Source organism: Astatotilapia calliptera, chromosome 6 (assembly GCF_964374335.1).
Source record: "Astatotilapia calliptera chromosome 6, fAstCal68.1, whole genome shotgun sequence".
Classification (NCBI taxonomy): domain Eukaryota; kingdom Metazoa; phylum Chordata; class Actinopteri; order Cichliformes; family Cichlidae; genus Astatotilapia; species Astatotilapia calliptera.
This window is the reverse complement of record NC_137427.1, coordinates 12,910,799-13,053,968: the sequence shown is the minus strand read 5'-3', so window position 1 is coordinate 13,053,968 and position 143,170 is coordinate 12,910,799. Positions and strand designations below refer to the sequence as shown.

General features: G+C 38.9%; 6 protein-coding genes and 2 long non-coding RNA genes across 18 annotated transcripts; 5 read left to right on the top strand and 3 right to left on the bottom strand.

Annotated features, from left to right (window-relative positions):
• Nucleotides 1-33,906: 33,906 nt before the first annotated feature.
• On the bottom strand, nt 33,907-37,676 carry LOC145429397 (uncharacterized). The gene is made up of 2 exons (XR_013909631.1): nt 36,509-37,676; nt 33,907-36,021 (listed from the first exon to the last, which is right to left on the bottom strand). It is a non-coding gene; the product is annotated as an uncharacterized LOC145429397 (long non-coding RNA).
• On the top strand, nt 36,001-71,957 carry LOC113023919 (phospholipid-transporting ATPase ABCA1-like). 3 transcript variants are annotated; one of them, XM_026170394.2, is made up of 49 exons: nt 36,001-36,170; nt 39,946-40,054; nt 41,225-41,318; nt 42,102-42,243; nt 42,360-42,478; nt 46,202-46,323; nt 47,980-48,171; nt 50,370-50,459; nt 55,795-56,038; nt 56,158-56,297; nt 56,382-56,498; nt 57,262-57,456; nt 58,483-58,691; nt 58,773-58,949; nt 59,032-59,254; nt 59,485-59,706; nt 59,882-60,086; nt 60,190-60,303; nt 60,427-60,601; nt 60,740-60,871; nt 60,965-61,104; nt 61,215-61,352; nt 61,467-61,696; nt 61,874-61,946; nt 62,092-62,294; nt 62,422-62,473; nt 62,691-62,795; nt 63,040-63,188; nt 63,399-63,523; nt 63,771-63,869; nt 64,009-64,198; nt 64,485-64,579; nt 64,691-64,723; nt 64,836-64,941; nt 65,176-65,250; nt 65,829-65,998; nt 66,096-66,273; nt 66,399-66,514; nt 66,610-66,754; nt 66,893-67,016; nt 67,125-67,254; nt 67,363-67,546; nt 67,670-67,776; nt 67,925-68,066; nt 68,264-68,398; nt 68,527-68,630; nt 68,744-68,836; nt 69,057-69,300; nt 69,392-71,957. In XM_026170394.2, the coding sequence occupies exons 2-49, from the start codon at nt 39,989-39,991 to the stop codon at nt 69,533-69,535; spliced, it is 6,807 nt and encodes a 2,268-aa protein (XP_026026179.2). In that variant the 5' UTR covers nt 36,001-36,170; nt 39,946-39,988; the 3' UTR covers nt 69,536-71,957. The 3 variants fall into 3 exon arrangements, with proteins under 3 accessions (XP_026026179.2, XP_026026176.2, XP_026026177.2); XM_026170391.2 differs by having other exon boundaries at nt 62,691-62,804; XM_026170392.2 differs by lacking the exon at nt 36,001-36,170 and adding an exon at nt 39,174-39,589 and having other exon boundaries at nt 62,691-62,804.
• LOC145429396 (uncharacterized) lies at nt 48,467-50,388 on the bottom strand. The gene is made up of 2 exons (XR_013909630.1): nt 48,729-50,388; nt 48,467-48,643 (listed from the first exon to the last, which is right to left on the bottom strand). It is a non-coding gene; the product is annotated as an uncharacterized LOC145429396 (long non-coding RNA).
• A 146-nt stretch (nt 71,958-72,103) lies between the features above and the next one.
• spink4 (serine peptidase inhibitor, Kazal type 4) lies at nt 72,104-74,092 on the top strand. The gene is made up of 4 exons (XM_026170396.2): nt 72,104-72,325; nt 72,893-72,924; nt 73,075-73,187; nt 73,941-74,092. Exons 1-4 carry the CDS (start codon nt 72,274-72,276, stop codon nt 73,984-73,986), a joined length of 243 nt encoding a protein of 80 aa, XP_026026181.1. The 5' UTR covers nt 72,104-72,273; the 3' UTR covers nt 73,987-74,092.
• A 183-nt stretch (nt 74,093-74,275) lies between these two features.
• Nucleotides 74,276-82,571, top strand: stra6l (STRA6-like). Its single transcript, XM_026170395.2, has 18 exons — nt 74,276-74,657; nt 75,079-75,151; nt 75,905-76,005; nt 76,571-76,701; nt 76,786-76,906; nt 77,130-77,175; nt 77,336-77,461; nt 78,125-78,198; nt 78,842-78,950; nt 79,079-79,232; nt 79,516-79,591; nt 79,727-79,808; nt 79,919-79,967; nt 80,224-80,341; nt 80,442-80,561; nt 80,965-81,128; nt 81,536-81,679; nt 81,796-82,571. The coding sequence occupies exons 1-18, from the start codon at nt 74,632-74,634 to the stop codon at nt 82,014-82,016; spliced, it is 1,935 nt and encodes a 644-aa protein (XP_026026180.1). The 5' UTR covers nt 74,276-74,631; the 3' UTR covers nt 82,017-82,571.
• Nucleotides 82,572-83,006: 435 nt separating this feature from the next.
• Nucleotides 83,007-100,727, top strand: tdrd7a (tudor domain containing 7 a). Of its 4 annotated transcripts, none has more exons than XM_026170388.2 (22): nt 83,007-83,125; nt 83,759-83,986; nt 84,105-84,249; nt 84,413-84,527; nt 84,644-84,739; nt 84,922-84,950; nt 85,471-85,511; nt 85,780-85,950; nt 88,217-88,648; nt 88,811-89,007; nt 89,979-90,171; nt 93,301-93,412; nt 93,564-93,775; nt 94,447-94,581; nt 95,190-95,273; nt 95,411-95,545; nt 95,649-95,759; nt 96,329-96,500; nt 96,650-96,810; nt 97,394-97,587; nt 97,871-98,031; nt 99,753-100,727. In XM_026170388.2, the coding sequence occupies exons 2-22, from the start codon at nt 83,783-83,785 to the stop codon at nt 99,974-99,976; spliced, it is 3,324 nt and encodes a 1,107-aa protein (XP_026026173.1). In that variant the 5' UTR covers nt 83,007-83,125; nt 83,759-83,782; the 3' UTR covers nt 99,977-100,727. The 4 variants fall into 4 exon arrangements, with proteins under 4 accessions (XP_026026173.1, XP_026026175.1, XP_026026172.1 ...); XM_026170390.2 differs by having other exon boundaries at nt 83,021-83,131; nt 85,474-85,511; XM_026170387.2 differs by having other exon boundaries at nt 83,021-83,131.
• A 997-nt stretch (nt 100,728-101,724) lies between these two features.
• Nucleotides 101,725-122,706, top strand: tmod1 (tropomodulin 1). Of its 6 annotated transcripts, none has more exons than XM_026170384.2 (13): nt 101,728-102,072; nt 105,340-105,417; nt 105,539-105,598; nt 105,823-105,959; nt 111,265-111,421; nt 113,446-113,562; nt 115,213-115,302; nt 116,639-116,769; nt 117,046-117,153; nt 118,224-118,367; nt 118,737-118,881; nt 119,551-119,650; nt 120,501-122,706. In XM_026170384.2, the coding sequence occupies exons 4-13, from the start codon at nt 105,837-105,839 to the stop codon at nt 120,517-120,519; spliced, it is 1,134 nt and encodes a 377-aa protein (XP_026026169.1). In that variant the 5' UTR covers nt 101,728-102,072; nt 105,340-105,417; nt 105,539-105,598; nt 105,823-105,836; the 3' UTR covers nt 120,520-122,706. The 6 variants fall into 6 exon arrangements, with proteins under 6 accessions (XP_080158909.1, XP_080158911.1, XP_026026169.1 ...); XM_080302782.1 differs by having other exon boundaries at nt 118,599-118,881; XM_080302783.1 differs by lacking the exon at nt 105,539-105,598 and having other exon boundaries at nt 101,725-102,072; nt 118,599-118,881.
• A 690-nt stretch (nt 122,707-123,396) lies between these two features.
• cplx2a (complexin 2a) lies at nt 123,397-141,183 on the bottom strand. Its single transcript, XM_026170383.2, has 4 exons — nt 140,969-141,183; nt 139,539-139,622; nt 126,293-126,471; nt 123,397-125,051 (listed from the first exon to the last, which is right to left on the bottom strand). Exons 2-4 carry the CDS (start codon nt 139,567-139,569, stop codon nt 124,860-124,862), a joined length of 402 nt encoding a protein of 133 aa, XP_026026168.1. The 5' UTR covers nt 139,570-139,622; nt 140,969-141,183; the 3' UTR covers nt 123,397-124,859.
• Nucleotides 141,184-143,170: the final 1,987 nt, after the last annotated feature.

Genomic DNA, 143,170 nt, shown 5'->3' with positions numbered 1-143,170 from the left:
AGCAACTCCAGGATATTTCCCAACCATCTAAATGTCAGCCCAGTGGAGCAATAATGCTACATAACCATCTGACTCACCAAGACACATTTTTTTGCCAAGTGGACATGAATATATGTAGGAATTCTGGTACACATAGACAATAACACACATAAGTGAGCACACTGCCATGCTAATACTCAAAGTACCCAAATGCAAATAATGAAGTGATATCCTGACAGACTGTCACTCAGTGGCACTTGGCTTTTCCTTGTGAAGAGACTCGCTTGTGCTTATATATAAAGTGCATAACATCCTGGTTTATCAGCCTGTGGCAGAATGGGGCCTGGGGTGTTTGGCCTGCAATAATGTAGCAAGCAAGCATTACTTGGCTTAGCTTTTCTTAATCCATGCATCAAGCTATGATGTGTGTATGTATATAATTCTCTTTTTAAAAAGATTATTGAGCCTATAATGCATTTTGGGGTTAGCTTGAAAAAAAGGTACCATCATAGGTCAAATGTGACATATTTCCACGAATATTTAGTATCCACAGATATCAGTGTAATTCCATAAATGTTCTCAATACAAAACAGGCAGTACAATTTTAAGCATAAAGATAAAATACATTTGAAAGTTGACCTTATTTGACATTGAAGTGGTCAGAGGTCCAAAGGAACGTGATACTTACAATTCCTATACCGGTATATCATTCTCTGTACGCTTATATGATGTCACTACAAACAATGGCAGTTAGAAATACTGTTTTAAATAGCATTATTATCACTTTGACCTTCAGATCAATTTATTTACCTTAAAATAGAGATCAAAGGACAAACATGACATAATTTTTTAAAAATCTTTAAATGCTACTTACTGTAAGAATGATAGTTTTTGGGTTTCCAAGGCTTTTTTTCAGTTTTCAACCAATGAATCATTAAATTAACGTTGGTGGATGTAAGCTGAATTTTAATATATTGTTAACATGTTACATTATTCCACCCAAGCTGTCAGGTTTACATATCATTACATAACATTATTTATCTAAAAAATATATTTTTTACATTACTTGTTAAAAATGTAACCTTACACATTGTATTTAATAGCTTAAACATTTTACATCAAATTTGTTTAGCCTTTTATTACCATTTAAGAACGAGTCATCTCATGGGGTTTCGTACTGTAAGATAAAGGCTTTACATAATGATACATACAAGGGAACCCAACAAAACCCTTTAAGCAAGCACTTGGGGACAGTGGGGATAAAACAATTCTCTTTAACAGGAAAAAAAAAAAGCGATAGCAGGGCAGCCTTCTGCCTAGCCTGGATGAGGTGACAAAACAAAGAGAAAAGAAGAGCAGAGAAACATTTTGTTTATTTGTGGTGGAACAAGGGCAGGGATAGTGGGAAGAAAAATATATGTGCAATATATATTCAAGATTTCAAGAAAAGCGTATTTCAGGTTTGTGAATATTTTATGAGGAACGAAATACATTGCAATACAAATGCATTTTGGTGAATAACACTGAAAGTTTCCAAATATTCTTTTTTAAAAGAAAACTCCAAAGGCCACCTCTAAGTGCATGACTTAAACATTTATCTGTCCAATACAAATAGTAAATTTTTTTACATGAGAAAAGAAAAGAAAAGAAAAGAAAAGAAAAGAAAAGAAGATGGTGAGATGTACAGAAGGAAAAGTAACTTACAACAGACTCTGGCAATTAAGAGCACCTCGTTAAGAAAGCTCTCAGTGACTAATGGACAAAACACACAGGCACAGACACACACCACAGGGAATGAGTGATGGCCAAATGTAGACATTTAGCAACGTCAGTAGTTAGATCTTTGCATCCTCCCTCTCCTTCATTTTTCCTTCCCTCCCCCACCTCGCCCTGTCACATTCACAGATTGCAAATAATGAAATCTGAAAAAATAAAAATAATTATATTACTGAACCACTGAGGTTTCAGAGTTCCCTCCAAATGGTACTGAATAATAATTGGATCTATGTTTTAGAGTTCATCACCACCAAGATATCCAAAAAAAAAATGGTGCTGAATGCTGAATGCTTCACAGTGTGCCACTAATAACAGTGCACTGCCTTTGTTTCTGCTTATGAAACAGTTTAATTTCATCACTTCTCTTCCAAAGAAAATCCTCACTTAATGCCCATGCTCAATATCAAAATTTAATTTGGGTAAATAGGTTGCCGCTGTAGTATCTCAATTAACGGGAATGGGATGCCTTGCTTCTGCGTGCAGACTCACTTTGTGATTTGAGATGATTATAGTGAGATTTTTTTCCTCCCCCAACAGTCTACTCTAGCATCACAGCAGTGCCATTGTTGCTCACTGAATTTCAATTCCTTCTCTCTGTTTGTAATGCCGCAACTCTAATCTGAGAGTGGCTTGTGTCCAGCTGAAAAAATAAAAGATTCTTTGTTTTCTCAATAAAATTACAGTCGGGTTCAAGACATGTTTGAGACATGCTGCTATCCCGTTCTGTATTCTTTCCCTTGTGAGGCCTGAATCCACCACGAGCAGCCTCATGTTGTTACAATCAATTCACTCGCACACACCGTGGCTTGAGGCATCTATATTTATACACAAGTCGTGTGGGTCACAGAGAGGGCCAGGCTGGGTTGTTTGTAGTCTGGAGATTGAAAAATCCAGCTTCTGATTGGAAGGTCACAACTCTGAGTCACAGTAAGGGATGAGAACATGGTGCAGACCTTAAAGGTTCTGTCAGTGAAATATGTCTCTTCAGGAGCATCTAGTGGCTGACATTATAAACTACATGAACATCTGCGCCGACAGTCATCCATGTTTTACTTTTTACCATATTGGCTTTCATGTTCACGATAAACTCCAGAAAAGCATAAGAACACAAAACAAAGTGACTTGAGTAACGTAATGTCAAATTTCTCTTTTACTTGATGCTTTTCATTTCTTCTTTATTCAAAATTTTACAGGGACCTTTTAAGCCTCCTTTTCCTGTGATATTTTTATCATGACTGATGAAAACTGAAAATGTTTTCTAGGTAGATAACGTGGGGAAAATAACATCTCTTGGCATTTCCTGCAGCTGTGAATACGTATTTTGTCCTCAAAGACTTTTCTGTCTGGCTGAAAATAAAATATAAAAATGGCTGCAGTAGTTTTAAATTAATTTCCTAATCCAAAAATAAAGATGGCAGTTCAACATGACAATGTTCTGTGCTCGATTGTGTCACAAATAATCAAAATGTTCACAGTGATACTATCACATCCTTTATTTTGTAGAGGTGTGATTGTTGATCAAATGCCTATGTTGTTTTTGCATCCAAAATGTTCTTTAATTTTTATTTAGTTTGGGAAGCACAGTGGAACAGTGGATTAACACTGTCATCTCACAGCAAGACCAGGATTTGAATCCACCAGCCAGCTGGGGCTTTTCTGCGTGGAGTTGGCAGGTTCTCTTTGTGCCTGCTTGGGCTTTCTCTGGGTACTCTGACTTCATCCCACAGTCCAAAGAAATACATGTTAGGTTAACTGGTGATTCTAAGTTGTCAGTAAGTGTGAATTGTTGTCTGTCTGACGAGCTGTCCAGGGTGTATCTGACTTGTTGCCCTAGTATAGCCCTACGCCCATTGTGGCCTTGAATTGGATAAAAGAAAAAAAAGGATTCATTACATTTTCATTTTTAGCTAATCACAGTTTCGGTTGGTTCTGGCTCAAACTGGTAGACCAAAGGGTTATATAGCATAAGGGTAATAGAAAGAGAGAAAGGGACAACTGAGCCATAAGTTAATTATAATGATCTCGTCCAACAGTGACGAAATCTTATGCAGTTGTGACAATAAATAAATAAATACTTGTTGAATTTTTTTTAAATATCTATGAAATTGTGCACAATAGCCAAACGAACCATTGTAGCGAAGACATTTTTTGCTTTAGAAAAAAAAAATTTCCAGTTGGGCAGGATGTGCCTGTTGAAAAATCTTTAAATTGCAGCAGTCGCAAACTGAGGAGTTACTGCCATTGATCAGCAGCATTTACAAAGTGGCTGTAGCTCAGGCGGTAGAGCAGGTCATCTACTGATCGGAAGGTTGGTGGTTCGATTCCTGGCTTCCCCTAGTCTGCATGCCAAATATCCTTGGACAAGATACTAACCCCAAATTGCTCTCCGATGCATCCATCGGAGTGTGTGTGTGTGAATGTTACTTAGAAAGCACCAAGAAAAATGTGAATGGGTGAATGCACAAGTTGTGTAAAGGGCTTTGAGTGCTCAGAAGAGTAGAAAAGCTCTATATATGAACCAGTCCATTTACAAAGTCTCTTTTTGAAATTACAGGCACTGTGTGCAAGGATATATTACAGATTGCACCTTTAGTTGGAACACCTTCTCCCTGAACAATTTCTGTAGTGTTGATTGCGGCGAGCTTCCACCAGCAGTAATTGCAGTTCCATGGTGTGAGCTGAAACGAAGTCTGTAACTTTTAACAAGTTCAAGAAACAATTGATGTGCTTTAGAAACTCTCATTGCAAAGGTATAAGCACTTTCAGTTCAACCAATTTTGCTCTCGTACGCCATATGATTTGACTTCTTTTTTTTTTTCTTTTTTTTTAAATTGCTTACATGTGCCTGATGATTTCCAACCATAAAAATAATGGCACTTGTGACTGCCCAGAGAAAATGATAGGAAATTAGATTGGAGAGTGAGTTGGGGGCACTTGGATTGGCATGAAAATAATGTCTGGCTATGGGTATAAAACACCCAGCACTCTAGTTAAGAAAAAGCAATAATTTCTTTCCTATCATTTTAGTTTTGATTTTGAAGTTTTGATTGAATCACTTTCTCATCGGGTGACACAATTACATTTTTAATGGGAAACTAAATTGAGTTGAAATTGCTCCTTGCATTAAAAAGGAAGTGCCTGCCACTTTGATTGAAGAATAAAATCACATTTCCCTCCTGCTTTTTTATGTTCACGCTACCTGTCTTTAGGGATTCATTTTAACTTGACACTGTTGTTTATATTCACATGGTCTTTTGTCAACTATGGCAGCTTTTGAAGTGGCAGTCTGAAATAAATGCAAGCACTTACCAACCCAAGCAGATTAATCACTTTATTCCTGTGTTGGTGCTGTTGGTAAAGTTTTACTTCCTTTATAAACATCCGAGTTCTCGTCATCAATAACGGTTGATATTGTTTTATCACTCCACTTTACAATATCTTTTTGAAACATGCACATACGCCGCACTCACTTTTCACATCCCACAAAACCTACAGTGACAGATGATGATGGTATATTCTGATAAGATAAATGATGATACGCCTGAACAGCTTAAAACAGGAGACGCAGACTGAGAGAGGAAAAAAACAAAGGTAATATTAGATAAAGGGGAAAAAATGGCTCTGGAAAAGCAATAAGGGGCAGTCATGAAGAGACAAACGGGAACATTAACAAAAAGTGGGCGCAGATCCTAAGATGGAAAAGATCTGGGATAAATCATCAGGCTCTAAAATTATGAATTCTTTTCAGTTCACCTTTTTTCCCCCACTCACAATTCTGATTAAAAGAAAACAGCTTTGAGGGCAATGAGAGCAGCATCTGCCTCAATAAAGACTAATCTTTCCACTCATAGTTCACATTCTCTTGTGTTTGTATTTTTTCATTCAGAATATTTTTCATTCTTATTCACTTAGTTTTATATATTTTTTTAAAAAGGCCTAATTTCTCAAATTAATCCCTTAAAGTCTGATGAGGCAAAATAGGACACCAAGAAAAAGTTAAGGGATTAATTAGGGAGAGAGTGTGGTAGACCTAATGTAAGCATGTGTTTAAGGAAGAGAGTTACACAGGAAATAAAGAGAGCAATACCCTTGTGAGACCTCAGTATTTACTGCACTGTTAAGCAGCACTCATTTATCTTATGAAAAAGCTCACACATACACACACACACACACACATATCTATACATATGGGTGTGTGTTTGTGTGTGTGTGCTGATTAGCGGTATATATAAATGGCCCAGTGAGGGCCTTATCCCCAGACAGCTCCTCTAATTGGCTTCATCTAAATGAATGGGTTGAGCCAAGTTCTTTATTTCCTGGCACTACTAATGCTCGATATTTAATAGTGTAGTGCCACACACAGGTACGTCCACGGCAGAGTGTGCATATATCTATAAAGCACAAATTTCTTCATCGGCACTGCATTCAGGCTACTACATTTGGATTTGTGGGACAGAAAAGAAAAATTTGCACGATAAGTAAAACTGAGCTTCAGCTGCTGCTGAGAAACACTCAGGATTCATTTTGCATTCACGAGCACGAAGCGTAACAATTTAAGCAATGGCTGTGGACAGCTTTGCAAATCAAGAATAACAAAGACATAAATACTGTAATCACCCTGGACCACAAGGCAGGCGGGTATAAGAGAACACAGCATTGTGGGGAGAACAGAATGGAACAAGTAAAACTGAAATAACAGAGGTAAAAATCTAAGGAGAGGAATGAGTGGCGCATAGTGAGATAAAGAGAAAAATAGATGGTTTAGGTGTCATATACCATGATTAAAAAGCTGGACTAAAACAAGCAGAGTAATATCAAAACAGAAAGTGGGTCCGACAAAGGGGATAGAAATGAAAGAAGGAAAGAAAGGAGAAAATAGCTCCTGAGGTCCTGAGAGAAGCTGTGAGCTGAAGTTATCAAAGGCACACGGAACAGAGAAAAGTGCAGCAAGGCCCTTTTTCTCCACAGGGGTTTGAGATGACCAAGATCATGTTTGTCAGTAACTTCACACTAACAACTGGGAAAACATTTTAAATGGAAGTGTAGTCTCAATAAATGAAAATGTGCTTCTTATTTGGCAATTTGCATGGCAACTCAAGAAAGAAAGATAAAAGAAAATCTAAATGAATTTGTAGTTATGGGAACGTGGAAGCATTGTATCCAAGTTTACTTGCAAATTCATATAGACATTCATAATAACAACCTTTTCTCATCATTTTTCACTCACTCAGCTGGTAAATGTTTCCCCCTGCTGCCAGTCCTCAATGTAAAAGTACATCCAGTACGTTTTATAGTCAGCTTAAGTGTCTTCACAGCTGCCCTGACCCCATACAGTGACAAGAAAATGCTGACAAGACACAAATGTTATTCTTTAGCGGTAAACTGTACTGTACCCTGTATGTGTGTGTGTGTGTGTGTGTGTGTGTGTGTGTACACACGCACGTGTATTGCACATTAAGGGGACATATTCCCTTCTGAGGCCAGAGAGTCCCTACCATATTAATCATGCTAATGTCAAGATGAAACAAGGGATTTAGTTAGGCATTTAGCAGTTATGGTTTGTGCCCACAAAATGAATGTGAGCCACTGTAATTTCCTGAAACTGCAGTGACAGGAACCTAAACCTAACTCATTGTGAGGGGCACATGAAAGTCCTAGATTGAACTCCAGTCTCCAGGCATTTATCTAAAAACGACACTACTGTGCTATCTCTGCTGGGCAACAACTTTAGCAAAATCTTATATTTTAACGGCCGTGTAAATATCAGATCATAGAAATACAAAGTTGGAAAGAACACCAGTTATAAATATGTGTTTGCTCATGAAGTTTGTGAAAAAGATCTGAAATTCGGAGTGAAGTTTATCAGTTTATCGAGGTAACTCGAAGACCTAAGTTAATTCATAATGCATGCATAAACAAAGTCAGTGTTAATGAGCACACAAAAGCAATCCTTCCCTTCATAATGAGCATAAATTCTTATTATTTCCTTCCATCATTCATCATCTAGCAGTCTCCTCGGTCACATCAATAAGTCATGCACATCCTTTTTGGCCATAACACCACCTAATACATCAGCAGGGGAAGCAAGCTGGTGAGAAAATCTGTGTACCCCTTAAAATATTTATCAGCTCTGTGTTCAGCAGCTGTTAACCTGCATGTACTTTGTGGAGGCATGCTGTGTGCACACGTGTGTGTGTGTGTGTGTGTGTGTGTGTGTGTGTGTGTGTGTGTGTGTGTGTGTGTGTGTGTGTGTGTGTGTGTGTGTGTAGGCTATAAACTGCTTATGGCTCTGATTACCTGTTCGAATGCTATAAATATTTGAAATGCTTCAAATTCAGTTCTGAAGGTCAGTGATGATGGAAATGATTATGATGATGGCGGTGATAATGATGATGATGATATTTACGTGATTTAATCTTGTAATTACTAATGGCATTTGATCTCATTTCATTTGAGTTTTTGCAAAGGTTTTTCACTTAAATGTCCAGTATGTAAATGAATTTACTCTGAAAGGACTTGATGTTTTGCAGTAGCACAGCAGCCAATACCAAGTGGCGTTACGTTACTTTGCTTATGTTTTATTCTTTATTCTATTTATCTTTATTATTTTTCCAGTGTTACTTCAGTAGATAGCTCTGCTTGTGGTATTGGTCTTAACTATCAATTTACACCATTTCAATGCTGTATACACATCATTTAAGTAATAATGCAGTCAAGTAAATGCAATAATAAAAAGCTTCAAAAGTGATGTTCATGCTAGCGTATCTGATACTAAATCAAATCAATCAATCAAATATCTATTTTTCAAATTGATATAGTCGTGCTGCAATTACTGGTGGCATAGTTTTTTGGGTTGTTTTTCTGAGTTCCAAAACTCAATAGATTGTGTTAATTGTAAAGATAAAATGAAAAAAAAAAGATCTTTTGTTTTCCTTAAATGTGTTTTGTTTTGGATATATGGAGGCGTAAACTATGTAATGAAAAATGAAAATATGAGGGTAAGTATTCTAATCATAAAGATAATAAAATTAACTCAAAATGACCAGTGTATTTCTATAACATACACTGTTATTAGTTCATTACTAATTATTTACTTTTTTCTATTGTTTTCTATTGTTTAGCTAAAGGACATTTTTATTGTTATTTAACTGCAGATTGACAAAGATAATTTATGTAACATCATAGAGCAGTTTAGCCTAAAAATGACTTTGCCCACTTTTTAATTAATTTATTTATTATTTATTTGTTTTGTGCTTTTAATCAAATACATTTTTTTTAAAAGAAATATAAGACCAGAAATAGCCTTAAAAACATAACAAAAGCTTGAATGATACTGATAAAGAGCATCCTCTGCAAGGCCAAATGCCCTTGCTTTTTTATAGAAGCCTTTTAGATCTGTGCAATAGGTTAGGCCTTACACTTTGCTCTATGTCTTCATTATCCATCCATCCATTCGCTTCCGCTTCTCCTTTTCAGGGTCGCGCTGGAGCCTATCCCAGCTGTCACAGGGCAAGAGGCGGGGTACACTCTGGACAGGTCGCCAGTCTGTCGCAGGGCCAACACACAGGGACAGACAACAACCATTCGCGCTCTCATTCACTCGCACATTCACACCTAATGGCAATTTGGATTTTTCCAATTAACCTATCCCCACAAGCTGCATGTCTTTGGACGGTGGGAGGAAGCCGGAGTACCCGGAGGGAACCCACACAAACACGGGGAGAACATGCAAACTCCACACAGAAAGACCCCGGCCTGATGTTGGAATTGAACTCAGGACCTTCTTGCTGTGCAGCAACAGTGCTAACCACCGTGCCACCGTGCTGCCTGTCTTCGTTATGTTTTTATGAAATGAACCATAACAGATTTGCATAACAGATATTGTCTAGCTGTCTTTCAGCAGCACTGAAATATATATTTCCCCTTAGCTCTTGCCTTGGTGGATGAAGGCTGATAACCTTCAGGAATAAGAGGTTTGCAGTCAGATCTTAGTGTCTATTCAGGGCATCCAAGATAAAGCTGCAATGACTGAATAGTAAACATCATCAAAGAGGCAAGAGACAAGTTTATTTCCATCTTGAAAATGAAAAATACCATGTTTCTATTCTAAGTCACTTGAGTGCTCAATTTTCCCTAGCTGAAACTGCATGAAAACTTATTTGTTGCAAAGTGAAGTATTGCTTTGAAAGCAGGACAGGCAGGGTGAGAGTGGAGAAAAACTAGTAGAAAGAAACAGGAAGAACAAGGGAGAGAAACTAATTAAGGAGTAAGTGGCAGAAGGAGAGACGAGAAGGAGAAGGACTTCAGTCAGAAGGCTTTACTTCGCTGTATGGACGTGTGTGTGTGTGTTTGGACATGCTTGTCTAACTTCTAAATCCTCTGTAAAGTCAGAGGAGTCTTTCATTCCCAAGATGAGTAAACATTGGCCCACGTTCTGTCATCACAACTTCAACAAAAAGCTGCCTGTTTGTTTTTCTCTCTCCCTCTGAGGCAAAAGCCCATTTTATGGAGAACAGATATGAAGAGTAAAGGATTGAGCTGCACCAAAAAAATAATACTGTTTTAAAAAATTGTGATTATTGTTCCTCTCTACACTTAATGAGAAAATAGAAGAGGAGGCGAGAAGGTAACATCTGTAGTCCATAATGTTCCGGCTCCCTCACACAGTCTGGGATGCACACCTCATAAATAATTCATGTTCCAGATGTAGTTATTATTAAAGGCATGGTTATGATTTCTCATATTCTTACTATTCATATGCAAAGTTGGTGATTGGTTAGCTAGTAGGAGGCTTTTTCATTTTCTGTTGCCTAGTGGAGTGAGATATTCAGCATTCATCCAATTACAGGTTTATCACATCTCCTTGTATTGCTATCTTGTCATTCACTCCCCACAGCACCCAGTGAAACCTGCTGGAATGCTGTTATCATATCAGGAAATACATGCACCTTATATGTCTCTGCTAGCATTAATATACATAATTAATCCTAGCAGATGCTAGCAGATTAATTAATATACAGATTAATTAATTTATATATACATATATATATATATATATATATATATATATATATATATATATATATGAAAAATTCCCCACTCGCCCCTGTGGGCGGTCAATCCTTCAAGCTCAGGTCCTCTACCAGAGGCCTGGGAGCTTGTGGGTCCTGCATAGTATCTTAGCTGTTCCTAGGACTGCACTCTTCTAGACAGAGGTCTCAGATGTTGTTCCCGGGATCTGCTGGAGCCACTCGCCTAGCTTGGGAGTCACTGCACCTAGTGCTCCAATTACCACTGGCTTTACTCTCTGGTTTTACTTTCTTCAGAGTTTAAATGGTAAATGGCCTGTATTTGTATAGCGCTTTACTAGTCCCTAAGGACCCTAAGGCACGTTACACATTCAGTCATCCACCCATTCACACACTGGTGATGGCAAGCTATATTGTAGCCACAGCCACCCTGGGGCGCACTGACAGAGGCGAGGCTGCCGAACACTGGCACCACCAGTAGGCAATGGGTGAAGTGTCTTGCCCAAGGACACAACGACCGAGACTCGAACCGGGGCTCGAACCGGCAACCTTCCGATTACAAGGCAAACTCCCAACTCTTGAGCCACGGTCGCCCCATTTTAACACATAAAATGAGTAAAATTGAATTACTTGGACGGTAAATCCTATTTCTGTGTTCGTTTCCAAGATGAAGAATAATTACAGAGGTAAAACAACTTTGGTCTGTAACAGTTTTTGTTTAGTTTTTTTAGGAGGATTTTTTATTATTATTATTAGCAGCATGAGAAGAGTTCACAGATCCTTAAGCCCAAAACAGTACAATCTTTTACAAACGACTAAACAGCAACAGTGCTGGTATTGCAAGACACTACAATAATTCTGAAAGTCTAACACAATCTTCAGTTGTGTTAGACTGAAGATTGTGTTTAGACCACTTAAATGTTCAACATTTAAATTAATGTAAATGTTGTGATGACTGAAGCCTTGATAATAGTGATCTACTCTGTGTAGAAAAAATATGAAAAACCTCAAATTTGAGCTATTCAGAATTGCCTTCTTTCAAAAAATTTCAAATATGGAAAACTGGGGCATTTTACATCACAGGATTGTGGTTTAAAAGTTATACGAATACAAAGTGCAGTTCAGCAAACTTTCTAAACACTTTGCCTCTCTTATTCTCCCCAGCCCATTTTGAAAGCATTAGTATCTTTACTTTTACAATTTTTTTTCACTCTAATGTGTTTTCTGCCCTCTGGAGTACCAAAAACCAACTGAGAATAGTTTTTGTGGGTAATCAGACTTACTGAACTGAATCTAAAAACAAACAAGTGGTAGTAGATTCTACTGACCTTGATCATCCTTCCCTGGTTTAATGAAGTTTTCTGTTGAACCAGGAGATGAAGGCGTCTCCTAAGTGGTCAGGACACTGCATTAAAGCCAAATAGCTGAGAAGTCTGCAAAATGCCTTTTTTACTGGCTTTTCCTGAAGCATATCTGGGATAGAAAACCTGATACCTGGGCAAGTTTTGGTTTCTGAGTCCATGAATTAATAAACAAGCCATATAAATTTGATTTGAAATAGTAGCTGACAGGAAGAAATTCAGCATTAGATCTGAGAGTCCTGGATGTTATATAAATGATAAGTCAGATTTAAATTTGCAAATCTTATGTTCTCCTGTCACTTGTAGATTCAAATTTTTAAAGCACATTTTAAAAAACATGATTTATATATATTTTGTATTTTAGGTTCTAAAATAAAGTCATAAAAATATAGGTTTGTACAATGTTGGAATGACATGACATGTACAGCATGTCTTCAATGTATGACCAGTTTAAATGTATGCCATTTATAGGTTGTCCTGTGCTTCTTCTTCTTCTTCTTTTTTAAGAGGGACTAGCAGATTCCATGCTAGATCAGTTATATTTGTCCATAACCTGCTGGAAACCTTTTTACAACGTACTGATATTCTTAAGAGATCCTAAGAGTTCATATTGACATGATAGCATCACAGCTGCAGATTCATCATCTGCCATGTTATCATGGTATCATTGGCTGCACTGGAAGGTCTGTGACTGCAAAGGCCATTTGAGTGCAGTGGGCTTACTGTCATGGTCAAGAAGCCAGTTTAAGATAATTTGATATTTCTGATTTGGTGTGTTATCCCACTGGAAGTAGCCATCGGAAGATGGGTGCACTGTAGAGATAGATGTGGTCAGCAACAATACTCATCCAGTCTGAGGCATTCAAGCAATGCTCTATTGGTAGTAAGAGGTCCAAAGTGTGCCAACAAAATATCCCAGCAGATGATCAGTTTCTGAAATACTCAGACCACCGGTGCCAGTCTGACACCAAAAACCATGCCGTGTTCAAAATCATTTGAACCATCTTTCTTTTTCCTATTCTGGGAATGTCAGCAGGTTGTCCTAACCATGTCTACCTGCCTAAGTTTACTGACTTACTGAAATGTTATCAGCCAATTTGAAGGACACGTTAATAAGGCACCAGTAAATTATAGATTACTATTAAAACTTTCCACTCTATAGATACAGAGTACCTGCAAGGATTTTTTTATTAAGAAATCACACATGGTGCCTTAGTACCTTGTTAATTTTCTCATATTGGATTCAACCTTCTGACCTTTTATCTCTGACTTTTAAAGTTTATCTTTTAACTTCAGCACCTTACCCCCTAATTATACCTATTTATGTGTGGGTGCCCTTATCCATAAAATATGAAATGCATGCATGGTACGAACAGACTTCTGGCTCCTGAAAATGAGATGTGTCCGTGCCACAGTTATTACAGATTTAATTGACAGTGTAAGGCTTCTTACCATAGATTAAGTTCTGTGAAAATAAGTGCTGACCTTACTGATATTCATTATTTTGGAGTTCAAGTCAATTTATTCTTTCATGTTTTCTTGGAAGGAACTTTTTATGTAAAAATGTGAAAATTCAGTTTTCTCAGTTTTATATGCAGTTGCCTAACCTCATCCAAAAGCTAGGAACAACAGTTTAAATGTAGGACTATCGCACAATGTTTCATTTTAGAACTTTGTTTGCAAATCTAACGTACAGTGTGGTGCAGAAAAAAGATGTCCCCAAAAGATTGTGAAATTATTATAAGGATTTGTACCCATTGGCTCTAACACTGAACATACCTTACAAGCGTGCTTTGTGTGCTTGTACAAAAACGTTCACTCTAAATCCAATTACAATTGTTTATTAATTTTTTAACACATGTGCTGTGGTGTTGCATGGAGAGAGAAAAAATAGCTCAACTTTATGTATCAAACTTTACTGAGTTATGATTAAAGACAAGATCACACAATTCCTGTGTGATACTGATACTTCTCCCTATTCAAACTGCTCTGCTTTGGCATTAAGCAGGACAACACCCTGGATCCTCACGACCCACATGAAGATGACACAATCTGGCTTATTGCTGACATTTTTTTTTTGTTTGGTCACTTTTGATTTATTTTTTCCTTCCTATTAGCTTGAAGCAGTTCAGCCATTCCCCTCTGACCATTGGCATAAGCAAGGCATTTTCACCCCAGAACTGTCACTAACTGGATATTTTCTCTTTACTCTAATTCTCTTATACAGCACTTTGAGGAGCCACTAATTCTACTCACGAATACCCTCTGCTGGAAGATGTGTGAATTGCTCAAGTTCCAAAAGTAGTCCTTTGTAATCAGAATCGGCCAATAAACACGATTCTGATTCTGATTGTATCAAATCTGACTGTTTAGCTGAAGGCAAAGGCCCTGAAGTAGAATGCCATTCTTAATATTATAACTTGGAATTTACAAACCAATCTACAAAGTGCATGGCCATTGATGTGGCACAGCTCACTTATAGAAATGCCTGTACAGTGACTGTATTCATGCATTGAAGGAGGTCATTCCATCAAGGCTGAATCCAATATGATCAAGCCAATCAATGGTCAATCAATGGTAACTTTATTGTCCCTAACGGGAAATTGATTTGCAGTATGTCCGTACAAACAAACAGACAGCCAACACATCACATACACTCACCAAGATAATATAATAAAAGCCTGATAAAACAACCTAGATTTTTCATCAAAAAAGTGCAATGTGCAATGGCAACAACACTTACGGTTTAGTGTTGTTAACTATGATAATAGCACTAGGTACAAAAGACAGTCTGTGTCTCTTTGTCTTCACTGCAGTCACTTTATAATGTGTTGTCGTTCAAGCATAAAATTGGCACCTAATTCAAAGGATGAAGTAATGTTGTGTCTACACATAACAGAAAACATAGCAAAGAAATCGCTCATTTTAAAGTGTAGCTTTAGGCACTTTGTTACTAGTGTCTGATGCAAAAACATATAATTTGTTTCTTTAGTTGAAATCATGAAAAATGTCAAAGATAACAAATTTTGACTTTGGCTTAAGAGGGCATTTTTGTATCAGCAAGGTGATTCCCAAAGAGCTGTCAGTTTGGCGTGTTGTCTGTTCCGAAAACATTTAAAAAGAAGTGGCAAGCCTGAAAAAATTATCCACAGCAGATGATACTGTATCAGAAAGTCACGTCTTTAAGAAACAGGGGAGAAAAATCCAACAAAGACCTGACACAGGACCTGAACGCTCCATCCCTTCAGTCGAGCCACCTACTCTGTGATCAAGCATAGGAGAAAACAGCCAGCTGAACATTATCAGTCATTGATTGGCTTTGCTGGAATCTGACCTTAGTATTACTGAAACAGTGTGGGATCAACTGGACAGATCACACCAGCCAACATACAAAAAAAGAGCTTTGGATTTGCTTCAAGAAGCTGGTATAGCTATTCTTGAAGACTACTTAAAGAAAGAGAGATCAGGCTGTGTTGAAGAATAAAGGTGATCATACCAAATATTGACCTTCAAGCTTGTTAAACTACGTTTAATTCTTATATAATGTATACCCATTGTGTTTGCTACACGTGAGGGGTGATAGAAGACTTTTGTAAAGCACTGTATACTGGACAGAAAAGAAGCCACAAATAGGGCCCCATTAAGACAATAAATTAAGAGTAACATTACATGTGATTCCTTCTAGTCTTAGGGTCATTGAAATTGTAGGAGCCTAGATGCAGTTTGTGGAGTTTATATGATTAACATAATTTGGATTGCGTGTCTCTCATGTTTCCTGTTTTACTTAGCATCATCCTCTGCTTGTTCCAGGGTTCCTTGTCTCAGGTTTTCCTGTTCTGTGTTTCATGTCTCCAATCAGGTTTTTAGTTCCTTTGTATTGCTTTTGTAGTTGCTTACTTTAGTTTAGTCTTTGACATTTTCCTGTTTTTGTCTGTCCTCACTGTAAATAAAGGCTCACTCACAGTTATGTCTGCACTTGGGTCCTGTCTCCCTCTGCTCCACACATCTGCCACTGCAGATGTGACATTAAAGAAGAGAAAACAGAATGTTGCTGTTTTTGTGGAAGTCTCATTAAAGGTTGTAGAGCAAAGTTGCATCAAACCTGTTGGTTCCACATTTTTCTATCTAAATTCTAAACATATTTAATAAACTCAGGACTTAACTCTTAAAACACATTTTAGCAGGCTGACCAAATCGAAGCTGTATGACAAAGTTGTAAAATACACTACATTTGTTGACAATCTTCAGCTGAACTGAATCAAATGTAAAAATCTGTTGTTATAGTAAAAGCAATGCTCTAACTCTGCTGTGAGAGTATGTAATACACTAAATCAATGGAGCATTTTTCTAGGATGACAGTATTTCTCTGTAAATGTGACTAATTTCACACTATTGATGTCAACTCTGCATTCGCACTGATGCAAGAGATAATCTCACTAGATCATCAGGAGTTAAAGATCAGAGTTAAAGACACTCTGTGTGCGTTAAAGAGTTAAAGACAGCATTAAATAAGCCTCATTACTTCATACGTCATATCTTTGTACCTTTTAGAATGGTACAAAGTGGGAAAGGTCGAAACAAGTTTTTAAAAAAGGCAAATACAATAACCAAGTGAACTGAAAATGTATACAGATGTTTTGTTTCACAAAAGTGCTTTTCCAAATGTGGTGCAGCAGATGGCGCTAGAGACCAGCATTGCCATTGCTGCTGGTCTTGCTGTTGCAGCTGGAGTCCAAAGAGAATAAGATGATTCATTCCACGGATCCAGACCTTCATGGTCATTTTGAAATTATATTATGTAACAAGTATGGACAACAACATATACATAGACTCTACAAGAACACACAGAAAAACAAATGCACACTAAACTGAAAGACTGTCCTTCATGAGAGGACATAATGCACCTGGGACCAACCAGAGCAGACTACACAAAGATACTGTGGCCTTCATACAAAAACAGCACTGACGGGAAAATGCTGCCAGTGAAGCATTACCAGGAATAAGATGCTGTTACCATAGTAGAGAGAAGAGGTGAGGAAAGAAAAATGTATCCTTTTCTGTATGAGATTTTTCAGATTAGCAATATGTATGTTTGGAAATGGTAAATGGCCTGCTTTACTTAGTCCCTATGGACTGGGGTGCAGGGCGTAATGAAGTTTTACTACTGTTAAAAATATTGTTGAAAAAGAAATGTCATGAAATGTGTTTAAACATGTCGATCAGTTAATATAGGTATATATTTACTGATCGACATGTTTGTCAACCAATAGATTTTGTCTATTTATATAGCTAAATGTTATGATGTGATAGAAGTGACCAGAGAACTCAAAAAAACTGTGAAGAGAACCACAGTTCATCAGATTCTGGGGTGGCAAAACTCTAGTCTTCTTTAAGGGAGACACAAGGACTACTTGAACAGATGAGAGAAAATGCTATTAGTGAGGCTGCAGACATCATTCTTCAAGTTTAATAGTGTTTTTGTCCTTTTGTGCAAAGAAGAAAAATTGGAGACCATTCTTCTAGTTTCAGTTCTATTTTAGGAATATAAAAGCAAACTACTTTGAGAACACATCGTCCTCACATCAGGCTAAAGGAAATGAAATACAAGACTGACAGCAGAGACGTTCACACCCTATTGGTAAATGTAGCTGAAAGAAATGAGAGTTATCTGTTCCTACTTTTCACCTAGAGAATTTCATGGAGTTTCAGTATGAGATATCAGGCATTTCCTTGAGGCAACGGCCCACTCCCACAAACTAACTGCTCGCATGACTGCTTAGGTAAGGCTTCATTATGATACTGCTGCTTGCTGCAAGTTTTTCCTGTAAAAGAAATAACTAGCCTCAGCCTCAGTCACGTTGTCAAACGTTTTTGGACTCGCTTGTTAAATATGTTTTATGTATACACACATCAGTGTGTTTTGTTCAGTGTGCTGTGCATGGATTTGACACCAGGATAAGGGATTCTTCCAGGTTTCATGGAGACTAAGAGGCTGACTAAATCATGATGGAATCCTGTAGCTGGTTCCCGGGTTCCACTGGCCAAAGCCATCACATGACAGATTTATTTATATCCCCAAATCACTGGCTTCGCCAAAAATCGCCAAACCAGCTTTCAGCAAACCAGCTCGGGTTCACAGCAAAAAAACCCTAGCACAAGCACGTGCGTTTAGATGTCTTTTGGGGTCATCATCTTGCTATCAAATATACCCATTCTTAACATTTTTTCTTTTCCTTTTTAGACTTCTCTTTCCATTTATCCTATTATCAATTCAACATTTAATTTACAACTTTTTTCTTATATTTAGCTTTAACTTGTGCTTTTTGTATCTTATTGCACAATAATAATATTTTCTAAATACCTCACTGTTATACCAAGACATTTTAAACCTAAGTCTTTAATCAAATAACTTCTTAAGGAGGGTTTTTGGCTGAGAGATGGCGCAGGTTGCCATGCAGTGGTTTTTAGCCCTTTTCTCCTCATTTCTCTGCTTCTCCCCTCCTTCTCCTTGTCTCTCACGTGGATGCGGCGAGAGCAGCATGAGGAGGAACGTTAAAAAAAGAAAAAAAGGCTCATCTTTTTTCACTGGGGCAGCTGTGCTGGTTTGCTGTCCCCTATTTGTGTCCTCTCTTCTCACAATCTATACACCTCTGCTCTTTTTCTTCATTTTTCCATGCTTCCTTCATTTTTTTCTCGTTTGAGTTGTTCAGCTTTGTCTTTTTGATCTCAACTAGGTTTTCCTTTAATTTGCTTTCACTAACATTGTAGCAGATCTGAAACATGTGCAGGCAAGTGCAGGTTCCAATAAAAGTGAATTGTGTGTTTTTGACAGTCGCTGGACTGGAAAAATGAAAAACTACTCATGAAATTGAAGTGAATAAAAGACATTTCTGAGGCTTGAAGAACTAATCTTTAAAAATGTAATTGAAATGTTTTTCTTAGATTATGTTTTGATCTAAGAATCAGCTATCACCATCACAATGATGATCAGTCACATGTTTACACACATCTGGCATTCTAGCTGTCTGTTATTATGCATCATATGGTCAAGCGGGTCCCACAACAATTTATTGGTGTTGGTGTGCTACCTGATTCACTAGAGACAGAATGTCAGATGACTGCTTCACTTTCTAAATAGTTGTTACAAGTTTTGGAGCAGTGCTTTGGGTCACTGCACTGTTATGGGAGGAAAACAGCTCTCATTGATGTTTGTCCACAGGGTGTGGTGCTGTGTTAGAAGGGAGTATGATACAGTAGCCTTTATCAAGCACAAACGTCCCACTTTACCTTCATTAAAATACCCCAAACTCACAATTTTCACAATGCCTTTTTTAGTCACCTTAAGCTGTCTCTTTGTAAAACATTACAATCCCCTCCCCCCCCCCCCCCCCCCCCCCCCCCCCCCGATATTCCATCCAGTATTATTTTTATTTAATTTTTTTCCCCACTCGCTCCTGCGGGCGGTTTATCCTTCAAGCTCGGGTTGTCTACCAGAGGCCTGGGAGCTTGAGGGTCCTGCGCAGTATCTTAGCTGTTCCCAGGACTGCGCTCTTCTGGACAGAGATCTCGGCTGTTGTTCCCGAGATCTGCTGGAGCCACTCGCCTAGCTTGGGAGTCACCGCACCTAGTGCTCCGATTACCACGGGGACCACCGTCACCTTCACCCTCCACATCTTCTCGAGCTCTTCTCTGAGCCCTTGGTATTTCTCCAGCTTCTCGTGTTCCTTCTTCCTGATATTGCTGTCATTCGGAACCGCTAGATGGATCACTACAGCCGTCTTCTCATGTTTGTCTACCACCACTATGTCCGGTTGGTTACCCACCACCATTTTGTCCGTCTGTATCTGGTCCCACAGGATCTTAGCTCAGTCATTCTCCATCACCCTTGGGGGCATCTCCCATTTTGACCCCAGGACTTCCAGGCCATTTCAGCACAGAAGTTTCTGTATACTATGCCGGCCACTTGGTTATGGCGTTCCATGTATGCCTTGCCTGCTAGCATCTTGCACCCTGCTGTTATGTGCTGGATTGTCTCTGGAGCATTTTTACACAGCCTGCACCTGGGGTCTTGCCTGGTGTGATAGACCCCAGCCTCAATGGATCTTGTGCTTAGTGCTTGTTCCTGTGCTACTATGATTAGGGCTTCCGTGCTGTCTTTCAGTCCAGCTTTGTTCAGCCACTGGTAGGATTTCTGGATATCAGCCACCTCCTCTATCTGCCGGTGGTACATACCGTGCAGCGGCCTGTCCTTCCATGATGGTTCCTCGCCTTCCTCCACTTTCTTGGGTTTCTGCTGCCTGAGGTATTCACTGAGCACTAGGTCAGTTGGGGCCATCTTCGTGATGTATTCGTGGATGTTCCTTGTCTCATCCTGGACTGTGGTGCCGACACCCACCAGTCCCCGGCCCCCTTCCTTCTGCTTAGCGTACAGCCTCAGGGTGCTGGACTTGGGGTGAAACCCTCCATGCATGGTAAGGAGCTTTCTTGTCTTTATGTCAGTGGCTTCTATCTCCTCCTTTGGCCAGCCTATTACCCCAGCAGGGTACCTGATCACGGGCAGGGCGTACGTGTTGATAGCCCGGATCTTGTTCTTACCATTCAGCTGACTCCTCAGGACTTGCCTGACCCTCTGCAGGTACTTGGTGGTTGCAGCTTTCCTAGCAGCCTAGGTACTTGTAACTGTCCTCTATGTCTGCAATGTTGCCTTCTGGTAGTTCAATCCCCTCAGTTCTGACTACCTTCCCTCTCTTTGTTACCATCCGACTACACTTCTCCAGCCCGAACGACATTCTGATGTCATTGCTGTATATCCTGGTGGTATGGATCAGTGAATCGATGTCTCGTTCACTCTTGGCATACAGCTTGATGTCATCCATGTACAGGAGGTGGCTGTAGTATCCGTAGCCAGTCTTGTCAATTATCTCACTGAGGGGGTTCAGGCCTATGGAGAACAGCAGTGGGGACAGAGCATCTCCTGGGTAGAGCCCACACTTGATGGTGACTTGTGCTATGGGCTTGAGCTTGAGGTTGGCCTCCAGTGTTGTCCGGCACATCCCCATTGAGTTCCTGATGAAGGCTCTCAGGGTCCTGTTGATCTTATATAGTTCTAGGCATTCCACGATCCAGGTGTGGGGCATTGAGTCATAGGCCTTCTTGTAATCAATCCAGGCAGTGCACAGGTTGGTCAGTTTGGTCCTGCAGTCTAGGCTGACTGCTTGGTCTGCCAGTAGCTGGTGTTTTGCGCCTCTGGTATTCTTGCATATATACATATGTATATTTAGAATATACATATATATATATATACACATGTATGTATGTGTATATATATATATATATATATATATATATATATATATATATATATATATATATATATATATACAGTGGGGCAAAAAAGTATTTAGTCAGCCACCGATTGTGCAAGTTCCCCCACTTAAAATGATGACAGAGGTCAGTAATTTGCACCAGAGGTACACTTCAACTGTGAGAGACAGAATGTGAAAAAAAAAATCCATGAATCCACATGGTAGGATTTGTAAAGAATTTATTCGTAAATCAGGGTGGAAAATAAGTATTTGGTCAATAACAAAAATACAACTCAATACTTTGTAACATAACCTTTGTTGGCAATAACAGAGGTCAAACGTTTACTATAGGTCTTTACCAGGTTTGCACACACAGTAGCTGGTATTTTGGCCCATTCCTCCATGCAGATCTTCTCGAGAGCAGTGATGTTTTGGGGCTGTCGCCGAGCAACACGAACTTTCAACTCCCGCCACAGATTTTCTATGGGGTTGAGGTCTGGAGACTGGCTAGGCCACTCCAGGACTTTCAAATGCTTCTTACGGAGCCACTCCTTTGTTGCCCGGGCGGTGTGTTTTGGATCATTGTCATGTTGGAAGACCCAGCCTCGTTTCATCTTCAAAGTTCTCACTGATGGAAGGAGGTTTTGGCTCAAAATCTCACGATACATGGCCCCATTCATTCTGTCCTTAACACGGATCAGTCGTCCTGTCCCCTTGGCAGAAAAACAGCCCCATAGCATGATGTTTCCACCCCCATGCTTCACAGTAAGTATGGTGTTCTTGGGATGCAACTCAGTATTCTTCTTCCTCCAAACACGACGAGTTGAGTTTATACCAAAAAGTTCTACTTTGGTTTCATCTGACCACATGACATTCTCCCAATCCTCTGCTGTATCATCCATGTGCTCTCTGGCAAACTTCAGACGGGCCTGGACATGCACTGGCTTCAGCAGCGGAACACGTCTGGCACTGCGGGATTTGATTCCCTGCCGTTGTAGTGGGTTACTGATGGTGACCTTTGTTACTTTGGTCCCAGCTCTCTGCAGGTCATTCACCAGGTCCCCCCGTGTGGTTCTGGGATCTTTGCTCACCGTTCTCATGATCATTTTGACCCCACGGGATGAGATCTTGCGTGGAGCCCCAGATCGAGGGAGATTATCAGTGGTCTTGTATGTCTTCCATTTTCTGATGATTGCTCCCACAGTTGATTTTTTCACACCAAGCTGCTTGCCTATTGTAGATTCACTCTTCCCAGTCTGGTGCAGGTCTACAATACTTTTCCTGGTGTCCTTCGAAAGCTCTTTGGTCTTGGCCATGGCGGAGTTTGGAGTCTGACTGTTTGAGGCTGTGGACAGGTGTCTTTTATACAGATGATGAGTTCAAACAGGTGCCATTCATACAGGTAACGAGTGGGGGACAGAAAAGCTTCTTACAGAAGACGTTACAGGTCTGTGAGAGCCAGAGATTTTCCTTGTTTGAGGTGACCAAATACTTATTTTCCACCCTGATTTACGAATAAATTCTTTACAAATCCTACCATGTGAATTCATGGATTTTTTTTTCACATTCTGTCTCTCACAGTTGAAGTGTACCTCTGGTGCAAATTACTGACCTCTGTCATCATTTTAAGTGGGGGAACTTGCACAATCGGTGGCTGACTAAATACTTTTTTGCCCCACTGTATATATATATATATATATATATATATATATATATATATATATATATATATATATATATATATATATATATATATATATATTAATCAATACCTTAAAGGCGCCATACATCTATGAAGTTGTATTTTTCAGTTCTTTAATCAGCAGAGCAACTTGTAGCCTTTTAAAAATGTTGAACTTTATGTACCACAGTGTGCCACTGCAATTTAAGATTGGTTGCTGTCATTGGGCCTCTCATTAGTATTATCTCTGTTTTTTTAGTGATATTGCATTTAATAGCAAATGTGTTTTTCTTTTGAAAGCAGGCTGTTTCTCACACAGCCAGAATTTTCAGCTCTAGTATAAGGTGTTGTACTTTTCAGCTGTTGTACATTACATAAAATGAGCTGTGCATGTTAATAATTAACCTCTGAAGGTACCACAGACAGATACTTTTATCACTGGCATTTACAGATAGACTTGTTGGTTTTCAAGTTTCCAGTTATCTACTGAAAATTACTTGAGAAAAATGAGGAGACTGTTTGTTTGTTTGTTTTTTTTGTTATATTTATAACTTTAAACTTCTGTTTTGTCATTTGTGTTAATGCAAATTATCTTACCAGCAATAATTCTGTCTCTCTCACTCTAGAGAGGATCACGGGGGTTATTCAATCCTTTTTCTATAAACCTCTCTCACTCAGTATTAAGTCCTCCACACTGCCAAAAATAGCCACGGGTTCTCCTTTGGGAACGACAGCAGAGCTTTGCTGTAATAATCTGTTTGTATATGTCTGTGTACATGCATGCGTGCTTGCATCTGTGTGTGCCTAGTTTCAAAAGCGTTTACAGAGACATCTTCCCCAACACAGCATCATTTAAGATTGAGAAAGAATAGCTGTCAGCTGTGTTTTATTACATGCAGGGGAACTTTCACAGCTGAAACCAAAACCTATTAGGAAATAAATTCCTTTAGCTTTTCTAAATAAGTTATCTCTGAGCATGGCAGACTCCCTGTGTGTTGCTGGTTGTGCGTGTGGTTGTGCATGTGCGTGTCTGTGAGCATGAATAACTTGCACAGGACATAAATGTTGCTTGATCAGCACAAGCAGACAGAGGCCCTGACAGGAGAAAACAACCGCGACAGCAGAATCACAGAAAGAAAAATATAGGACAAGAATTCCAAATGGCGGGGTGAAAGAGGCAGAACAGAAAGAGGGGGTCAAAATAACATAGCATTACTTCCCTGCAAACAGTGTGCAGAGATTCCTAAAATGGCTGAAAGTTGTCAGCGGGGGTGAAATGTTTAAAGAGACAGGAGCAAAATAAAGGAAACGAAAAGAAGATCTGAACACATAAAAACAGGTTATCTCTGCAGAAACATTCTTAAATTATGTTCCTGTTCACCTTTTTAGACTGTGAGACCACCAGCGGTTAACATAGAATACATTAAGATTACTTAAATAACAACATATTTTATGCTTTTATAGCTAACTTTAGCTTTGCTTGCATGCATAGATATAATGTAATAATGACACCACCTACAGGTTACTCATCTGTTTTGAGTTAAAAATTATCAGGAAAACTGGTGAACCTAGCTACATTATAAAAGCTGGCATCAGCCAGCAGGTCTCCTGGGTTCAGTCAAACAAATTACACCCATTGTTTTTCTACTTCATCTTCCTTCAAGCTCTACTTGCACTGGGCTTTTTGAAAAGAATTTTGAAACAGGTTTTTTTTTTTTTAACATTCAAGGCTCATATTTTGACCACTACTTAGATGCATTTTACACAATTTCAAATCTTCTCGAGCAAAAAAGACTAAACACCCTTAATTTTGGTCTCGCCCACAGTTAAATCAGTGTGTTTGACATTGGTAGGTTTGTTACATTTAATCTTGAACCCAGTAACCTTGTCGCCTTGTTACTTTCCACTCCCCTGTGTTACAGGCTTACTCTTAGTCTTTTAAACATTTAGCACAACACTGAGGCAGGACAACAACACAACAGCAACTTATTGTTTTCAGTGAGATCGCTCTGTAGTGAAACAAAGTTACAAATGTGATCTCGAGCGTTACCTTTGAAAAAGTAAAGAGCATTTAAACAGATGTTAAATGGTGCGGCTGGGATACCACATGCAGTGTAGGGACCTAAATACTTACTAAATGTTAGACTGAGAAAAGAAAAGCAGACAGACAGAGAGAGAGAATAGGCGGAGGTCAGTGTGGTCGCCAGCTGTTTGAGAAGAATAGACCGTTATATAGAACAGAGGGCGGCAGATGGCTAGTCAGCACTGACACACACACACACACACACACACTATTTACACATTCAAATGACAAAATATGAAAACTTGCCCACTGTCTGACTTATCACATATAATAACTTCTATATCATTTTAGATGTTTGAGGTCCCTTTCCTGTATTCCTCACACATTCAGCACAATGGAGGTCAGTTAGAATTATTATATTCTGTGAGAAAGTCCATTTTACTGACTCAACCATTACTATAATTGTGACTGCTTTGTTTGTTTGCATAAAATATCTACATTAAAATTCTAATATAACACAAAAATAGGGTAAACTAGACTCCAGTTTCTCTTATTCTGCTATATCTAAAAAGCAGTGGCACAGATCCACAACAGCTGGTTTTTATTATTCCCAGTATGATTTATGTTTTGTGTCTGGGGCAATCGTGGCTCAAGAGTTGGCAGGTCGTCTTGTAATCGGAAGGTTGCCGGTTTGAGCCCCGGCTCAGGCAGTCTCGATCATTGTGTCCTTGGGCAAGACACTTCACCCGTTACCTACTGGTGGTGGTCGGTAGCGCCAGTGTCCGGCAGCCTCGCCTCTGTCAGTGCGCCCCAGGACGGCTGTGGCTACAATGTAGCTGCCATCACCAGTGTGTGTGTGGATGACTGAACGTGTAAAGCACTATACAAATTCAGGCCTTTAGATTTTCAGCTTTAATCTGCAGATGTTTCTTTGATGGTTTTATTGGGACTTATCTGTTCTTCCAGAGGCTTTTTGTTTGCCAAAAGCTTTTATTTAAGTCACTATTGTTTATTTCACCTTCCAGTTTACTTTGTGTGTCTAAGTCCTGTTTAAGTCCTTTTTGTGATCACGACATAAAACATGCAAGCAGCTTACAGTAAAAGTGCAACTCTAATGCATAAATTTGTCTCTGTGACCTGCTTTCTGTGACCTGCAGAAGAGTCTTCTTCAGAGTTATCCAAACATGCAAGACTTGTTGCATTCCAAAAGGATATCTGATCATGTGGCATAAATTATCCACATTTATAAGGAAAGGAATTCCTGTACAAGGTCGGGAATAAACTGACAAAAAGTAACATCGTGGTGTGGTTTACAGCCCATTGGCAGTGAGTGAGAAAATATTTTAGGTCATCAAAGCAATGAAAACTTGAATGAAAAACAAAGTGCAACAGTTTAGTTGACACTTTGCTGACACCTGCTTGCTGATTTTGTGAGGAGTTTTCAGTGAGTGCAGCTGCGGTTAAGATATCCACTGAGATAAAATCAAATCACATATAAATATGTTCACATAAACATCCTTAAATTCTCACACATACGCTCTGGTCAGGTCAAAGAAAAGTTTACAATAGCAGCCTACTAAAAGCACACTGTAAACACATTATGCAACATACTGTATTCAACAAACAAGTTTCACCTAAGCTAAATCATGTGATTTCTTTTGATGAATGTTTTCGTACTATCATCAATCGAACTTGAAAGGAAATGTGTTTCTTTTCTTTTCATATTGCAAGAAAAGGTGTCAAGGACAGGAGAGGTGTTATGAATGTTTCATTTATGAGTTTATATATCTGTAATATTAACTGTAGCCCATTTATTTTAAAAAAAAAGGTACTGATCTTTAAAGTTTCCTGTGAGAATGACCTAAAAACAATAAAAAGAAAAGGTTTTCAAATCCTTGCCTGAAGATAACCGTATCATCTTGGTGACACAAATTAATCAAACATGGCAAGATGTAAAGTCTTTTCATGCCAGTAGGTCTAATTATATCCAGTTTAACTCCATATTATTACCATATAGTGTTAATAAAAGATCGCTGTCTTTTTGATGAAAGATTGAAGTGTCATTAGCACCAGATACCTCGTAATTAGTGCTAAGTAAAAGACTAATAAGATAAAGAAATGTCAGGATGGCTCACACCTTGCAACAGGCCAAGATAACATCAGATAATCTCATTAAAAGGCTCCAAAAGAACAAAGACCACAAACACAGTTGAGATGTCCAGGTCAACGACTCACATTAGCGGAGGCGAGGCCTAACAGAGAGATACTGTCTACAGCTGCCTGTGTTTACACACACCAACCACACCATAAACCTAACTTAACCCTTAGCAAAATGTAAAAGTTTAAAAAAAATTGTAAATCAACCATCATAATGTTTTTTTAAACCTTTTCTTGTTGCTTTTTTGGTGTCAGACTATAAACATGTCCTTCTCGTGACTAAAGTTGGGTGTTTTAACATAGAAGAAACCCTCAGTAGCCATACCAGAAACTACAGTTGTCCACTTTTCACTTGTCACTTTGTCACTATATGAAGTTAATGCTATATTTTTCCCATGCTTTTATTTCAAAGGTCAAGACTTAACTTTTCACACCCTTCAAAAGGGCCTTTGATATCATTTTAGAGATGATTAAACAAAGTATAAACAAGCTGTGAAGCCAATAAGCTTATTATAAGCTTCATCATAGCTGGATTTGTTGCAGAGATGTTATAATGGGAACCAAAAAATAGAACATTTTATAATTGTGTATGGATCTATTTGTACAGTTGGTCCCAAAAGCTGAAACACTTGTTTACCACTTGCTTAGAAATGCTTGCTTAGAAATAAAGCAGGACATAGGGCACATAACAGAATACAAATTAGTTTGGGTCATGACTTGTGAGAATACATTCTTTCAGATGGTTCCCAGAAAAAAAAAATCAAAAATCTGAAACCCAGTGGAACAACAACAACAACAACAGGCTCATTCAACAACTGCGAATATGTAGGTCGTCCCCAGTGGAGTGAAAGAGCTTCATTGCAGCTACATGGAAAATCATTATTCAGTGTGTGAGTTACTGGTCATGAGTTTATGCAATAAATCAACAAAGAGACAAAATAAAGGAAAACAATGCAGTTTGCATTTTTGTCGCTAAGATTTTGAGATATTTAATAGCAACTGATAATAGCCCACATGATCAAAAAACAACAACATACACATATACACCTTACATACACACAAGAAAGCAGCTCAGTGACCACACTGTACTCAACACAAAATTTGTACGGTCACCCAAAGCTTACTTATGTGCCATCCTGGTGATTTTTTTTCTTTAGATCTTTAAATTACAATACAGAAAAGTTTATTTATTCCTTTGACTCTGTCATAGGTCATGGATTCAAAGCTGTGATCCTTTCTCGACCCTTTCTTGTGATTTAAAACCCCAGGTCCTCTTAGAACTTCTTGCCACATTAGAGCCAATTAAATCTGATGTATTACTTATCCAGTGAAGCACGGATTGACCTCGCAGCATATATAGTTCATTCTGAGCTGAGCTTGTGTCAGTTTCTGCTGTTGATGTGACCTGGTTGGATCCACAACACACAACTTGTTTAAAAAGGAAACAAACAGCAACGATTCTGAGATTTAATCTTAAATTATCTGCAGCTATGGATCTTTAAATAAGTGTTGAAGTGTGGCAATGAAAATAAAAACAAACATGTTAAGTGAACTATTAACAAGTCATTAGTTGACAGATGAAAAGCCTCTTTGTTTATGATTATGAAACAGGAAAAAGGAAAGGGAAACAAAACTGTTCTAAAACTATGCGGTATAACTGACTCCACGTTAAATGATACTGTAAGTTTAAGAAATGTAAACTTAGTATCTCTGTCCTGTTCAGATTTAAAACATGCTTTAAGTGATAAATTATTCAAGCGTCTTCGCTGCTGTATTTATGCCCAGTAACCATTTCCAGTAGTCTCGGCGTCTTTATTGTTCTCATCCGTCGGCTAAGCAGTGACATCATTCCCCTTTCACCCAGTTCTCCGTCGGCTGCAGTGCGAGGTAACTTGCGGTCAAACCGCGATGCGTTCAAATGCCGTTCTTAACCTCCGAAAACCGTAAGATTAAAGATGGAAAAAGAAATAGAAAAAGAAATATGTCTGTCCCTTGTTGGGCCTTTAAAAAATATTTAAATGAATAACATACACAATAAATATGATAAATATACATATTGTAACACAAAAGTCAAACACAAAAAATATCACAGGGCACAGACTGCAGTAGAATAAAGTACCATTTTTTAATTTATTTTTTTTTTTAATAACTCCAGCCAGCCTCCTGCTTTAGGCAATGATTAAAGGCAATGACTTCCACACTGATGTTATATTCCATTAATGATGTCCACAGATAAATCGCTAGTACCTTCATCTAGATGTAGATACTAGCACACATCTTTAACGTGGGCTCATTTTTCCAGATAGGCTAAATATGTATGTCCGCTGACATCTGACAAATATGAATTTAAAGACTACGCTGATTGTGTTATGCATGTGTCTTTAGGACATTCTGCATTTTTCACTTCCTGAGAAGAGAGGAAGGTAAACTGCATTCTGTGGAGCACTTAAGGAACAGTGACACTTGCTGCCATAATCATAAATGATACTGCCCTACACGAATGCCAGACAATAGAACACAATAGTCCGGAATTTAGAACAAGTGGGGGAAAGAACCTCATTATTATGTTATGTTACTAATGTTTTAGTCAATCAAATTTCCCACAGCTCCTTAATGTTACATAAGATGTCTACGTTGCATGCAGGGAGTCGGTATAACAGAACTCCTGAATACGGGAGTCATTTGTGTAGCCTGCTGCACAGTTAGGAGAAAGGTGTCCTATTGTATTTAGACCAATTCAATGTTATCTGTGACAGTCATTAGATAAATATATGCAAATATAAGAAAAAATAATAATAAACTCCCGTGTCGTGTTTATCTCGCCGCATTGCTTAGTGCAAAAGACCACGGGTGTAATGTGGCACTGACACGGTTTTAAAAACCATGCAGTTTTAGGGCAGTAATTTCTTTAAAGCACAGCAAACAGATGTGACACATTTTTGCGATGCGGAGTTAAATTTAGGTGATATGTACACCACCCCCTCCTACTCTGCTTTTCTCCATCATTCTCTGTGCCGAGGTTACTATCGGACAAACCTCCCTTCCTCCACTGCCCGGGTTACTATCGGACAAAATCATCCTCCTTCTCCTCCTGTTCTTCTTCATTTTCATCCTGACCTGTTTTATTCCTGTTTTTCTGGACCCGCATATTTTTCAAGCATAGGTACTCCTTAAAAATTACGATATGTTTCTCCAAGGACGACAATTTACGAGCTGCACGGCTGAAAGTGAAACATGTTGCATGTTAATTAAATCCTGCAAAAAGAGAGAGACCCGGGTTACTATCGGTCAACCCGAAAACGAGGAAGCTGAGACACATTTGGTCCCTTATTCAAAAACGAAACAAAGAAACGATTCATTAACTGAGACAAAGACACATTAAAATATTTACTCACAAAAATAGGAGATGAAAAAATCAGTAGATATGCTTTCAGTTGCATAAGCGAGAGAATCAACAAGCTGTATTTTAATGGAAACCCACATTCAGAAACCCAGAATAAAAACTGCCTGCAAGAAATTCTTGAGAAGTCCTTATCACTCAGGTCAACCTTGACATGGGAGCCTTGTTCCCCTGTTAAGTCCATGTCCTTCTCTTTTGTGTTTTTCACATTTTAGACACAAGTAAGTGTCTCAGATAACAAGCTTTATATGATGATTGTGTTGTGTTTTTTGAAACAGCAAACTACACCAGTGACACTGATATGTTTTGTTTTCAAAGAAGGCTTTAGTCCCGTGTAATAATAACTATGGTCTTTCTCAATGGTTTCAAGGTTTTAACCAGTTAATTAAATTAATCATTTTCAATGCCTTTTCTAAAGAGACTGACTAGATGTGCACCATAACTGTGGACCCTTATTATTATCTCAGAGTTTCCATCACAGTATCTGTGCAAATTGCGCTTTAGCACAAACAAGGCTGCTAACATTGGCTTGATTTCTTAGTCACAATGAGTCACAATAAGAAAAAAGTATTTTCTGGCATATTTCCCTTCCATCACTTTTTCACATTTTCAGTGGGAAGTACAAAAATGCTATGACAATGACATTTAGGAAAAATAAGAAGTCACAGTGTCTGGTTTCAGAGTATTTTAAGACAGCAAGAATAAGAGGGATAAAACTGACTTAAAAATCACACAGCAAAATCTAAACGGTGCACACGAGTACAGCATTTTCAGCTCTGCCCAGTCCAGAGGGATAGTTGGAGATGCCTGTTTTCATTAGAGTGAGGTAGGAGGATTGAGAAACTGTGTGATGTAAAGTTAGTTTCATGAAAACTGATCAGAATATCTGTCGTTCCTGTGAAGTGTTCTTCACTTCATTTATTGCAATTATATGTAAAGGGTTGGTGTCTTTATTACCACTGACTGGAGAACAATAGTTTGCCATGGCTGGCACAGTGTGAGTTCGCTTACTTGATCACAATACTACAAGCTCTTGGGAAATTAATGTGCTTTTGGAATCTCTTCTAATTCAGACTTGTGACCACATGAAGATATGACCGTTGGCTTGGATCATTCAAATGTTCTTTATTGGTAAAAAAAATAGTTAGTTAGTTACCTTTGTACTGGTGATATATATACATTATTGGGTTGCCAGCTCACCAATGTATGCTATTGTACTTTCAAGACACATTCCTCTACAAATGCTGTATCATTAACTCTTACTTTTCTTGACAGTGCATTTATTAAACTGTTTTTTGAACATTAGAAATTCATTAGTCTTTATGTGTGAGAATTCTGCTTTATTGATATGGAAAACAAACTTTGCAAGAAAATGGGGGGTGGGGGTTATCATTTTGGCCCCTCGGTGGGCTACAGAGTTCAACAAGGACCAATTTTGTCCCCAATAGTTTTTAATCTGCATGTTTATGAATTATCAAAGGCATTCAGAGCCTATAACACTAAGTGCATAGTTGGTAATATTATGTATGCAAATGATCTTATGGTATTTAGTCCTAGTAGTCTCTAATTCTTCACACGTTCTGCTTATGGTGTGGAAAACAGTATAGAAATACAGAGAAACAGACACAATGCCAGAACACTGCACGATGATTTGTAGAAACAAGGAGGACGAATATCAAAGATTTTCAAGTTTAAATAATCAGATAATAATCTTACTGTCTGTAATAAGGTTAAATATCTTAGACATCTTTCTGCAGATCAAATGACCAACAATGATGATATTTAAAAGCAATGTCGGATGATGTATACACGAACAAACATCCTCTTACATAAATTTAATGCATGTACAGGCTGAGTGAAGATCTGTCTAGAGAATATTGCTCTATATGGCTCATCTGTGAATGAATCATAGGAGAATGAGTTTACAGAAACTTCATGTAGCTTATGAAGTATGAAGAACTTTGAATGCTCAGGTAAATTGGAAAAGCACTATATAAGAACCAGTCCACTTACCATTTAGTTCATAATGAGGCTCATATTACTGAGGAAACCAGTCTCAGTGCATGTGAGACATTTGTAACTGCTGGAGTCAGTACATTTGAAGCATTATTAAGAATGAGATCAGTGTGGAGGTTAATGGATCTAAGGTTTGGCACCATATCAGTCTTCATTGTGGAAACACTGGTATAATTGTCTCTTTGTAGGAAGGTGATTTGGGTGTCTCAAACATTGTGGTGTATGATTTGTTTTGTTTCAATGGAATAAATAAAGATAGAAGATTATTGTTGGTTTCACTCAAGATTACTTTGGATAGCCAAAGAAAATGGACAATTATTGGAAATATCAGTTTTGAGAAAAACACTTGCTGTGGTTGGACTCTCGTTTTTAATGCAGACACATGTTTTTAAAAACTATGGAAACTTGAGCAAGGTTTTGCTATATTTTTTACATTCTTTTACACAGCAGAACTGTGTCACAATGTGTCTCTTTATGGATAAAATAAGCTGTTTTCAATAAAGAGATTACACATCTTACATTTTATTTCAGTTTCCTTTGTTTCAAAGAGAAAAGAAACTACGATTTATCCAGAGAACTTAAAGTGTGCAGCTCAGTCAAAAGCTAACTGAAAGACTAATTACCTTAGTGTTTGTGTACGCTGCCTTCAGTCCAGCACTGACTGAGTTAACAAAACGTAAACACAGACTCTAATGAAACAATGAACTGTCCAGAGATGTTATAGTAAACTGAGAAGGAGACATGCATCTTAGGATCCACTTGGCTTTGTCAGACAAGCGTTTGTTTTGTCTTTAAGTACTCTGAGAGCTTTCATTTAGATCTCTGTAATGCCTGCTGGGTGAGTTCTGTAGCCCAGAAGCAGTTTAAATTGTCCCTAGTTAGTCCAAAGTCTTCAGATAAAATAAACAGCTAAACAGGTTATTGTATAACTCAGTCAATTAATTATTGTTTCTGTATGACCTAGATAACTGTGATCCATCTTCACCGATTCACAAAATTCTGGAGATTCTGTAACTAATTACTGTGACAGACAGGAGATGGTGCTTTAATTTCACCCCATGCTTAGAGAACAGTTATAGTTATATAGTTAGTTAAATAGAGGTGTATAATGTTTCTTTTATTTTTTAAAGCTGAGTAATATGAAGTTTGCAAGATCACAAAGGACGATAAGACTCTGGACAGATTCTGCAGTTCATTTAGTCAGAATTCATTGCAGTATATCAAAGGACATGTCATTGCCAGATGATTGTCATGTTCTTTGTACGTCAGAGAATCTGTGTAATACATCATGCACCCATCTTGCAGCTTTTCTCAAACATCAACAAAGGCTTACCAGTAAACAAATAGAATCAGTGTTGGAGGGGATTGCTGGTCTTTATCCCTTTGATACAGACCAGAGAGAGAGAGAGAGAGAGAGAGAGAGGTCCAAACTTTTATCTTGCAAAAACTTGACAGTAGTAGTGCTTAATTTGTCAAAATATGTTTTTTTTCTTACAGCAGAAGTTGTTGCCAATTGTCACTGACGTTGTGGACATGCAAAGGTTTTAGAGTTGTTCCTGAATGGAAGTTTGTTGGACAGCAGAGCTATCCAGTTATCCATATTTAACCACACTTAGCAAGTTGACAAAGGTTTTGGGGCTAGTGAGCAGGCAAAGTAATAGAGATAGTGTTCTCTCATTAGAATAGATTGTAACAATTTTTCTTGATTCTTGAATGGTAAATGGTAAATGGCCTGTATTTATATAGCGCTTTACTAGTCCCTAAGGACCCCAAAGCGCTTTACATATCCAGTCATCCACCCATTCACACACACATTCACACACTGAAGGCATTGGTTATTAGCATTTCATTAAAGAGCCCGAGTTTACAGATTCTTACAGATTCTGTTAAGATTAAACAGAATCTACAAGAATTTCTGTTTTTGCTTCTCTTTACATTCAAAGAAAAAGAACATTTAAAAAGTGATGATGTGAAAGTTGTTGTTTTTTGTAAACTTGGGCACAGTCACTGATCAAAGTGAAAGTGATGGCCAGATAGACGCATATGAATGACCAGCAGCAACTTGTGGCAGCTATAATTAAACTTTTGAGCTTAGTCAAGTTACACAAGTTATTAAATATTAACATTGTTCAGTCAGTCAGTAAGTTATGAACAGGCCACATTAAACATATCTGACCACAGTGCAATACAAAGCAAAGAATTACAAATAAAAGCTTCCTAGTTTCAGAGTTTGGTGAAAGACATCAAAACTCAAACTCATCTCGAAGGGGATTCTGCTGGATTGCATCCCTTTGAAGTGGATCTATTTACTTAGCCCAGCAATGTTATCCCAGCTGACTGTGATAGCACTGCTGCAGCTCTGAAAGAGGATAATCTCATTTCTTATCCAAATCACTACAGCACATAGTTGCTGTACAGCATCTACTGTTTATTGTGCATTACCAAATCACTCCACGTGACCTGGAGTGGTCTTAGCCTGCCGTGATCTGAGTTTAGGTTTGAAGGATGAAAGCAGCAATTAGAAATGAAGCAATGACAAGCTAACATCCATGCGCTTTCTAAGCCGCTTATCCTTTTCAGGGTCACAGAGGGCCGGAGCCTATCTGTGCACACATTGGCCAGGAGGCAGAATACACATATACAGATAGAGCCACATTAAGACTCACCTATAGTATTGCGTTTCAGGAAGAATACAAGTGTACAGTTTGTTGACTGAACATCCAGTATTGTTGCAACTCCCTTGTTTATCTACAGGACCTTTTGAAATAGAAACTGTTCTGTGTTTGTATAGGCCTTTTAAACATTCATTCTCTAAATTATCAATATATCCATGCCCTTTACCCACACAACATATGGATATGGAAATGTTATATTTACAGAATTTACAGAATCTAATACATATTGTGTTCTACATTTTTACGATTATGTTGTATACCTAATATCATTTTAAATTTCTTGAACTCAATCCACTGTGCATAATTTTACTTAAATTATCAAGAGAAAGAGATAATAACGCATTATTATTATTATTATTATTATTGAATGGATATAGAACAATGGTCAGTAATCTGATTAAGTCTAAAAGAAGTGTTGTTGCTAATTGAATTTTTCCATGAATCATCCACTTATTGAAAAGCGGCACAGTGCACAGAGGCGCGCGAGTGTCGCTGGCCCTTTAAGACATGTTTTGCCTCCGCACGTGCTTTCCTTATATGGAAGCAGCAACAAACGGTGACCGTTAGTTACCTCTGCTGCTGCTCTTCTCTGCTCCGCATCGAGCTGCGCTATAAAACCCTGGCGGACAAGAAAAAAACATTTTGTCAGCCAGTGAGAGAGAGAGCAACGGTACACCGTAACAACTGAGGAGAACATTTTATTCAACCTTTGAACGAAGGATTTCAATTTATGAGAAGGAGTGGATATAAACACCGTGCAGGATACAGGTCGGTGATTTGGAAGCGCAGTTTTGACTTTTGTGAGAAACTGTGCGTTTCTTTGTTTAACAAAGAGTGTGAGAATATCTCTTTTAAAGAAAAAAATTCATATTACTATTTATGAAGACGTTGTCATCTTAATATTCTCAGTCCGCGTGAGTGAAAATTTAGTTTTCTTCTTTGATGAAAATTTATATTGTTTAATTATTGGCTAATTATTAGTCGACGTTTTTGCATTAACGTCGCGGAGTTAACCAGTGACGTTAATGTGCCTGAATAGACACTTTAAGTTTAAGTCAGTACTGTTGGGGTTTTTTTTAAGTACAAGTGAATGCATTTTTTCTTACCTTATTTTTTGCTCTTTTGTGGCGCAAGTGTCTTATGTGGTGTTAAAAAAAGCGATGCCAAGGTAGCTATAGTCAAGTACAGGACTTCCGGTGAGGTATACCAAAAATAAAAGGCAGTTTGTTGCAATGTCCTCTTTTGCAAACCCTTAAAGAAAAACTAAAGACGTAAAAACAAACAAACAAAAAATATCTACATTCTTCCTCAATTAACGCAAATCCACGACAGAGCGCTTTGCATGGTAACAGTTGTATGTATAGGTGGTCTTTGTTACATCGATATTTTCTCGTCCCATTTGTTGCCTCTTAATGCTGAAGGTTTGCTCACCCTACTTGTGCCTTCACTTTGGCTTACTTGATGCTGCTGCTGTGGGTCAGCGTCGCAAAGCTGATGACCGCCAGTAACCTCAGCTCAGTAACACAGTGAAACAGAAGCACAAAACTCTGTCAGACGATGATTTGAAGTCTGCTATATCGTTGACATTTGGTTGTAGTGCAAAAGGTGGCCAATTTCAACTATGACTATTAACTATATGCTGCTTATAATTTCTTCCTTTATTTTAGTTTTTTGTTGTCAGTGAAAAAAAAGTCTTTTTCTTTTAAATCTATGTGTATGTGCGCAGTGGTGACGAGAATGTAGGTTTTTTTTTATGTGTAGCTATGTACGCAGTGATGACGAGATGCATTACTGTAGGTTGTTTTTTTCATTCGTGATTTAGGGAAGCATAAACGCGTCTTTCCAGTAAAGCATCGACGATTTTATATTTCTTTTTTTCTTAATATCGAAAACGCTCTCTATAAAAACTCTTGAGTGATTTGTCAGGTGTTTTACACAAAGCAAGACAATGAAGTCAAGGGGGGGAAATCATGTGTGAGAGTGATATAACACGTGAGCGAGGATTGATGGTAAACAAGTATTAAAAAGAAAAAAATTTGTGTGTCTACCACTAGAGGCGCATTGGCTCTGCACTGTACGGGCTTCTCATCACTAAGCAGAACCGCTCGTGTCTCTCTGTATGCGACGCATTTCCACCACGTCGTGTCTCAGAATCATACAAATCCCGGAGGGTGGACTGATCGATAATGATTTATCGGGATGTCATGTTGAGCTGGTTGTATTATTGGAGAAAATATAGATAGAATTAAAGGTAAATGAATGCAAAGGTTTGTAATTGGCAATAAGGACGCAAACGCGGGGTTCAGTTGAGGGGAAGGGGGGTGGGCAGTTACAGAACAATAAATTTTGCCAGTAAAAAGACAAAACATATGTTTTTCTTTTTAAATCCCATGTATTTAGTAGAAAAGAATAGTGACATCTATTCACTGTGTGTGTTAAATGACGAAATGCATAGAAAGAATGCATTGTATGCATAGTTCACCATCTGCTACAGCACCATTGCTGTCTCTGATATGGTAATAAGCATGGTGTTCTCCGCATTCACCATCAGCTGTGATAAAACACAAGATCGTGCTGATGATGTTTTTTTGTCTTCGGGGTTTTCAGAATTCTCCCCCACATCCTCAGTGAATGGTCATCACAAATGGTCAACAGCGTTAAAATAATAACGAAAAATCAGACAGCTGATGTTTTGCTTTTAGTTTAGTTTTTTCAGTGAAGAGGCTCTCAACATGTCAGTTCCAGGTATCTTACATTGTGTCTCTGAAACTGTTATATATGCCCCCGAGTTCTGTTATTAAAATAAGTGACTCATGGAGAAAACAGATGTAGGAGTACAGCTGAATAAGGACAGGGGTTAGAGTATTGTTTGCTGTTCCCAAAGTTCATGTTAGTTTTTAATTGCGACATTTAATGCATTTAAGTGGATTTACTGATTACTTATAAATTCGCTGCAAAACACCTGAGAATGTGGTTAGATTGACTAAAATGTTATTTGCTTGAAATAGCAAAAATGCGGTGTAAAACCATAGAGAAGTGTATGAATGGCTTAATAAGGACAAGGTTTTTCAGCCCACAGGCAGATCAGTTAAGATCGTGTTTCAACATCACCCTGTCCTTGACATTGTTATTTTGTCATCCTGCTCTTTGTGAAATCCAGCCAGCTTTTCTCTGTATAAAGGACTTCTGTGTAATAAACAGCACAGCATTAATTCTCCCACCAAAAATAATCCAACTTCATCACCAATAAAACCATCAAATCTGAAAATACATAAAGTGCATTACTGTTAATAGTTTTTGAGCTCAGTGAAATGTTGAGATGTCAGGAATGAGCCCTTATACTATTTTTGATATGTCATGCTACAACGTCTTCCTCTCTAACTGCAGTTAACATCAAGTAAAATAGATTTCAGTGACCTTAATTAATAATTGTATCAGCCTTGAGCAGCAGTGACTCTTAAGTTCTTTATTAAAGAGTTTTTATGTTAACTTTTGATCACCAGGAGACCAAATTTACTGACTAATTCTTGATAATGCCGTGTTTCAGATTTCCAAGGCTTTCTTGTTTTAATTATTCACATTGATTAATTTTCTATCATCAGTTGTTCCTGGTATTAAAAAAAAGAAACTGAAATAAAACTATAAGTGACTGTATAGGTAGTCTCATTAGATCGCGTTGCATAAAACACATCTGAGCAAATATCCAAGGACTTTTTGAGCTGCAGATAGAGCAAACAAATAGGCAGGGAAAGGTTTCCACCCACGCAGATTTTCACAAGCATTTGAAAGAAACTCTGATTAATCAGTGGATTATTTTGTTTTAAACAATAGGAATAAATGGGTTTACGGTGATAACTTTAACTTTTAAACGAGACACAGTATTGTGTGCGATACTGAGTGTTAACAGGATGAATTTTATTTTGTGATTAAAGAAAAGAAGGGATTGGAGGGGTAGGGGGGTGGTAGCTAACAACTCGTACCAGATGACGAATTTGCCCCCCACCCACCCAGTCATTCTCCCAGAAGAAGCGTCACTTAACTTTGGTACAGACGGGGCTACATGAAGTGGACCTGAGTTTGCAGGGTTTAGCACCCTTCCTCAGTCAGTAGAGTTGGCTTCATTTGTCGACTGTAGCGATACTTTCGGCTTGGCTCTGAGTTTCAGATTGAAACAGTTTGTTAAATAGGTGAATGTTTTTGCCATCATTATTATTTTTTGATTTCTTGTTTCTATGTTCATGGCCTACTGTCACATGACGAGGCCGAGTTTACAGCCATATTCGGTAGAAATGCGTGATCTTGGTAATCATGGTTTTGCTAATGTAACATGTAACAACTTCCTGTTCTTTTTTTTTTTTTTTTTTTTTGTGCGTCAGTGGGGTATATTTTTTGTCATCCGTGTCTTTATCCACAGGGAATAGAGGTTTAGTTAGTCAGTTAGCTGACTTTGTTTAATTAGTGGACTTTTCACGCGGAGCAGATTGTTATTGATGAGTCCTTTATACAGTGTTTGATCCTCTTTCTTGTCTGTGTGGATTCACAGTGAGGAGCAGGAGCGTGCTCAGTGAGGTTGGGAAGACGGCAACATGGCAGTCTCCACTCAGCTGGGTTTACTGCTTTGGAAGAACTTCACCTACCGACGGAGACAGACTGTAAGTAGCAGTGTAGCTCAATTGACTGATTAATCCTGTATTTGGGTATTTGTTTTATCTGTTTGTCGTGACTCTTAAAATGTTTTCCTATTTATCAGTGTTTCACTAAACCAATTTTTTGGGGGTTAAATACCTTTTATTCAGTACCCACAAGGAAATTGTGTACCTTTTATTTTTCTTCTTTCAGTTTGGTTTTATCGTTGCTATAATTTCCTACTATTGCCCATGGTATTGTTCGTCACAAAAAAGACAGATCCATCGTTTATGATTTCCCAGCAATGCTTTGTCTCACTTTTTAGTTGGTTTACTTTAAATGTAATCTTTGAATGTGATCTTCCAATGCCACATGCCTAGTCATAAAAGCATTGCAGAAGCTTGTTTATACGGGTTATTGCATTGCATAGCCCAATGCAATGGCAACAGTGTAATTGTCCTTTGTGCCACTTGGAAAGAAAAGTGCTGCTGTTTACTGTGAATCAGTTGAAGACAGCTTGATGACACAATTATGTGTCAGATCCATTATCCAGTTACTCTTGTGTTGGTTGATGCCTACACACTCAAAGTTATGTAAATGAAATTCAGTTCCCAAGTGTTGAATAGTATTCCATTATAAATGGAGAGGCTTCTCTGTGTACAATTAAGCCATTTGTCCATCAAGTCGAAAATGCTGCTCAAAGTGACGGCTTAGCTGCGTGACTTTCGGTCCAATTATTTGCAACAATGGGATACAGTACATTTTCTGAGACGTTGGCTTTGTTCTTTATCCCTACATTGTATGTCTAGCATGCTGTTAAAGCCTGTGTCAAAAGCAGATGAAGCGAGGAAGCCATATGGAGCAGATGGACAAATCCACAGTCCTTAAATCCAGCAGATCTCTCTGTCTCACTCCATCTCCTCTTATTAACCCATATACTTTACTTTAGAGTCATGCTGGGATTAATGTTTGAAGAGCAACAGCTGATAGCCCCTTTCCTCACGCACTTGATATTTTTCTGTCTTAAAGCAGTAGAAATACCCTTAGATGAACTGTAAATACACAAACACACAAAAGCAAGGTAAAAAATAGATTACCCATTGTTTTGGGATGATTAACTTATTTTTTCACATGAAGATTTTAAAGCCTGCTTTCTTTTCATTGATTAAGCTTTGTCATCATCCATTGTGTCTTAGATCCAGTTGCTGATTGAGATCGTCTGGCCCCTGTTCATCTTTTTCATCCTGATATCAGTCCGAATATATTATCCGCCCTATGAACAACATGAATGTAAGTGTTGTTAAAAGCATCATCTTAAAAATTTCTGCAAGTTTTTCCTACTTTTAAGTGAACTTGGTATCATCGGTCTGAACTTTCTAACAGTTGTTCTGCATTTTATAAAAAAAATTCAGGAAAACTATGCCAAATGGGTTAGATCACTACTTTACTCATCCAGGGAATTTTTGTTTTATTCATAGAAGAATCTGTTGGACTTGCCAACATTTACTTGCACTGACTGAACATGTGATAAGACTCGGGGAATTACATTACTGGCTGTCAATACAGCTGGTTTCACAACTTTGGCCCCATTTAAGTCAATAAGATTGCAACTCATTGATTGAAAGCACAAAATAATCCTGGTAGTATTCATAAAGATTTTTTTTTCCACTTTTGAAAAGGAAAGTTGTCACCTCCAACAGAATTTCCTCAAATTTTCAATTCAGCTGCATCGCAATTAACCCAATAAACTCATGACAGAAAGTTAATCATGGCTGTGTCAACTTTCTGACAATGGTTGGCTTTCTCTTCTTATCTTTTGTATTATAATAACTGGTTCTACTCTGTCAGTTGTGGTTATATCGGTAATGTTAGCTCATGAGAGTTCAAATTATGTTAAAGATAAAATCAGCACTCTTTAATACTGATGTTGCAATGATGTATATGTTCCCAGTTGGTAGTTTAATGCTATCAGGTTTTCTTCTGCAGTGTCTGTCATCTGTTTTATGACTTCATTTAACAAAAGCTGATATTATTACATCAAATTATATCTGAATTTGTATGTATATTTTTCAGGTCACTTCCCAAACAAGGCCATGCCTTCAGCAGGTACTCTGCCCTGGGTACAAGGTATCATCTGTAATGCCAACAACCCCTGCTTCCGTAATCCCACACCTGGAGAGAGTCCTGGGGTGGTGGGAAATTTTAATGATTCTATGTGAGTACTTTGGCTGTCAAATGTATTAATATTTAACAATTTATGCACTGATTCACAGAATTCAAACAACACATTTTTTTTGTTTCATCCAATTCTCATCCTTCTCTAAACACCAGAATCTCCCGTCTGTTCACTGATGCCAAGAAGATCCTGTTGTACACTCAGAATGATAAGAGCTATGAAGGCTACAAGGGACTGCTAAGAGCCCTCAGGAATCTTCAGAAAAACACTGCTCGTAAGTTTGTGCCTTTGATTATTTGGTATTTTTTGTGTTAGTAAGTGTTTGAGGATCAGGTGACTGATCATTGATCACCCTTTAACCCACTCCTCCTCCCTTTTTACTCTGAAAAAGACCCAAGAATATATTTCCAGGTACAAGTAAGAGCTGTAATGTCTTGTGATCTGCAGTGAGATAGACTTCAGTCGTTGCAGATCAATACACTGACAAAAATATGCTAAACGTAGATAAAGTGACTTAAGATCACGTTTGCAGTGTACCAGCTCGTGCAACTAATGGTACCCTGAGTACTCAGAGGCCCCTTATCTCAGTCCACCAGATGTCATGGGCCCGTTTTCTGAGCAGCTAGTGGGTGTTGCACTTCTCCACTTTTATGTGTCGCTGGTGGTAGCAAAGTCTAAACTGCCCTGACAATCACAGCATAATCATAATAAGGATTTTCTACTTTGTCTGGATTGGAGTATTGTTTCTTCCTGTCTGTTACCGATAAAGTTTGCACATTTAGGGGGGAAACATATAATGATGTTATGGAAAAAACATTATTAAAGGATAAAAAGGAGGACCAGAAGGATGGCATTTCAGGACAGTGTATAACAACATTAAACAGCAGTGATGTAACTACTAACCTCCCTTAATTGGTGATGTGAAACGAGGAAGTCTAATTAATCTGGCTGCTCTTTTGTTTGACTCATTAGTGTTTCCTTGCTTTTATACTCACACAATAATAAGTACATTTATTTTCTGATATACTGAGAAGCTAAAGCAATTATAAATTATGCAATAAAACACGGCAATCAGTTTCTTGTTATTTTGGGTACCTTAGCTGACTTTTTGTTAGCCTGGAGATACAATTCATTATGCAATGATTCCTACAAAGCAAAGCATGGTTTGCAAACAAATCAGCTCACACAAAGAAAATATGGACTGGCAGTTTTCAATTGTAAAGATTTCTCAGTTTCCATGCCTTGTGTGGCGTGTGATATTGTATTCCTTTTTTCTGTCAGAATTTCTTTGGAATGCCTTAAAAACCAGTGATATATCTTATCTATCTGTGCGTTATTACATTTTATTTTAAATGGAGTGAACAGGGAGCCATGGGGTTTCTTTTTAACACAGTTTCTCTGTATCTGTGCACTTCATCATAATTGCTTTGTGAAAGCGCAGCGGTCTGATAGTCGTCAATCCCATATTCCACTCAGTATCTCTTTTAATCCACAAAAGGAAATGAGCTGATATAGAGCAGAGACAGCGCTGTGTGATGCCAAAGAGGGCAAACAGAGCTGGTGCTGCTTCAGAGTGATGCTATAAGAATAACAGCCTAGATCAAAGAGCTGAGAGTGGAGCCTCTCACATGTTGGTTAATAATTCAGCACTTGTAGGGAGGTCATTTCAATAAGACCTTAACTGATAAAGGTGGATTGTGAAGTGTTGTGGACAGGGATAAGCTTTTTGACTTTAGATAACAAGACAAGTGGATGACACTGTATGTTATTTTCATTGATCAGATCTAACAGATATCTGTGGTGTGAGATGACATGGACAATTACATCAAAGTAAACAATTCATCAGTAATTTGCAATATCCAATATGCTGCATATTGCCATTGCTATATATGCAATATGTTTTTGAAATGTGTTTAATATCATAAGAGTAGATGAGAGGTAAATATATTTTGATTTTGATTCCTAACCATATTGCTAATCTTCAGAGAAGTAAAGCTTAATTGCAATTGCATAGTGAATCTTCCACCGTCTTCAATCTGCCTGACTGCTTTAAAAGACTTTATTTGAGTGTTGTTTTGTTTTTTGAGCCCGAGCTTTTGAAGTAGAGACTTTAACAACAGTTTGCAAAGACACTGAAAAACTTTCAGAACAGTGATTATAGTTCTTATTATGTAACATCAATAATCAGTGAATGGAGAGTGATCTACAACACAAATAGGCTCACATGCCAACATACTCGTAGACAGTCCAGCAGGTTTTTTCCCCCCTTGAGGTTAATTTCACCTTAAGTCTGTTAGATGAGTTTTTGTGACAGATTTGGTATCACAGAAATGACAGCTTGATTTTGAACTAGTTTGACCAGTGATGCCACGGTCGCTAAGGTGTGTGATGTCAGTACTGTTTAATTACAAACAAGATTGATAGGTAATGCCAGGAACACGTACAGACTTGCAAATGTTAATATGGGACTTGCCCTCATATCAGGCTGGCACCAACGCAGGAAAAACACACATAAACAAATACTTCAAAAACTGTTCCTGTTCCTGATAAGTGATAAGTTGCTGACTGCTGACTGCACAAAGTACTGCTAGATTTTCCATTTCAACAAGGTTGCACCATCCACACTGGTGTGTCCCGAAGGGTCTTTGGATGCGGTGCACCATGGGAGCTTTGACTTCCTACTGGGGCGCTGATTAGACCTTATTAATACTCCCTAGCTGTTACCAGCTGGGACTTGAGGTCACACATAGACAAAGACACACAAAGGCACACAATTAGTTGTACATGCACAGGTCCATAAGGACTGGTAAGGGTATTTAGGACTTTAAAAGGATGTAGATGTTAAAACTTTCACCCTTACAAACAATTCACACACTACGGCGCGTAGATATTGCAGGCAGTAAAAAAAGTGACAACACACATGTGCCCTCAAACACACAGAAACACACTGTTCCCTTTCATTTCCTCTCGGGGGATGTTCAGTTCAGTCGAGACAAGTGTTTCCTGTCTGCATGAGTTTGTGTGCGTTTGCATCTGTGCTTGTTATAAAAACCAGAGAGCAGAAAAAGATTTACTTAAGATAATGGGAAAGGAATGGAAGATGAGAGGGGTTGTAGGAAGATGTTTTTTAAACAAGCATTCCTGATTTATAGTTGAGAACAGACTAGATGAGAGCAGATAAAAACAGAATAGACGGCCAGTAATCAGGCAGGGTGGTAAAAGAATGCGTAAACCTTTTTTTAAAGGGAAAAAGTTGATATAAAAGTATGTCGTTCCACCAACAATCTATTCTTGCGAACTGAAGGAGTTCCTGTTCTTGCTACATGATTATTCTAGTTAGTAGTTTCATTCACGGCTAGTAAATAGATGGCTTTCAAATGGTCTAAAATGTTAGTTAGAGGGCAGAACGCTGTGTGAAAGGAGAGATGGGAAAATCTGGGGAGATAAATCCTTATAGAGGAGAAGAAGACAGAATATTTAGTCCAAAGTTGAATGCCCTGTAGTAACCCTGAGTTCCAAACCTGGAGCTGAGGAATAGAGAGAAGTCAGTGTGTGTGCGTGCATGTGTTTAACCACACAGCTTACTCAAGCCAGTTTCTGAAATGGTTTGACTTCACTGGAATGCAGCAAAGTACAACGAGTGCAGATGAGACATTGTGTTTCTGGGTAAAGCCATCATTGTTCATTTCCTTTATCTTTTTTTGGAATTAGCCAAAAAAACAAGGATTATCTGTGTGTGGAGGTCATTTATCATCGAATCACTGAATCTTTAATTAAGGCCTTTAAATTTTACAATTGTGAGATTGAATTTTGACAATATAAAAACAGTCTCTTTGCAGATATGTGCTTAGGTAGAGCTTATAACTTTTTGAAAGCAGTTTGTTTAAACCTCTTCTCCTGGGATATCTGCTATTTGTCTTTATGTCAGAATCAACCACTAGAAAGTGGTATTATTATTATTATTTTTAATCAGTGTATCTGGATTTCTTTCCTTTAGGTTTCAAGCTGAAAGACTTTTTGCGTGATGATGAAACCCTTTCTCACTTCCTGCATCACAATGCGTCACTTCCTCGTCACGCCCTGAAGCATATAGTGGAGGCTGATGTCAATCTTGAGAAGGTAAATGAAGACAGTTGTCTAGAATCATTATTATTTATTTTAAAATCTTTCTTCAGTAACATTCACCAATGGGTTAAATGTTTTCGTGCAGCTTCTCTTACCACCTGAGAACCACTACCAATACTTGTATCACTGTTTTTTTTTTTCTTTTTTATGAGATAATCATAACCACCCCTGGCCACAGTGTTTGTGAATAAATCCAGTGACCTTGGCTTCATAGCGTCTATTGGGCCACTGTATTCTGCTGTGGCACAGCTAAGCCCTTAATACCCGAGAGAAAAATCAGAGTGGGTGAGGGGCAGATGGGTGAAGAGGTTGTCCCCTTATCATTAGTCTTTTTGTTCAGTTTGTTTTTTCTCTAAACCCAGTGTAATGGAAACAATTTAAATGAGGTCATGTATGCTTATATATATTGTTTTTTTCTTTTTTAAGTCAGTAATTGAATTATTTTCCATTATTTTTACATTCAAAACTCCCTTTTCTGTTGCTCCCTCCCTCACTTTTAAACGATTCCTCTCGTCTTGTGTTTAATTTTCCATAATTCAGAACATGCTCATGCGCAGGTCAACACACAGAACACTTCTTCTATGCAAACAAACTCCATAGAACATACATTGACTGATCTGCCTACCCTCAACAACAGCTCCCACCTCAGCACATCACATCATCCTTGCTTAGCAGTTGGAGGGCTGAAGTCACATGGCCGCTCCTCCTTCCCCACATTTCTCCTCACGTGCAGAGACCAAAGCTCAGAGACAAATTCCCACTCTGGGATCATGTTTTACCATCTGTTCATCTCATTCCTCTCTCCCGGACAGCTATTGATCAGATAGGGCGATGTCCTTTTGGTCAGAAATTTCATAAAGAGCATTATTGAAGGAGAGGAGAGAAAATTCAAGGAAGTATGTGTTGCCATATATTGCTGTGTCCTTTGTTGTATAAAGTGAGAGTGATTCCCAGTCCCTCGACCTGTCTGCTGTAAGCACTGATGTTTTCCCAGTGAAAACACTGGAAGTCGTGTATGTCTGTGCAGATTGTGAAGTCTAATCGACATGATGGCATAACAAAAAATGTTAAAGGACATTTACAAAACAAGACACTGACACAAATACACACATTTCTACAGTCTTGAGGAAAAGGGGCCTTAATTGTGGCTGCAGCTGCTTAATAAAATTTCTTTCTATCTTTGTGAGTTTTTAAAAGAGAAAAAGAGGGATAATTTTTTAAGGCAAAATGAATTTCTTGGAATTGAGTTTTGCTTGGAGTACTGGAGTACTTTTAACGTTTGTCCAGTTTGTTCTTGGCTTACCCAGCATCGCCATTCAGAACGTTTCTTACCTCATAATTGCTCAATAATATTTTTTCTGGGAACATCATTGTTTTGCTTACATGGTCAGCTTTCAGGAATTTATCAGTTTGTGCGTGTTTTTTGGATATTAGTCATATAAGAGCCAGTAACAGTCACCTAGCAAACTTTGTTATTCACCAAATTTTGATGCAGTTTTACTTGTAAATCCATTGTAGCTTAACTCAATATATAAAACAAACACAGACATTAAAATTCTCCTGTTACATTATCTCACCTATGCATTCTTTTTCATTATTCTCTATATTATCTCAATCCTGTTTTGTCTTTTTTCCCTCCTCTCTTTTTAGGTCCTCACAAAAGGTTTCGGCTTCCATCTCAGAGATCTCTGCAACACCACACCACTGGAGGAGTTTGTCCACATTGCTGACCGCAACGTGTCCCGCATGACTCAAGAGATCATCTGTAAGAGTTCCAGTGATTGGCTGAACAAGGCCCAGAGCCACTTCCTGTCTAACTTGGACTTCCTAAAACCTGTTCGGGTAAGTTGAAATCCATGAAATGATAAGTTTAGAATGGATCTTAATTTTGACATCAAATGTAATATTGCTAATAATACCTATATAACGTCTTATTTTAGTATTTCTGGCATAAAATGAAACATAAGAAAACAGATGAAAAAAAGCAACAAACTTGTAACTCAATAGTGTGTCAGAGTACAGCACTCTAAATCTGCCATCTGTGTTTACATATTTGACCGGGATGTGGTATTTTGTGTCACGGTCTGGCTGGCAGACCGTGGGGATGTGGGGAAAGGAGGACCCAAAACGCAGACTCTGCGATGCAAACAGTGCTCTTTATTCACAGTGAAAAACTGTAAACACAATAACTCCCCGTTGCTCCCTTGAACCCCGTGTGCGTGCTTCCCTCCGACGTCTGTGCTCGTGCTCGTGCTCCCCGCTGTTGTGTTTCCGCACACCCCGTGCGTGCTGCCTTTCTGGACCACTCTTCCTCCTGCAGGGAAACCATAGAGGCAGCCGTCAACACTAACCCTCGGCGGGCATATACGAACAACACAGACATATGCTGACACACTAACTTGGTACGATAACTCAATGATCCCGCGCCGGTGGGAGCTCCAACACTCTCCTAAGTAGCTCCCCCGACGAGCCCTGATCACCAACAGGTGTGGCAGGAACTTCAGGTGTGGCCAGTCCTTCGCAGGGCCACACCTATCAGGCCTGCAGGTGGCTGTGCTCCATCCTCCAGCCACACCCGCAGACATACACACGTATACACCCACACCCTGCCTATACATACGAGTGGGACACAGACTAACACAGCATTGTGGAGAAAACACACATCACCAAATAACAATAATACTAACAACAATAACAACAGTCAAAACTGGTCACGGACCCCCGAGTCCTCCAGAGCCGGGTCCGTGACATTTTGTGTACCTGCCCGGAACTAGGAAGACATGCCCTTCCTGTTTAAAATGGAAAATATGCATTATTGTCACGGAACTGTGACGCTTCGTGGTTATAGTAAAACTATTACTAGTGCTCATGTATTTATTCAGATATCCCCAAAGTGTTTTTCAGTCAAACAAAGTACTTTTTTTTAGAAGTCCCTAGCTTTCTTTTGCAAGGAGAATCACAAATGTTCTTTATAAAAACACCTTTTGACCAGTCAGTGGTCAAAAGGAATTATAGTTATAACCACAATCTCTTATATTTTGTGCTCCCATGTCTATTTTTTGTTTGCTTTGGGGTTTTTTTTTTTCTTTTCAGCTTAACCTCCCTTCTCCCTGCATGTTTCCAAAACGCCTGCCCTATCCCTCCAAACCCATGATAGAAATGTGAGTCATGATTGGAAGGATGGGAAGAGGTCAGCCAACATTATGCAGCACAGAATGTTCAAACAAGAAACAAACACAGGAGGAGAGAAATGGAGAATATCTCTGAATGTCATCATTGTCAGTAAAGTTAATAACCATTGCTGGTGTTGTCTTGCTCACTCGCGTGTAAATAAGGAACATTTCTGGCTCAGAGAAGCGTGATTTTATCAAGCCAAAAAATCATGTGTATGTCTTTTTAATTGAGTCTTTAAAACAATGATGCAAGACTGGGAAATTTTTCCAACAGGAAAAAATTTGAATTGCATAATATGAAGACCGGAACTTGCATAAGTCCGTTTCTCCCCATTTGTGCATGTGTATGTGCATGTGTGTGTGTGTAAAACAGAGGGACAGTGGAGAAATTGTTATGGCAAGAGAAAGTCAGGCAGACGAGCGAGCAACTTAGAGAGAAAGAACTTACTAGAAAGTTAAATTGTCTTTCTCTCTTCTTAGAAAGCCACTCTGTCTTCAGAAGCACCTGTGGTTTATCGAATTTCAGACATTCCAGCAGCTGACAACTAAATGTGATATATGAGAACACTCTCACGCACTTGTATACTCACAGCAGTCTGACAAATGGAAACCTAGGTCAAACTAACATTGACCTGTTGTTCTTTCTTGGGTCCCTCTTCATTCACCTTTGACCCAAATGTTATTCTTCCTCTTTACCCCACAACTTTCTCACCTTTCTCTGCCTGTGTGATAAATCTTTTCCTGTGGTCATTAGTAGTATATTATGCAAGAACAAAAGCAATTAGAAAATAGCCAATCAATTTTTATTTGTGCAGGCTACCTTAAAAATCTCTACAGCACAGTAACTGTCCTCTTTGTATCTCACAGAGGGATGTGAGGTCTGATCCAAAAGACATTCAGGAAGTCTCAGCTGCAACCGACAATCTTCTGGAAAGCCTGGGAGCACTGGCCGTTGAGGTAAACACACCGCCGATGTATACAGATAACGCAACCCCCCCATGTTAACATAACACGAACAAACAAGGTTACTGAGGTATTTGTGTCCAAAGTTCAGTCCCCTATAAAATCAATGCTTACCAAGAACCAAATCTCACTAAAGATATTTAAAGTTAGGGTCGAGGTAGTAATAAGTAATAGAAAGCACACTGTGCACTTTGATTCGAAAAGGTTGTTCTTATATGAGTCTTTTATAACACCTCATATAAAATCAGATCTCCTCTACTGACACAGTGTGCTCTGATTTACTAGGGTCCCTCTGTTTTTAAGCGATTTTGCACCACAGATCACGTTATTGTACAAACAGTAGAAAATAAATTATAGTCTAAAGCATAAAAAACTGCAGTAATGCATCTTGTTGAAGCTTAGATAAAAGTAAGCAGGCTGTGAAATATTCCTGTAAAAGCTTTGCTCAGCAGGCAACCAGGTGCACTGTCTTCGCTTGTCTCACATCATTGCAGACAAGCAGTATAGAATCACGTGCATGCACGCTCACTTCCACGTCTGAGCTAATGTATCTTAGCGTTGCTGGAGTGTAGTTAGAAACGAGAGAAGCTACAACAGAACCTTCTTTCTCTCAGGCCCCTGCTTGGTGAGTTGGCAAAACATAAAGATCCAGTCGTGAATGCAAGTGTGTGTATGTGTTGGTGTATGTTCCTCCTAAGCAGCTGCAAGAACACCAATGTACTTCTGTCTTCTCCTCTTCTCGGCAGCTGATGTTGCATTATTCCACTCTCTGTTCTGTGTAAATGATTTATAAGCATAATCTCATGAAATCTTTTTTAAAAAAGAATTTCAACTGAAATCATTCTTGCACAACTTCCTCTGTGCTTTACCATGATTATATTCATTTTGGCCACAGCTGCTTGGAAACTTTTACACGTCACTGGAGACTTGGTTATGTTTTAGGTTGCTGAAATTGGGAATGAATTGCTATCATGCAGTGGCGTAATGACCAAAAAAAGACTATAATTCTTTTCAGTCTGTTACTTTGTTAGAAGCAGATTATATGACGTTGCTTAGCTGGCTGATAGATGAGATATGCAGCTGCCAGAATGGAGACGTGCAATCATGTACCCTCTTGTTCCCAACCAAAAATCATTCACAGCCTGTGTTTCAAGCCAAGGCTTATCACTATTGAATGGCATAAAGAGCTTAATGCATTTTCAGAATTTTTCTTCAGGAGCAAAGAAAAAGCCCTTTTCCACATTACCAGCCCTGTGACAAACCTCATGAAAAAAAGTACAGATGTTAATGTTTTTAATGTGTCAGGTTTATATTGTTGATTGTCATTTATGCTTAGAAATATTTACTCATATATGCTTAGAAGTATATAATCATTTGTAGATTGAAAGAATGTCTCATCCTAGGAGGTCTGTAACAACTCTGTGTAGCATGAAGAGGGGGGTGCGTTCACTCCTCTCCAGAGTGTTCTGGCATAGATCACTCTTGGGATCATGAGCAAGGTTGTATCTTTTCTTGCTGATACATGGTATAGCAAACACATCTATATCTGTTTTACTCTAAGTGCCTTTTGTTTAGATGAACTGCTGGACTTCCAGACCAGCAGGTTTAGGGAAGTCGTTTATGGGGTCACACTCTGACCCAACGCACAGGCAAGGTACTCTTTGTGTGTATGTAGACGTCATATGTTAATGAACCTATGTATATTCATGTAACCTCAAAAAGAGCAGTGTTACGGGGGAGCGGACGAGAGCAACTGGGGTCAAGTGAAGGAACGACGTTTGTCCAGTTCTCTCCCGTGCACGAGAAACATGAAGAACTTTGCCTACTCGTGTCTTGCTTTGCTGTGTAGTTAAAATGTCTTGAACGTTCCAGCGAATAGGTTTAAGCTACAAACCTATCAAATGTTTGTTTGGGGTTTTTTTTTTCAAAAATGTCTACTTTTTAAGCTACCTCGTGGCTTTTCATTAAACACTGGATAAGTAGTATGAGCGAGCCTGGCATTATGGAGCAATGAGATGTAACTATTCTTATCAACCAGCATCTCATAACTACATGGAAAATTATGCAAAAAGAAATGGTCCATGTCAGACTTACATAATGGTCGTTGTCTGAATCAGACATCGCTGCCTTTTATTTCTCTGCTAGCCATGATGAGTTTAAATTTTTAATGTATTGTTAAACTAATTACTTAAGTACTTTATCTGAAGCCTTTTCTCAGTTTGTAAGTAGATTATTTTGGTTTTGCTGAGGAGGCAGGCATTTGTGCACTAATAATCTGGAATCCCCCCTTAGAATTTATACTAAAACCTTCATTATGATTGGTGGCAATTATTGAAAAGGGGGTCATGAATTGTCTTCTCTGGCAAGACTGGCAAATGCAGACTATTTGTGAAAAATTGATTTAAAACTCTTTTTAGAGTTTTTAAAGTCAGCTGAATCTCTTAACATGACCAGATGAACAAGAGAGAACAAGCTTATAACTTAACTTTTTTGACTCGTATAGTGTTCATTAGAATTTTTCACAAAGAAGCCCAGTTTACAGTGCATACAGCAACATTCTTAGCTTATTTACTCTTTCCTGCTTTAAAATGATCAGTGTATTGTTATGTGTTTTTCTAATAGGTTTACGTTATTAGAAAGAACAACTGTGTGCACCTGCAACTCCCATTCTATTGTTTTGTCTGAGAATTTGGATCTCTTTGGAAGTTATCTAAATGTATTTTATACTTGTGACTTGATGTTCACAATTATTTTAGGATTGCCCTCCAAGGGTCTGTTCTCATCTAAATAGCTGTGTGCTTGAGCGGAAACTTGAACTTTAGTAACCTGTGTAGACTCAGCTGTGGGGTTACTCTAGGATGATCTTTCTCTGCTGCCTCCATGTCTGTGTCGATGTGCGTGTGTGTATTTTTGTGCAAGTTCCTGCATGGATGTGTGTATTAGTCACCTAGTCACCCAAGATAACATGGGCAGTAACCCACTAGGGAAATGACACATTAATTTAGTCACACAAAAGCGTTTTCAGCACAAGGCAAGTACGCACTCATGCAGACCTATATATAAATTTTGCCTGGTGGCTACATGCAGTGTTAAATACAGACACACACATACACATATGCACAGCCTGATATTTTTTTTATGTACTTTGACAGCCACAAAACAAAACTTCCTAAAAGACTCTGATATGCACCCAGTCAGCACTACAGACAGACACATACTGGCAGAAATAATCACCCACAGTTCTTTGTACATGACAGAGCAGGAAAGCATGTGACCATTTGATGTGGCTGCAGGATCAGCTGCAAAGCGACCGCATACAAAACGAGCTCAGCGAGTGCAAATGTAGGACGCAACAGGTCTTTAAATTACGGCTCAGTTTCTCTTTGTTTGAAACTTACGTTGAATATTTGTTTGCCTGGCAAATAGCGAATAAATAAATGAATAAAAATGACATGGAGCAGCTGATATTAAGTGACAAAGATGACAAAGAAAATTGCAGATTTCAGTCTAAAACAGGAATGCGTGGCATTTCAGAAAGCCGTGTGCGTTTCTACTTGTCTGGCTTGAATGTGTTTATATGCGTTTGTGTGTGTGCATGTGTGTTTCTGTGTCAATGAGCATGTACTCAGTAACAGTTGTCAGAATAATAGGGCTGTACTTGTGGAGCCTGCGGATGTTTGCCAGTTACGAGAACGCCCGATAGTAACCTTTCTTTGTTCTTGTACCTTCCTCTGCTTTCTGTGCTCATTTCTACCTCCTGCTGCAGCCTCTCACACACTGTCTTGTTTGTTTGTTTGTCTTCAGTTTCTTTCTTTCACATTTTTATCTCATTTTTTCAAGAAAGGGTCTGATTTCTTCATCCTCCATGCTTAAAGCACAAAGCTCAAAATTACCGTATGCCCTAGTACCCCCCTTCCTTTCACAAAAGTCCCCCTTTGAGTGGACTTGAAATGCTTGATTTTTTTTGTGTGCGTGTGTGACGCTGGAATTGCTGAAGTTATCGTCTGTTTTCTTTCTTTTTTACTTTAACAAAAGACATCCTTCTCTGTCACGAGTCGGTGACATAATTGCGTGTGTAGGTAGCTGATGACCAGTTTGGAAACTTAACAGTGAACTAGTGTGGACTTGTCTGATGACCTATAGTAACCTCAGTGTGAACCAGAATGAACTCCCTGCTTCCTTCACTTTGATGAAACAATGCAAATGTATGTTGACATCACAATAATTCCAGTTTTTCTGGAGATTAAAACTGGAAAGATATGCAAAAGAAGATAATCTTGGTCATTTTATATTTGTTACATTTTGTGCCAATGCCAAACAAATGTTTAACAGAATGATGAGTGAATGTCACAAAGTTTATCTAACTTAAAAGTCAATTTCCCTTTATCTGTGTGCACATTAAAAACACATGCATAAGCAGCAGAAAACTAGCAGAGATAACTGCTGTTGAAATGCAATGCAAGTTCTGTGTTATTTGTTACAAAACGTACACATGTGAGATGTACACTATGATAAATATCATCATCACAGCTGCTTTTTATGTAAGTTGCTCAGCAGTAGCATGCAAGTCACGTGCAGAAATACGTGTTACATTTTATCTGACCTCTCCTCATGCACACACATACTCAGGCATAACGATAGACCAGGAACACCAGTTAAATTTATCTGAGGCAGGCAGACAGCTAAGTGTCTCCACCCCTCAGTGCAGCACTTGACTTCCACGTCCAGAATACCAACCATAGAGGAGATGATAACCTTCAATATCTTCACACCTCCTGCGTCACACACAGGCACTCAAACATTTTATATTACTGTTGTCACAAATGATCCCTTTTCAAATAAGGATGTGGGCATATTATTTTCATTTTGCTCGTTATCTGTTTAATCATTCAGGACATTTGAGAATACCTGAAGAAGAAATGTGTGCAGAGCAACTTTGAACACATATGGGATGACACTTGAAGTGATCAGCGGTGCATTAAACACACTCATGTTGTCATTCAGGATGAATTTCAACCATGTGGATCTGCATAATTAAAAAAAAAAAGTGACAGTCTTAAATATATGCAGTTACTTTACTGTAAAAAGGCAATATGGTAAAAAAAAAAAAAAGCCTCCTGCCTGAAACATAAAAATTGTTCTAATATATTAAGATGATATTTTGTGTCTAAAATAGGTCTTTTCAGGAGCATTATCTCTATTTGTGTAGACAAACCAAAGATTGTCAACCGATTTTTTGAGGACATGAGAAGTAGATCTCTAATTTGACCTACTGCCACCTAGCAATCATCAATATGTTGACATTTCTATCTGCCTCTCTCTACTACAGCTTTCCAGCATGAAGAGTTGGAAGGATATGCGAAAGGAGATCCTGTATCTTACCGCAAATGCTACAGGGTCTCCAAATCAGATGTACCAGGCCGTGTCACGTATCGTCTGTGGACATCCTGAGGGAGGGGGCCTCAAAATCAAGTCTCTCAACTGGTATGAAGACAACAACTACAAGGCCCTTTTTGGAAACCACGGCAACGATAATGACAGTGAACCCATTTCCACTTACGATAACTCCTCCAGTAAGTGTCCAGAGCTCACCTATCAATTTAGTTTCACAATAGTACAGTTTGTTAGTCAAATATTTTGTTGTTACTAATACAAGGTTCACCATTTAAATGTCTCTATTTTTATTTTTCAGCTCCTTATTGTAACAATTTGATGAAGAACCTGGAGTCCAGTCCCATTTCCAGAATGATCTGGCGAGCTCTGAAGCCCCTTCTCATGGGGAAGATCCTTTATACACCAGACACTCCAGCAACACAGAGGATCATCCACGAGGTATAGCTATCGCTTAACATATAAAATCCCCATTAGAGGTGTGTATGAACCATTAAATGAAATTATCTTTGGTGGGTCTTTCAGGTTAATAAGACCTTCCAGGAGCTGGGTGTGCTGAGGGACCTTGGAGGGATGTGGGAGGAGATGAAGCCCAAGATTTGGAACTTCATGGAGAATAGCGAGGAAATGGACATGGTCAGGGTGAGTGCGTGCAGGGGCATTTTCCTTTGGCACACATCAGCACTGTCTGCTTTGTGTGCTTCCTGTTTACATGAAAGGATCGCCTTTACTGAAATGTAATTATGTATAATTATATATCTGATGTGACCTCAATAGCAAAGAGTGTTTATGTTCTGGGATTTTTTTGATGAATTTATTTGAAGCTATCGAAATGAGAATTTGGCAGCTGAGGAAAAAAACCTCGTAAACCAAAACTAAGAACTGATCTCATTTAGGCCACACTTGTTCTCGTTCAAATAAGAAAAGAGCCGGACCAACCACACATGTGCTTGGTTGACTACTTGTTCTGCCACGATTAGTGAGCATCGTTCTGGATTCATCCTATTGGAGTCAGTTTACTTGTTATTATGTTCTCAAAAATACATCAGTGCATGGCTGTGCCTGAGAAATCTGTTCAGCATTTTCATGTGGGAATTACATAAAGCACCACCTGGTGGTGAAGGGTTGTAAAAATACTTTGATGTTACTGACTGATAATGAGCTGCATTTTGAGTTTAATGATAAGTTGCTGTCAGGGATAAACTGCCTGAACAAGCAAGAATGCATGCAGGAGTTTTTCACAGTTTGGCATTTTGCATCACAAAAAGAAGAAGGTTAAAAGACAATTTAAATGAAAGAAAAAAGAACTTTCAGCTTTTCCAGCATCTTAAAAATTTTTTCTATCAAAATCAGCATTGTTATTTTGATTTTATTTGTTATTAAATGTTATTTTTTCTTTTTGCAGACCCTGCTCCAGAATAATGCCAGCGCTATGTTCCTTAACACCCAGCTTAGTGGGACTGAGTTGCGCGTGTCAGACATAGCAGCATTCCTCTCTAAGACCTCAGTTAACAAAAAACACGCAGGATCGGTCTACACCTGGAGAGACGTCTTCAATGAAACCAACCATGCCATACAGACCATTTCTCGTTTCATGGAGGTTAGTGTTAATAAAAGGATGTATTAGCAAAAAGTGCACAACAAACTGTCATGTGCTGCCATGTTTTTTGAGATTTTGGGATTAAAGCTATAATAACGTGAGTCTGAAGTTATGTCTGTAGAATAGGTGTTCATGCATGCAGAAAAATAACAGCTAATTTCACATTTTTTGGCATCACAGTACAAATCTGCCATCATCTTCGACTGTTCAGTGCATTTGAACTGCTTTCAGATCCTCACAGCTATTTACTTCCCATATATAGATAATTTTATTACTGTAATTGATCATTTTAGTGTGAATCTCAATGTGAATCTGACCTGGTTTTGTCTGACCTGTTGTCTCTAGCCACTGCGGATAATGTTATTAAATGCACAAATGCAATACAAATCACTTAAAAAGCCTCACTTAGGGTCAATTACATGTTCAGCAAAATCACAAACAACTCACTGACCTACTGACTGATTCACCCTTTAAGATCATATGATGTGTGAAGCTTCTTGCACTGTGAACTGTGTCGAGGACAACCGTACACAGTCAAAAATGACATACATATGTAGCATATGGTGTATTTTAATTGTTATCGTCCACCCACATTTCATTATGCTTTCTAGCTTTCTGTTGGCACAGTAGAGACTTGCTGTGGGAGGATCTGGTACAAGTCTGCTTCTGTCAACTAAAAAAGTCTGAAGCTAATCTGTAGGAGCTCTCAACAAATCAGCTAAACAATCCTGGTGTGGTTACAAAAGCACCTGAGTTTGTGCAATCAGGTGTAAAGTTCATTGCTGTTTTCCAGTTTAAATAAATGTAATTCTGAGAAACTGTGTGACTACTTGAGCTGAAACTTTTTTAGCATTCGTAAGAGCTGAGTAGTTTGTTTTGGAGCTGTTAAGGACTTAACACTTGAACTGGATGTCTGCAGGCTGATGGCGTCTTCAGTATGAACACTTTTCAGATAAAAGTTATTGCAAAAGTGCCTTTTTTCTAGCTAAACTGTAATTAAAACCATTCTTTATCAAAATCCTTCAGTGTGTGAACCTGGACAAGCTGGAGCCAGTGGCTAATGAGGAGCGATTGGTCAACAAGTCCATGGGTCTTCTTGATAACCAGAGGTTTTGGGCTGGAATCGTGTTTCCTGACATTGCCCACAACAACAGCACTGACCTGCCACCCAATGTCAATTACAAAATTCGTATGGACATCGATAATGTGGAGAGAACAAACAAGATTAAAGACGGGTAAGTGGCCGTGTTGACCAGACGTTTTTTATTTATTTTCCCTTTTCCTTTGACCCTCTTGATTTTCATCTTGTTTTGCAGATATTGGGACCCTGGTCCCAGGGCAGACCCCTTTGAGGACCTGCGGTATGTCTGGGGTGGGTTTTCCTACCTGCAGGATGTAATCGAACAAGGAATTATCAGAGCTGTCACCGGCACCAAGCAGAAGACAGGAATCTACATTCAGCAGATGCCCTACCCCTGCTACGTTGATGATATGTAAGTGAATGCTGTGGTTAAAAAAAGAATGTGTTTCAGTTCTACAGAGGATATGTGTGTAACATTCAATGCGCTTTTTCAGATTCCTGCGTGTGATGAGTCGGTCAATGCCTCTTTTCATGACCTTGGCATGGATGTACTCAGTAGCTATCATCATCAAGGGAGTGGTATACGAGAAAGAGGCACGTCTCAAAGAGACTATGAGAATCATGGGACTGAACAACGGCACCCTTTGGCTCAGCTGGTTCATCAGCAGTTTAATCCCCCTGCTGATCAGCGCTGGGTTGTTGGTGATGTTATTGAAGGTTGGTGCAGCCACAGGCACACACACGTATGCCCAATATGTCACCATGAAGGAATGTCAGCAAATTATAGAAAACAAGTGAACATGCTCGCACTGATCATTGCAGATGTTCATACTCAGCACAATTAAGTCACTCTTTTTCCATGATGTCTCCAAATTTAATTAAAAGGTGGAAAACAACTGACATCATTCTTTTCTCTCCCTGTCTCTTTTGTCTGACGTCCTTCTCAGATGGGTAACCTGCTGCCTTACAGTGACTCCGGCGTTGTGTTTCTCTTCCTGGGATCGTTTGGCGTAGTTACCATCATGCAGTGCTTTCTCATCAGCACACTGTTTTCTCGTGCCAACTTGGCAGCCGCCTGCGGTGGCATTATATACTTCACTCTCTACCTGCCCTACGTGCTTTGTGTTGCCTGGCAGGACTACGTGGGCTTTGGAGCAAAAATTGTTGTGGTGTGTTGAATAGATTTAATTACACACTTATGAATACAAACATGATTCTTTTGCATTTTGTACTCTTTGTCTTAAAATATTACTTCTATGTTTGAATATAGTGATTAAAAACAAGCTTGCTGTATGCAGGCATAATTTTCTGTCCTAAAATTTGAATGCTCTTTCATTTTCACAGAGTCTCCTTTCTCCTGTGGCTTTCGGTTTTGGATGTGAGTACTTTGCCCTCTTTGAGGAGCAAGGAGTGGGAATACAGTGGTCAAACCTACTTGCCAGCCCTCTAGAGGAAGACAGCTACAACCTGACCACCTCCATCTGCCTCATGCTGTTTGACGCTGTGTTGTACGGAATAATGACCTGGTACATTGAAGCTGTGTTCCCTGGTGAGTTGTGCAAAAACTTTGCAGTTTGGGTATTTTTCCCTTTAGCGGACAAATTGCACATGAGCAATATGAATTATTTGACAAGCAATACATTCTGTTACAGGTCAGTATGGGATCCCTAGGCCCTGGTATTTTCCCTTCACTAGGACATATTGGTGTGGAGAAAAAGAGAACAAGAACATCTCCACCCCTCTGTCAAAGAAGGGTAACGCTGATGGTACATATCATAATCATTATTATCATAATTTTTAGATATACAACACATCTTCACTTTAAACTACTTAAAGTTTGGATGGCATACCAGGATAAATTATGCTGTTTTTTTGTGTCTGATTTGCAGCTGTCTGCATTGAGGAAGAGCCAAGCCACATAGAGCCAGGTGTTTACATTGAGAATCTCGTGAAGATCTACAGCCATGGAAACAAACTGGCCGTGGACGGGCTGTCCCTGAGATTCTATGAGGGACAGATCACCTCCTTCCTCGGACACAATGGAGCTGGCAAAACCACAACTATGTAAGATAGTGCACATGTTGTCTACAGTACTCCCAAGTTTTGCTGAGCTGAGAGTTTGACACTTGATAAAGGATTTAAAAGTTTGCTCAGCTGAAGTGCTGACTGTATTTTTGTGTTTCCTTCTTGTTTCTGATCAAGGTCAATCCTGACAGGGCTGTTTCCACCCACCTCTGGCACAGCCTACATTCTCGGCAAAGACATTCGTTCTGAACTCAGCACAATCCGGCAGAATCTGGGTGTATGCCCTCAACACAACGTACTTTTCAGCATGTACGTATGCGTTACTGGGGGACAGACTTTTGTGGAAACTTTCAGTCTTTTGTGCTTTGGCTGTTAAGTGAACTGTTGCTTGCTGTAATGCAGGTTGACAGTCGAGGAACACATCTGGTTCTACGCCCGCCTGAAGGGTCTTTCAGAGGAGAAGGTGAAGGCGGAAATGGAACAAATTGTGAATGATGTTGGACTGCCTCACAAACGAAAGTCTCGCACAAGCACCCTGTCCGGTCAGTTTAAATTCGATTTATTTCAGTGGGCAGGTTGTGCAAAGGGATTTTCTGTTTAACGCTTCTACAGAAAGTCTGTCTCTGACTTTTATTTCTTGATGTCTTTTTAGGTGGGATGCAGAGGAAGCTGTCAGTGGCCTTGGCTTTTGTTGGTGGTTCAAAGGTTGTGATTCTGGATGAACCCACAGCTGGTGTTGATCCCTACGCACGCAGGGGCATCTGGGATCTCTTGCTCAAATACAGACAAGGTAACTAGCTCTGATATTGTCTTAGCTTGTTATTTTTGTAGTTTTACATAGAATTTGAGTCAAGAAATCCACCCCCAAGAATGAAATGACAAATTCAGTTTTTTCTATTCTTAGGCCGCACTATCATCCTGTCCACTCATCACATGGACGAGGCTGACATCCTGGGTGACCGCATTGCCATCATTTCGCACGGGAAGCTGTGTTGCGTAGGCTCCTCTCTTTTCCTGAAGACCCACTTGGGGACAGGCTACTACCTGACCCTGGTCAAGAGAGACTATGACTTGACACTACAGTCATGCAGGAATTCTGCCAGCACAGTCTCCTATAGCAAGAAAACAGAAAAGGTACAAGAAATGTAAAAAGCAATATTAAGCTTTTTCAAATGAAGAAAAAAAAACTTTCTGTATCATTAATACAGAAATATACTCTACTATAGTAAAATAGAAAATATACATGCTGATTGCTAATGAAGGACAACTGATTTAGTCTTCCCTCTTAACATTGTCTTGTCTTTTAAACAGGAGGACAATGTATCAGAAAGCAGTTCAGATGCTGGTCTTGGCAGTGAACCAGAAAGTGAAACCACTACTATTGGTAAGAATCAATAACAAAGTGGCTGTCTTTCTTATAAAATTAAGCCCACATTATCAGTTTGAGCTCCAAAAAGGAAAGCTGTAATGTAAAATGACCTCTGTCCGTTTACTAACTTCTCACTCTCTCTGCTTTTTCTTCCCCACAGATGTCTCCCTCATTTCCAATGTGATTTTCAAGCATGTCCCTGAGGCTCGCCTGGTGGAGGATCTCGGCCATGAACTCGCCTATGTCTTGCCCTACCAGGCTGCAAAAGATGGCGCCTTTGTGGAGCTCTTTCATGAGCTTGATGACCGACTGACTGACTTGGGAATCTCAAGTTATGGAATATCTGATACCACCCTAGAAGAAGTAAGATACTACATTTTCATTTGGTTGGAGTTAACTTTTTTACATATTTATATGTCATTTGCATTATTTTTTGCAGTCTGTTTTCACCTTAGCCAGTATTTTAATTTATTTCCCTCTAACTCTTCAGATTTTCTTGAAAGTGGCTGAGGACAGTGGAGTGGATTCAGTTGAGCTCTCAGGTAAATCTGGGATATTTATTCCAACATTTCCACACCTAACGTCTCCTATGCAATCTACATTATAACACCATTTGTTGGTAAACATTAGATGAAATAATTAGAAATTAAATGCTGTGTACACTGAGTCTTAAATAAGAAGCATCAGGGAACATAGAAAAGACAAAACAATGGAATTTAAATAGTTTAGCTCAGCTCACTGATTCTCATGTGGCTGCAGATGGAGTCGTGCCCACCAGAACCCGTCGTCGTCATGCGTTCGGAGATCACCAGAGCTGCCTGAAACCCTTCACTGAGGATGACTTTGATTTCAATGACTCTGAAGGTGACCCAGGTAGAAATGGATTACCCAGCATGAAGTGCAGTGATAGCAAAGATCTTTTTCGCTATCATTCATCAAATCTTTCAGCCTATGCTTGTACCTAAAGTTTCATTTTACCAGATATATAAATATAAACAAAATTACAAATTTGCAGACATTAAGTTATTACAATCCATGTGTCACAAGTTATGTTTCCATGTTGTCACACTGCAGTTTTGCTGATGGGTATCATGTTGTCTGTGTTCAGAATCCCGTGAGACCGACTGGCTTAGTGGAACAGATGGCAAAGGGTCATACCAAGTGAAAGGCTGGAGTCTGAAGAGACAGCAGTTTGTAGCACTACTGTGGAAACGATTCCTCTATGCTCGACGCTCTAGGAAGGGCTTTTTTGCCCAGGTATACTGGCATTAAACCCACATATATGGGCTCTACACACAGTGCTAGCCATTATATGAATGTTTATGCCTCGCTCAATCATGAGGCTCTTCCTAACTACTAACTTAATTGCCCCTTGGGGATAAATAAAAGTCTTTCTGATGCTGATTCTGATTCTATAAAATAATAGCTGTATTTTTCTCTTTTAACATCAGTGCTGTTATCTTTCAGATTGTGCTTCCGGCAGTGTTTGTGTGTATTGCCTTGGTCTTCAGCCTGATCGTTCCTCCATTTGGAAAGTACCCCAGCCTGGCTCTGGATCCTGGCATGTATGGAGAACAGTTTACCTTCATCAGGTAAGATAAAATCTGTCTGCAAAGAACTTTAATCCATTGTTTTGCAAAATAGCCCATTTTTCTCAGCCCATTAAAGATGTAAAACGTTACATAACGCTGCCTATCCTTTAGTGTTCTTACCAAAGCTGTAAATGCTAAGTAGAATTTTGTGACGATGTTCTTTTAACATGTATTTCTCCTACTTTTAGAGATAGTTTAAAATGGCATGTGTTATTAAAAGGAATGTGTTTTGTTTGTGCCTTTGCAGTAATGACATGCCTGAAGACCCTCATACCAACAATCTGCTTGGAGCTCTGACAGCAGAACCTGGCTTTGGAACACGCTGCATGGAAGGACAGCCAATACCGTGAGTTAACTTACATTTAGGAAAAATATTTAGATCTATATTATAGATCGTGTAAGAATCAGTCAGAATTTCAGGAAGAATGCTTAATGCATATGGACAAATTGGAGATTTTAATATGAGCGCCCTCTTTATGCTCCAGGGACATTCCCTGCACTGCAGTTCAAGATGAGTGGTCGGTCCCTCAAGTCTCTCAAAGTGTGAAGGACATGTTTGACAAAGGAAATTGGACCATGCAGAATCCGTCTCCATTGTGTGAGTGCAGCTGCGAAGGGCGCAAGAGGATGCTGCCCGAGTGTCCATCTGGAGCTGGGGGGCTTCCACCACCACAGGTTAGAGTTCTTTCCTTCTCATTGTTACCAAAGCACTTGCTCATAGGGGGTCATATGATTATATTTTCTCTGTTTTCTTTGTATTATTCTAGGGTCTTTACTTTACAACATAAATTACCTTGAGGCGACTGTTGTTGTGATTTGGCTCTGTATAAATAAATAATTGAAATTGAGATGGCAAATAAAATCTAAAACCAGTTAAAACAAAAGTCATATAATAAGTGTGAGCAACCAACTAGATGAATAATGAACACGAAATAACTGATTTGTCTGTTTTTGTATCCAGATGAAGCTCAGTGAGACAGACACTCTGCAGAATTTGACAGGCAGAAACGTTTCAGACTATCTGGTTAAGACCTACGCTCAGATCATTGGCAAGAGGTAACACTCCTCTGACATGTTATTATTATTTACCTTGATTTTTTTTTAATGCAAATTGTTCTCATTCAAGCAACTATCAAGCACTGAGTAATTTCTTTTCCTTTCTTACAGCCTGAAGAACAAGATCTGGGTCAACGAGTTCAGGTACAGTAACAGACATGATGCATCTTTAGTTCCTTCACAAATCAATAATACTGAGTGAGTGCTTCTCCGCTGTGTCCTTTCAAAGTATTAAAATGGCTGTAATCTATTGCAGATATGGCGGATTCTCATTAGGTGCAAGGAGTTCACAATTTCTGGCCCACGCAGATGAAACTGATCGGGCAATTGCTCAGCTGAGGAGACGTTTCCATCTTGAAAGAGTAAGAGATTTTATTACATTATGTACTACATAATCCATAAACCGTTCCATAATGGCCTGCTTTGATTTTGTCGGGATAAGACTCTTACAGGGGGTCTGTCTGTGCTGTTATAATTACAGCTGTACTGATGATAAACATGGTATCTTATTACAAGTCTGAGCAGTGTCAGTTTACACATGTGCTAAAAAAAGACTTGGCTCACTTCTTCTGTCTGCTGCCTCGCCCATTCTCCAGGGAGCTGCAGCAGATCGTTTCTTTCACAGTCTTTCCAGTTTCATCCAAGGATTGGACACCAAGAATAACGTCAAGGTTAGCACACACACGCACACATGCACACACGAGACAGCAGTTATACAACAGCACGTGGCTCTGGACATTACAGTTAAGCCTCCTTGATCAATTCCTTCAACAGTGCCATTGTTAAACCTGCAGCTTGCACACAAAATGTGTAGTACTCAACCTACATGCTATTTATGTTGAGTATGTCATAGATAATGAACATTACATAGATTCCCCTCCACATTGGTGAGATTTATTGCCCTATGTTTTCTTTCTTACAGAGTATCAAGTAATGTGTATTTTTCTTGTACTTGTACTTTCACATTTTAAATGCAAATGGTGTCTGGCACTATTTGGTGTCCAAAATAACAGCAAATGCACTATAACATTAGAACCTAAGTGGGTTTTTTTAAGTGCTACTTTGACTGTGGAAAGATAATAAGTGCTCAAGAGGGGGTAAAATAAATGAATGCTGTAGACTTTCTTTACTCTTACAGACTTGTAACACTTAGCTGATCTCCAAGCTGCTGTTTTATGTCTAAGCTCCTTTTATTTAGTCTCTAATGTTACATCAAGTGAAACTCTCACAATTGCCTCTCTTAATGCAGATTTGGTTTAACAACAAAGGCTGGCACAGCATTGGTTCCTTCCTCAATGTGATGAACAACGCCATTCTACGGGTCAGTCTGCCAGGTGGAAAAGACCCCACAAAGTTTGGCATCACTGCCTACAATCATCCACTCAACCTCACCAAGGAGCAGCTCTCACAAGTCGCGTTGTGAGTATTACAGTGACTACAGTGCTGAATTCAAAGGTTTAACTATCTCTTTGGCCTCTCCTTACTCCCATTGTGTCTTTTGTTATTTCTTTTCCAGGATGACAACATCGGTGGACGTGCTCGTGTCCATTTGCGTCATCTTCGCCATGTCCTTTGTGCCCGCCAGTTTTGTGGTCTTTCTCATCCAAGAGAGAGTGAACAAGGCTAAACACATGCACTTCATTAGTGGAGTACAACCCTTCCTCTACTGGCTGGCCAACTTTGTCTGGGATATGGTAAGTCATTTTAGTTTTTCGAAACTTAAGGTTCATTTGGCTCAAGACTTGAAAAAGACTTGAAAACCACAGTCGTGATACAACATCTAGCTTATTGAAAGTACATTTTTTTATCCCATTTGCAGTGTAACTACATCGTTCCCGCCACACTGGTGATCATCATCTTTGTGTGTTTCCAACAAGACGCCTACGTCTCCTCCACCAATCTGCCTGTGCTGGCTCTGCTGCTGCTACTATATGGGTAAATTAGGCACAAACACAATTTCTTTGTCTCTTTCCGTTTTTGTTTATCTTTAACCTGTTTTCATATAAAATTCTGTTTGTGTCTTTTTTCAGATGGTCAATCACCCCTCTGATGTACCCAGCTTCATTTTTCTTTAAAATACCCAGCACAGCCTACGTGGTTCTTACTAGCGTCAACATACTGATAGGAATCAACGGCAGCGTGTCCACATTTGTTCTCGAGCTGTTTGGAAGCAATGTAAGCAGTTATTAGTAGCAGGAGACTTGTAAATTTGTAAGGAATTACTCAAAAATATCTAGAGTTGCAGGTTTTTGAATGACTGACATTGAATTTTCAACCTTTCTTGGCTAAATGCTGCCTTCATTCCTCCTTCAGGAAATCGGTGGCATTAATGATATCCTGAAGAATGTGTTCCTCATCTTCCCTCACTTCTGCTTGGGAAGAGGACTTATTGACATGGTGAAGAATCAAGCAATGGCTGATGCTCTGGAGAGATTCGGTAAACACAGCAGGCAGTTGTTAACTACAGCAATAAATGTGTTCTTATTAGTTTTTGACAAGGTACGAAAAATAAGTGTTTGTTCCTAAAATGTATGTCCTGTTGTAGGTGAAAACCGGTTCCGCTCTCCTCTGGCCTGGGACATGGTTGGAAAGAACTTGTTTGCAATGGCCATTGAGGGTGTTGTCTTCTTCTGTATAACCGTCCTCATTCAGTATCACTTCTGCTTCAAGGCCAGGTGGGGGAAACTTATTACATACATGTGATTATTCTGTTTTAAATGCATTAAACTTTGTTCTCCATATCACAACACTCAGACTTAACTCCTTTCCTCCGTAACTTTCAGGTCATCCACTAGTCATCTGAAGCCCATCGGAGAGGAAGACGAGGATGTGGCAAGAGAGCGACAGCGGATCCTCAGCGGTGGAGGACAGTCAGACATCCTGGAGCTCAGACAGCTCACCAAGATTTACAAGCGTAAACAGAAGCCAGCAGTGGACCGGCTGTGTGTTGGCATCCCTCCTGGAGAGGTATTGCTGTCTTTTAGCTTTTATACATATGAGGATGAGTAATTTCTTTTTCAGTTAAGGATTAGCAAATGGCATTTTGAATGTGAAATATTAAGTAGAATATATTCTTCCTCTTTCCTGCAGTGTTTTGGTTTGCTGGGGGTGAATGGAGCAGGAAAAACCAGCACCTTCAAAATGCTGACAGGAGATTCTGTGGTAACAAGTGGCGAGGCCTACCTGGCTGGCAAGAGGTGAGAGACAAGAAAAGACGTCATATCATACGACACTATGTAGATTACAACACTACTTAATTCATGAAAAGGTGTTACATTTCAGGTTTCTTTTTCTTTCTTCATATCACTTAAAAAAACCACTTTAATCTATTTTCTCTTACTGCAGTGTAACCACAGAGATAGATGAAGTCCATCAGAACATGGGCTACTGTCCTCAGTTTGATGCTATCAATGACCTACTGACTGGCAGAGAGCATCTCGAGTTTTATGCTATCCTGAGAGGAGTGCCCGAGAAGGAAGTCTGTGAGGTCAGCAACAAGCATACACACGTGATACATATTTGCCTTTTACACGTAAACTACACCTATAATTCTACTTGTGCAGTGTTGTTGTTTGTTTGGGTTTTTTTCCTATTTTATATTTCAACTAGACACTTTACCTGATAATGATAACACTTTCAGCCAGAAGTCAGTTTAACACACGCAAAACTCTAACCCTCCACTAGGTGGCAGACTGGGGCATCCGTAAACTGGGTTTGATGAAGTATGTGGACAAGGCAGCTGGCAGCTACAGTGGAGGAAATATGAGGAAACTGTCTACTGCTATTGCTCTAATAGGAGGACCACCTGTTGTGTTTCTGGTCAGTGAAACTAATAATAACAATAATAATAAAGCATTGCTGAATGTTAAAGCTCCTAAAGTCAGTGAACTGTCTCGTAAATATGATTGTGTAGCAGCAGCTGAGTACCTGCTCTTACATGTTCGCAGGATGAACCAACTACAGGCATGGACCCCAAGGCACGTCGTGCTCTCTGGAACGCCATCCTGAGCATCATCAAAGAGGGGCGATCTGTAGTCCTGACCTCTCACAGGTTCGACAGGCCCTTCCGGTCCATGTGTTTGTTTACCTGGACATTCTTTCTTTTTTTTTCTTTTTTTTCTAATTCCCCCCTTATGAATATCTTTCTTATGTGTCTTGTAATAGTATGGAGGAGTGTGAAGCTCTTTGCACCAGGATGGCCATCATGGTCAACGGCAGGTTCCGCTGTCTGGGCAGCGTGCAGCATCTCAAAAACAGGTCAGACCACAAAAAATCACCTCTCACAACATTGTAGCTCACAAAAAGTCGTTTTACACTTTTAGCAAGATTAATGGTATTATTTTATGTTTATGACTATATATGGCAGCAATCCTGATTCTGTATTTCTGTCAGCTGATTCATATGAAGGAAAGACTGGTCTTCAGCCCCATAGCAGGGGAAAAAAACTGAATGTATATATATTTAATATACTTGTTAGATTTGGAGATGGCTACACAATCATCCTACGGGTGGCGGGACCAGACCCAGACCTTAGGCCAGTAATGGACTTCATAGAAAGGGAGCTACCAGGGAGCACGTTGAAGGAGAAGCACCGCAACATGCTCCAGTACCAGCTTCCCTCATCCCTCACCTCTCTCGCCCGAATCTTCTCCCTGCTCTCAAAGAACAAAGAGGCTCTCAGCATAGAGGACTACTCTGTTTCTCAGACCACTTTAGACCAAGTAAGCAAACTTACAAACAATCATTATGAACATCCAACTTCAATTTAAGCATGCTCATTTGTTTTTCCTCTTCTTCGCCCTCCTTTTCCAGGTGTTCGTAAATTTTGCCAAGGACCAAAGTGACGAGGACCACTTGAAAGATGTCCATCTGAGCAAGCGGGACGCTGTTGTAGTGGACATTTCCCAGCTGAACTCTTTTCTCACAGACAACAAGACCAGGGAGAGCTGTGTCTGATTCCACAACATACCATCTGTGGGAGTTGCAATGCTTCGCCCACCCTCCCCACGACCGAGAAAAGATGGACCACTAAACTCTGGGGAGACAGACTGCGTTCATTTTTTTTTTCTACTTTTTAGTCTTTTTCAATTGTCATCATTTCTCAGTGGACCTGCATTTCAATGCACAGCCTCTTGAAAAGGCAGAGACTGCAGGTATTGTGACAGACACTGAAACAATGAAAGCTCAATGCAAATCAATGCAAGAAATATATATATAATTATGTTTAAGATGACGAGATATTTCTGTGAGGGTAGGAGACAGGTGCTTCTCCTTCACTAGATTGACAGAAAGAAAGGAAAGACTCAGAACACTTGAACTGACAGCAGAATTTTAATGCTGTATTAGACTGGAAAGCATGTGTAGCCTAGCTACTCACTCAATGGGCAAGACCCAGGGGACGGCAGAAGATCTCTCAGTTTTAAACCCCTTTCCTAAAGTAGTTAGCTGTGGTCAGTGAGGGTGTTAATATATTTGCCTGTATGGAGAAATCAGGATGATATAAAAAAACAAATTTGGATCAGTCACTGCCAGCTGTTAAATCTGTTCAACCTTTTTAACCTGGTTAAAAACAGACTGACTGCTTTTTTATTCAGGGTCAAACCTTTCTAGATTTCTTTTCATTACCAAGCGCAGTTTGGGGGATTTTTTTCTATATCAAATGATGGTTAAAAAAAAAGCTTTTACAATCCACTTTTAGTCACAAATGTGCAATCATCAGCATAGTAATTTTTACTAATTACATTTTTAAAGGTAATTTAATTCCTCCAGGCAAACATAACCTTGACAGAGTTACTTTTCTTCAAATAACAATTAAGAACTGCTAACCAAGTTGTTTTGTTTTTATTTGTCGTACTTGGTGTCCTTGACATTGTCCAGCATAGTGCCTAAACTGGTGGAGACAGAAATTTGAGCACTCCATTAAAACAACAATGTATGTAGGCTGCCAAGGAATGTATAAGACAGATACTAACATGCATCAAAGCACAAAAAAAGCCCAATTTCTTTGTGTGTATAGAGAAACTTGACTGTTTTGTTTTAAAGTGTGTCCTTCATCGTGAAAAAACAACAACAACAACAAAAAAAATCTTGTGGTTCTTTGTTATATGCACAAGATGTACAGTCTGCTATGCTGGCTTGTTGTTACTCACTCTGTCCTGTTCGGACAAAGGAGGGCTAAGGATTACTGAAGAATTTTTGAAAGTCAAATGGAAATATATAGTGCATGCTTTCCAATGGGCCACACACCTGGACTGTCTGGCCTTTTTTCTGTGTACCAAAGCATGCCGCCAGATCTGAGTGTGACCAGGATGTGCTTTTATAAACATCAGTGCGAGGGTACCACGGAAGCTTTTCAGACCTGAGCCAGTGCCGATGTGGATATTATGTACAGTAGCAATTTTGTGACGTCAAGTCGAAAAAAAAGATGTTACCAGTGGAGTGAACAAACAGTATCTGTGCCAAATGAAGATGAATATGTATCCTTAACCAACCAGCATAATCTGGAGGAGGCAAATGTTTTTTAAAGTTTGTGTTGTGCTTTTATCCATCAGCTCAGTCAAAATCCTCCTATTCTCATTGTCAACAGCGTGAAACAAACTTGTGCTCTCATTCAGTCTTATTTAGACTGCAAGTTCTTTCTATCCTCTGGTCATGTTGCCAAATTCTACTCTGTCCACGTCCATAAACTGCCACACTGAAGGTATCTGTGCTGTCAGTAGCTCTGATATAGGACAAGCTGTTGAGATATTTTGTTTATAAGAGCTAGTCAGTAAGCCAGGCTAAAATCGAGGACCATGTCAATTAATACTTATGCTTGTAATGCTTTATAGTTCAGAAGTCCAATCCAGGCTTTAAGGTGATAACAGGTGCTCTGTTTCACGCGGAATCTCGGAAGGGGGTTCCAATATCTCGGGGATAACTGCTCTGGAGCTGACTCTGTTACCAACACAAAGGGTCTGATCCCCATCCCACCAAACCCCTGTTTTAAATTTGAGCACTTTATAGGTTTAGTATAGTCTTTTATTTCAACTATTTTAAAGTGGAAATCATGGCAAAAGAGACATGTAAAAACAAATCTCTGCACTGGAATACAGACAAAACAAAGTTAATCCACTGCATAAAACGATTTGTTTGAAACTTGAAATAGAGAACAAAGGCTTACATGTGATCGTGAGAAATGAGTGAAATAGTCAAAAGCAGAGATAGTAGCAAGTTAACGAGAGAGCGAGACAGTACTAAGGTAGGGATTTTTCTCTTCTCATGCTCAATATTATTATTTGTTTACATTTTTAAGTATTATGGCCGTTTGTGGTTGTTACCCATCATGTATAGTTATTCTTTACAGTAATAAATTCATACATTTTCAAAAAAAAAAAAAGGTTCACGATGTGATTACTTTGACTTTGCTTTCACAGTACCTGTGTGCTAGATTAAAAAAAGAAAAAAAGGGTGGGCTTGTCACATGGAAGTTTGTAGCTACTGGATGAACAAAAGATCAGTTTATGTTTGGGTGTGTGGGTTAATGTGTGCTGGTGACTAAGTTTCTAGAGATTTCATGCGTCTGTGTGTCCATTTTCATCTGCTGTGTTCCCACACACGTATACACACCCACCACACACACATTTTATTTGCCTTTAAAAAGAGAAGCATACTCACGGGTTCCTGTCACTCCGAGTTATTCACCCACCAACATCATGACTGGGAGAGTTGTTTTTCTGGGACTTCTGCTCATCTGTATGACTGCAGGTAACAAAGAAAAGCCCTCTATTCTAAACAAACAATCATTCTTCTGTATGTGGGGTACTTTTAAGTGAAATTATATTTGTGTTAGATCGGGGTTAGTTAGTTTGGGGAGCAGCTGCAGTTGTAGAAGCACACTGACATAATGAAGTTTTATTGTTTTACAACACTGAGTTGAAGGGTTTATGCTTCAACACTGATCACCAAAAACAACAGTCAAATGTCACAGACAAAATATCTCTGTAAAGTATAGTTAAGTTGACTTCATTATAAATAGGAAATACAGAATACTTGGTTACATATGCATACGCATTTTGCGATATGGGGCTGTTATGTCAGGTGTGTCAGTTTTACTTTAGTTATTAAATTCTATGCACTCATACACTTAGTGAACATTTTACATATTAACAATACAGCAGTAGTAGTTTCTCATTCTAGTGCACAGTTTGAATCAGTGTAGTTACTTCTTTGAAGGCCAAATTTTTTTTTTTGGCCTTTCTTTATTTCTTGACTATTATATGAACTATTTTAAATATATATATATTTTTAAAGTTTTCTTTGGGTTTTTTTAAGGTGCAGAAGAGAGGTCTGGACTCATGAGAAAGGTGACATATTTTTAAATAGAAACTTTATATTTGAGTACTTTCGGGGATTGGATTTGTTTTAACTGAAGCTACAGCTTTGTTGCTGAAATGTTGTTAGTATTATTGTATCTATTATAGAATATAAATGACAAATGTTTACCTTTCTGCCAGCCTACTTGTCCTGACACGGCAGAGATTGTGGCGTGTCCTTTGAACCTCTCTCCTGTATGTGGCAGCGATGGAAACACTTATGCAAATGAGTGTCAGCTGTGTGCCCAGAGACAGTGAGTACACACAGCTGCTCTACACTCCCAGTATTCACACATTACTTCAACATCACCCAAGCTTGCATTAAGGAGGATATAATACTTGCACATCCATCTGTTTGTAAAAAATAAATTAAAAAATAAATTAGACAAATAATTGCTTCATGATTCAAATAATGAAGCTTTCCAGGTCATTCTTGATTCATTTTTACGAGTAATAAGCATGTAGATGTTAGTGATTTTTTAGGAAAGTAATAGTTATATCATGGGAAATGATAAAGTTCTACATTTGAACAGGTAATTTAGCAGCAATGCTCTTATTCAATATTGCCAAAAATACTGACAAAACTATAGAAGATAGGATTAAGATAAGATAAAATCCTTACATAGGAAATATTGTGAGTCTGAGTAAAATAAATAAAGTCAATGCTGCGGTAATGTGAGGGTTTTTTTAAATTATCAGATAATGATTAAAATAAAACATTATCTTATATAGGCTTGAATCTTCCTCAAATGACAGACAGATTTAGCTACAGGAAAGTAATGCTATTTTAGGATGATGTATTTCTTTTAAAAAAAAGATCTCTGTCTCTGTTTCTCCCTCTTTCTGTTTGTTCATGACCCGGTAACTCCTGACACATTTTATCTCTGTTCACAGATGAAATGTGACCTGTAGTTAACATGACCTCATTTTCACTCTTTATCATATGTTAAACTAAAAGTCATTTGACAGAAATCATCCCAGTCATGTCGTTATTATTTTCTTATCAGATCAACGAAGGTGGACATTATGATTGTCAAAGAGCAGAGCTGCTGACCTCCACACCTGGTGAAGTCACTGTCAAGGGCCCAATCAGAATCAAGTGAAATGATTCCAACTGTTTTAAATACTTACCGCAATCAATAAATATCATTCAACGGTGTGCTTGGGGTATTTTCTTTTGTTATCCACCAAATTCACATTTCACCAAAGCAGACAATAATAAGGAGGGTGAAACAGACGAAAGATTGAACAAATGTTTCAGTGAAGACAATGCTGAATAGAAGAAAGAAAGAAGAGATTTGTTATTTAGAGACAGGAATCAGTGTAACATTCCTTTGTAAAGTGAAGACACAAGGTGAATGAACACTTGGTTATCTAACTGGGTGAGCTAACTGTTTACACTCCTTTCACTGAGTAACACAGTGGTCGATAGTGTATGTGTGTGGCAGAAAGAGTGACAGAAAGAGGAAGGACTGGACAGACAAAGAGCGAGACCAAACGAAAAAAGAAAAAACACAGAGGACAGTAAAACAGCAGAGTTATAAAAGTGTTGAGTCCTGAGGCCAAAGGTCAACTTCATATTAGTCACATGACTAAAACCAGGAAAAGGAGAAGTGGGATCACTCCACAGCCTGCTTTATCTTTACAGCACAGCAGAAACAAAGTTTTCTGGACAGTAATGAACCAACTTATCGAAAGATGATTAGAAACTTGCTGGAACATGAGTGAGTACAAACTTTAAACACTAAATGTTAAATGTGTTACATTACAGATCTTTACTTTGTTGTAATCAGCTGTATATTGTTGTCGCCGTTCGAGTTTACAAACTGATTCTAGGAGTTTGAAACAAAGACACAGGGACAGAACTTGAACTGACTTTATCAGTGCACTATGAACCCTTTTTATTAAATGCTCTTTTATCTCTATCTGATTTAGTAAGTAAAGCTTTGGTAAGGTTTTGTAAGGCTTATTCCACTCAGATCAGCACTTTAGTTTAAATAGGCTCTGTCCTGTTGGTGTCTTTTTAGTCTATCAAATTAATTTGTACTCAGCAGAACAAAAGGGAACAAACTAGGTGTTCCTTAATTTGTCATGTGTTACAGTGCATTATGTTACATTGTGTTCATAGTATCGTTGTGTCTCCAGGGTCTCCCCGGATGAGGATTGTCACCAAAGAGTGTCTGTGGAGCTAATCTTGCATCTTTCACTCATACCAGCAGTAAGCTATTCATTCATTAAAACTGGATCTTAGACATGGTCAACTACAACACTGCCTATAATAAGACCATATTAATAATGCAGAGTTTCAGAAACTCCCTTAATAATTGAAATTTGTTTTGTATTTGAACAACTCAAGTATGTAGTGTCCCAACTTAATTTCAGCCAGGCCTATTTTATTCAAAAGATGTCTATTATCCATGGTGGGGTGTTTTTTTTATTATTAACTTTTTTTGTAGAGAATTGAAAAATATTTGTAATGCAAGTAATGTGTTAAATTACGTTATCAAAAAAAAAATTATATTTACTATACCACCCAACAGTGGCCAGAAATACAAGCCAGAAACTGTCACCTAACTCAAGAAATGAATAAGTGTTGTGTGTGCTCACAACAGAAAACTTAGCACTCTAACTTTGAATGGTAACTTTAGTCACTTTTACTGAAGACAACATTGAAAAAAAATAAAAGAAAGTCTGGGGTGACTCTAAACTTTTGCATAGTATTGTGTAACCAAGGATTACGAGTAGCACTAGCGCAGTGCTACTGGGAATGCAGGGTAACAGCATAGCAACATACAAAAAAACTGCTGCCACAATAAGTGAGCAGCACTGACTGGTGCAGCAATATATAAGGATCAAATAAAGCCTTTATAAGAGACCCATATGCTCACCCTATTTCCTTGTTCACACAGTTGATGCGAACATGACATTATTATTTATTATAGTATTTATGATGTGATATCTTTTCATCCAGGTGTTGATTGCAGGGGTGCTGTCATTCCTTCAGAAACGAGCCCAGAGGCTGGCCATTGACGACAGACTGCCATTCCTAGATCGACGTTTTGCTATAGTTGTGTAAGTCAACAGGAGTAGTAACAACAGATGGGTCCTCAAGTCAGTGTCTTATCTTTTATTATACAATAGAACGAGATGTAAATATCAGTCATAAGTTTGTAGTTTTAAACTAATGTATTGGTGTAAAAATTAATTAAGTATGCAATCATCTAGGTAAGGAATTCTCAGAAAGTTGATTTTGTTCTTCGTTTTCAGTGGGAGAAAGTTTTCGTCACTCTTCCTCTCATGACTGAAACCAGCACCACTGATGAACAATGGGAACAATTACTCGTCAGCCCGTTGTTTGTCAGTAGTGCTAGTTTCAGTCATTATGCAAAACCACTGTTTATAACGTTGGGGAAACCTGCATTCAGCTGAGACCGAAGAAGTCACTTGGATGGGTGACGAAACCGTTGTCCTACTGAAAACGCTACGTCCAGATGACCAGAATCAACTTTTTGGGATATCCCCTACTAAGTTTCACTGACATCCTTTAAGAATCATTTACTTGTGTCTGTATGACTACAGCATCACTATGGCTTTTTCTGTACTTATGGTTGTTTTTCTATTAATCATTGTGCCTCAGCCCTTTGGATACTGTAGGCAGCCTCAGTAATCGTTGGTCTTATGGCTTTGCCTTTGGGGCCGTATCAAGCAGCGTCTTGCTCCTGTTCTCTGAAAACTATGTCCCGTTCACTGTTCCATCCTGGGCCAGAGGTACATTGTTATCCTCTTACTTTTTTACTGTAGAGTTTCCAAGAATTGTGTTGACAGATACACTGTTCTGACTGTTATCCTCAGCTTTTCTGTACCTGATTGGAGCTTTAGAAGTGGGCTTGGTTTATTTCCCTTTCTTTGCCTGTCTGTCCACACCATTCAGAATGACAGGGGCAGTGCTGGGAATACTCTACTCTCTATTTTGGTAAATATTCAGACATAGTCTATGTATGCATGTTTTACAACATCATTTAAAGCTTCTCATAAACTAAAACAAAAATAAACTAATGGTTAATTTAAAAAAGGAACTAAAAACACAAAATATAATAAAAAAAGTTGGAGATTAAATAGATAGATTAACTGGTTGATGTGTGGGTGATTTAATTTTATTAACAACCGTATTACACATTTGTGTTTTTATGTTGTAGGATAGGAATTACAGCCTGGGAAACAGTCACTTGTCCCAGTGGTAAGGTAGGAAACCCAGCAATGTACCGTCCATCAAGCTTTCACAATATTCGACCCATGTTAATTAAAGGCATTCAAACTCTGCTGAACATTTAGCTATGAAGTTGCCTAGTGCATTAAGCTTTGAAGAACACATTTATGATTGTCTGTGTTTATGGTTTTAAAGATACTGGGTAAATACCAAAAGGTGATTTCCCAGTGGCCCCGTATGCTCTCCCTCATCTTCCTCTTCGGGCGATTTATTTACATCCTGGTCAAAGCTATTCGAATACGCCTGCACATGGAACAAGAGGTCAGAAATACCAATACATGGATTGTGATGATTCCTACTAAATACGTGTACAACATAACGTCATTACTGCCATCAAGAATATTATGTTGTTGGTAGCAAATGTGTGTGCATGTGCCCCATTCTGCCTGTAAACACAATAGCTCACATATTTTTTAAATTCTGATAAAACTTTGTAAGGGTGTAGAGTGGGGATGTGTTAACATTACATTAAAATTTGACTTACATTCACCAAGGTCTTCAAGTTGAACTTAATGATTTATTGGTTAAAAATGGACAAAAAGTCTCATTACCTCATCACACAAACTATTATTCTTACCAGTGTAGTTTGTATTTTCAACACACATACACATTTTACTAAAAATAATTACAATAAAAATTATGTCAGGTATTCTCTATTGAAATGGGCTTCAGCAGAGCAAACAACAATAGCCTGCAGTACAAACTTCCATACATTTTAAAAAAAGAACAAAGAAAACAAAATTCATACATTAAAAATACAAAGATAATAAAATGAATACTACCCAGATAGTAGCTGCCTTGGTTGAAGTCGATGTCAGTTGCTATCTTAATAACGTTTTTTTTTTCATAATAGATTAGAAAGTTACAATTTTTTATGAATATAGTGAATTTTGTCCGAGTATGAATGTCTGAATCTGTTGCCAGGACTCTGCAGAGCTAACTGAGCGACACCAGGTTCAGCATGTTAAGAGACTGCTGCAAAAGACACCCGGACATAGGTAAATACACCCACTCGTGTACACGAATGAAATTGGTTTAAGGCTGCCGGCAACCAGCCGGCAGCCTTACCCAGCCTTACCCTTCCTCCCGTACAGACATTACACAGACATCACATGGGGAAGACAGGTCAGAGAGGTAGAACAATGGAGGAGAAAAAGGAACTCCACCCATACTGATACTGAGCCGCTAAAGTGAGATCAGTTTGAGAACAAAATAGAGAACAGAATAGACATCCCCCCTCATTGCATAGACAGCATGCATCTGTTATCATGGTTCCGAATAGGTAGATGTTGTTCAATCTCCTCCATCAAGAGTGTCACCAGTATTTGTATTTTTACAAATCTTCAGGGTATCCTAGTTTCATTCTAATATAAAATGTGACTCAACATTGGATGTTAAGTTTTAATGACTGCATTTTATAGAAACCGAGTTTCAGACTGATTTAAAGTCCAGTCTGCTGTGTTCAAGCCATTTCAAAAGGTTTTAGTACCAAAAATGTGAGAGTTAACAATCCAGCTAATTGAAAATCACACGTGTCACAGTTCTGTAGAGAATTTTCAGTGCTGTTAAAAAAATGCTGCAGCTGCTATTGAACCTAAGAACAGGACAAATTGAAACTTTTCATCCATGTTTGTGTTGCAGTATGCCACTTACCTGGTTCCAAAGGAGGGTTTATGAGTGGGACCCCCACTTCAAGTATCCCAGCAGAATCATTGGCACTGTTGTAATATCCCTAATAGGCCTATATACGGTACGGAAAAATATATTTTATGATTTTCTTGAATTGTCTAATTGATTCCCTTTGTTTGGTGTTATTTCAATGATTTATACTTCTTCTGCGGGGACTCCTATATTCATTTATCTTTTCCATTCCTTTAGATGACACTAGCAGACTACAGTGTCAGTAGTTCTACTTTTGACAAAATTGAAACTTGGAAAAATACACTGAAAGATGTGGTTACTGCATGTAACGAGACAGAATCCCTGGGATACATGGTACCACAGCTGGAAGAATTTATCGTTGTGGCCAGGAGTAAGTAGTCCCTTCAGACTTTTAAAGGGGGAGCATTTATGAACCCTGTGATTAATATCACATATTATGTGTAAAGTGGATATCAGACACATTTTATTTCCTGCTGTTTTGAGAGTTAATATTGCCAGTAGGAATTACCAAATAAACCTCTATTAGAAAATTGAATAATATTTTTGTTAAATATTAGGAACACAATGGTCATCGCCATTTATAAGAATACAAAGTAATATACAGTAATATAAAGTTATGTATGTTTGAATTTATGTTTGTTTGTTTATTTAAGAATCCTGGCTAGCCACCACCATCTTTGCCAGTCTTAACTCTGTTGCCTACACCTTCCATGTTTTGGCATGTTACAGGTAAGAAATTTAAGAAACGGGTATAATGATTGTTAGCTATATTTAGTTTACAGCAAGACTACCATTTCTACTACCAGCAAGCAGACAAACAGATCTGAATTTGTCTGTAATTTAATGAGCTTACTGTTGCTTTAGGAAACACTTAAGGAGGCTCTGGAAAGGACAGAAAGTATTTCTTCCTGAGAAGTTTCATAAGCCTAGATCTGCTACGAGTGTGGTAAGCAAAACACTTGGATGCAAACACGCATACTGTAGAGCTGAAGTGATTTTAAATTATTGCATTCTTAACAAAGTACACAAAAATGTTTGTGCCATGAATTTTACCAGGCTTCCATTGCAAGATACTCGGGCTGGCAAATCGCTTTCACACTGTGGGGTAAGCTTTTCTTACCGTAAACTTTCAAAACAAGGACAACTGGCCTGATCTAAATAGGACATCCTGTATTAGGACTTGAGAACCAAATCTTAAGAATCATTTTCATACAGTAGCTTTCATCAAAATGCAAATCTATGTAGATGTAATCTATGCCAATAGATGAAATTAATCACAGAAAAGCTGTCTGACTTATTATACAGGCAGCTATTATAAGGAAAATATTTTTACAGTTGTTAATTATTTCTGCTTTTTTTAGGCTACCTGATTGTCCATTTTGTCCACTTCCTGTTTGCTTTGCTGATTGCTTACGTGGTGGTTCTTCCTATACTGAATGGGAAAGTGCTTAGCATGCTCTCCACACTGGGAACTATATTGTAAGGCTGTTTTTCTTTCTATAAGTGTGTTGCTATGATTACATATATAAATTAATGTGCACTCTGGCTGACCTTTAATGTTTTTCTGTGTCTCTTTTAGTCTGACCATCTGCATTGTAATTAGCCTGGTGATTCTTCAAATAATTTTGGTTCAGATCTTCTTCCTTCAGAACAAAATAGATGCCACAGACAAAGAGAAACCTCTAGCCCTCAACAACAGGTAGGTGTATCTCATATAAAGTGTGTTCTTGAGTCACACCAACACTCAGATCTTTCATTTGCCAGCAATTCATCGTGGTAGAAAAATGCCAAAAGGCATTTTAAAAATCCCAAAATCTCTCGTAAATCTCACATACTCAGTAAGTGGCTCATTAGATAGCAGATACAAAATATTTAAAGTAGTATGAAAGCATTATTGGCACTTTTTCAAGGAGATTTGCATATTCACAAGCAACCAGATGACCACCAGAGTCATAAAGAATTATAGTTAATATTTAATAGTTAATAGATATATATTGATTTCCAATGCTAACATCACTTAACAATTTTTTTCAAATATTAATAAGACAAAAAAATTTAACTCAAAGCACATTAACTTGAAATCACATTTTCCCCCTTTTTAGGAAGGCATTTCACTGCTTCAACTACTTCTTCTTTTTCTACAACGTGGTTATGGGGATGACCACCTGCATACTGAGGCTTCTTTTAAGCATTGTGGTGGGAACATGGTTGGTGTCTCGCATAGACCGAACTATTATGCAGCGGGGGTATGAGAACATGGATGCTGGTAAGCTTAGATTCAACTAAAAACATATAGTTAAGAAAAAAAGATCACAGCCAAACCTAAACTCTTTGGTATTTTAATATACTGCAGTAATAATGAAAAATAATTTTATCATTCATATTATTTGATGTCCAGAAGACCACATTCAGATGCATCCACGAGATGGCAGCATTTCAATGAGAATTACAAGTTACTTTGTCTCAAGGCAAATATTGGTATCAGTCAAATATTGATTAAAGCTAGTAAAAAAACAACAACAAAAAAAGATGTTATTTCACAAATAACATGTAAAAGACATGTAAAATGACAGCTTTGTGCTCATTTGTTCTTATGTTACTGCAATACCCTGTCTGATGGTGTGTGAATTTGTATCTCTGAATATTGATAATTGTATTTCCCCTTTTATCCAGGCTACACTACATGGATTGGGATGATCTTTGCTGACCATTATCACAACAACCCAGTCATGGTATCTTTCTGTCAGATGCTGGTGTCAAGTACGCTGCAGAGACACAATTCATCTGCTTACTCCACATTCGACAATAATGTGTCAGGTCAGTGGTGTGTCTGTGTGTCTCTTCCATTTATAGACACCTTTATACTGCTTTGACCTTTCTGTCATCTGATCTTTCTCAAACTTCTGTTTTATTATCACTTTCTGTTTGTTCAGAACCCCCTGTGAACAGTCGGGCCAGGAGGCGTTGGGCTTTGCTTTACACATTACTAAGGAACCCTCCCCTGATCATGCTAAGAAAGCACCACCTCTCGTCATCATCTCCCCCAGCAGACACAGTGCTGCAGGCTTGGATTTTGGCATCTCAAACACAGAGGCAACAGGCATTGTCAGAGCTGCCACCAGAGATCAAATTGCCACCAGAAGAAGACTGTTAATAACACATTTGATTCCGGTTCTTTAAAAAAATATAAGCTGGAATCCAATGAATGACGAAGACCTTTAATGGAAACTTGTTATAAAGCAGAAGGAAGTTTTTCAGCACTGCCATAATCTCACTACCTGTTATGTCACCAGCTGAGAGTGCCATAAATAAGTTTAGAACAACTTCACTAATTTGCTAGTTAGTGAATGTACTTCTTTTTAATGGAGTTCTGTGGCCTAGGGTCTGTGGGTTTTATGCGTGTATTGTTTTTTACAAATACATAGTTTTTACTCAGACTTGGCATAAGAATTCAAACATGAGTTCATGCCATCTCTTTCCCTGACTCAGAATGAAAGCATCTGCTGTGAAGGCAAATTAAAAAAATATATAAATGTATAAATGCAGGGATAAACAAACCTTTGTATATTGTCACAACCTCTATAACATCTCGAGTTGGAGCTGGCCATACAGTTACTTGACCTACACCACACAGCTATTGTGCTTGTTATTTTTATTTTGTCTTGGCAGCATAAAATCTAACTGCTAATAAACACTACTTTTCCTTAAATGTCTGGTTGTGTTTAATAGTGAGCATTCATACAATTTTTTATAGTAGTACATATATAGAAAGGCCAGTGTAGGTTGTAGGTTGCTGAAAATAAAATCAAAATACAAATTAATAAAATGATACCAGAAATCCTAGAGTTGATGTTATTTGGATTAATACTTTGAACAATTAATCAAGGATAATGTATACCAGATGCAAAATTACTGGTATATTGTATGAATGATGCAAAACAGCATACTAATAATAAATTTACAACAAACATTTGCTTTGAGAATAGTGAAGTCTTTTTCTGCGATAAAAGTTTAAATTTTCCACAACACTTAAAAGCAGCTTTTCAAAAAAATTGATTAAACCTTTTTTGTGTGATGTAAGAAAATATGTGTTAGCTAGCTAAATGTTTACGAGACAAATAAAAAAAAAAAGCGACGTAATGTTTAAACGTATATGAGGCGGTTCAAAATTGCGCTGTTCAGGATAATTAACTACTGGGAGTTGTGGGCGTGCGCGAGATTTTGAGTTCGCGAGAGAAGAGTTTCCAGGCGTTTGGTTAACAGGTGCAGGTACTATTAACTTTTAACCGTCTCCCTGTCGATAAAATTACCAAATTTAAGTTGATGTTAATTGCGCAATATAGATGTTTTTCGCTGGTTTATGGTTTATGTCAACTGTGGGCCGAAATGAAGGACTATTTCCGACCTCTGAACGAGCTACTTTGTACTAACAGTTAGCCGTTAGCCAACTCCCGCGGTTTGCGCCATTTTTCTCCATGAGGATTAAAAAGGAGTCCAGTAATGAGGCACTGAGATTTTGCTCTTTGCATCAATGATACAAACGTGGTATACGAAAATCTCACACACCAAACTTATTGGTGAGGTTTTCGACACCTGAAACTCCTACCTAATCGTTAGTCACTCCTGTGACTCCCTTTACAGGCTAAATTCATGAACCTGAGTGGAAAGAAAAAAAAAAAGATTTCGGACATAATGAGTGTGCCCCAAACGTGTTGGTATGTTAACTTAGGGACCAAAGATTTGTAGATTTTTAAAGTATCCAAACTGTAAAATATATCAGAGCTCTTTGAAAATAAGAAATGTGCTGTTGAAGCTCACATTTTTGTTACAATGTTATGTTTTTGTTTTTTTTGTTTTTTTTAAAAAAAACATGTTTTGCTTTCCGTTTTTTCTCAGTTCAATGCAAGTCTGTTTGCCAAGATGGCAGATGCCGAGTTCGTCAAGAGGATATTGCGGGCTGTCCTCCAGTCCAGCAAAGACGGCGTGTCAATTGACAACCTTCAGTCGGAGTACCGGTCACTGTGTGGAGAGAACATCCCACTGGAGAAGCTGGGCTTCTCAAAGCTCGAGGACTACCTCAGAAGCATTCCCTCCGTTGTGAAACTTGAGTACGGCATGGGTCAGGTGAGTGTATTGTTTAAAAAATGTTTTCCCTCTACACTACTGCCTCATCAAAGAACTGGGAGACGTATAACTGCTAGAAATTTTTATTAAACAATTTTTTTATTAATCTTTACCTTAGTTACAGTGCTTAGCTGCAGTGTATGAGGAGACTGCCAACATTGCTCAATTGGTTGCCAGGCAGAAAACCTCGAAGAAATCTGGTCGCTCCCAGATTGTGAACTGCAAGATGAGATTCAAGCCTCCCAACTCGTACATGCTCAATGGTAGGTGTTTCTTAGTTGGAACAACTAATTAATCATGGTCTCGTCTTAGACAGAAGAAAAAAAAGATTAATGTCATAATGATTGGGCAGGTTTTCATACACTGTATCTGTGGGGAAACATTGGTCATTATTTATATGGTTTGTTTTTCTTTCCTTGGTTTTAGTGAGGCCAAGGACTTCACTCCGCCAACCTTCTGCTCATAGTAAATGTTATTCATCAAAAAACCGTTCTTGGCCCTATGGTGGCTATAGAGGTTTCAGTGCCTCAGGGGACTACAGGTTAACAATATCTTCTTTACTTATTTATTCAAGGAATTATAAGCAATATTTAGACAATAAATTCAGCTTTGCAGAAATTCTTTGTCACACTCTGTCATAATCTTCTCAAATGCTAGGAAGTTGGACCAAGGTTTCAGCTCCATCACACCAGTTGAACACCGACAACCAGCTCCTCAACCAGCTTTAAAACCAGCATGTGTTACACTTAACAGGTGAAGATACACTTGTGGGCAAATTAAGCTTAAGCTCTCCTCAAAAAAATGTACTGTGTAATTTTAGTATGTATAGCCTTTAAGAATCATAGCTACATGAATGCAAAATTCTGTGTCCTGTTGAGTGACAGCTTATTGTTATGAAATCACATTGTGCTTTAAGATATCTATGTTGCTAACAGGAAAGAGAAGAACTTGATGAACTCCAAAGGTATTTGAGATTTTTCCTCTTTTTTTTTTTTTTTTTTTTCTGATAGCACAACTTTCTAAGTTGAATCCAAGTATAACAAGAGTTACACAAATATAGTGCTTTTGCATATATCTGCTTTTAAACTGCTCTTTGGGCATATTTTTTAGATCTTTTCAAGTCAGGCTTAGAAATGTATTACTAAAGAAAAGTACAAACAGTACCAAGCTTGTTAGCAAAGTGAATTTGGCTGTGCAGCATCACAATATATAACTCTTGTAATCAGCTGCACAGATGACAGTTTAACCAGCACCATATTGAAGTGTTTGACTTTTTATCAGCTATAGTGCTCAGAACAATGTATGGTCACAATAATCATAGGATCTGAAATGAAACAAAGTTTTGCTCTAGTGCTAATGATTGATTTAAGAAGTTAATACAGCATATGTATAAAGATTAACAACAAACAGCAGTGCTCTGCTTTTGAGACTGGCTTGTATCAAAGTGTATTTACTTAATTTCTATCTTTTCAAACATTTTTCAGTAGTGAACCTACAGCGAGTATCTATGCCCAGCCAATCCCAGGTACGGTCTGTTGCTGTTAATTTTGTCAATATTAGAATACAAAGTGCTCTTTAGATGGTCAGGACAATCTTAATACTTCTGAGTAAAAAAATACACTTAGAATCCATATTTATACTATTTCAGTTAAACTATTTGATCACTGAAGTCACATCAGATGCTTTCTGTTTAAGAAAATAACTTTTGCATAGTTTTGATAATATGGTATAGTAGAAAGTTTTAACCCATAGGTGGCAATGCAACACATGATCGTTCAAATCCCTCCATGCAGGATAGTGAGTATGACGTGGAGCTGGTGCAGAGTCAAATAAGTCAGCTCCTGGAGAAGTACTACAGTGGACTGTGGATGTCAAAACTCTCAGAACTCTATTGTGATACGTTCAGTCGGAACCTCCATCCTCAGGTGCTCAGGGACATGGCAAAGTGGACACACGTGTGTACCGTAAGTTGAGTATTTTGGGTTTTTTTTTTTTTTTTTTTTTTTTTTTGTTCTTTTTAATGTCTTGTTTTATGTTAGGTTGTAAACCCAGTGACAGTTTTCAATTTCACACTCAGTTCTGCAGTCTCAGAATCAATTATTTTGAAAACTTGTAGTTTAAAATGCCAAAAAAGGGTTAGTAAGGGTGGTTGTGGACGTATCGTGATGCCTTTTAAAAAAAGTACTTTTAGTCAAGTTTTTTTCTTTAACAAACTCTTAGGAAGTGATAGTATTTTCAGTTGAAATCGTTACCAGTACTAGTTTTCAGACCTATAGCAAATGAAAAAGTAATGCTAGGCCTCAGAGTTGTTGAAGCTAGCTTAAGAGAGGTGGCAGTCAATGAGCAGCAGTATGGCTTCATGCCAGAAGAGTGCACTAGAAGGAGCTTCACTGTGGCCTTTTCTCAATTCTAAGTACGCGAGTACGCACTCGCGTTCTCGGGGAGACCGGACTTGCCGAGACCGCACGGGAGTACGGACTTGCCGAGAACGTGAGCACAGACTCGCGATTTCTACATTTGGAACACCAGCGTACTTGATGATGTCACAGGTCCGGAGTTTTTACTGCTGTCCCCTCTTAATTTAACTGAGTAATATGTTATGAAGCTTAACTTTAATCACAGCCAAACCGATTTACTCAGGAACAAATAAAACACTGAAATAAACCAAACGTTAACTTTTAGAAGTGATCTAAGTGACTTATATATCATGTTTAACCTCAGTAGCGAAATAAAATAAAAATAGTGTACATGTATGTTTTAATAAAAACAAGCAGGTGAGATGTTAGAACGCTTTTATTTATATTTTAGTGGACACTCAATACAATAGGCAGCTGCTGGGGTTTGGGGTTTGTTTAACCTGAGTAGCGAAAAGACCGTAGGGGGGGTTGAAAATGTTGCGCCGGGAGTCCGCTGCTCTCGCCGGCTCTAGTGATCCTCAACCTCGCTATCGCCAGTGTGTGAATGTGTGTGTGAATGGGTGAATGACTGAATGTAGTGTAAAGCGCTTTGGGGTCCTATGGACTAGAAAAGCGCTATACAAATGCAGGCCATTTACCATGCAGGCCATATCTGCTATAGAGCTGGCGGGGTCACAGACGTCTCCAAAAACATCAGAGCACATTTTGAAATATATGATATCTTGATAAATCGAGCAGATATTTGAAGCTTACACAGCTACATTCTCGCTTGAAAATAACTTAAAAGTTTATTTTGTGACTCAGAAAGAGTAATATTTAAAAGTTTTTAGCCCCGCACGTCCGCCATTACTGCATTTGAGTTTTGGACGAAATGCATTCTGGGATATTTAGCTGTACCAAGTCCACACAAGTCACCACCGATGCATGCTTGATAAAACGGGCGGAGCGAGAACACATCCGGGACTTTTTCGTGTTCTCGGCTTGATGCGTACTTTGATTTGGAACAGTACTTGGTCTCCGACTGATGACGTATCACGAGAACGCATATTGAGACAGGCCCTGTGTCTCTGTGGATGTAGAGAAAGCATATGATAAGGTGCCAGCTAACTATTGTACTGCACGAGGAAGTCAGGAGTGGCAAGGAGAAGCATGTGAGGTGGTATAGGATATGTATGCGGACACTGAAATGGTGGTGAGGTGTGTAATGGGAGTGACAGATGGGTTCAAGATGGGGATGGGATTACATCAGGGATCAGCTCTGAGCCCCTTCTTGCTTGCAGTGTTGATGGGCAGGTTGACAGATGAGGTCAAGTAGGAGTTTCCCTGGATGTCATCTGTGAGCACCAATCTGTAGTAAAAGTAGCGAGCAGGTGAAGGAGAGTCTGGAAAGATGGAGGTATGCACTGGAGTGAAGAAGAAAGTTGGATGCAAGACAGAATACACACGTATAAAATGAGAGGGAGGTAGCAGAGTTTAAGATGCTCAGAATTTCACTGGGAATGACCAGGATAGACAAGATTAAAAATGAGTCAGAGTTTGAGGAGACAAAGTTTGAGGCAAGGTTGAGATGGTTTGGAATTGTGCAAATGAGGTACAGTGGATTTATTAGACAAAGAATTTTAATGGAGCTGCCAGGCAGGAGTACATGTAAGATTCCTGGATTTAGTGAAGGTGGTCATGGAGAGGGTTAGAATGACAGAAGGGTGTTAGAGATGGGGTAAGTTGGAGGTGTGTTGCGGTCTTTGATTGTATGCTTAACAGCTTTATTTAAGATGTTCACTTTTTTGTGTGTCTCATTTATCTTCTTCCAAAGGTAGAGGAACTTTCCACCAACCGAGCCGACCAGCTGGTCTACCCTCCTCTGCCTACCAAGAAATCTCCTGTTCCTTTAAAGAGCACCACCAGCACTTCACAAGCATCGCTCAACAATTTAAGCACTACCAGCACACATTTTTCTTCATGTCCCTCAACACCTGAAAGCCCTTGTACACAAGTCACATTCAATCCCACTTCTGATTCTACACCATGTCCTCCATCAAAACCGTGTGCTGTTGTCTCAGCTGATGTTCGTCAGAAAATAAAGGAGCTCCTTTCCAAATACAGCCAGGGTCTGTGGGCCCATGCTATGCCCAAACTTTTTATGGAGGCATACAAGGTGCCATTCCCTGAGCATGTGCTGGACAACTTGTCTCTTTTGCTTGATATATGCAATGTGGAGTACCCCTCGCCACATGACAAGAAGAAGGTAAGAGATTGATGCAGTGTAGGTGACGTATAAGTTGAGTAAACAGCAGTAGGTGTTCTGATGGGTAACACAGAAACTGTAGGGGTGAAAATGGTGATTGTTTGCAGCTAAAACAACAATGATTTTAACAATGGTTATGTTTTCGTTCTTTCCTGTGATCAGGCCATCCTCTACAAATCAAGCAGAGCAGACATAAAACCCACAGACGGTCGAGAAAACCAGCAGGGTATAAGGCATCCTCTTCCTTCTGGTCTGAAGGTCCTGAGTCCTGTGGTTCCTCCCTCTTTAGTTCTTCCCTCAGTGCAATACCCATCAGTGCTGGTTACTGAAGTCAAGACCACCAATGCCGTTACTGTAAGGTGAGACAGACTTTATTAATGCAGACATTTTTGTACTTCTTAATGCATTATTAAATCTAAAAAATAATTTAAACCCAGTCAACAAAATGGAAGAGAAAAATCCAAAACCTTTTGTTATCAACATACCGTGGTTCAGGGGGTTGGGAAGTTCATCTTGTAACCGGAAGGTTGCCGGTTCGATCCCCAGCTCTGTCTGTCTTGGTAAATGGCCTGTATTTATGTAGCGCTTTGCTAGTCCCTAAGGACCCCAAAGCGCTTTACATATCCAGTCATCCACCCATTCACACACTGGTGATGGCAAGCTACATTGTAGCCACAGCCACCCTGGGGCGCACTGACAGAGGCGAGGCTGCCGGACACTGGCGCCACCGGGCCCTCTGACCACCACCAGTAGGCAATGGGTGAAGTGTCTTGCCCAAGGACACAACGACCGAGACTGTCCAAGCCGGGGCTCGAACCGGCAACCTTCCGATTACAAGGCGAACTCCCAACTCTTGAGCCACGATCCTGGCCGTTGGAGTAGTTCTCACCTACATATTGGTCGTTGTCCTTGGGCAAGACACTTCACCTACTGCCTACTGGTGATGGCCAGAGGGGCTGATGGCGTGATATGGCAACCTCGCTTCTGTCAGTCTGCCCCAGGCCAGCTATGGCTACAACTGTAGCTTGCCTCCACCAGTGTGTGAATGTGAGAGTGAATGAATAGTGGAATTGTAAAGTGCTTTGAGGGTCTCGAAAAGCGCTATATAAACGCAATTTATTATTATTATTATTATTATTATTATTATTATTATTATTATTATTACATAATATCAATTCAGTCTTTTTTTTGTTTGTTTGTGATTTATTATGACTAAAATCATGTCTTGCAACCTTCATTATTTGGATTTAATTTGAAAATACAAAAATGTTTTCCCCCACAGTAAGTTATGACAAATTGAAGAGTGAAGTGAAAATCTGTCTTTCTTCAGGTATGTAGGTGAGAATTACTCCAACGCCCAGGAAGCCATGGAGGATGCCATGCAAACCTTTTACAGCCAAAACTCCATTCAGCATCCTGTGTCTAATCCCATAGTTGGTCAGCTTGTAGCTGTCAGAGGTGAGGATGGAGCTGAGATGGCCAGAGGGCAGGTGTTAGAGGTTAGAGGCCCCAACAAGGTCAAGGTAAATTTCTTGAATTTATTTATTTTTAACCATAGTTCTGTGCTAGTGTGTTTATGAGTCCTTAAAGTCCTAAATGTTTATATTTAAAATATCTAGTTGCACCCACTACAATTTTAGTCACCCTGAGAGTTTCTGACACACAATGTCACTGTTTTTGTTGTTGTTGTTGTTGTTGTTGTTTTTTTAATCCCCTTTATGCGTCTCAGTAAATTATATTGATAGAGCCAAGCTTTTTAATTTGGCTAAACCATCAGGCAGTTTTTATAAGTGTAAGAGCATTTAACTGTCCAAAAGTCTTGATCCATGTCTCATTTCTCTATATTTTGCTGGGAAAATTGGAGATGGTGGCAGTGATTTATGAAACATGAATAGAAGTAAAGCATATACAGACTTGAAAGTCAATATTGGTATGCCCACATGTTACTCTTTAACACAGACTGAACTCTGTTTCTTGGAATTTCTTTAAGTGGTGCTCAGGAAGAGTTCTCCAGGCATATTGAAGGTCATTCAAAGCTCTTCTTTTTGTTTCATTCTCAGTCTAGATCAGCGGTCCCCAACCCCCGGGCCTCGGACCGGTACCGGTCTGTGAGTCGTTTGGTACCGGGCCGCAAAAGTTGAGGCTCAGGTGTGAAATGTATGGTTTTTATCGGTTTTCAGCATTATTTTGTTATCATTTTTATCGTTAACTCGGTTTTCCTGGGTCTTTTCACGTGTATTATGAATAAATCTTCTTTTTTTTCGGTACCGGTACTAGTTTTATTTTGTTGTATTTATCTGCGACACCTTAAAGGCTGGTCCGTGAAAATATTGTCAGGCATAAACCGGTCCGTGGTGCAAAAAAGGTTGGAGACCGCTTGTCTAGATGATCCCACACATTGGTGGATTAAAATCTAATGATACTACTGTTTCCCTTTCTTTAGAATTAGTTGAAGAAGATGAGTTTGATAGTGTGGCTGTTAGTCTATGTAAATAAAAAAAAAAAATGCAAGTTTAAGGACAAGTGACTTACGAAAATGGCATGCTTACGCAAATTAAGATAGGCAGCATAGTTTGCTTTGAAAGTATTTTAAACTTGACACACTGGAAAATTTGTATTTGCATGGGTTTCTCCAGTTTCTCACAATACAAAGAAATTTGAATTTATTGTTCTGTCTCTGCCAGAAAGTGTAATTTTGACCTCTCCTGCAACAAAAAAATGTATTTCCCTTGGATTAGTTCTCCATACTGTGCACTCTCAGTTGGGTTCAGCTATGGTTTCCTCACTGCTCTGTACAGTCAGTAAAATGGCCAGTTCTCCACATGTTTGGTCGCACACTCCCACCTCTTACCCACTCTGCTTTACAGGGAGTGCAGAATTATTAGGCAAATGAGTATTTTGTCCACTTCATCCTCTTCATGCATGTTGTCTTACTCCAAGCTGTATAGGCTCGAAAGCCTACTACCAATTAAGCAAGAAGCGTGTGGAAAAACCAAGGCGCCAAATAACTGCCCATGAACTGAGAAAAGTCAAGCGTGCAGCTGCCAAGATGCCACTTGCCACCAGTTTGGCCATATTTCAGAGCTGCAACATCACTGGAGTGCCCAAAAGCACAAGGTGTGCAATACTCAGAGACATGGCCAAGGTAAGAAAGGCTGAAAGACGACCACCACTGAACAAGACACACAAGCTGAAACGTCAAGACTGGGCCAAGAAACATCTCAAGACTGGTTTTTCTAAGGTTTTGTGGACTGATGAAATGAGAGTGAGTCTTGATGGGCCAGATGGATGGGCCCGTGGCTGGATTGGTAAAGGGCAGAGAGCTCCAGTCCGACTCAGACGCCAGCAAGGTGGAGGTGGAGTACTGGTTTGGGCTGGTATCATCAAAGATGAGCTTGTGGGGCCTTTTCGGGTTGAGGATGGAGTCAAGCTCAACTCCCAGTCCTACTGCCAGTTTCTGGAAGACACCTTCTTCAAGCAGTGGTACAGGAAGAAGTCTGCATCCTTCAAGAAAAACATGATTTTCATGCAGGACAATGCTCCATCACACGCATCCAAGTACTCCACAGTGTGGCTGGCAAGAAAGGGTATAAAAGAAGAAAAACTAATGACATGGCCACCTTGTTCACCTGATCTGAACCCCATTGAGAACCTGTGGTCCATCATCAAATGTGAGATTTACAAGGAGGGAAAACAGTACACCTCTCTGAACAGTGTCTGGGAGGCTGTGGTTGCTGCTGCACGCAATGTTGATGGTGAACAGATCAAAACACTGACAGAATCCATGGATGGCAGGCTTTTGAGTGTCCTTGCAAAGAAAGGTGGCTATATTGGTCGCCGATTTGTTTTTGTTTTGTTTTTGAATGTCAGAAATGTATATTTGCCTAATAATTATGCACAGTAATAGTCACCTGCACACACAGATACCCCCCTAAAATAGCTAAAACTAAAAACTACTTCCAAAAACATTCAGCTTTGATATTAATGAGTTTTTTGGGTTCATTGAGAACATGGTTGTTGTTCAATAATAAAATTATTTCTCAAAAATACAACTTGACTAATAATTATGCACTCCCTGTAGTTCAGAATCCCATGCTCACCTTGGCAGTTAATTATTATTATTATTATTATTATTTTTTTTTTTTTTATCTAAATACTATAACGTATACATTTATTTATCTATAACATCTGTCTAGCTCTGGCTCATGTTATAGCATCTTTCATGTCAAAATATTTGTTTAAAATTCAGCACCCCTAGAAATTCAGTATTTGATGAATAAGCCCTGTGTAGGAATATGAGATGATGGTTTTATTTTAACAGAGGTAAAAGGATTTTTTTTTTTTTAAATGCCAAATTACCCCCTTTTGTGGTTCTAATGTTAAACTAAACCAACTTTATGTACACTTGCAAAGAGTGCATTCTTACTTTTGAAAATTAATACTCTGTATGTTTTTGTTGTTGTTTTATTGTAAGTTTAGTCTCAAATTGTGTGAGACTGATGTTTAAGCTCCATCACAATACAATGTGTATTAAAAGGCGTCCAAAAGTCTTATAATATTTAGTGTGTGTGTGTGTGTGTGTGTGTGTGTGTGTGTGTGTGTACACGTACGTAGACATGTGAAACCAAAGAACCTCTCTGTGTGTCTGTCAGGTTTACTACATGGATTATGGCTTCTCTGTAGAGACTAACATGAAAAATCTGCTGGAACTACACAGGGACTTTCTTTCCCTGCCCTTTCAAGCCACTAATGTTCAGCTTGCAGGTATGTAGAACATTAGGAAATTCTGTTTAACTGTTTTATACAGAACAAACGCAATCTCTAGATAAAGGAAGTGTTTTTAGGAGTTTCTGTTACCCTGATGCTCTTGCCATTGTCTTCATCTTTTTCCATTTCTTTACTATCCTCCTGTCAGGCCTAGAAAGATTCAGCTCCCATCCATTGGTGCTCTCACTTATGGATAATGTGGCAATTGGAAAGATCCTGCTGATGGAAACATTAGAGCCATGCCAAGAGAGTGAAGTACCTACAGCAGTACTTTATGATACTTCACAGGATGACGACCTCAACATCAACTCCGCCTGCCTGAAGGTTCTACAGGACAAGACCATGAACAACCCTCTGTCTGTAGGTTTACATATTATTGAGGATATACCTTTTTTTTTTGTTTTTTCTTTTTTTTTTTTCTTTTTTTTAAATAAAATGTGGTCAGACAATTAGTTCTAGTGGGGAAGACTTAGATTTGTAATTATTTTCCTCCCCTTTTCATATTTTTCTTATAAACTCAACATAACCACTAAGTGGTGCTGTGTTACCCGTACTTTATTGTGTCTTATGTTATAGTAGGGGTGTGTGTTTGCGTGTGTGGGTGGTTTGGAAACTGCAGTTTTATATTCAGCTTTGGGCAAAGTGATTTGTTAGCCCTCAGGCAGAGCTTGCTGCTTGTTATTTTTCCTGAGAAACACGTGTTACTTGATTTAAAAATGCAAGAGTACAAAAATAACTTTGGGAGTGCAGCAAAACTTTCATTATCTTCATTGTTTTTTGTTTTTTTTAATGTATTGTAGTAATAAAATTGCTTTTTTTAAAAATGAGTTCATTATTCTTCAATAAATTAATCTGGGTTTCATTTATTGAAGCATAATGCACTCATTTTAGCTCATCAAATGGCCAGAAATAAGATGAAAATGCAAAGACTGTTTTGTGCGTGAGACTCTAACCATTATCATCATTGCTGCATCACACAAGTTTTTGATGAATTCTTCCAGCATTGTATAATATGATACTGTTGCCTGTAGGTAAATGTTACCTATCAGGATGTGTCTGTCACAAATGTGTGTCAAGATGGCACCTTGTACTGCCAGCTCCCTTCCCGTGGAACTGCAAGACTGAGCAAGTTACTAGAAGAAACAGAGGCCTACTTCATTTCCCAGGTATATAATACTTTATAGTACATACATTCATGGACGAGTGGAAGACAATGGAATAAGGGTATTTCCACATACTATGTGTGCAGGATTGTATTTTTTGTCATGTGTTTTTTTGAGAAGTTATAAACGGTGATAAAGATAAGGAGGGGGAAAAATACATTCCCCATACTGGGCCTCAGGGACAATGAGGTTTTTGTGCAGTTGTTGTACCTCACATTGGCTGTTTAAATTGCTTTTCAGAAAGATGCATTTACTTTAAATACAAAGAACAATGAATGCAAAAAAACATCTAGTTTAAAAAAAAAAAAAAAAAATTCTTGTTGGAGGTTTTTCCTTAAGGATGACCTTTGAGCACGAATGGCTTCCTTTCTTCTTCTTCTTTTTTGTGCCTGTCTTTTATCTCGTTGACAGTGCATTTGATCCCCACCAAAGACTTCAGACACTTGTCTGTCATTTACTGGGATTTATTCATTATTTGTACTTCTCACAGATATGAGTTCCTTGCAACTGCTGTTCCATCTGTGGAATGGGCGAAGCTTTCTAACACTGTTACTGGGTTTTTCTGTTTGTTTGTCGTCGTCCCCCCCCCCCCCCCCCCCCCCCACTACTAGATCACATCTGAGTTCCTGGTGTCTAGGCCCTTCATTGGCAAGTTCTGTCTAGCTCGCTACAAAGAAAAGTGGGCCAGAGTTGAGGTAGGAATCAAATATTGGCAATGTATTTGTTTGAAGACTTAAAAATAATTGAAAGAAATGTTTTGAGAATGGCAAAAATCATGACCAGTAAGTTTTTCTTCTTCATCTTCATCATCTTCTGTTGCTTTTAATTTTAGATCACCAATATGTACGGTAACAGAGTGATGGAGATTTCTGTCATTGACTTTGGTGTCCCAGCAACACTAGAACTCACTGATCTTCGGGAGATCCCCCCTCTTCTTTTGAAAGACTTCATTATCATCCCACCACAGGTTAGTTACTTGTGTTTGTTCTAGGTGATGGAGAGATCAGTGGTCAGACAGGCTTCACGAGTTTTGTAACACATGTAAAGGTTTGTAAGTGTGTCTTCTCCAGGCTATTAAATGTCGCCTAGCTGACCTTCCTGTTCCTGAGGGTGACTGGAGCCAAGAGGCCATTCTGTGGGTGAAGGAGGCTGTTATGGGCTCTGAAGCCTGTAGAATGAAGGTACTATCTACATCAAAAAATAGACTTGGTAAATGCTGCTGATAATAAAATCTTCACTTTGAAGCACAGTAACTTGTAATTGCATTCTGGAATAATGGCCAGTGTGAAAGAAGTGATTTTTGACAAATTTTCAGGTAAATGGAATGAAGTATCTCTAAACAGGAAAGATTTGACTGTTGAGACATACCATAACCAGCATTGCTAGTGGAAGAGCTATGGACAGCATCTACTAGCACTGGTCTAACGATCCACAAACCATGAACTTCTGATGGATAATGAGAATGTGTTGGACCAAATATGATTTGTGTTGGCTCTTTCACTCAAAATGCACAGAATAAAGGATCTGCTGGCACTGTATTAGTGCTGTACATCACAGGGCAAATCACAGGTCTTGTAGGTTCTAACAGTGTGTTAGACTTCTGGTTGTCGTATTTTGATTCATTAGTAGACGTGCAGTTAAATATCAGTTAACTCCAAAGTGCAACTGTGTAAAGCAGTCACGATAAATTTAAGCTCTCAATTTGTACATTTTGTCCATGCATTCTTTTAACCATTCTTTTCATTTTCAGATCTTGAAATTAAACCAGGACACAAAGGACACGCTTGTCTATATGTATCTTTTCATTGGCGTTGGCGGTCAGCATTTGGACGATAGCATCAACCATCACTTGGCCCAGTCAGAGTTGTGGAAGAAGCTCACAATACAAAACAACACAATCACCAGTTGCAACATGAATACAGGTAATGGTGCGCATCATAAACATTCTGGGTCTGAAATACTTCCTACCAGCAGTAAACATTTGACCTGAAACTTTTATTTTTTATTTTTTTTATTTAAGCTCATAATCTCTAATGTAATATTTGGAATGGGGTGCTGTTTAAACTTGTAGGTCTCACTCCTGTGATGGAGAGGTCGTCTCTCAGCAGCTCAGTCTCGAATCCCGCTGTGAAGGCTTCACCGCAGCTACGTCACATAGCAGGGGGCGGGGATGCTACCACCAAAACTCAGACGCAACTACTTCAGCTGCCACCTCTGCTGGATCTCCCCTTGGTGCGTGAAGATGAGATAACCTTCTATTGGGAGTAAAAGATGGCTGCAAGAATAGTCTGTGTGCTTGAATAGTCTCAAGCACGCAGCCCTGGCTTTAAGCACAAAACTCCTCCCTACCACTCCTTTAAATGCTTTTGTTGCCAGGGGAAGCCAATCTGAAAAAAGTTGGTTTAGAGGGGAGCATGGTGAAGCCAAAGTGGTTTGTTTCAGAGAGAATAAACTGAAGTTCATCAAGGCTTAGTTTAAAATAAAACAATTGTTTTGCATGGTGAAACATGCAGTTACTCTACTACAGTCCAACAATAAAACTGTAACATTGAAGCATTGAAAATGAATAGAGTTTTCCAGTTAAAAGTTCAACATAATCTTGCTGTTCAAATTTGGTGTGTGTGTGTGTGTGTGTGTGTGTGTGTGTGTGTGTGTGTGTGTGTGTGTGTGTGTGTGTGTGTGTGTGAGCAATTTCTCACATCCATTTACAGATTATGGTCAAATTAAATTAGTAAAGAATATGGGTTTGGGGTTATTCCATACCCAAAAAAAGCTGGAGTACCAAGAAGTCATTTTCCTTGTCCTCTTCTTTCAGCCTGGTCAGAATATAGATGTGTTCGTACCAGTGGCATGCCACCCTGGTTACTTTGTGCTGCAGGCTTGGCATGACCTGCATAAGCTGGTGGTGTTGATGGGGGAGATGATGCTTTATTACAACCAGACAGGGAAGACCAACCCAACCACCACCATCCAGAAAGGGCACATCTATGCTGCCAAAATAGACAAAAAGTAAGTCGACACATGGCTGCTAAAGGTCTGTCAGTTTTTCCCGAAATAAATCAACTACTTCATTTATTCTCTCTCCTTCCCTAACACATTGTTGTCTTTGTAGCATATTTTTGAGACTCCAAAATTATAAAAGATATTCTTAAAGAATTCTTCTTTTATAAGTTTATATTAGGAGGAAAACCTTCAACTGCTTTGCTGTGTGATGCCAAGGTTCACAGTTTAAAATCAATAAGTTGCTATTGTGTCAGGGTCAATGGCTTAACCGATGTTTACCTGTATGTAGTTGGCACCGTGTGAAGGTGAAGGGGAGTCTTTCCAATGGCTTGGTGTCTGTCTACCAGCTGGACTACGGTAAGCATGAGCTAGTCCACAGTACGCTCATCAGGCCCTTAATAGAGGAGTTCAGACAGCTGCCCTTCCAGGCTATGACTGCACAACTGGCAGGTGAGTTATTGTCTTCATATAGCTTCACTGGTTTTTTACATATAGATGGATAGTAGGGGTGCAACGATACGCAAAATTCACGGTTCGGTTCGATACTTTGGTGTCACGGTTCGATATTTTTTCGACACAAAAAATGTTCATGCCATTTTAATTTGTCATTCATTAAAATTATAAATATGTTTGAACTCAAAAGTAGTTTTTAAATTTAATGTTGCTGAAACAAAAAAATAATAAAAAAATAAAATCTATCTGATCGAGAAATCACTCATCTTTGGAAAAGAGGGTTTATTACAGAGAAATGGCTCTTTCCAAAATAAAAGCTATACTATATGCTTCTTCTGGGCTATATTCTCAGCAGCATATTAAACATATCAGGTCCCCATAAGGAGAAGCATGTGCTAACGGCTGTCTAAATGACTCGGGTAAAGTTTGTAGCATGCGTGCTTATTGTTTTTGTCTGCTTCCACTTGTCTTTGCACTAGGATGATGTTGGCGTAAATGTGCAGTCATATTCATTGTGTTCCCACTAGTGCTGTCAGCGTTAATCTCGTTAAAATTACTTTAACGCCATAATGGCGCAAATCTCCATTAACGAGCTACCGCGGATCACCCCGTGTGTGGGGCTGGACGGCGTCAACACGTTAATGAGCTAACTGCACTAACGCACTAGTTCCCACCAATGTAATTGAGCATTACGTGGCACATCCGACATACTGTTTTACTGTTGTCCATGGCGCGCTTACCTTCAGGGTCATGCTTCACATGAAAACCAAAATAGTTCCAAATGCCAGATCTGAATGAGGGTGGGGGAGGTTCAATTTCGGGTAGCGTTGAGGCATTTGCCATGTTGCAGCGAGCTTAGCTTCTGTCTCGCTAGCACGCAGTGTAATAAATACAAAGAAAATTGTGGCAGTTTCAACTTATGTGACACACTCAACTCCAGGTACACGACGCCCAGCTGAAAAAACTTCACGCAAGTAGAGTTGCCCGAGATTCACAGAATTTACAGAAAATTTAACATTTTTGTGATATATCTCGTTGTCGGGGCGATAAATGTCTTATATCGGGATATGAGGTTTTGGTCATATCCCACAGCCCTAGGTACAATTATGTCTACTATTGGAATAGCAAAATTCTGTTTGAGGGTTAGCTACCATCTGAAACCTGGAGTGTCCTTCATGGGACTGCTTGCCACTTGCAAAGAAGTGTTCAACAAGCAAATCTTGTTGCATGTGACTTAACTTGACAGCCCAACTTAGTAATCAATCAATTTATTTATAAGCACATTTTAAAAAGGTAAAAAGTAGAACAAACACAAAGAACAAAACAAAAACTGAGTCAGAATTAAAAGCTAGTGAGTAAAGATGTGTTTTCAGACAGGTTTTAAAGATGTCGAGTGTTGGAGAGATCTTAGTTTGAAGAGGCAGACTGTTCCAAAGTTTGGCCTATTTTAGCCTGCTTCAAGGAAAATCAGAAGCAACTTACCAGCTGACTGAGTTCTATTTGGAGGTTTTGTTAGTTGAAAGATCAGAGAGGTGTGACGGAGATCATCCATCCATCCATCCATCCAAACATAGTCACTACTACCAATCAATATAGTGGAAGCCAAAATGCAAAAGGCCGTGGGGGGGGGGGGGGGGGTGTTGTAGTAGACATGTCCATGTTTTATATGAAATCTGTGGTGTACACATACTAGTTGTTTCCTTTTCCTGATCATACAGGTGTAACACAGCACCAATGGTCAGAGGATTCCTCGATGTTATTCAGAAATCATGTAGAGAATCGCGCACTGGTCGCAGTGGTGGACAGTGTGCAAGATGTGTCGGAGGTCAAAGGTGAGCCTTGGGAGCGCAGGTTGACAGTTTACCTAGTGGACACCACAGTGGATAATCAGGACCTTTGGATCCACACAGTTATCACTGCGATTGATGTCGAGCTGTCTTGAACTTCCTAGAATGGAAACACAAGCATGGGGATAAATGTCTTCTGTTCTGTTTCAGTGTTCATTATTCTGTACGAAGACTTTTGAGATTTGGTAGGGTCACAGTCTTGAAGTTAATAAAAATTTCCTGCATTTTTCTTTTGGTTCTAGTTGAGCCATATGTGTTCTTTATTGCATGTTTTGCTTTTTCTTTAAGCTGAGCTGACTTTGCAGAGTTTGATATTGCAGTGAATCCAGCTGTTTATTTATATAATATATATTTGAAATGTATACTTATGAAGAAATTGTTGTTGTTTTTTTTGTGGGGGGGGGGGTTTGCATGTGCGTCCATACCTTCTGGCTCAAAAAGTTTAATTCTGATTACAATTTTCTAGATAGGGTCATAAATCCATTAAATTTTTCCTTATATCAACAATGTCAGTTTAACGGTTTGTTGGGCAAATATTGGGGGGGGGGGGTGAGCAATTTCTTGTCAGCAGATTCTTGCAAGTGTGATGTGTATTTTCAAAATATAGAAAGCATGCACCGTATAAAGATTTCAAGTTTAACCTCTGCCTTCCAGTATCATTTTGTATAATGGACAATATAGTTTAATGTTGTAAAGTTAGCGTTTTCACATTTAACCCCTGATTTCACTTTTACATTTCACATTTCTACCTTTCTTCTAACCTTTAAAAGGCACTTTTGTCAAGCAAAAGAGCTGTCTAGTAAGTTTGAAATATGTTGTTTTATAATATTAAAGGAGCTCAGATTATTCATGTCCAGTTATTTAAAATAGGTAATGGATAACAGGTATCAATCTTAGTCCTACATAATGTCTGTGTAATCAAGTAAACATCTGTCATGTTACCCTGACCTGACTAACTGCATTACAAATGTCTTCAAGTAACTTTAAAAAGAAAAACACATAAAGTTAATATACATGAAATACAGTAATATTACCTTTAAAGCAAATAATGCTCAGAGTGAGCTGCCTTGGGAGAGTGCTGCTTGTTTATCAGGTGCTTTATTAAACAGCTTTGAGTTTTGCTACATAATATTTAGCATTGTTGTTGTTGTTGTTGTTGTTATTATTATTATTATTATTATTATTATTATTATTATTATTATTATTATTATTATTAACTTATTTAATCACGAAGGTAGAAAACAAAAAACTTGGTCCTATTAAAACGGTTGATTTGTAGTCAAAATATTCTGTAACTGCACATCCCCCCCCCCCACTTATTATGAACTGTAGCTTCACCCACATTAGAATGAGTATTTTAAACAGTTTTATTTGGCTGTCTGTACAAACTGAATCAGACTGAATTATAATTTCACAATTTTAATGGATTTGAGTGGACTTAAGATTTCAGTGTTAGAAACATATACTGTAACGTGTCTGCACAAACATCTGTTACTCCACTTATTATTCTACACAGTGTTTTAAATACAAGTACTTTTTAACAGACAGTCATCTGTCTGCGCTTCAGCCAACCTAAATTTAATTTGGTGCTTATTGCAGAACCAATATAAACGGATTGGTACAGATTTGCTCTCTGTACTTGTAAGAATACAATAACTTATTGCACAGTAAAATAATAGGGATCCAGAGTCCAGCACTTAAGCGGTTAACAGTCACCAAACTAACCGATATCCTACCCAGACTCTTGCAGCTTTAATGTAAACCATAAACGTTATCGTGAGCTACGCTACATAGTGAACCATTGTCCGATAATGGAGGCAGCGCATCTTCGTGACATCACAGGAGTGACACAGCAGCCGTGAGCGAGGAGAGGAGGAGGATCTCTTCCCCAAAAGTTTGGTTTGCCCTTTGCTGGAGATGAGATTCAGTCCCAACAGGTCCACAGAGAGTCGACCAGAGCCGGGGGAGGAAACTTTGTGAGCGCTGAAATCTTCTGGATTCAAGATTGTCCGCGGGTCATGGACGGTTTGATTTAGGGGAAATTTGGCGGATTCCCGGAGTTGCGCGCTTGCAGCGGACCGTACTTCGCACTGCTGCGACTCCAGGCGGCTGTGAAGGAAACCATATCTGGTCAAAGTATTCGTTGCTGTCACCCAGCGGGACCAGCCGGCTATAAATAGCGCTGGAGGAGGTAGGGAAATTAATGCATATATTATACTGCGGGCAGCAAAGCAGTCAAATAAGTTAAGGTCACTTCTCCGTGTTAAAACCGTGAACCGGATTAGTTTAACATTTACTTAAAGTGGGAAAGTGGTTTTCTAGAAAAAATGAACACCAATTATAAGTTCCCTGTTTCTGTTTTTCATCATTTGGCTGCTGCAGGTTAAATATTAAACTGAAAGATGCAGATTGGGTGGGTTTTTTTCTTTTTATTTTATTGTGATTGTATTTGGACCAATCATAACTACATCTTTTAATTTAATTTTTAAAGTTATTACAACTTTGCAGAAACAGGAGTTCCGAAGTATACAAAAGTTGCTGGTTTTCTGTGACCTCCACACATCCACTCTAGAAATAACTAAGCTGTGGAACTTCTGTTTGTCAGTCATTTTTATTTTATGAGCACAGCTCTTAATGGTGCTTCAGAAGTCTGCTGTTTACCTCCTGGTTTAGCCATGTATTATATTATCAGCTGGAGTATAACAGCACTCATTGGTGATATTACACTTAACAAAAACATTATGACACTTTGACCTCTGCAGAATGAACAAATGGCCTGACCCCAGGTCCAAGGTAGCAAGTGAGCTACTTGGTCTGGTATACAGATCATGATATATGACTCTGTGCTGGCCCCAAAGCAAAAAAAACAGTGGCCACAGATGTCCTCAGCAAAATGAAGGATTATTTAACGTGTGGCCTTTAATGGTTTTGGTTGTATGCACACCTCAATGCCAGGTCTAAATCTACGAACCAAACTGTCTTTTCTTTGGAGTGCCAGTAATAAAACACGCCATCCTTTCCACAGAGCTTATTTTCTGCCACATGCATTGTGACATGTGGCTGAGTAAAGGAGAACAGTTGTCTCTCAGCTGTTGTCTGCTGGGACATTTCAGATATCTGTGCAATTTTTACAACTGCTATCTTTCCTTTAGATTGTGTGGCACAAAATTAGGGTTTAATTCTTCTACTTTCTCAAAAATGAGCAGAGTTAAGTGTGATTATTGTAGTTTTATTCCATTTCAGCATCAGACCTAGAACAAACTGAGCAGCTAAGATATGTTTGGGGTAATTTAATCAATTAAAATCACTTTTAATTTACTTTTTTAGATATGTAGAGTTATGCTTATATTTGAATGTGAATCTGTGAAGTAGTTATGCACAAAGATGTTGTGGAGGTCATTTCAGCAGCCTGTAGAAGATGGCAACAAAGGCTTCACGTACCATTTGTATGCTGTTTGAAAGCAGTTAACGAGGAGTTGCAAAAAGAAAAATCAAGTTACTTTAATATTGCTGCATGAGCTTATTTCTGTGATGAATATTTCCGTTTTCTTCACTCTGAGAGCATTTGTGAATATTGCAGAAATGTCTGCGTACTTCATGACTGAAAAAAAAATCTTGCCTTCACCCAGGAGTAGCTAACTTGTATACACACAGTTTTAAAAAGACTTTTATTCTGAAATCTTTTTATCTTCTGCTCTCAGTTAGTGAAAGGCTGTGCTCATGCAAGACCAGTTGCCCTCCCAAGGTTTTACACATATCTGACTTGATTAATTATCCCGTATCAGTGGGCTATTCTTAGACGCTTAAGGATTGGATAGGCCTGCTTTCAAGGGCAAGAGGCAAGTTAGATGTTTATGACTGCAGAGGGTACGTTCTGGTTCAGGTCATTTTTAGTTGTTTTGCTCTTTCTGCCCAGTGAATGTCCTGTAATGAAGCAGAGGCTTATAGAAATGTTCTAAATACAGGCAAGTGTCTGTTCGATATCATCAGAACAGGTTGCAGTCTTCCAGTGGGCTTGCAGTGCTATTTGGAGTGCAGCCCAGTTCTTCATCTCTGGTTTTGGAAACTTGTCTTGACATGGAGTGAAAAGAGAAAGCAGAACAAAAGAACAACACGCTTGACCCCGCTTTTTAGGATTAAAGCCAAAGCACACTTGGTGACATCGCTAAGATCAAAAAGATAAGCTTTCTTTCACATTTGTGCTCCTCAAAAACACAATTTTCTGCACTTTGAGCTCCAGCTCAATATTTTCTGCCTAATTTGAGATCATTCCCATCGCCTGATACAAGCTCAGTGAAGTTATAGTTAATGTTGTTATGTGGGCATCCATCGGTAGCAGCTCAACACTTGTCAGAGTCTGAACTACAGCTTTAAGGAACTTGGGGCTTAGTGACCGTGTGCGCGCCCAGTGTTTGGTGCTCTGGTCCACAAATGTTCCACTGCAGCTCATCCATTTTCAGTCATCTGGTCACAGAGCCAAGACAGAGTTCGAGAGCAAGATTTGGAATGAGTCTTCATAGCTGTTTGAGAAAGAAACAAGAGCAAGACACGTTTACGGACAGCATATTTGACCTATCCAACATTTATAAAGTTTTCAGGGCAACACTTGGAGAAAATAAGCAGATGATCAGCAGCAGGATATGTGCAAAATTACCAAGTGTCAAGCAAATAGGTGAAAACTTGTAAGCAAATCCAATTCAATCAGACAACTGTTTTTTGTCTAATTGAATCAAATTGAAATGGTGACAAATAAATGGAAAAATTCTTGCAGAGAAGAACAATAAAACACCTAGGAAGGCTTCAAAATATTTCTCCTTAAATAATAATTAACGGTGCAGTTTGTTCACCTGTCTGCATTTGTAAACTCATTCATATTTAGTATTAAGTCATTCAAAAACCTGCATAAAAGCTTAAAGATGCAGTTATATACCAGACTTGTCTTGGCTAGGAGCAGTTCCATCTAGAAATTCTGTTAACAGCTTAATTGTATATTTGCTGGCAGATGGGAATTGTTAGCTTTGAGAAGGCCTAGGTTAGCGCTTTTTATCTTTCCACTCTGTGCTAAGTTGTACTAACCTGCTGGCTGTAGCGTCATATTTAATCTAAAGATGTGAGTGTGGCACATGGAAACCTTTTGAGGACATGAAAATGAACACTCCAACAGCTCTCAAAAACTCTGTGACGATATAAGAGAAATGGAAAGAAGAACATTTAAAGCATTACCAGTGAAAATGTTTGACAAATTCTCATACATTTCTTTTGCACTCAATGAATTTCGTATTTTCAAGCCTTCTGTATTTCTGGACAGTTGCTTTCTGAGAAATCGGAGTAGTAGAGAAGAGATGACAAGCAGAGAAATATGATGTTTCACTTCTTTCCATGTTCATGACGTACTATTGTTTTCTAATTCTGCGAGCTATTAATCTCTCTTCACACTATTTACTTGTGCCTCTTTCAGGTGTAATTGCTTTCCCAAGAGGGCTACGGGCACTTGGCTGCCTTTGCTGTTATTTTACCCGAGGTGGGGGTCATTAAGGTCAGTTTGTCTTCTGAATTCCACTGTTAAAGCATTGTGTTGCTTTTCTCTGATCCTTCAAACCCACTGTTATTCCAACATTCATTTTAATTACTCACTTCTTGGTTGTTTCCATCCATAGATATAATCTAGGCTCCTGATCTCCTACAGTTTGCCTTTTTCATTTGGAGGCGTTGCTGAGGTGAGAGAACAGTTTGAATATGCCTCACATGTTGAACACATCCCAAGAATAACAAAGAGCAAAGAGAATACAAGAAAATGATAAATACTGTTATGCTTTATTGCCACATATATTCCCTCAAACAATATAACTCTCAAATTGATTGCCATCATTGCTCATAATTGATGTGTAAATATTTTATTTCTGTTGTTTTCCAAGATATTGTACTCTTCTTTCCCCCCCAGGTGTGCTGTCCACAATGGCGCTTCTGAGGAAGGAGATGGAGAAGTACAGAGACATAGACGAGGACGAGCTGCTGAAGAAACTGTCAGAAGAAGAGTTGCAGCGGTTAGAGGATGAATTAGAGGAGCTGGATCCTGATGTAAGCTTATAACATTGAAGTCCATAAGGAGAAGCTATGTCAGTATGCTGGTATCAGTGGGGATTAATGGGGGCATACATGCTCAGCAGACAGCACGATGTAATGTATCACATTGTATATCACTGGAGCTGCAGTGTGCTTTCGTTTGAGTTGCTGTTAGCTGGTAATTTCTGTTTTTAAAATAACATAAATCTTAGTTTTTATAGTGGTAGTACAGTAGTAATTGTTAAAATATGTTTGAAGGAAAGGACTGAAAACAAAAGTCTACAAAGCCATGGCATTTATGGTCAGGAGTTTACATAAACTCATCATGGGAATGAATGTCGTGATACTTTTGAGCTTTTAATGATTTCTTTAAGAAATTTTTTCCCAGGGTGCATTGATTATAACCAGGGGTGCACATAAGTGGTCCGCAGGTGCGCATTCGCTGTCAAAATAAAAGACGCGCACCAGATAAGAAGTTGCAACACGCCTTTGCGTCCATATAAAAGGCACTGTTTTTGTCCGCTAGAGTGGGATTTTCACGGCATATTCTGCACCACATCTCTGTGCGTTCATCGTTTCTTTAAAGCCAGCTCACCTCCTGCAACTACTTTTCTGAGAATATGCGGTTCTTTTGCAGTTCGGACTCCTTCTGACATTTCTTTGGAGGTGGAGGAACACCAAAGTAATTGCTTAAAGGAGCTTCTTCGACATCTTTAAGAGTTCTAAACAAATGTCTGTCCTCCTCCAGAAAATCTTATGTACGCAAACGTGCGTTGCAACATCTTATCTTGTGCGCGTCTTTTATTTTGACAGCGAATGCGCACCTGCGGACCACTTATGTGCACCCCTGATTATAACAGCATATATCTCTAATGACTTGTAAAAACAAGAATTGGGTGCACAAGCAGCAATTTATTTTGGATTTCCTCTGATCCACACCGGCAAAAGTATATACAAAATAAAATATACATACACTCACATTTTTTCATAAGCGGTGCTGAAGGTTCCATAGTCTCTTTTAAATTGACAAAGCCAAGGCCTACAACTGGTACTTTCTTTGCCAGCATAAAAAGGATTTGTTTCATAGCAGTTGTCTATTGCTCTGAGTGTTGGTCACTACTCAGAGCAATAGAAAAGAGTAGATTTGCACAGGTTGGGAAGGTCTCTTGGAGCCATTTCTAAACAAGTGCACATTCCAAGATGATTCAAAACAGTTATGCGCAAGCACATCTTGTCTGGATGTGTCACCACTTTGCCAAGGTCTGGAAGAAAACCCAAACTGTCACCCTCAGATGATGGTTGTTCAGGAAAAACCCCAAGTTCAAGGTTACCAGAAACCAGAAACTACTGGAATACCAACTGCACAGGGAAGCCAGTTTTTACATCGCCATGCCCTGAGAGGGTCCCACATGGACAAGTTAAAATCCCTCTTGGTAAAGGTTTTTTGGTCAGATTTGACAAAGATTGAGCTCTTTGGCCACAATGGCAACAGGCATGTTTGGAGAAGTAAAGATGAGGCTTTCAAACCTATGAACACTGTACCAACTCTCAAGCACGGTGGTGGTTGCATCATGCTCTGGGGCTGTTTTGCTGCTAGTGGTACTGTTACATTACTCAAATAGATGGAATTCTTCAACTTTACTCCACACTAGACTAAACATGGACAGAATTGGGTGTTCCAAATAAAACAGGTCAGCATTAAGCTTCTTTAATGGCCTTCCCGAACCTCCAGCCTTAACCATGTTGAAAATGTTTGGGATAACCTGTAAAGCTGGTTCTGTGCCACAAAATGAGCCAAAATAAATGAGCTCCACCAATTTTGCTTAGAAGAATTTGATTAACATCTATTCCAGGTGCAACTTTCTAAGGGACGTTTAACCAAATATTAGTTGGGGTGTAATCCACACTTTTGACCTTGTGTGAATTAGAGAAAATCCTAAATGAATTAAATTCTTTATTCTTTATTTTTATGTTTTGAAGTCATTAAAGATAGATGCTGTATATTCATTCCACCCTGGAAAAATATCAATTCAAATAAATCATTTAGAGCATTTACCACAATGAGCTTATGCAAACTTTGGACCGCGACTGTATTAGAAGTTGCTGAGCGCAGATTAGATTCTCTGTGTAAAAGTATTACAACTAAACATGAAGGTCTTTTGTGTCTGCGGCAGGGTTTGATTCAGTAATACATGTAAAAATGGTGAAACAAACGAAAAACGAAGAGTGACAGTGTGAAAAAGTAAAATACTAACCTTAAATTAATAACCTCTTGTTACTGTTTAGTCTTCCCTGTTATTCAAAGTATTTCTCCTTTTGTATTAAGTACAGCTAAAGCACTTATAATACTACATCAGCACTCGTGTTTATTCGCTGCTGCTTTTTATGATATGTTTATTTCTGCATTTGATTCTCGTCCACCGACAGACCACCGAGTAATAAATCAGGGGTCAAGGTGTGGACAGCTGCTGCAATAGCTGCCAGATGAATGTCTAACTCCTCATAAAGAGACCGGAGTCCCCCTCAGTGCCAAGGGGATGACTCGAAGGGTATAATGTGGAGTAGATATGTGTGTGTGTTTGTTAGCGAGGCTCATGCCAGCAGTGAGTGACTGCAGGGACTCGCTGACGTAAACAGAGGAAACAGAGAGAAGCAGTGCGTATGTCCTTACCTTGTTTGTGCCTGTTTATGAGGGTCACCTGTTACACAACAGTAAAGTGCCCATTTGCTCTGACTGTAACATTCCCAGCACGGTTTCCCACATCGGTTCCAGTAAACAGACTGAAAGTTTGCACGCATGTCTGCCATTATTGATTATTCAGCAACAATTACAAGAACATTTTGTGTTTTACAACACACAGTACTGCCTCACAAGTGTACTGACCCAAGCTTGCTTCATACTCAGTTGTTTGTGTGGATTAATACAAATCACACGTAGAAAAAGTTCCAATCAAAGTGAAAAGTTTGGCATAGATTAAACCATCAAAATGGCTCTGAGACTGCAACTTCCCATTTTCAAAAAGTTGTAGAGAGCCTGTAGCTACAGAATAGATGGATATTTTCCTGAGGAGGTGGAGGTGGTGTTTTGCTGGCAGGTATTATTGGATATGTTTATTAGAGCGTGAGAAAGTTGAAATCTGTGCTGATGTTTGTTTGCATTTGTTGCAGGTGGTCATTTTTATTTGCATTGTGCATTTTTATATGCTGGTATCTGAAATGAATCTTGATGTGTCATATATCTTGAAATGATATCGTCTCAGCTTCAGGCTCATAGACACATAGACACTCGTATTGTACATGTGACTGTTAGTTGATGGGAGAGAAACAGAGGCCGACTCATGCTGTTAAAAATAAAATACTGGGACTGAGCGCTGTAATCTAAAGCTGATATAAGCTTTGTGTTGGTGATATCTTAGATTGTGCTGACTGCGCAAAGTGTCGGGTATGTTCGGTTGGGTTTTTTTTTTTTTTAATTGCTGTACAACCAGATTATTATTTGGAAGCTCCTAATGTAAGGAGAGAGTCTGACTGAAGATGAATAACAGTGAGAAGCAAAAAGAGAAACAGACTTATAAAGAAAGGGAGGCCCCTAAGTGCTGAGAAGCAGATAAGATATGCAGCTATAAGTAGCACTTCTAAGAGCATGGTTTTGAATGTTGCTTTAGGTTCAAAATAACTTGGTGTGCACTAATGGTCTGGGAAATTTCTTGGTCCTGTGTTGAGCTAGAGGAGAGAGAGAGAATTATATGGTGTCATGCTGTCTAGGCCTGACATCATACAGTTCACTCAGCAGCTCATAAAACTTGTTACAGAAGAAAAAAAATCAAAGTCATTTGTTCTTAGCTTTGTGTTTTGCTTCAAAATATTACAAGACTTAACTAAAAGAGAAGTTTGAACAAGATAAAGAAAATAAAACCACATAAGCACCTGTTCGAGACCACTTTAGCATGAGATAACTGCTGACAGAGACATAGGGAAACATAAACTAAGTGATCCGGTGCCAACACAGCTACTTACTGACTTTAATCCTAATATAAAGAAAGATATGCTATGCTGTGCTTGAAGGATGTGATTGAAAAGCCTGATTAGTGTAATTTTATCATAGACTTTGCACTGCCCTGCTTTTGCAGTCAAAGAAGCTGCCCTCTGTTGACCATTAGAAAGAATGCAGATGTAAGTCACTTCACTTTTCAGAAGCTACATACATCTTGACACCTCATGAGGTGAGATATGAGATACTTGGTTGGACTTAGTTAAAGCACTCAGAAATGCTTTAATTCTTTGTAGCTCAGATTCAACATGGTGCAGGAAACATTCCTCTGGGATTTTGGTCCATGTTTACACGATAGCATCACACAGTTGCTTCGGATTTGTTGTCGGCACATCACCGCAACCTGAAGATGCTCAATTGAGCTCGTGTGACTGTGGAGGCCATTTGTGTGCAGTGAGCTCACTGTCACTGAGATGGTTTGAACTTTATGACATGGAGCGTTAATGTTGCAGCAGCAAAAAATCTCATCATCTCACATCATCTCATCTGTTCTTAGCTGACAGCAGGTGTGGTCTTGTGCTATAAAGCAGAGATGACTGTGTGGGGAAAATCCCAGTCGATGAGTACTCACTGAAATATTCAGACCAGCCTATCTGGCAAAAAGAACAATGTTACATTCAAAGTCGCTCAAACCATCTTTGACTCCAGTTCTGGTGCTCGATTTAGACCTCACCAGGTAGTCTTGACCATGTCTGCATGATTGAGACCAAGTTGTTGCTATGTGATTGGCTTCTTAGCAGGGATAGCTCAGTAGGTAGAGTGGTGGCCCCATGATCGGAAGGTCGGGGGTTCGATTCCCCTGAACAGCTACCCTGAGGTACCCCTGAGCAAGGTACCGTCCCTACACACTGCTTCCCATGCGCCCAATGGCTGCCCACTGCTTCACTGAGTGAATGGGTTAAATGCAGAGAGGAATTTCCCCACGGGGATCAATAAAGTACATTTTCTTTCTTTCTTCTTTCTTGGAGCGTAATACAGTCTCTGCTACCAAGTTCTGTGGGAAAAAAAACGAAAACCTTTTTAACATGATAGAATAAGTAGAAAGGCACTTTGGGAAACTCAAGGATTCATTCTCTGGGGAATGAATGTTGAGTTACATTAGGCTGGATCGGAATTGTAAAGCAGGGAGCAAGTCTGGCTAAAAGCATCGAAAAATTCCTTCACACTTCACACATAGACTTCACACATAGACTGGTCAAATTAGCAAAAGTATGGGTTATTTTTCCAACATGCAATACCAACATATTGTAAATGTTAATCCGTGTCTAGAATGCATTGTTGCCTGCTGGGATGCGCCAGAAGGACCAGACAAAGAAAGCACCAACAGGGACGTTTCAAAGAGACAACCTCCTGGCCCATCTGGAGAAACAGGCCAAAGAGCATCCTGACAAAGAAGACCTGGTGCCCTACACCGGGGAGAAGAGAGGTAGGAACTGGTGTGTTTAATAAAAATCAAGTTAATCAGGCAAATCTTTTCATGATTAATCTTTTTATTAAGATATTATTGTTATTATTATTAATAAATGAAAGCTGTTTAAAGCTTCCTTAAACATGATTTAAATGATGGTGTTACTTTGTAATTAAACAAATATCTCTGGACTCTTGGATGGATTTCAAAAAGGCAAATTGATCAGTGAAAACAGCCAACCTGTAGCTCAGGTGTTAACACTAAAACTCGGTTTATCAGAAATCCACAGCGTAGACACAGACTTGACTGGTGGTGAAGAACTTCAGCCATGTCAAACTCTTTAAACTCTGTAAAGTTTCTTTCTGTTTTTCTGACTTTTGTTACGTTCTGATTTGCTGGTGTTGTTGCTTTGGGACTCACTCCACTTGCCGCAGCATTTGCCGTGCCCTCAGCGGTGCCATGACATTTAACCAAGACAGGTCACACGTGACTTTCCAAAAACTGCTCTCACAACTCCTCTCACAGAGCCACGTGTTCATATGAGCATCAGAAAAAATGTCTGGCTGAAACTCGAGGAGCAAGCCACACAAATACAGACATAGCAAACCTATCGGTAAAGACATCTCTGGGCTTCTAGAGTCAGCCGCTTGTCAGGTGTGACATGAAAGCATACTCACCTCACACAGCTTGTGTAACAGAACTGATTTTGGCAACTGGACTGACCTTGTCTTACATGTCCTCACCTTAGACTGACAGTTACATTCAAATTCCATACTACTGTATGTACTGTATTCAGTACTAGTTATAGGTTCTAACAGGTTGATGGTCTTCACTGTTTTTGTAATTCACATTTACTTAGCTTTTGTTCTGTCTTTTTTATACATGACTTTCTATGACAAAAGAGTGAGCCTTTGTTAATGGTAGTAGCAATGAAAATGATTGCTGTGTTTCAGGAATAACAGAGTGACAGACAATCATTCATGTTCACATACACACCTACACCCGATTTAGAATGTCCAATTAACCTAACATGGGAGGACCGCAGGAGGAAGCCAGAGTATCCAAGGAGAACCCACACAGGCACAGAGAGAACATGCTAACGTCACACAGAAACACCCCGACTGTCTAGTGGATTTGACACACCTCGCTGTGAGGGGACAATCCAAAGTTGTTTATGCCATTATTTTAAGAAATAAAACAATATATCACAGAGTTATCATAGATTTTTTTAAATTATTATTTTCTTACTAGTTTTTAATTTTACTTCATTTTGACTTTTTGTTAATTCTGTTTAGTTTCAGTTTGTTTCCAGAGTGGGTTTGCTTGTTTCAGTTTAGCTTTTATTGTTTGAAAATGTTTAGCTTTCATTCGTTTCAATCTTTAATTCTTATTATTTCATTTACGGCAAACGCCAGAGGCAAGAACTGTGAAAAATGAGTGTAGATACAATATAAATACAAACCTTTCGACTTTTTGGCCTCAATAGAAGCATTCATCAAATCCTCATCAGGCAGTTTATAATAAATGACAAGGAAAACACATTTCATCTGTAATTGTATTTTAGTTTAGTTTTCCAAATTCACAAAATCTTTTCCATCAGTTTTATTTTTTTCCAAAGGTGTAGTTTTGTTTGTTTTTTCATTTTAGTTCACAAAAATATGTGTTCATGCCTAGTTTCAGTTTTTATTACTTTAGTTTTTAGTTATATTTTTAACTTTAATAACCTCAATACACAGCAGTTCAACAAATTCAACCTTAGAGAGAAATTCAGTGCATATACTATGAAGCTGCATTTCCACTACATGCGGTCACACCACACAGAATGTATAGAAATTTTGGGTAATTTTGAGAAAAAATGCTACTTAAGAAGCAAATCTGTAGCCATAGAGGTCCCTAAATTGACAAAAATCCAGGAAAAAACTGGAGTCTGTCAAATGTAACTTGTAAGCTAAATGCTAAATTAAAGTTACTGATAATTGTCATTGTAATAGTAGTGCTTGCAGTCACTTACTTTGCATAAAATATATCCCCTCATATTGCAGGGAAAGCCTGGGTGCCTAAAACAAGAGTGGATCCAATCATAGAGTCTGTGACTCTGGAGCCGGAGTTAGAAGAAGCCCTGTCCAGTGCTACCGATGCTGAACTCTGTGATATTGCAGGTAACTATCACACAACATCTCTCTGTAGGCTAATTTTTCCAAGAAAATGAACAAATAAAAGTACTTAAGTTTAATTGGATTTTACGTCTGCACATGTAGCTGAACTGTAACTTTTCTCCATTTCAAGAGTTGTTTCTATATATTTCTATATGAAGGTTTTAGGCATGCTCTCACTAATGAATGTAAGTAGACTACCATAGGTGTAACTAGCCCTTGTTAATCTAACTTTCACTCATTTCCTCTAGCACTCCTTTCATCTTCATTCCACTCTTACCGTTCAACTCTTCATCATCATCATCCGTACCTTCATTTTCTGGATCTTTCTATCTATTAGTTCATCACCGTCCAGGGTATCTGTACGCTGCACATAGTCCTGCATGGAACAACACTGGTCTTCTGTGACATTTGTGCTTTTTGTTTTACTTTGTAGTCGTATTGTTGCATGTGCGGACCGTGCATTGTATTTAACAAAAAACTTGGTTCATGCAGGGCGAGTGGACCTGCTGGTACATTTTTTTGGATAGTGGGGAAGGACGATGTAAGCTACATCACAAAAAATTGTAAAAATGATATTAATGACGATGTAGAAAACACCCAGTGTTTTATCAGCTTGCAGCTTGCAGGTGGCGGCAGTTGGGAATGTAAGTGCATGACACCGCTATAGCAGGTATGATGTGATATGACGCAGCTCTGCTTTACACACTGCAGTTATTGTCATTTGCTGGATTTTGTCTGAATAGTGTTTGAAGTTATTTTTCTTTGCCTTAAAATATAAAATAATAACTTTTTCGATGTCCATACCATCAGGAGAAACTCGAGCTGCCATTAAAACAGTGTTGCTGATGTTTCAGGGTTTTTTCTGTCTGTTTTGTTTCTTTGTTTTTAGCCTGCCTGAGTTATTGCAGTCAATGTGCTGAACTTATTATATTAATGATGACAGTGAGTTGACTTTGTGGGAAGTATACTTACTTATACCATGTAAACACATTTAGTTTTAACCACTGTCAGAGTAATTACAAGACGATGCATACTTCATGTGTGACAAAAATATTATCCAACCCTGCAGCTGTTAGAAGACGGAGATTTAAAATGAGAAATGCTCGTGGTGAACAAGCCTCTTAGCTTGTTGCAATACACGCACTTCACTGCATTCAGTAATCGAATAAACAGTCAGATACTCTCAATCTCTCTGACAAAGAAACAAGGCAAAGACTCTCTGTTAATTGTGTCCTCAGAGTAACTGCTTGGCTGGAAACATATTTCAGATTTCCTGCTGCCAGAGCACATCATAGATTTTTTTTGCCTTGGCTGGCTGATATCTCATTATTTTTTTTATAACAAATAAAGTATATTGCACATTGATTTGGCTTCGGCCTGCTAAGAGCAGAAGGTCAGCTGTGGTTGCAGAAGTCAAAGCCAGTACACGGGAGCTGAATCCATACAGTGTGCAGGTTTTTTTCTTTCTTTTTTTTTTTCCCTCATGCTTGCCTTGATTGCGATGCTGAAAGCGACTGGTGCATGGTGGTCTGGTCTAAGGTTGCAAGCCAATCAATAAGTCCACTCAGTGTCAGCACTGCTCTCTTGCTTTCTCTTTCTCGATCCTTTTTTTTTCTCAAATGTTCATTCTTCAGTCTCCTTCTCTTCTTCCAGCCATCCTGGGCATGCACACGCTGATGAGTAACCAGCAGTACTATGAAGCCCTGGCCAGCAGCACTATAGTCAACAAGCAAGGCCTTAACAGTATGTGAAACACATACACGCTTGCACTCACCTACCGAAATGTATACTACTGGACACAAGTACACATGAATTATAGGGACTTTCGAGGAACAAGTAAAAGTACTCTAAAATAAAGCAGATCACTCAACTAGTACCAAAAAAATTGCATCATTTAAGAAAAATGCTGCAGTTGGATTGGAATAAAGTGTGATCTCATGTTTGCAGAATGTTTATTTTACCAGAAACAGTGTATGCTCATATTTTTTCTGTTTTGCACTTGATACATGCACAAATAATGTAAAACAGGTTAAAGTAAAATAGATAGGTAGATAAAAGAGTATAAGCACACATACATTTTGCTATTATCCTGCCAGGAATACACTATCGCTGGTTCATCTGTTTGCACTTCATGTTATGCTACATCGTGTAAACGATTGAATTGTGGGATTACTTTTAGCTCTCCTTCACAGGTTAATGAGCTATTGTTTATCTTGTGTGGTGGCTCATCCTATAGTTACACTTCCAGCTCTAAACAGAGACTGAGCATCTCACATCCAAATATGACTACCTTATAAAGCAACCCACAGTCTCCTGCTGAAGTTGTCACTCTGTTTTGAGTAGTGATACAGAGGAGGGCACAAAAACCCTTTTTACAAAAGCATTGGTCCATATTAACCTTAATGACTGAATCTCAGAGATTTGCAATCCATTACTAAAGTAGGTGCACATTTCTCGTGCTGGTAAACCAAACGGATTCTAGTTTTTCCGTATTTTAGATCTTCTGCTGCAGAGCACTTACAACGAGGTACTCTGTGCAGCTTTTGCAAAGTATAAAAAATATCATTTTGAAAATCTCCTGAGGTTATTGTAGCCAAATACTAATACTCTGCCTGTACTGTGCTCTGCAAAAAACTATCGTTGGAAGTACGCTTAATCACCTTCTTAAGATTGATACCAATCCCCTGTCAGTAAAATAAATGTGAAGCTACACAGATGTTTAGCCTGGATTACCATAAAAAAGGGGGCAAGCATGGAGAAGAAGAACAGCATTTCTGAACCAGCAGAGTACTCCACGACCAAAAGCAACACTGAATGTGGAAAACTATACTTTCACCAAATAAATGTGTTCTCTTTGCTTGACACAAGCAAAGTCTCAAGCAATCATCCAGAAAATGCTGTTTACAGTGTTTAGAGTCGCAGATTCAGAAATTGAGTCAACTACTTAATGGAGAGGTTATTTTTTGTGCTGCTTTTGAAATGAGATTTAGTCCAATCAGACCCTGAGTAAAGCAAATTTATCCATCAGCAGTCTGATTTTGTAAATATATTTTTATATTATACGTGTGTTGCACCCCAGGTGTGATCCAGTGTACCCAGTACAAGCCAGTCCCTGATGAGGAGCCCAACTCCACTGATGTAGAGGAAACTCTGTTGAGAGTAAAGAGGAATGATCCCGACCTGGTAGAAGTCAACCTCAATAACATCAAGGTAAGAATGCTGGGTTGTGTTAAAAAAAAAAGAAAAAAAAAAAAAAAAAAAGAGAGACAGTGCAGGTTTAATAATCTATATCTATTATAAAAATTATATTTAAATTTGGATGTATATTGGATTTGGTTTCAAGTTTTATACATAAACTTCAAGCATTTGTTTCTTTATGAATCACAGCAATTAATATTTTTTTTTACTGTTTATGACAAGGGAAAATGCAAAAATACATAGAAATAAGTTTTTCCAACATTTAATTTTTTGTTTTTCTGCACCCAGAATATTCCTATCCCAACTCTGAAGGCATATGCCGAGGCTCTGATGAAGAACACAGTGGTGGAGAGGTTCAGTATTGTAGGAACAAGGAGCAATGACCCTGTAGCATTTGTAAGTCTAATGCTTTTCAACCTAACTTGCTTTTTTTTTCAGTTCTCTTCCCTTTTTATCTTAACAGCTTCCCAGTTTTTCACTTTTTATCATTAATGGGGATGAGTCCTATTTTGACAAACAATATGAAGATTAAAATAAACATGTGGTTTGACAAAGTTCCTCCTAAACAGATCAAAATACACCAAGAGGGTAAAAAAGCAGGGCGTAAACAAAAAGAAGAAAAAGCTCTGCAGAACAAGAGCAAGATATCCAAACTCAAGGCAACAAGGAAAATTCGTCCCAACAATACAGAAAAGAAATGTGACGCAAATAGGAGTACATGTGGAGTCAAGCAGATGATCAGACAAAGGGAAAATGGTAAATGGCTTGCATTTGTATAGCGCCTTACTCAGTCCCTAAGGACCCCAAAGCGCTTTACACTACATTCAGTCATTCACACACACAGGCAATGGCAAGCTACATTGTAGCCCCAGCTGCCCTGGGGCGCACTGACAGAGGCGAGGCTGCCGGACACAGGCGCCACCCTCTGACCACCACCAGTAGGCAAACACGGGGTTAGTATCTTGCCTAAGGATATTTGGCATGCAGCCAGGGATCAAACCACCGACCTTCTGATTAGTGGCTGACCTGCTGTGCCACCTGAGCTACAGCCACCCCCCCCCCAAAAAAGAAAAGACTTGCATATACTCAGTGGCCAGATTTTAGAATGAGACATAGGTGGACATAAGTGGCAGATAGTACAGTGGAAGGAACTCGGATAGGCGAAGACACAGATGGAAACAAGCAGGAAATGAGAAGAAAAACAAAGACAGGAAGTGAGGGCACAGATGACGCACAAGGAATAGCAGTTACCAAAATGAAGCAGGAGATGGAAACAAGCAAGACGAGGGAACTAACACAGACAAAACAGAGACTAAGAGTAGGAAACAGTGGAGACATTTGTACAATATGAACAGAAGAAAAACCAAATCAAAATCAAAACGGGGACCAAACCACAACGAAAGCCTGACAAGAGCAGCCTGGCTTCAAAGCTGCTCCTGAATACAAAGTGCTGTGTGTTTTCTCAGGCCCTGGCAGAGATGTTGAAAGTTAACACGATGCTCAAGAGTCTGAACGTTGAGTCCAACTTCATAACAGGGACTGGAATCCTGGCCCTCATAGAGTCGCTGCAGAATAACACCACACTACTGGAGCTCAAGATAGACAATCAGGTAAAAGCTCACACCCTCCATAGAGTACAGACAGATTTAAACACACTGGAACAGTATGTATGTGTCATGCAGTGTACACAGTTCATCATTGCCACTTTGGTCTAATGCTCGCTGATTGCATTGCAATGTCTCATATGCCATAGTTGGACATCTGTGACTCATTGCCCACTAATGCCTACTTTTATTTCTCTCCTTGTTCTTGGCCCTTTCTTTTTTGCTTTTCAAGTCCAGTTATTGATTGAAATCAACTTTTTTTTTTTTAAAACCCTCAATCCCACCACTGATTTTTTTTTTTTTGCCTTTAATCATCTACTCCTCTCTCGTCTTCCTCTCTCCACCATCCTTTCCTGCACTCTCTGTGAACTCCAGAGTCAGCCCTTAGGCAACAAAGTGGAGATGGAAATAGCCAACATGCTGGAGAAAAACACCACATTGCTGAAGTTTGGGTATCATTTCACCCAGCAGGGTCCACGCCTCCGGGGCTCCAATGCCATGATGAACAACAATGACCTGGGTGGGTACACACACCTGCATGATCACTGTATGGATGTGGCATTAGGTCTCGAACTGACAGAACGTCAAGTAAATACTCAAGTAATATTATTTTCATTCTTTTAGTTATGTCTTTTTGTAATGTTTCATTTGGCGGAGTTAGACGTTAGTATGGGCACGAGTGCACTTTATCATCACTATATCTCCTTGAGTTCTACTTCAATCAGAGGCTAATAGAAGAATGAGAGTGATATCATCAGTTGGTTACTCAGTAGAGCTGCCAAACAGCCTCAGCCAATCATAACAGTACCTTCCTGAGTTATGACCTCAGCACTAAGAAAAGCCTGTGAGCGTGAGAGAGAACATAATGAAGCGAGTGAGTGGAGTGTTTCCTGTCATGCACAAATTTTACCAGTAATTGTTGTGTTTGCTGACCTGATTTCCAACTTTTTTCCCCCAAAATATTTACTTTGTACAACAAACTAGGGCAGAATAAATCCTCTCTGACTCGATTGCTGTAACATTCACGCTACAGAATGTAGCTTCAAAACTAAATTAGATGTGGATATGATTTTGTTTGTGTTTTGTTTTAAATGGTTTTACTATCTTCTTGTATTTTGTGTATATATATAATGTTCAAAACCACTTTACATCATTTATGATGCTTTCTCTTCCCCACGTCATCTTTAAGCCCGGGTCGTCAGGTCGGAGACAGACGGCTCTTTCACCCTCACTCTATCTGTCCCTGAGCTGGAGAGGGCCTTTGGGAAAAAGTTCAAGTCTAAGACTAAGTAAAAAAAAAAAAAAAAGTACAGTACAGTCACACACTGTATGACCGCTCAGCCTTGCCTTTCTGCTGCCAACATCTCCCGGTTCTTTTCCGGACTACCGGAAGCTCTGCTGCCTTCTGTCATACTCTTCTGAGAGTTTCTATTGCTTGTCCACATCTTCACTCTTTTAATCATCTCTAGCTTACGGAGACTGCTCTTTAGTCCCACGGCATTCCTGAAATAGTGCAAAAATCTTGCAATTCTGGAAACATGTAGATGAGATAACTACCTGTATTAAAAAGGAAAGAATCTCATAGCACAGAATTTGACTTTGAAATTATGCTGTATTTTTCTATACTGACTTTGAGTGATTAGTCTTTGGTCTTTCTGCTCTTTTCATCTGCATTTTTGGAGGAATTTGGTTCCTCCTGTTTTTTCACTCCTTTCCAAAGCCCCAAAAGTGGACCCACAGGACTCTCATGGAGTCTCTGATCACCTTTTAGTAATTAGTTTCTGGTTGTTGAACATGCATTATCACGTGATCTTGAGACAGAATTTTCTTCAGAGCTGAACATATATTCTGTTTTATTGTGCACAATAACCACAAAGTAATCACGTTTAAGAAGACGCTGTCCTGTTCTTTCCACTTGCTTACGTTTGTCCTGTGTATTTATTCACAAAGAACTCTTCTTACACGTTGCAGCCACCAATTTGTTGTGATGTTCTTTTTGCCTTGCTTTTTTTGTCAGCTATCTTGCTTCCTGTCAGTTAAAGAGGTCAGCTTTGCTGTGCTGTTGCTTAAGATGATGAGGTTGATGTTGTCTTTCATCTTTCTTTCTCCTGTAACCTTCCATTTTCCCTCTGTCTACAGTAAGAAAGAGAAGGCTTGAAGGAGGACCCATTTTCCCAAAGTGTCGGACAAATGTGTAGAAACCAGGGCTACCTTCAACTCCTGCCATCTGTCACCCCCTTCCACTCTATCAGGTTCAATTGTTTTGGTTTCAGAGACAGTGTCTGAACTTTTTCACTCACAGACTTTTACTTAGTAAATGTTAAATGATCCATTTGGATTAATTAACAGATCCTTCTGAGTTTCCAGTGCATGCAACAACAAAAAAAGTGACATTAATATTATTACTTTGTGCTCTGAAGTTTGCATTTTGACATATTTTCTAGGCTTGGACAGCTATAACTGCAGCTTTTTGTACAAACCAACTCCTACTCTGTAATTTTGAGTCTTTCAATGCTTCCTCAGTGAAGGGCTTAAGGTCTGGTTTTGAATGTGGTCCCATATGAAAAGTGATGGGCAACTTTTAGCAGTCTGCTGAGTTGAATTTTAATAGTTATTATTATTATTATTATTATTACTACTGTGCTGTAAATGACTGGTGTTGTCACTACTGCTGTTGCTTCCAGGACACCTTACAAGACTACGAATTTCTGCCATGTCAGATTATTCATTTAAATTGAATTGAGAAAAAAAATGAACATCTGGTTTTGCCCCCATCTTCTGATGTTTTTCTCTTTTCATTTTTCAGTGTGAAAAAAAGTATTTAGTGACTCATTTCGATACTGAGCTACACAGATTCTTGAGCAATTTACAAATGGCTGTATAAACCTGGCAACTGTGAGATTTGTCACTACATACGTATTTATTGAAACAGACCTGGGAAAGAGTCAGAAGCCATTCATATGACTTGGTTTGATTATGCTGGATAATCAAATAACCAGTAGTAAAAACGTTGCTGTAAAAGAAAATGTACTGTCAAATTACACTGTGACGTTATCCAGTGTTTATATTAGCACTCGCTGCCTGTTAATGTGCAATATTCAAATGCCAGTGTAATGTGCTTTATATTTTCCTTTAAATATCCAGCGAATACGGCACTGTTATATAGAAGTGTTTACAGCAGCGGCATTGTAAGAGCGCCAGAGAGAGAGAGAGAGACAAGAAGCTCAACAAATTCTGAGAGAAATTCCCAAAACTAAAGATGGTGTTAGAAAAAAAACTCCCAGAGAGTAAAAAGCTTTTGAAAAACTTTGTGATGGGACAAAATCTGCAAAGAAATGTAACAATTTTAAACATAATTTGATGAGATTCTTTACATGCAGTTTTTTAGAATAAATGTTACATAGCTGCCGAGTGGCAAGAGGGTTTTTGCTTACAGTCACCAGATTATATTAACCCAAGCAACTTGTGAATATTTGAATGGATTTGTTTTACACTTTCAGCCAGGTCTGGTTTGTTGATTGTTTGTGTTGATTTGTATTTACTGGAGCTACAATGTGTGTTTTAGTATGAAATGACTTTTTTACTACAGGTTTCACATTAATCCCTAAATCCAGGTTTGTTGTATTTTTGTATGCAGGAAACCTTTCATGTCTTTGCAGCTTTCAGACTATAACAATCCCCCTTATTCGTATGAAAAACAGACTATTTACAAGCATGTCTGGCTATGACAGGTACTGCAAATCAGAGATATGGTATTGCACCGTAATCCTTTGGAGATCAAAATGAAATGGTTCTCATCATAGGCCAAAAAAACACCCGAATAAATGTTGATTTTATGCTGCTGTATACTTTGGAGCAGATAGCGGGATTTCTCATAACTTTAAAAATCAGCAGTGCAATGAGGGAAAAGTAGAGTTAGCTGTTATATAAGCAGGAATTAGAACAGTTCCAGTAGAAATCACAGGATGGTTTGTTAGCTTTTATTAGCTGTCGATGAATTATTTGTTTTAGGAAACGTTTATGTCTTCCTAATGTGAACAACTCTTGCTCAAAATTCTGATTGCATGTTTAAGGGCTAATAACACATTCAGTGTTATTATTTATCACCACTTTGTTACTGACACTGTCAGTAACAATGTCCAGTGAATGGTCGATATCTTCATTATAAAGATGAAGAATTGAAAGCTAAAAGTGAAAGAGGACTCTGCTCTCACAGTCTCTGTGTGTCATGTTCTTTTCTCCTGTGTAGGGCTTTTTTCATATTGTACTGCTTGACTCGGTTTTTTCATAGATAGTTCACATTTTTTTGTTCTGTTTTATGAATTAAATAAAGCTTGAAAATTGTCTTTGTTTATACACCTTCAGCACATTTGATACAAAGACCGCAGGGCCCACAGTGCCACTCTGTGGCGAAAGAGAAGAATTACACCAAGCTGGTGAAGCTTTCCATCCCTCTTGGCTCTCTTGGCTACGGTCCTCAATGGTGGCGCTTGGTTGCAATTGATTTTATACAGCAACAAGGAAAAAAATCCACATGTCATATTTATGAAAAATTACAGGTTCTCATTGTCATTCCAGGGAGGTTGTAAGAATGATCTGGAAAAAAAAAATTATTTTAATTTCATTGGAGGGAAAAATTACAGTTTTATGCATCATTTGTTTCAGTACAAGGTTATTACAGTTAACTGGACTAAACTAAAACGATTTTAGTTAATCGTGATAAAAAATAAAAATGAGACTGATTCAGTAAAAGGGCTAGATGTTACAATCCCTGATAATTGTGGAATGGAAATGGAATTTTATTATTACAAAAGTAACAAATGAAATAAAATTCAGGAAGGAAGGTCTTTAGTTTTTGTTAATTTGGTGAAATTCAACATGGCAAACACAAACACATATTTATATTCTATTATTGTACCGTGCAGAACGTCTTAATTGTTCCAATCTAACAAATACTGCATGTATACTGAGACTGTAAAGTGCAACTTACATCATGATTTAAATATGGAATCTCACAAATAAGACAGCGACACACTTTTATGTGTGAACAAGGTTTTAAGTTTTTATTGAATCTCAGGCAGAAACATACATGATAAACCTTTATTGCTCATGGCAACCTCATTGGACCATCATCACATCTAAGCCAACAATAAGAAACTGAATCAAGCATCACTTTAAATCGTCTTTGAAAACACACCAGCTTTTTTCTGTGTAGCTAAATTAGAAGGCAAACTGCAGTATTCACTGTGTGTCTGTGCGTATCGAGGGAAGGCGGTCTTTTTCTCACAAATCATTGTATAATGCGAAACCTGGTCTTATAATTCACTCTCGGCTCAACGCTGCTTATTCAAAAACACATTTTTTTTAATTCACACTGTTTTGTTATTATTCTTTCCCTTTTAAGTGATCCTGATGGTAATAGTATATATACTGTAAATTCTGGTTTTATGGCTGAAAGCTTAAGGTTTTTGGCTATTATATGAACAGCCAAGCAGTCATTCTTCATCAAAACAATAAAATAAAAAAAGAAAAACCCTGCAAACATGTAAATTAAACTTCCTGAAAGCATACATATTTATTTATATATATATATTTCTTTTTATTACTAATAATATTAACGGCTATATAGACATGAAAACACAGTCAAACTCAGGTGTTATTGCCATATTATTTTTTGCATGATAACAAAGAGGATAAAAGGAGACCGAGATGATGGGAGCACATATTCACACGACTAACTCTTACAGACAAATGGCATGCAGGACGTGAAGAGAGACAGAATGTGAGAATGGAAACATTTTAAACACTATACTACATGAAGGGCATTGTGGGAGTGTGTGGGGAAAGTAGACGACAGGTTTTACAGAGATTTTAACATTGTGTGCAAAAGGTTTCACATTAATTTTAGACAAGGCTGAACATAAAACGAGCTTTAGGAGCACACAAGAGTAGTCTTTAAAGTTCCTTTTTAAAATATGGCTTATCAAGTTATTACTTTTTTTCTTTTAAAGACAGACATACAGAATAATATTTTTAATATATAATATTTTTGATTGTTTTTTTGCCCACATGGAGGGTTGTTATGCACTGCCTTATTTATGTACAAACTGAATGAATATGGTGTACAAGGGTATTATTTTCCAGTGGTGCAAGAAAGCTTTTGCATCCCTTGCAGGGGACAGAAAAGGGAGTTTAAAACTTCTCAGACTAGAAGGATAAATCGTCTAAGATTTGTCTTTGCCCTCTGCTTGCTGTTAGCTTTCTAACATAACTAACGTTCACATGGCCGGTAAGCCAGCCTAGCTTAGTCCAATGGCTGCAGTTCACACTGTTGGTGCATTTCTTCATCACAAAACCTTGACTTGCCAAACAACATAACACCTTGCCAAAATGTAACTTCATGTTATTTGTTTAGATGTGTTTGAAAAATGAGAAAAACTAAATTAAAGTAACTGTAGCCTGTGAACTAAGCTAGATAGTGTTAGCTAGCTACCTAGCTTACTTCTTGAGCATGTCTTGCAGTGGGCCTGGCAGGTATTTCATCACTGTGTCCATGATGCTTTCTTCCTCCTCCTCATCACCACAGCCAGCTGGCACAGCCTTCTTAGGTCTAGTCAAGCTGCCCGCTGCAGACTCTTCTTGGGCAGCTGCTGCCTCAGCCTCGGCCTCTTCACGCTTTTTCAAGCCATACTAGAGTTGAAACAGAAACACAAGTTTGCTGATAAGAGCTCAGACAAAAAATACATTGCAAATTTGTATTTGACAAAAGCACACAAAGAAAAAAAAAAGCATCCATTTAAAAAAAAAACATGTTTCAATCAAAACATCATGGAAAAAGAAGTATTATTGCGCTGTCAGCCAGCTTTTTAAAGAGTGAGTGCTTCTTGTGAATCACATTTTTATAGACGCCTACACACTACATTTGTAAGATGCCATTTCTGGTTGACAAATGTCAGTCAAGTAATTTGGTAATCATAAAATAAAGCAGCTATGCATGTGACACTGCTAGCTTTGCCATGCTCCAGCAAGGACATGGACATAGTGTGGGCATTTTTCACACAATCTGGCACAAAGGAATGAAGCTGTGGAGGAAACTGACAGTATCCTTTTGGTGACAAGCACTTTAGGAGCTGTTCCTCACTCTTTGTTTTCCTCCGGGAGAACTTAAGAAGTATAGACGAGGTGACGAACCAAGGGAGGAGTGCTGCTTTTCAACCCGCTGATTCACAGTGGGCTATTCCCTTCAGACCTGTCCCACCCACAGACTGCCTGCCTTTCACACTGCAGTGAAGTGGTTACACTGCAGCCACTGCAGTTTCAGCGTCTCTACAGCCCTGACTAGTTTGTATAAAAGAAATACAGTGTGTAATCATGGAACAAAGACAAACGTCCAAATAATGGCCTAATAATGTATATGTAGCTTCAATTGTATCCTGGCTACCATTACTGTTTCTAAATCAATCTAATCTCATCTCATTTTTCAACAGCTTTTTACTTCTCTACAGCTCCTTCCTGATCTACTGATCTATTTCATGGGTACGAGAGCTTTAAAAATAGCACAAAGCAAGCACAACAATGTCACGGTAGTCTATTTTAAACAAGTTTTTTATATATATATAAATAAACAGTTGTGCTGTCAAGCCACCAAGATGAGAAGCCTTTAGAAGGTACGTGAAAAACAAAAGAGAGAATGGCTTCTAAAAATCCAAGTTTTTTGCCCATATGCATCTCTCGCGCAGTAAGCAGTGCTCATTGTATGACATTATTTAATTCTACATTAATTGTTTCTTTATTGTCTTTGTTTTGGTGGTTGTTTTCCTTACAAGACTGACTGACTTACTATAGTTCTGTTTGTTGGGTTGAAAACTGTAAATTTTACTTTATGACTACCTTAGCTAGCCACAGAGCAAAATCCATTTTTTTCATTATACCTTATCTCTGATGCCTTGTCTCATCGATTCCCTCTCAGCCTCCATCTTGGCATATTTGTCCTTCCTCTCCTCCTCCTGCTGCCTCAGTGCCTCCTGTCTCTCCTCCTCTTTTTTCGCTGCATCAGGGTCCTCTTCCTTTTCCTCCCCACCAAGCATTTTGCCAACATCAGGAGGGCCTCCTGAGAGACACGAAACAAAAAAGAAACACATTAGACACAACAACTGCTCCAGCAGGCTTTCAAGATTGAGCTGTCAAATTAGTTTGCGAGACACGAGATGACAAGCAGATAAACTGACTGAATGAAATAGAGGCAGATGTATTTCACAAACACAGGTACAACCTTCAGCATTTCACCTTAGAGCTATTATTATCTGCCAGTATCCAATGCTATTTGACATCAAATGCAAAAACATTTCCGTTTTTGGTCTTTTGTTGGCCCTTTTCACTCACTATTTGATTTTCTTAAACAGATACTGTCTGAGCAGTTATTAATGGCACCTCTAATATGTTTACAAGCTGATTTCAAAGATTGTTTTAGCACAGCTCCTTTGCTGCCTGAGTTAGTTACAAGCATGGTTTAAATTAAAATGTGGTACTTCCAGCTACACCACAAAAGCAAGGGCTTACCTTTTCTCATGATTAGCTTTGGACACCACAGTTCTTCTTATTAATCTAGCATGCCATCCACTTTGTTGAATGCAAACACTGCATTACAAGGGCACCCAATAAAAACAAGTACTCTACTGTAGTGTCTTCAGTTACCCACAACTGACTGAAATTATTCCTGATGTCTTTACTATTTGTATTTTTTTTAGTCCTGCACAGTTGCCGTGGAGCACCCATAATTTCGCTTTATTGTCATTGCTCTTTGTTGGCTCTCTGATTCTTCTATTCTAATTCCAACCAGATACTGTTTCACAGTCCATTTGGGGAACATGTGTTTATAGTTGGTGCCCTCACATGTCGTGTCACAATAAAATAGAGGGAAATGGATGTCTGCATTGACCATGATGTTCACCCTCTGCTGGTAACACTTGGTTATTAATTCAGAACTCACAGTGTGGCCCATTTTGCTTGATTTTGGGAAATGAAACCAAAACATATCAGGCAAAGCCTATTTAAAAGACCAGTGCAGATGATCTGGTCCCAACAATCATCTGACTCATACAAAACTGAGACACATTTTGATGAAATGGACAGCAAAGTATACCAAAAAAGGCAGCAAAATAGAACCTTATGCTGGACCCTATTTAATATTGCTGGAAAGGCATTTGCAAGTTCCTTGTAGATGAGATCATTAAAAGCCTTTTAAAAATAAAAAAAAAGCAAATATTGACGACTGGTGGCAATTAAAACATAGCTGAATTTGCCCTTTCCTTCTAAATTCCAGTCGTCCACAGAGCTCTGTGCTGAAAGCAATGAATTTTATATTAAACATGCTTCCCTGAAGTCATGTTATCATAAAACACTGGATACATGTTCACTATTATGCAGATGATACCCAGCTGTTATTATCTAAAAAGGCAGAAAAATGAATACTTCACGTGAATGGATGTCTTAAAGACACAAAGGTCTGGATGACCTATAACCTTTCACTTCTAAAATAAAACAAAGCTGGGATTATTGTTTTTGCCCCTAAAAATCTTGAATTGAATGTAATAAACTTCTCCTGATATACAAAGTTTTAAAAAAAAGTCAAACAACATAGAAACCTCATAGAATCACATTATTTAAACAGAGCATTTGGCTCCCACACAGCATGTTTGCTTGTGGTTCCTAGAGTTTTAAAAGTAAAACAGGAGGCAGAGTCTTAGGTTATCTGACCGCTCTCCTATGGAACCATCTCCCAGCTTGTATTTGGGAAACAGACACGCTCTCTACTCGTAAAAGCAGGATTACAATTTTTCTATTTTTCCTTTTGAAGAAGCACATAGTGAGGGCTACAGCAGGTGACGCTGACCTATCCCTTTGTTAATCTGCCTTATGCTGCTGGAAGATGACCCATGATGCACTGAAAATGACTTCCTTCAGCTAGTAAACGCCATGAAATGCAGTCTTTTCTCCCACAGTTTGTGTTTTGTCCTTGTGTCTCTATGCTCTCCTTTTTTTCCCTCTTCTCTTTCCCCTCATCCCATAACCTGTCCCTGATGAGTTTGGTTGTGCTGGGAATCTTCATGTTGAAAAGGAGTTCTTTTGTCCCACTGTTGCCGAGTGTTGCTGCCAGGTAAATGCCTGATGGTTGAGTCCTTACCTTGCAATATAAAGCACACTGAGTTAGTGCTATGTAAATATAACTGAACTGAATGGAATTCTGCATTAACTAAGTAGTTTAAATGTTAGTGACCCCAGTAATGGCTGCAGTCCTAATAAGTCTCAATGTGGAATTTGAGGAACATAGATGATATCAGATAGGCTATGGATCAAACGGTTTTTGCATAGCACACTGTTGATGTATACAGTTATTTGCCAGATGACACGGCAATACGCTGTTTCTGCAACAATCAGAAGCAAACAGGAAAAAAAGACGTACTCATGAGACTAACAGTATAATCAGTATGACACAGGATGAAAGAATGGTGACAGATTTCAGAGAGTACACAGTTCTGTATATTAATCTACAAGGCATAAGCCTTTGAATATGCTTTGCACAAATCTGCTTCCTGTGCCTGTCAGAGTTATACATCTAATAAAATAATACCTCCTGATTTCAGTACAGAAAATGTTGACTTCTGCAAACACGAACAATAGAAAACAGTAGAAACAGTCATCAAGCATCATGATATAAAAGATTAGGAGAAAAACCAGTGGTCTGAAGAATCTTGGCAAAGACGGGAGGAGATAAGTAGCGACGAGGCGGAAAGAAGAACTGGAGAATAAGGAATCTAGGATATCAAGGCAGTCTACATCCGAACATTTTGACACAACAAGAAGGGAAGCAAGAAGAGTGTGATGAGAAGGAGAGAATCTGTCAAAAATAATCGTCCAATTTGTTGAAGTGTTCCAGTTAGTGGGATTATCCAACAGTTCATGTGAAGTTACAGTGTGACACAGAGAGAGGGAAAGTTGGAAAGGAAGCAATATGGAGAAAGTGCTCAATGAAGGAATAAGTTGTGTTAGAAAACAGTGAAGTAAACGAGAGAGTGAGGTTAGAACGAAGAGTGGGATTGAAAAGGTAAGAGGCGGGCAAGGACGTCGGACGAGAAAAATCAAGCAACCAAGGCACAAGACTGACTACTCCTTCAGTCTTCCCCTGGTGCTGTTAGTTTTTCTGATTCATCAGCATAATAAAAACAAACTGTAGCAAAATGTAGAGAGAGATAAAAGACATCTAAGGCAGAAGACGAGAAAAGATGAGTTGGCAATGGGCGAGCACAAGGGTGCTGAAGGACAGAAAACGAAAAACACATTTTTGTGTTGGGTAATTAACAAAACACAAATGACACCAGTTTTTCTGCTCACATCTCAAAATAAATTGCATCAAATATTCAAACAGAATTTAGCATAAAAAAAAGCAACCTGAGTAGTCACAAAACACAAGTTTTAAAGGATGCCTGTATTTCCATAAGCAAAAAAGGTTATCTGGGCTTTGTTAGAACAGACTAATAGTAAAACTGCGGGACAACACTCGTAACATTGAATCATTACAGCTTGTATGGAGAAGTAGGCTTATTTGCCCTCTTAGTTAACCCCCAAATTATAAATTTTTTTTTGCAAAAATTCTAATTGTAATAAAGGCCCTACAGCTCATTTGATCTATAACCTCAATAAAAATACATTTAAAAAGTCACATTTTTTATTTTAAGTCACATTTAATACAACAGATTATACACATTATAGCACATATAATTTACAACTTATAGTCCTAAAATGGAAATAGGGTACGATTTAGCACAGAACTACTTTAACTGACAAGATGCTAACTTAAGCGTATTGAGTGGCCTCATTTTCTTAGTCAGATCCACTTCTCACTCGTGATTTAACTAAACAGGATGGTGACGGTAAAAAAGCTCACAATAAGGCTTCAAAACAGGACCTCAGCTAAAGGGCCGTGGCTACACTTAAGTATGCTGAAAGATCGCCTAGAAGAACACAATATCAAAATCTAAAGCTCTCCAGACACAATGAGGAAGAGGGCGATTGAAAGACATCAGTCTTAGAAATGTTACAAGGCTATTTCTAAGGCTCTGGGGCTCCACAGCTTCTCAGAGACTTTATTACAAAGGAAGAAGACTTAAAACAACAGTAAGATTCTGACAGCTCAGGTTGCAAACACACACTGTGCCAGTGCTTATGTAAAAAAGTACACTCAACGGAATAAGCTCCAACTCGTGCATGAAATGGAACACATTAATGTTCTAATGTTAAAAAAACATAAAAATAAAATCTATAACAGGGAGGAAAAGTTTTCTAACCCTGGAGCTACACCACCTACGGCTGGTTTCACCCGCTTATACTTTGCTAGGCTTGCAAAAATAAGGGATTGACAACTGGAGAACTAGTAATAGCTCTAGCCCAGGGGCTAGGAAAGAAGACTGTAATCTCAAGACAGTTTGAACAGGTGTTGTATGGGAAGTGTAGAGCAGCAAAGCTACAATTATTAACAAGCTCAGTGGTTCTCAGACCTTTTTCCCACTGCAGAGGCTGAAAAAGTTCATACTCCAAATTCCTTCAGTTCTATCATTCAATGAGAATAAAAACAATCCAAACTGAATTTCTTCTATTTCTTTTTCCATCAATACAAATTATGTTCATGCAAGTTAGTTTCACTCCATATCTGTGTTCCCTGCTTATCCACACCCAACCAGCAGTGAGTTTATTCTCAACCAAGATTTTAAGCATTGCAATAGCAGCACTTTTTTCAGCATTTAAAGCAATTTATCAACAGCATTAATGAGCCACTTGTATTAAACTGAAAAGGACAGAGAAAGTCAGAATCTCTTTATTAAAGAGAATAAATTCAGAGGGAAGGAAAGAAATACAAGGTAAAGTGAGGTATTAGCTGCATCAGCATTGGATGAGCAGCACATAGAAGCCAACACAGCAACATCTGGCAGAGCATGCTATACTTGCTCCTTTCAAGTCTGCATCTGTATCAGACAGTGAAAGAGAGGCAGGTTACAGCTAAAGTCCTTAGTTGTCAACATATATGGTCAAACATGAGGTTTTGCATGGTTATGCAATTTCTTTTTATATGTCTTTGAATGCAAGTGATAAATGTGCACACATGTTCACACGATGATAAACATTGTATTGCTTTCATATGTGCTGAGAAAAGGTGCCATTTAAATGTTAAATGGACTAGCAGTTATAGATATATAGTACTTTTATCTAACATTCACACACACACTCAAATGGATGCATTGGTGGTAACTCGAGGTTCCGTATCTTTCCCAAGGATGCTTCACCACATAGATTGGAGGAACTAGGGATCAACCGACCTTCCAATTAGTAGAGAACCTGCTGTATTAAGTTAAAAAATTTTGAATGTTACCAGCCCAGACAATGATTACTAATAAACACCACTATTCTTTGACCACTGGTTTAGTCAGGAAAAAGGCACTGCACTATGCGAAACTATGGAAACTGAAATAAATGTTTACATGAATCGATACTGTCAGTGTCAGAAAATCCCAGATAAACATGGACTTCAAGATCAGCTTATGGCCCAGATCTGGAATATTTCCAGCAGAAGCTGTGTAAACAATGCCGCTGAATCCCGTCAGTAATGCAATGACTCACAACTAGCTGAGCCTCACTGTCAAATAATTCCCTAGGAAAACACGGTGAAAAGGGCCCTCAGCTCTTATTTTAACAACACTAAATCAAACCAAAATAAACTTGGTCTGGTTTCACAAAATCCTATTTGTGCATTCAGATCATATTTGTTCAAATAGAATAAAGGACGATAGCTTTAAAACTGAACAATGAGTCTGGCTGTTGTTTTGTAAGCCATTTGCCACAGATACATTAACGCCCTTTTAAACCAAAGTAAATTTATTTAGCTTGCTCTTATCACAAAGCTGTGGTGAGCTATGTTTTTCAATTAAAATCAGTAATATCAGCCACTTTATCCATAACAGACATAGACATGCCCTGCTGTGCCACTGGATATTGTAGATAATCTTGCTACTGACCACATCGAAAATACAATTCCAAGATAATCCAAGTACAACATTTTAAGTCATTTCCTGTATCACCTCTCTTTTTAATTAATATACTATGATTTCTTTCCTCCATGTTTGGGCATTTCCTGCTTAATAAGAAGTGTCATTTCTTTAATCCCTTCCTTCTGAAAGTTCTTCAGTAAATCTTTGTTAAATCCAAAGTCTTGAGGGAAAGTGGCAAAGAAGACTAACCTTAGCTAACTCTCACAGAGTTTCAACTTTTGACAGAATCAGATAAACAGTACTTATCTCTCTTTTCCCACTCAAAGTTCTCGGGCAAATCCCCTCTAAGCCCAGTGTGTGGCGAGAAAGTTCACAAGTGTGCTGTAAAGATTTCCAGCAAGTTTGGCCTTTGGGATATAAGTCATTGTCTCAATAACAGCTTTGTGAGACGGTGGAGGAGATGGTGGGGAGCATGTTAACTGTGATTTTGATTTTTTTTTTTTTTGCCTACTAATTGGTAGCAGCTTTAATGCCAGCTTATATTCCTCTCCCAAAAGTGTCCCAAGGAAGCATCTCCACCCCATTACACCAACAGCAGCCTGACCGTTGCAGCTAAAGTGAAGATGGGGTGAGCAATCTTCAATTTTCTAATTTTGGTTAGCCCATGCAAACTCTACTCTCAGTTTCCTGTTTTTAGATGTCAGGACTGGCAGCCGGTGTCGTCTTGTTCACTGTTCAACATGTGTGTTCTCCTGCATTCCTTCGTTTTAAGGTGGTTATTTGAGTTACTGTTGCCCTCCCATCAGTTTAAAGCAGTCTAACATCTCCTCTACCACTCACTGGATATTGTCTTCTTTTTCAGACCATTGTCTGTAAATCAGAGATGGTTGTGCTGGAAAATCCCAGCAGATCAGCAGTTTCTGAAATACACAGACTTTCATTATCGTTCTGTCAGTCTTCTTTTTATTCTGGTGCTTGATTTCAACTTTGGCAGGTCGTCTTGAAAATTTCCACAAGCCTGAACGTACTGAATTGCTGCCATGTGATTGGCTGATTAGATAGCTGCGTTAACAAGCAGTTGAGCTTATGAGCTGTCTTCTAAGCAAGACTTGAGATTCGTTCTGAAGGTACATGGCCATTTCAGCACAGGAAAAATGGTATTAGTAATAAAAATGCTGCAGCAGCATGTAACAATCGTCAGGCTATGAATTCGAAAAGTGATACTTTCTGTGAATTTGCCTTTCTCAGAACCCCTCCCCCGTCTCTCTCTTTCACTAATCATGCCTTATACGGTGGAATAATTTAGTTGTTGAATCTGGATGTACCAAACAGACATGCAGTCACGCACACCTTGCACTCTAGCAAAAGCTCAAGGTCACTTTTGCAAATGATTTGATTTCTTGGAGTTAACACAAGAAGAAAATGGGAAAATTATGCGTGGGTGCCAGCTGTAGACCTCCACACCAATCAAGTAATGACGGCCTCACTCCCTTTGCCAATCATATTAGAAGCTTGCTAAATGTGATTATCTCTACTTTCAGGCGATGGGGTGAGCAAGCAAAATCTCAAGGTGTCTCTTCTGTTCATTCCACCTCAAATAACACAGTTTTGTCAGACTTAACTAATGAAAATGTCTTATGATCGCATTTATGTGTTAGAGTAAATAACTAAATATTATTACAGCAGAGAAACGATGGGGTTTCATATTTTTACCAGGAAAAACTAGCATGTTCCCATTTTGTTTACAATATGTAGAACACTAATTTGCTGAAGCGGTAAATTCTTTGTAGTTTTTAGCCAACAGTTAGCAGTCTGTGTGTAAGCGTGTTTGATCATGGTAAAATGTGGTCTTGGAGTCTTTTACTGCAGCAGGAACTACCAGATATGTGGTGAAGAAATTATTACTGGGTGCTCATGGGTCAGACGATGGTATCTAGCCTTAATGGTTTCCAGACAACAGCAGAAATGAGCGATTCAGCTATGCTGGCATACTGATCTTTTAATTTAATGATGAAGGAACTGTGTGTATTTAATTATGAGACATTATTCATGTTATGGTCTCAGGTCTTTGACCAAGCATTTCAAGTTTGGGACTGAGTCTGATTTCTTAGCTCCAGCTTTTGGTTATAGTTTGATTTTCATTGTTTTCATTAGTCTATGGCCTTCTGGTTTTTCCATATAATTGTCATGCCTCAGTGTTTAGTTTCTTTGTTCTTGAAATCTTTTTTATTTGGTTTTATTTTTCAGTCTTACCTTGTTTATCCCCCCTGAGTTCTCTATGGGTTATTGTAAAAATTTTCACCACTATTGGCGATTTCCTGTTTGGTTACCTCCTGTGTTACTTTGAAAGTCATATGTTCCTTGCGCTTTTATTTATTTATTTTTTAACCTCCCCTTGCCTCTTTTCCCATTTTGAGTATATAGGCCCAGACTGTTCTTTTCTCCTTTGTGAGAGCATCTGTTTAACCTCCTCTGTGTTTCTAGTCAGTCTTACATTATGTTTTACCACCTGTTCATGGACTTTTGCCATTCATGGACTTTGATCTTCACCCAAACAAAGGTCAGCTTTCTGTTCATTGGTTTCACATGCAAGTCTCCATATCATTCACAACATCTGACAAATAAAACAAAATACTCAATATTAAGCATGCACTCTATTTAATTTCTAATTCCTGCCTTTTATTCTTTGGGTGTCATATTGATGATTATATCAATATGATTATATCAATATCAATAATTATTCCACTGTGCCGATTCAATTAGCTGTCTACTGTCCTACTGCAAAGTCCCCCTAAACAGATCTTTAAAGCTGGCCTTCAGGTGTACTTGAACTTCACACCTGTAAAGTTTCATGACTGTGTTTTGCACATTTGGTGCCACCAACAGACAAACACATAAACTCTAGTGTACACGCATTGCAAACTTCTGTGTAAAGACAATCTTCTTGGCACATCTAACCTTCCCATAGCTGAAGAAATTGTTGAACAAATGGAAAAAATATAAAACTTGCGTTAACGTGCGTTAAATGAGTAATTAAATGTGACTATTGACTAGACGATTGCACTTCTGACTTTTCTGCAGATGCAGCAGTCATGGTGTCACTGCTGTTGCCTGAGGCCTTCAGAGTTTGATTGAGCTCCAGACCTTGGGACTAAATGACTAGCGCATTTAACAGCTTCCCATTCTGTCAAACTAACTTCAACTTTTAGTTAGGAGTCAGGAGGTGCCAAGTCAGCACCCAAGCATTCAGAGGTTGAAGCAATCACTTAACAAGGAGACAAAAGTGGATCTGGAATTTTAAGATGCATTACTCTGTACCATAGCTCAGAACTAGCAACAGATCTTCACGGATGAATCATAATAATAAAATCTAATCTAACTGCATAATTTTTTGTTTCCATAATGGAGATTTTTAGGATGCTGTGGGCTTTTAAACTGTAGTCCAAGAAGCTCAAGGTACTGTATAATTTAATTTAATTTAATAATTTTTTTAAATGAGATAAACATGCCTAAACATACCTGTTCAAGTGGTTGTAAGCACCCCTCATCTGTATGTGCCCATCCGTGCATGCCATTTTACTCTGAGAAGTTCCTTAAGTTGGATTAAAATACTTGTTTCATCTCATTACATCTTGTTCTTTTCTTTGCATTTCTTTTGCTTCTCAGTAAGACGGAAATTTATAAAAACAAAAGAAGTTTCATTGTATTTTAAAATGTCTGCATCACCAAGCAGGTGCCTACAAATTTTTCAGTTACACTGTTTGTATATCCCATCTAGGAGCTTTCTGCAGCTTGCACACAGCAACAGTATAAAAATACGTTGGTAGGTTTTCATTTTTTTTTTTTTTAGTTGTTGTGTGAGGAAAAATAATATGTCTGGGAGTCGCGTGACCAGCGGTGTCGATTGTGGCAAATGCAGCAAACTACCCAGCACTCTTCAAGCTTTGGATCTTAGTCCTGCTGAATCATCACAGTTAAACATCGCTCTGTTTTCTTTCAAGTATCTGTAACTAAAGAAGCCTTGGAGGATTACTTAATGCACTGGCAGCATCCTCTGTCACACAGACTCTCATCCGCACATCGCCAAACATACTCAGCAAAACACTCAGTGGCAGGATAGCAAATCCAAAAACAGGTAAAAAAAATCATCACTGGATGGAAACGAATGCTGTAGAAATGAAGAAATGCTGCTTGATTTATTCTGTTTTCTGTCTCTCAGCAAGCTACCTTTCTGCAGATTGTTTAAATTGTCTCATTAAGGTTGTCTGAATATTGACTTAAGGAGAAAAGAAATAGTCACAGGAATAAATGGAGGTCATATAAATGTTTCTGTCAGGAGTTTTTCAGTGTATACATGCTAGTGTGGATTTTAGAGGTCAACACTAACAAGGTCAACACTCCCGAGCCAGCTTTTCCAGCTCTTCTGAGGGAACACCAAAGCTTTTCCAAGCCAGAGCTTCTGGGTCTCCTTAAGGTTGCCCATGACTACACAACCTCTCGGAGACAACATTGTTGAGGAGTTCTAATCAGATCCCCAAGATACCTCAGCTAGATCCATTCTGGTAAATGGACTGGCTCTTATATAACACTGTTCTACTCAAAGCATTTTTAACTTCCAACATGGTGAATGGCCTGTATTTGTATCCTAAGGACCTCAAAGCGCTTTACACATCCAGTCATCCACACACTGGTGATGGCAAGCTTATAGCCACAGCCACCCTGGGGCGCACTGACAGAGGTGAGGCTGCCAGACACTGGCGCCACCGGGCCCTCTGACCACCACCAGTAGGCAACGGGTGAAGTGTCTTGCCCAAGGACACAACAACCGAGACTGTCCGAGCCGGGGCTCGAACCGACAACCTTCTGATTACAAGGCGAACTCCCAACTCTTGAGCCACGATCGCCCTTACTTGTAAGCATATTTCCCCAACAGCACCACAAGATGTTCCCTCTAGTCTAGTGCTATGGAGACCAGGCTTTTGTCGAAGTCTCCATTTTGACATCCAGGATATTTCTAGCCTGACAAGCTATGCCACATCCCATGCTAGGCAGGCTAGCCTAAATATGTGTTGGAGGTTTTACATTGACACCATTTCACATTACAGGTTGTGCATCCTGACCATTTAATAGGATATGTTTAAGCCTGTAAGTCATTGTTTGACAGCTCCACACATAGCAGGGGGGGCTGGGAGCAGTGTGTTGCTGCACAAGTTGACAATGTTGAAAAGGATGACAAAACTGAAATCAGGAACAGTGATATTTATGGCACGGTCAGCATTTTGATTGATACTTTCCCTGATATCTCATTAAGCACAGTGCTGCACAGATTAAATTTAGAACTGATGTTGGCGCTTGAGTCGGTACCTAAGTTACGCTCATGTCATAGAAATCCACCCAGTATTACTGAACATATTTCAGTCTCAATTAGACATCCACTGTAAGACATTGCTAATTAATAAAACATGTTATTCTGTTTCTTTTCTTTTTTTAATTTCATAGCTGTCACTGAAGCCTCGGGGAAATGCAAGAAGGGAAAGAGGGGTTTGACACATAACAAAGGTCACTGGTTGGAATGAAACCACAAGCACTGTATAGCTCAAACTGCTAAAGCACGGAGGAGACTCAATGATCCAACTTAATTAATTAAATAATATTTCACAAATATTGATTTACTGATTTTCAGGCTCTGAGCATCAGATTGATAGCTGAGCTCATTGATTAACTGGCTAACTGGCTTGCCTCCTTCATTAACCTTTCACCCCCCCTTAGGGAGCTTTAATGATGTTTTGCAGTGTCAATACTTTGTGGACATTTTCGTGGAAAGAGGTCACTGTGTCCAGACTGGAACTACAGCTTGTGTAACATACAAAGGCATTAACAGCAATGCATCCCAGAAGGAATAATTATTAAATATTAAATATGACACCCATCCTGATAATCGTCAAACTTTCTCTCTGCATCCTTACTCTCTCACCTTTCTCTCACATATACAACAAGGATCTGTTCACGCAGACAGGCCTTTGCATTCACTGTAATTTATCTTTTATAAGGTGCACACATCTATATAACACACTACCCCGCCCCTGCACTGGCAGTGTACACAGATAAACACCCACACTGTCAAATCTATTCCCAATGTCTGCAGGGGGAGTGCAGCCCAACCTATGCAGAGCAAAACTACATCCAGTGCAGTGCAGTTGATTTAAGAATTCACAGCACAGCTGCACAGCACAGGAGCTATGCAGAACAAGGCAGCGCTTGCATCCTTTGCATCCCAATGAGGAGTTGGGGCTATGCTTTAACTCCAGCTGTAACTGCCTAACATCTCTGTAACCTGGACAACAGCTCAACATCATGCACGACTGACCAGGTATGAGTGAAACCGCTGCATTGTAGCTACTGGTACCACTTTCCTGCCCTTCACCTTGAAGCTATAGCTGACGAGAAGGATGAATTACAGAGCTATAATGAGGATTAATTAGGGGGCAAATAATAGCTGAGATAATATTCTAAGGGATAATACCTGAAGGCTTTAAAGGACAAAAGTCAGCATTAATTCTTGGCAAAACCGCCCTTCTCTATCTCTCTTGCCTCAAAAGGTGCCACTGGTTGGACTTGAAAAGCCGAGTCTGCTTGGGTATTAAAACCATGTGAAAACCTCATGCATTAAAATCAACCTACAGTAAGGCTGCCTCCATCCTCAGAAGGTGACATTTTGGAGATACGCGGCTTTTTCACTTGACAGACGTATTATTGGTATATGACTAGATCTATCACTGCTGCTGCCGCCGTCCTATTTCATCTGCAGCGGTCCTTAACCTGGTTCCAGACTGATATGCTGGCCATAAAGACAAGGTTAAAACACTCAGCAGTTCTTGACAATAATGAAGCACTGGCCAACAGAATGCATTTATTGAAACAAGTTATGTTGCAGCCTTGGAGGTTTTAAAAAACAGTTGGCATAAAACAAAGAGGAAATATGATGCTATAGAGAGTAGTTTGATGTTGGATGCAGTCCAGTGTCTCCATAACTATGAGGCCAGTACCAGTATACTGCTGCTACTGCCGCCAAGCATCCTGTTAAATCCTTTACGCTGCAGTGCTGTTAAATCAACCTCACGCCGGGCAGTCTACTCACCTCCCAGCGCAGCTTTCATTACAAAATTCATGATGAAGCAGTTCTGTGTTCTCCTCCTTCAGTGGTCGCGTTACAGGGACAGACCTGCAGCCAGGGAGACAGAATACACAAGCTGTGACTGTAGGAACACCACTGTTTCACTCCAGTGATTCTTACACAAGTTTGATGGGATGGGTTTGGGGTGGGGGTAGAAATGACGAGGCACAATGCGGACACAACACGATGTTCAGACGGAGATCCCTGTTTGGTAAAGGAGTCACTCTAAAGAGAATATCTTCATATTTAGTAGCTCTCTGGAATTTTATTTCCATTAGCTGCGCTAAAAATGTACAGAAACCATCTCAAAATGTGAATAAAACAGGGAATAGTTAAACTTCGAGCGGTTAAAACATCGTTACCCTTCAGGATAACACTGTGTCCTGAGTTTGGTTGAGGCACCTGTGCCCTCAATTTACAACTGCGCTCTGTCTTGCGCATTTTATGCTGACAGTGCTGGACTGCCTGCGATTTGTCTTCACGGAGATAACTCCCAGAAGCAAAGGGAAACAAACACGGGGTCAAAGATGAGCAAACCTAGGCACAATTTGTGTCACTGCATGGGTCTTAGAAAGATTGACCACACTGCTTTTAATATGCATTCTGCTGATTTCTTATAGTACGTCTGATTCTTTTGTGTGAGTATATTGGTAACTGTGGCGTTTTCCTGCATGTCTTATTCCTATAATAATCATTTACATTGGATTTGTAGGTATTCAGAACAAATCAGCAGTTCATTTAAAACTTTAAAAAGAAAAAAGCTATGATTCTCTACGCTGCTGCTAAGGGGCTCACAAGTGGATACTTTGTAGTCATTTCAAAAGATTATAATGTCCCAAAGACATTTCTACAGCATTCAAAGCCTGAGTTAAGTCCCTTTTTAGGACATAACAACCATGTAAAGTTCTGCAGCATTCGCACCATCCCACTGACATTGCAATACACACTATAGCAGAATTTTTAAAAAATCCACTTGAGAACTTGCTGCACGGTTGCGGCATCGCTCTTTCGTCAGCGATTTTATGCTCAGATGCTCAAATCATTTCCTGGATTCCTTCCTCTTCATCGGTCTCCTTAGCTGCACCTTTTTTCCTTCCCCCCATATGAACCCTCGCAGTTAACACTGTATTATTATCTGCAGCATGTCGCCACAGTTCGTGCACAGAATGTACTATCTACTCTACAAGCTTAGAGCGATGCATCCCCTACTCTTTTCAGGGGACACAACTTACACACATGCCAGTGTTTTTGTTTCTTTGTTATTTTTTGTTGTTGTTTTTCAGTGGACGGAAGCATCGGCATCTTGTACCAAGTGCCCGGACCTATCACGCACCCTGTCCCGTACAGTGAAGCCACACGTCAACATCCCAGTGGTTGCTCGGGACATCCTTTACCTTGTTTTTGATCCTCGTCCAAGTCCCTTCTAAAAGCTTCGTCGCGGTGTTAAAATCTTCTCTCCTTCAAAGGGAAGGCGCAAAATACAAGCCGTGTGTCTTAAAGGCTGGCTTGTGTCTTTCTCCGTGTCTCACCGCTCACGCTCTCAGTTTGCGGACATGCCGGGCTGCAGCGGTGGAGGAGGAAAGACTATTCCTGCAGGACGAGGGAAGAACATGCAGAGGGAGAGGGAGGGGGAGGGGGCAGGAGGGATGCTCATGAATCTAATCCGGGCTAACTGGAGGGTCTATCTAGTTTCCAAACTCCATTTCTTTTTCATTATAACAACGTTAAAAACTAACAGTAACAGTAAGTAACAAGAGCGCCTTAATTACCCGGTGCAACGTGCAAGAAGTAAGCTATAACAGCGTTGGTTCGTTACCTCAGATATTCTCACACCTCTTAACTGATTAGCTCTTGATTCGTTATTATTCACAATTCAAAATTCGTATTTTTATTATCTCTTTATAGAGAACGTAATCATAATGTAAATACTACGGCACAGGAAATGGTTAACATAAATAATTCATACATAGATAAATACAAACTGACCTCAATTGAAATGACCAGTGTTCACACACAAAAGAAACATGCTCCAGATTTGTTTGTTAGTATTTATCAATTCACATTAAACAAAGTTCATTATAAACAACAACAACAACAACAATAATAATACTAATTAATGAATAACTAAAGCTATGACGAGATACTAAACAGGTATTATTGAGTAGATATGACGTCTTCCGTCATTGTTGAGATCAGACTGTTGCAAGTTTTGTTTTTAGTGAGTCAAGCCAGATGTTTTGTATCAGTTGTTTACTGTCATGATGCTGAAGGAGTCCTCATATTATTTCCTCGATACACTGTGTCACAGTACTTACAGACTAGCATTTATATAACACTTTGGTGATCTTATTGACTACTAAAAGAGTTGTCAAAGGAGCTTGCAGAGAAAAGCGTCTGGACTTCTTTAAGTTGCTTGAAGACGTTTCACCTCTCATCCGAGAAGCTTCTTCAGTTCTAAGGTCAAATGGTGGAGAGTCCCAGATATGTAGTCAAAGCTCCTTTGACTACGATGACCTGGATGACTGAGAACCTTCACAGACATACTAAAAGAGTTAAGACACATTTCACATGCATTCATACAGTGCCTTATTCTGATTTGTGACCTTATACACTTTAAACATTTTATCTGCTTCTCATCCATAATCAGTTTAGGGTTAACAGTTAACCCAACTGCATGTCTTTGGACTGTGGAAGCTGCAGCTCCTGGAGGTAACAACAACATAACATACAATTTGAAACAAGAACTTTCTCACTGTGAGGTGACAGTGGTTACCACTGTACCGCTATGTCCACACCAGTTTATGTAGTACTATGGATTTAAAGAAGCAGGATAACAAGTAAAGTAACAAACACAACATGTTGTAAAAGAAATGTCAACCTTCAGGGATTAAAAAATGAAGATAGAAATACCAAAAACTGCAGTTCCTGGAATAGCCACTTGAAGCTTGCTCAAAAAGCACAGACACAAGTACGGCCAGAGGCTCCACATATTTCTGACTCTGCCTCCTGGTCTCACTCCATAGCTGCAACATGCAGATGACGCTCTGTGTAGGCTCTTGTAGGAACTCCAACACACAACAATGCAGGCCCTTCAAGAAGTCTATGCTCCAGTTTTGATGAGATTTGATGAGATAAATTTTAGTAACTGTTTCTTTGCAATGCTCGGAATTGAGTAGGGAGGCCGGTACCATGACTTTAGTTCACAGTCTGAACTTGTATGTTTTAGGTTTATTGACCATTCATAAGTCAGATTCACGCGTACTTATGCAGTGCTTTGTGACATTCAGTGTGCATGGTGCTTTTCTCACACGCACCCACACAGTAATGGCTGCGTCAACTGGAGATTCAATATCTTCCCCTTCTTTAACCTGTGGACTGGATGAGTTCAGATCAATCTGTATGCTGGGCAACCCGCTCTATTTCTCCTGAGCCACAGTCTGTGTGAACAATGTCTGGAGCCAAAAAGTATCCACATTTTCATCCAGAAAGCATATAGAGGTATCACAGCAGCTGGATCAGGTCAGTTCTTTTAGGTTTATAGCTTGTTTTGTCTCCACCTGAAATCCACATCTTCACCTGTTCCCTGTTTGCCTACC

Excerpts from the sequence above, each read along its gene's own strand:
- stra6l (XM_026170395.2), top strand. The coding sequence starts at position 74,632 with ATGATTAGAAACTTGCTGGAACATGA. Across the intron at positions 74,658-75,078 it reads AGAAACTTGCTGGAACATGA|GGTCTCCCCGGATGAGGATT; the intron begins GTGAGTACAAAC and ends TTGTGTCTCCAG. Across the intron at positions 81,680-81,795 it reads ATTCGACAATAATGTGTCAG|AACCCCCTGTGAACAGTCGG; the intron begins GTCAGTGGTGTG and ends CTGTTTGTTCAG.
- cplx2a (XM_026170383.2), bottom strand. The coding sequence starts at position 139,569 with ATGAATTTTGTAATGAAAGCTGCGCTGGGAG. Across the intron at positions 126,472-139,538 it reads AATGAAAGCTGCGCTGGGAG|GAGGCCCTCCTGATGTTGGC; the intron begins GTGAGTAGACTG and ends CGTGTCTCTCAG. Across the intron at positions 125,052-126,292 it reads GACAAGGCATCAGAGATAAG|TATGGCTTGAAAAAGCGTGA; the intron begins GTATAATGAAAA and ends TTTCAACTCTAG.
- tmod1 (XM_080302783.1), top strand. The coding sequence starts at position 105,837 with ATGGCGCTTCTGAGGAAGGAGATGGAGAAGTACAGAGACATAGACGAG. Across the intron at positions 117,154-118,223 it reads GCAATGACCCTGTAGCATTT|GCCCTGGCAGAGATGTTGAA; the intron begins GTAAGTCTAATG and ends GTGTTTTCTCAG. Across the intron at positions 118,882-119,550 it reads GATGAACAACAATGACCTGG|CCCGGGTCGTCAGGTCGGAG; the intron begins GTGGGTACACAC and ends GTCATCTTTAAG.
- spink4 (XM_026170396.2), top strand. The coding sequence starts at position 72,274 with ATGACTGGGAGAGTTGTTTTTCTGGGACTTCTGCTCATCTGTATGACT. Across the intron at positions 72,326-72,892 it reads GCTCATCTGTATGACTGCAG|GTGCAGAAGAGAGGTCTGGA; the intron begins GTAACAAAGAAA and ends GGTTTTTTTAAG. Across the intron at positions 72,925-73,074 it reads GGTCTGGACTCATGAGAAAG|CCTACTTGTCCTGACACGGC; the intron begins GTGACATATTTT and ends CCTTTCTGCCAG.
- LOC113023919 (XM_026170391.2), top strand. The coding sequence starts at position 39,989 with ATGGCAGTCTCCACTCAGCTGGGTTTACTGCTTTGGAAGAACTTCACC. Across the intron at positions 40,055-41,224 it reads CCTACCGACGGAGACAGACT|ATCCAGTTGCTGATTGAGAT; the intron begins GTAAGTAGCAGT and ends ATTGTGTCTTAG. Across the intron at positions 60,304-60,426 it reads AAAGAAGGGTAACGCTGATG|CTGTCTGCATTGAGGAAGAG; the intron begins GTACATATCATA and ends TCTGATTTGCAG.
- tdrd7a (XM_026170388.2), top strand. The coding sequence starts at position 83,783 with ATGGCAGATGCCGAGTTCGTCAAGAGGATATTGCGGGCTGTCCTCCAG. Across the intron at positions 84,250-84,412 it reads CAACTCGTACATGCTCAATG|TGAGGCCAAGGACTTCACTC; the intron begins GTAGGTGTTTCT and ends CCTTGGTTTTAG. Across the intron at positions 84,740-84,921 it reads GCATGTGTTACACTTAACAG|GAAAGAGAAGAACTTGATGA; the intron begins GTGAAGATACAC and ends TGTTGCTAACAG.